Consider the following 122105-nt stretch of genomic DNA (forward strand, 5'->3'; position numbering starts at 1 on the left):
GTAGCTTAGAAGTTTATGAGGTGATGGTTCACACTCACAAAATGTCTTCAAAGTAAAAATAAATGTTCCTGCCTTTTCTATTATTATTTTTTTTCTATCCTGGTGAACTCCCCTGTAAAAACATCCCAATCATTGTATAAAAATTGCTCCTTTACAAATATAGCTAATAGGTAAATATTGCTATTTTTTCATGTAGAAATTTATATTACAAACAACCAAATAAAAGAAGAAAAAGAACAAATGAATGAATGAATGAATGAATTAGAAAGTAATATACTTTGTTTTTATCCTGAAGCTCTAGCGTAGACAGTCATATACCGCTTGTTAACAATATAGAAGTCAAAAAAGCTATTTTAATTCTACATAATTTTAGTTATTTCAAAACATTTCTATCATACTTGGCCACTCAATGGTAGTTGTCTTCAAAGAACTTAGATCAAATGACTTAATGACTGATCAGTTGATTAATCAGTCTCTGTTCAATAACAATATCAACAGATTTTAATGTGACAGCAGTGATACATGAGAACATTATGCTTGATATAAAGCATATCATATCAGGTTAATTATTTAACTATTAAAAATATTTATTACTATTAAAAAGAAATATATTTCCCTGGCTGAATGTCTCAAAAACATAAGCTAAAGGAGATTCAAAAATGGTAAAACAAGCATCACATTAAACACTCTGTCAGGATAGTGGAGGGGGGACTGACGGAGGTGGACGCACATGCTAAAACACAACAAACTTTATTTACAAAAGAATAACAAAACAGATAGACTTCGAAAGAAAGGAAACATGATGACTGAGAAACAAATCACAACGGAGGAAACAAAACGAGGAACAGCAGAGACAGACTAAACTTGGAAATGAAACGACGACGTGGAAAACAATGACGAAGAAACAGCGGAGACAGACAGACTTGATAACATGACAGAAGTAACAACGTGGACCGAAACAGTACAAATGACCGACAAACGGGAGAGACACAAGGGAACTTAAATACCAGACACAGACAAGATACACCTGGAACAGATAATGAGAGGGCAGGGTAACAAATGAGACACAGACGAGGAGGCGGAACAAAGGCAGGACTAGGGCGGAGACAGGGACAACAACAAACAGAGCCATGTGCTAAGAGAGCACATGGCAGGGAAAACAGACATGACAGGACGAGGGCATGACACACTCTCTGTTTCAGTTAATATACACTGATAAACCATAGCATTATGACCACCTCCTTGTTTCATTGACCATACAGAAGCACTTTGTAGTTTTATAATTAGAAACCATAGTCTATTAGTTGCTCTGTATACATTTTTCACCCTTCCACCTTGTTCTTTAAAAGTCAGGACCCCCACAGGACCATCACAGAGCAGGTATGATATTCTCAGCGCTGCAGTGACACAGACCCAGTTGTGGGGTTTTAGTGGGTGTTGTGCTGGTGTGAGTTAGCATGAGTTTTTAAACCCTGTGTCCACTCTCTGTCCACTCTGTGAGACTCTCCTCCCTTGTTGATCCACCTTGTAGTCAGAGACAGTAGCTCATCTGTCGCTGCACAGTGTGTGTCAGTTGTCCTCTAGTCCTTCATCAGTGACACAGGACGCTGTCGGCTGGGTGTTTTTGGTCAGTAGACTATTCTCAGTCCAGCAGTGACACTGAGGGCTTTAAAAATCCAGCAGCACTGCTGTGTCTGATCCACTCGCACCAGCACAACACACACTAACACACCACCACCATGTCAGTGTCACTGCAGTGCTGAGAATGATCCACCACCTCATCACACCTGCTCTGTGGGGGTCCTGTAGAGGTCCTGACCACTGAAGAACAGGGTGGTAGGAGCAATAGATATGGCAATAGGTTATGCAATAGATAGACTACAGTCAATAGATAGACTACAGTCAGTAATTGTAGAAGTACTCCTGTGTGGCCAGTGAAGCTGAGAAAATGGACCATGAGTGTAGAAACAATGAGGTGGTCATAATGTTATAGTTGATTTGGGTAAATTAGTTCACATAAATGGGTACAGCTCATCTTTCACCTTTCAGAAAAGCTTGGAGAATCGCTACATCCAGGTCACTGTTTTTCTCTTCATCGATGCAGAATACTGTCAGTAGATGTTGCATTCGTAGAATGTCTTGAATCTGCAAACAACATCAAAACCTCATCTGACTATGCAGACCCCAGAATGATAGTTCTACTTCTGTTTAGAAACTTTCAACTTTTATTATATGTTTTATAATGTTTTATAATAATGTTTTATTATATGTAACAAGCATTGGGAAAAAAACACTTTTCTTCTTACATCAGCTTTACACTCCAAAATCTAGATTTGATATTGTCCAATGGTCCAGCATTTTTAAAAAATATCTGTCTGCAATTTTAAGTGAGACTAAAATAGGTATAAAATGAACATGATTCAGCAGGAGATTAGTTTGAGGTTGGTAAAGCTCAGCTATCTGAATTTGGAAATCCAAGACAGCACAGCTAGTCTCAGTCACTCCCTATCATTGAGAACAACGCTTGCCAAATAGTATGTGTGTTAACAGAATTGGGCTGTTCATGTTCTCAACCAAGTGAATTCAGAGCTCCAATGTAGTTTTGTTAGAAGCAGTTTGAAAAGAAAGAGTAGCTGCTTTTAGGGTGGGACAATAATTCAATATCAAAATATATCACAGTATAAAATATTTCAATAACAATTATTTTGTTATAATGTTATTTTCAATAATATACATTATTTACAGCATCTGTCACTGACTGATGCTCATTACAGGGTGCTGCCTTCCGGTCATTGCACTCAATTTTAAAGATAGTTTAAAAATATGAATATCGACGAAGCCTTGAGGTTGCTGCTTGCTAGTGATATCATGCTGCTTTCAGTTCTTGGCAGTTTTTCTTCTTATAACGTCTTATAAAATAACTAAACATTATATAACAATTATTAATTATTAACAATATATGTATATAATTATTAATCATTGTAATAAACTGTTACATAAAGATTAGGTTACTCTGTATAGTGGCATGTTATGATAACATACAACGATTTTATTAAATTTTATTTCTAGCACTCCACTTCTGTAATAACTCAGTCTTGCTAATTACTCATTGGGTAGAGCACTGATATTTTCAAATCTCACCTTCTTGGTCCAGTCAATGATGTTGATCTCAGAGAAGGACTCATACTCCTCTCCAAAACAATTCTTCATCAGTCGGTGAATGAAATCCAGTGTGACCTTGGACAGGGGGAGACCAGCCACTTGAGCGATGACATCTGCCAAGCGTCCGGAACCTTCCAGAATAACACACGGAGTGCTGTTCATCATGGAGTTGTAGATTGTCTGTAGGAAATACAGTTTTTGGTTTCAAGACAAAAATGTAGATATATACACCATTTTGTAAATGTCAAATCAGGATAGATTATGGTCTCACATTCAGAGTTCCAGGTCCACCATCCAGTACCACACACACAACTGGAATCTTTACTCTGCTGTCTGGTGAAAACATAATAATCAGAGTTACATTTTAAAATGTGAGAACACTGTTAATTTAGCATTCACCAACAAATATGTTTAAAAACATATGTGTTTACTCAGATTTGCGTTGCCTGCCCTCATATTATATTACTCTATTGAACTGCCTAATGCTGTTGAATCTGCCAACGTTGAAACCGGCAGGAAATGTGAGTGTGTACACCATGCTCTTCTCAAGTAATAAAAATGAGAAGAGCAGCAGTAAAAAATTAATCAGTCAACATCCAAAACTCATTTTGACGGGCTTAAGACTCAAAAAAAAAAACCCAGATGGAACATGACAATGTAAAACTGAATGTTGACAATTTTTGGCAAACCAAAGCAACAATTCTAGGGGAAAAACATACACAAATACAAAGAACATTCAGGCTGTGGTCCTTCAGAAACCCATACGCAGCTCTCCATAATTGAGATGTTTTGAACTGCCAAGGTTGTGACTGCATACTGCAACACATCTGCAGACTCACCTCGTTTCCCCAGAGGCTGCTCTGAGATCAGTTTCTCCAGTTGCCCACAAAGTTCACTTTCAACACCATAACGGCCGTGTGTTCCATCATCCACCAGCAGGAAGTGAGAGTGGTTAACATCTAGACAGGAGAGTGGACCCTGACCAGGCTCATCCAGATAATAATGAGCAGGAAAGCAGCCCTGTAAAACACATAAAGAGAATTTTTTTCATGTGTATCCAAAATATACACATAAAAATATTGGTTTACCACATTCTTGAAAAGTCTTATGTAGTATTAGTCTTAATCAAACATGGGTATTTCATGTATGTGTAAAGCCCACAAAAGTTGTGTCATAAAAAAATATTTAGTCTTATAAATAATCAGCAAAAGGGTAGTGGTGAGACTTGTGTATTCCTTATGATTCACAATGAGAAACAGTGCGCTCCAATATCATTGCCACATATAGCATTTATTGTGCAATGAGCTTCTTCATACTAATGGTTAAGGCAGAGGGCTGAGGACAGAATGGTCATCGGTTTGCAGTGGGATTGAAGGAACAGCACTGTCCTCATCCCTCAATCCACAGCTTAGGGGCCTTAGAGCAAGTCACTAAACCCACAACTGCTCCCTGCGTGCTGGCGAGTGTGTGTTCACTGCCACAGATGGGTTAATTGCGGAAGACACATTTTTTTGTACATTGTACAATGAAAAATAATTGCACATTTTCATGCAGATTATTGATAAAGTTTAGTATGATTACACTTTTGTCCTTTAGATTTATGTGTATTTTCACATTTACAACTAAGCTCGTATAGCAGGTCACCTCAGGGTTGATCAGGACCTGCCGACTGTGGATGACGCCCCAGGTAGCCACACCAAGGGCCACGACCTGTCCCTCCACAGAGCTGCTGCTGAGTGTGTAATCTCGCACTGCTTTGCCAACATGTTTCATCACACCTGTGTGTGTGCCACCCGTCAGGATCCAGGCACCTGGAACAGGTGTAATTCAGTGAGAAGGGTTTAGAGCTTATGGACCTCGAGGAGGAACACCACATTTCACACTTGGCTTCACTCTGTACTTTTCAAATAAAAACGTCTTTCAACTTTGTAAATATAAATACATTACCCTTTCATACATTACCATTTCAGCAAATGTCTGACCACACCTTGTCAAATGAAATGCTTAGTGGATTTCCTATGTGACAGTGTACACACCCTATACAGGGACAATTAATTTTTATTTGCTGAATCTGACCTTTCAGAGGAAATTAATAAAACATAAAATGAGGCTTGTGTAAATTTTATGGCCCCTATAATTATTTTAGGTCTATATTTTATGCCTTCCTGGAGTGGATGTGTTTTGGCTTCTATTGTCACAACATTTAAATATGATTAACTGTAATAGTTCCCAAAAACCTATTGTAAAGAAAAAAAAATATGAATTTGTTCACATTATAATATTGAAATATGAAGTATGTTACTAGGCATCTGATTTTCATCTACTAAAAACAATGTAATGACAGCTAAAACTATGCCTGTTGATTTCTGGTGAAAAGTACAGTTTGCTCTTGCAGTACAGTAGAATTCACAGCAGGTACCTGTGGTTTTTGCCACTTTAATTAACCCTCTGCGGAACTTGTTCTTCAGATGAGCCTTCATGTAGAAGTTTTTGGCTCCTCCAGTCACTGAGATTAACAGGTTTGGAGGCTTGAGCTTCCAGTGTTCAGTCATCAGCTCGTACAGAATCTCAGGAGATGTTTCAGAGGACACACGAATATACTGCACACACACACACACACACACACACACACACACACACACACACACACACACACACACACACACACACACATTTAAAATATATAGTATAGTTCTGACCAAAGTTTTTTTTATATTCCATATTTCAGTATGACCATTAGAATATTCAACCTGTAATAACACATATAGGATTACTACAACTAAAAATACAATAAAATGTTTTATGGGGCAGACATTAAACAAATTCAAATGTAACACAAGATGGTTAGTAGTAAAATTACACACAGAATATGTTTTTTATTCCATTCACAATGCTGTGTTCTTAATTTAATATTCTCAATACACAATAGCAATGTAGAAAAATTATGACCACAATATAATTTTAATATAATGGCACCATAGCTATTAGTTTGTGAGGAGCGAGTATTTGATGAATATTTCTACCTTGGCTGTTTTCTGCCCGATTCCTCCAAAGTTAATGTCCCCAAATGCATCAGTGGGGGCTTCTCTAACATGCCTCATTGGGTCCCATCGCTCCCCCATGAATTCCTCCGGTTTGATGGCCTCGTCAGTGTGGTGGACCTTCGCGTAGCCACACACACATATCCCCTTTCTGTGTGAAAAAATCCATATTCAGACGAGTTACTGCTTAACAATGCAAATATAGTACTGATTACTAAACTAATGACAGAGCTGAATGTAAAGGGAGTAAGCATGGAGACAGTTAGTGGTTTATAAAATAAAGTAGTTGTGATATACAGTAATCTAGAAGCCTGTTCATGCCAATAGGTCTCCTTAAGATATCTACTTGACATTTAAAATGAATGATAAACACAAAGATTGCCTAAAAGTAAACTCTAAAATGATGCCACAAATCTACCATTATTTTGAGATAGATTAGCTTTTTAACTGTGCAGATTGCCTGACCCCAACTCCAGCAGTCCTGCTGTGTCTGATCCACTTGAAATAGCACAACACACACTAACACAGGGTGAAAGGGGGCAAACAATGTATACAGAGCAACAGATGGTCTCCAGTCTGTAATTGTAGAACTACAAAGTGCTCCTGTGTGGTCAGTGGAGCTGAGAGTATGGACAGTGGGCGCGGAAAGAAGGTGTGGTATGATGTTATAAGTGATAGGTGTATGTGTTTGTATGACTAAGTGTGGCATAAGTATGAATAATTAATAAATTAATATTTAAAAAATCCCTCTATTTACATTTTAGATGTTTATATTTTTGAGGTTAAGACTATTATGACAGATGATTTTTTGATCCATACAGAAACTACTGCTCTCAGTCATTGACTGATATAGCATGACCATCTTACCCATATGCCCCCATCTTTCCCGACAGTGTTCCTGCAAGTTTAGACCTCTATTTTTATGAATCTAGCAACATCTCTATCAAGCGTGGAGAGAGTGCCTGGATACAAGCTTGGCTATAGATTTTATTTGTTTATATTTATATTTGGGAAGCACAGAGGTGCAACAGGTAGTGTTGCAGTCACACAGCTCCAGGGTTCTGGGCTTGTTCTTTGTTCTGGGCTCCTGGGCAGCCATGGCCTTGATGTTAGAAAATCGAGCTTAAGGCTAGAGGACAGCCAGTTCAATTCCTGGGATAGGCCGGGGCCCCAAGATGGTTGGCAGCCCACTTCTCTGACTGTATGTGTGTGCCCCTTGTGAGTGTGTGTGTGTAAAGAATTGCTTACTAATGTTTGTGTATATACTACAATGGATGGGTTAAATGCAGAGAAGCAATAAACGTGTTTCTTCTCTTCTTTCTTTTGGGTGACTGTCTGTGAGGAGTGTGGTGTGTTCTCCCTGTGTCTGTGTGGGTTTCCTCCGGGTGACTGTCTGTGAGGAGTGTGGTGTGTTCTCCCTGTGTCTGCGTGGGTTTCCGGGTGCTCCAGTTTCCTCCCACAGTCCAAAAACACATGTTGGTAGGTGGATTGGTGACTCAAAAGTGTCTGTCGGTGTGAGTGTGTGAGTGAATGTGTGAGTGTGTGTCGCCCTGTGAAGGACTGGCGCCCCCTCCAGGGTGTGTTCCTGACTTGCGCCCAGTGATTCCAGGTAGGCTCAGGACCCACCGCCACCCTGAACTGGATAAGGGTTACAGATGATGAATGAATAAATAACTGAATGAATGAATGTGGGAATTTGTTTGCAAATATCATCCTTGATCATATGGATTTGTTAAATCAACTGCACACTTGATTTAACATAAAGAAGAATTTAAAAACTTGGTATTGGATGATAACCTCAGATAATACCGGACTGCCACAAGAAGAAATTTGGAAAGGTTAAACCAACACATTCACTTATAGAATAACACTACTGAATAACTACAGAATAACTACTTACTGTAATAACTTTTTTTTGACCTAGTACTCTTTTTGGAGCATATTAACCCTTACTGCTCAGATAAATATCATTTTAAAATCAACTTTTCTCAGTCACATGCTTAAGATGTTTGCATGGTTCAGGATACACAGTGGTCAGTGAAAATTTGTGGTCTCTTGTCATATATACACAAGGTCTACTGAATGAGTACTGGCTCTCTGTTTCAGGGAGGATACTTCACTTGAATTAACACAGACAAACATCTATAGACACGTACCTTCCATCTTCCACATAGAAGCAGCATTCTTTCTTCTTAATGTTCTCCTTAATCCAGGAGGACACAGAGCCGCGCTGGAAGGAAGGAGACAGAGAAATATATCTGAATCTTTGAGCCACATGGGCTGTGAGAGTCTGGGAAGCTGGCTCTACCACTGCCTCCTCCATACTCACACACACAAAGAAAAAGAAGATAGAATGAAAAGGTATGAGAGACAAACACAGACAGATAAGTTGACAGAGAGAAAGTCAAGCTGTGGACTGGCGGCTCAAGCTAAATAAAGTGTATATATGCTGCAGGGGGAGTGGACTTCTTTCCCACAACTCCAGTAATATCACTCAGATGAGATGAGATTATTGGCCAAAAGTCAGAGCTATAGAGTCAGATGCTGAGATACGATGTTTAAAACCTATTAGTCCATGTGATCAATAAAAATGAATTATCTAAATGGACAAGTTTGCATCACAGTCCTGAATAAAAAGATGCATTGAATTTACTTGGTTTAAATGAGTACATTATTTTCACACATATAAAAGATATTACGTAGATTTTTTTGTTTATTCATATTTGGCAGCCACTTTGTCACGTTTCCTGCCATGTTCCATGTTTTCCTAATTTGTATGCACATGCTCATCCAAATTTTCTTCAGAAATCAATAAGAAGTAACAAATTCAACGCTTAAGACATGAGACCTGAGGGCGTAATCCAGGGGGATGACACTCCTCAATCTTCCCAGTAAAGTCTATGCAGGAATATGCTTGATATGAGAGCACTGCTGATAATTGAATCTCAGATTCAGGAGGAACAATGCAGATTCTGTCCTGTTTTTGGAACACTTGCTAGGATCCTGAAGGGTGCATGGGACTTCCAAACAGTCCACATGTGCTTTCTGGATCTGGAGATGGCATTTGACTGTGATGCTCAGGGTATTCTGTGGGGGGTGCTCTGAGAAAATGGGGAACTGGGCTCATTGCTACAAGCTATCCAGTCCTTATCCATGGAAAGATTGTCTGATTTCAGAGTGCAGAACTAATGTAAACAAATGGGAAAGACAGATAAATTTATCCCTCTTTTTCTCTTTATCTCTCTGCACTGGGAGATTCTTGGAGGATATTTTATCACAACTGTCTGACTAAATTATTCAGCTGGTTTGGCTTATAGTTTAATAAAGTTTTTATCCTTGTTTGAAAGTATAAGTGGTTTTCATGCCTCAGCAAAGCCAAGGGCATTGTATGTCAAAAAAAAAATAAAATAAATTAATGAGCTGTAAAGGTTCACCCTTCCTGGATCAAGGCCTTGGTGGAAGGGCTTGTGTGATCTCATGACCTCCAGGGCTATGTCATCGGGAGCTGTTAGCTCCCAGGAGGATCTCCCATGGCGAACATGTCTGGAGTGAAGATCCAGACAAACATGATCCAAAAGCAGTGTACCCTGCCCGGGAGAGGGTTACCAGGACCTACCCCTGGAGTCAGGCCTGGATGTTCCTGATATTCATGGACAGGGTGACGCGGCATAGCCCGGGACAGGAGGGCTTCCATCGAGGACCTCAGGAGGGCTTCCATCGAGGACCTCAGGAGGTGACATTTCTGATTTTTGCTGACGATGTTGTTCTTCTGGCTTCTTCGCACGGAGGCGAAGTGTTCAAACATGATCCAAAAGTACAGGGACTAGAACAGAGACAGGAACCAGGACAGGGACGGACAGAGGAATCAAAACAACTGTGGGTGCTCAGGACTGGCAAAAGTCTGAGGTAGTGTCTGGGAAGCCAGCCTGGGCACAGCTTTAGGGATCGGCCCCGAAGTCCTTGGGGCCAACCTACGGACACGAACTGAAGTGGCCGGGGCCACAGTCACAGATGCGGCTGAGGAAGCTGCCATCGCAGGAACAGGTGCAGCTGAGGAAGCCGCCATCGCAGGGACAGGAGCGGTGGTTGCCACAAACACAGGGACAGGAGCAGCTGTAGAAGCCGCCTTCTCAGGGACAGGAGCAGCTGAGGAAGCTGCGTTCTAAGGGACAGGAGCGGCTGAGGAAACCGTCTTCTCAGGGACAGGAGCAGCTGAGGAAGCCGCCTTCTTAGGGACAGGAGTGGCCATGGAAGCCGCCTTCTCTGGGACAGGAGCGGCCATGGAAGCCACCTTTTCAGGGACAGGAGCGGCCATGGAAGCCGCCTTCGTGGGGACAGGAGCGGCTATGGAAGCTGCCTTTGCGGGAACAGGTGCGGCCGGGTTCGCCACCTTCACGTGGACAGGAGAGGCCGGGTTCACTGCCTTCACGGGGAGAGGAGCGGCCGGGTTTGCTGCCTTCACAGGGACAGGATCGGCTGGAGGCGCTGCGGACACTGGAGCAGCAGCAGTTAGTAGTCCTGCAACGACGTCCTCAGAGGCAGGGGCTGGTGTTGCTTGCAGGGCAGGTGCTGGAACTTTTGAGGGTTTTTAGGGGGACTGATGGGCGCACTCTTGAGGGATTTCTTCAACCATGGATCCCCCAGAGGTGCACCCCTGTTAGGCTCACCTCCCTTGTCCTGAGGATGGAGGCTAACAGCCCCTACCCTTTAACCACCCCCCCAAAAAATTTCCTTGGACTTGAGGGGGTATTCTTCGAATGAGGGGGAGACTCCAGCATGTTTCTTTCGCCGGCTTGTTCAACTCATGCTAGAGCAGTCACTCTGTTCATGAGTCGTCTCCTCTGAAACCCTCGACTCGATTATCATGTGGATAATAGACGCTTGTACTTCTTTCAGCCTCTGGAAATAACTGTCTGTGCTAGCCGCATCCTTTTGATGGTCGGTCATTCTTTCAGGATCGTGGGGGCGGACTGACGGAGGCGGACGCACTTGCTAAAACACAATAAACATTTATTAAACAAAAGATAACAAAACAGAGAGGCTTCGACAGAAAGGCAACACACAGGGAGCCAACAGAGACAGACAAAGGGAGCTAAGCAAACTAGACTTAAATACAGAGAGCTAGACAGACTAAACCTAAACACCAAGAGCCAAAGCAAATGGGACAGACAGACTAAAGAGCTAAACAACATGACAACAGTGGAAACGGCGGAGACAGACAGACTTGTAAACAACATGACATAGGAAATGAGTAATAGAAGAGACAGACAGACTAGACTAGGCAACACGACGTGGAAAACGAAACAATAGCAGAGACAGACTAGACTGGGAAACAAAATGAAACAACAACATGAAACGAAACAAGGAACAGCAGAGACAGACTAGACTGGGAAATGAAACGACTGGAAAATAAAAAAATGACCGACAACCAGGAAGTGACACATGAGGACTTAAATATCAAACACAGACAACAGACACCTGGAACAGGTAACGAGGGGACGGATTACAAATGAGACTGACGAGGACAAGGGCGGAGACATGAACAATAACAAACAGAGCCATGTGCTACGTGAGCACATGGCAGGGAAAACAGACCACAGGACAAGGGCATGACACAGAGTTGGAGGTTTCCAGTTGGGTTTGGACTCCATCAGGCTTCTCTTCTGTTCATAACTTTTATGGACTGCGTTTCTCAGTAGTCCATAAAAAAATCATAGTCAAGGGGTGGAAGGTGCCAGTTTTTTGTAGATTATGTGGTCCTGTTGGCTTTATTGAGCTCGGACTTTGCTGGACCAGCTTGTAGCTGAGTTTGATGCATCAGGGAAGTGAGCTCTTGCCAATAGAAGTACTTCAGACCCAGTGGATTAGCTGATGTGCACCTGTTCAAGAGACACTGCTATTCACTTCAGACCAGCTGCCCATGATCAACTACTGCCACTTGCCTTGGACTTGCTGCCTACTACTCAATGAAAATTTCATAAACTCTTAAATATAATAATAATAGCAGCAGGTAGTGTCGCAGTCACACAGCTCCAGGGACCTGGAGGTTGTGGGTTCGTTTCCCACTCAGGGTGACTGTCTTTGAGAAGTTGGTGTGTTCTCCCCGTGTTCCCGTGTGTTTCCTCCGGGTGCTCCGGTTTCCTCCCACAGTCCAAAAACACACGTTGGTAGGTGGATTGGCGACTCAAAAGTGTCCGTAGGTGTGAGTGTGTGAGTGAATCTGTGTGTGTGTCTGTGTTGCGCGACTGCAACCCTGAATTGAATAAGCGGTTACAGATAATAAATGAATGAATAATAATAATAATTATTATTATTATTAGCGTTGCTTTCACTATTTAATAATACTATAATGATTATATCAGTACACATGAACATAACAGTAAACTTATTTGGTGCACAGCTTTTGTCTGTAATTTGACTGTGTCTAAAATTTGTAACTAGTTTGACCAGAGGAGGATAGGTCTCCCCCTTGTGTGCCTTGGTTCCTTCCAAGGTTTCTTCCTTCAACTCCAATGGAGATTTTTATTAAAGTTATGCTTCAGAAATATATAAATATACATATCAAAATACTACTAATACTACTAATATAATACATACTAGCCAGCATAGATTATTCTCTGCATACAATAATTTTTAAAAGCAAAAAATATACAAAAATTACAATTACCTTCTCCAAGTGCAAGTTCAACTGCAGGGTTTCCAAACCTACTTTCCATAACTGCTTTAACTGAATGGGTTTGCTTAATATACTGTTTAGATACGAATAGACAACACACACACACACAAAAAAAACCCCTCTTTTTCTGAGCCCAGAATCTTGATTTAACAAATACGTTTCTAGCTGATCAAACACATTAATCCCATTGGTTCACAAATGTGAGACAACGTATCAAAAATAATACATACCATACATAGTTCATGTTTGTTCAAATTCTGTTTTAGGAGACAATTCATTCTGATAAATTCATAACTGGATCAGCAAACTTTCAAACATCTCCACCCAAAACCATAGAGCAACAAATCAACATTGATAAACTTCCTGTGAACAATTACTAACCACATTTTACATATACATTTATCTTCTGCTAAAAAAATTGTCTTTTGAATAATTGATACAACACACAGTCACACAAAGGCAATTCCCTTTTTCTCTGAGATCTGTGGGCACTCACTCAGTCCAGAGCTACTTATACTGTAAAGTATAACTTCAAGACCAACATATGTTGAACATTTAAATGCAACCCTGTGATGCAGCACTTACCACATGTTTTCCTTTATGTAACACTTTGCAGTACTGTTTGGTAGTTAATAGGTTACTATGCAGGGACTAAGCAGGAACTAATTATTTAATTTGAATACAGATTAATTACTCAGTAGGTAATAGTGAATTAATGATGAAGGTAGTTCACAATTATGTACACAATAAACACTTACATTACTTCTGGTGCATTCATCCCCCCACGGTTTCCAGGTGTGTTCATCTTATCCGTTTTTGGGCTTATTTTTCTGTACAGTTGCCAACAAATATTAGTTGCTGGTTGTGTTTTCCCTCCTTATATTCCCCACACACAATAAAACTAATTATGATAAATACAGGAAAAATACAATATAAGGAAAGAGAATGGAAGACTTTACCTTAACAAGTCAAAAACAAAAAACAACACAAAACTCTAAAGTGTTTCTTTTTTTGGGCAAGCCCAAAAAAGGCAACTACACTTTTGAAACAAGCTCTAAAAAGCAACCCACAACTAGCAACATTTGTAAAATGCAGACCTGGCAACTGTTGCATGGCGAGAAAAATGTGCTATGTAAATCAGCTATGTTTTGACTAGTCAGAATAATAATTTAAGATATTTACAATCACATCTGGACTAGTCAGAATTATCATTTAAGATATCAGAAATGCAAATATGTGAATATGTTCAAGATATCTACAATTTATTTGAAGTTATCTTAAAAAGAATTCTGACTAGTCAAAAATTCAATTTCAGATATCCACAATTTAGTTTCAGATATCTTACAATATATTTAAGATGTCTTTAATAAGGAGGGAATTTAAGATGTCTTTAACTGGAATTGTGGCTAGTCAGAAAAAAATAAAGCAAAAATGATAGCTAGCTCCAATTTACATTTTGACTAGTCATAATTTAATCGTAGATATCTGAAATGTAAGTTTAAGATAGTCAATAATTAATTTCAGGAATCTTGAATTAGAGCTTCCATTTAACTCAGTGGTTAATCTGATGTCATATACACTAGTCAAAACACAATTAAAGATATCTCAAATTGTTATTTCACCTAGTCAATTAGAATTATGTCTAGTCATAAATGAATTTCAGATATCTGTAATGTAAATCCAGTCAAATGATTGAATGTTAAAACAGTTTGCCAAATCCACAACACTTAACATTATAATACCACTGAGTATAGAACATGGGTTCTGGCCCGACATTTGCTTTAAGCAAACAAACAAACAAAAAAAAACCAACAAACAAATTTTTAAAATAAAAAATGGGGGGGCGCATTGCTGCTATCAGATGCCTTGTACTCTTATCTGTTTTGTAAGTTCTATCTCACATCTTCTCCTGTTACAAGTTATATTAAAATGCCATGCAATCAAAGATATAAAGAGAGAGGAGGACTGTGAGAGAGAGAGTGACCAAGTAGACCATTCTATCTCTATTTTCAAATATGCCTCGCCTCACCTCATTGTCCATGAATATCAGAAACAGGAGTGGAGACAAGCCACAGCTCTGACAAATTCCATTGCCCACATTAAACAGGTTTAACTTACTGCTGAGGATGTGAACACTCAAACTCTGAGAGTACAAGGACTTTACAGTATGCCTTAGTGACCCTTGCACACTGTACTCCTGAAGCACCTCCCACAGAATATCTCGGGGAACAATGTCATATGCCTTCTCCACATCTAAAAAGCATGTAGAGTGGATTAGCAAATTCCCACGCCCCCTCAATCATTTGTGAGAAAGTAAAGAGTTGGTCCATTGTTCTATGGCCCAGAAAAAAAAATTGTAAACACCACCCCGGTTTGCTAATCCGAAGGCACAGTTCCCATGGTTCATGCAGTATTGCAGAGGCGTGTAAACCATGACATCCCTACAGTGTAGAGTGCCTTCAGTAACTCCAGGCCAATCTCATCCACTCCCTGGGCTTTACCACAGCAGAGCTTTTTATCCACCTCAGTAACTTCAAACAAGGAAATGGAATCTGACACTGGAATCTCCTGCCATACCCAGGAGGCATGTCTCTCGGGTTAAGGAGTTCCTTTCACTAACACAACGGAGTATATAATTAAATTAAATAATGAATTTTATATGACAGTAAACATTTAAATAACAACAGATTTTGTTTCTTTATTTTTCTATCTACTTTATTTTGGAACACAGAAGTAAGTAATGGCCCTTATTAGTTTTTCTGTGTGAGACTTTCTGCTTGCTGTGTTAGTTGTTGCCCAGAGTTAAAAGCAGTTGGAAAGTTCTTAATAAACCACACAGACAGAAACACAGAGTCTCAAACATATTCTCAGAGTTATCATCCCGAGAGAGTAGGATGCAAAAAAGTGGATGGACATAACCCACACAGAGCTGTTTAACTCTTTAATGTTGTCCTGTGGAGTGAGCAGGAGACGATGGCCCAGCTCCCAGAACCTCTCCATGATTAATATAAGTATAATTAGGCTATACATATAAAATATAAATACATATAAATACATATTAAATGAACATTGATACAATTATATGACAAAAAAGAGTTATTTATTATGAAAAATGTGTGTTAATATATTTATATAGTGATATGAATTTGAAAGTTAATAATTTTTTTAATAATCAGCAACACATTGTTACAGCTATTGTAAAAATATTAGCAGACATACAGAGTGGCTCAGTCATGTCAGCATTTTTAATATATATTACTACATTTTAAATAACACCCATTACTGAGTAAATGCAAGAAAAAAAATGGTGCACTGGAAAATACCAGAATGAATGATGGGCCGGAGAGCAAACTAGCACTAAAATCACAAGAAATATGGCAACAGACAAGTCTGTTACCAGTTCAAACCCAGCTGAGTGCGAAACCTCTTTAAATTCTGAGTTGCTCTGGCAAATTTTTAAACCCTGACAATATTTAGGGGGGGCGTTTTGGCTTCAAGTGCAAAAAAGGTCACATCTTTATAAAGCAATGTGAACTGTATTTGCCAAGAGAGAAACAGCAGTTTATAAATAGCCAATATCAAACCTGTGGATGTGGAACCTTTACATTAAATAATAATATGTTAAAAAGTAATACAGTTGCATTGGTAGTTAAAATATGTTTTCTAGTTTAGTAAGAGGCTCAAATACATCAGTGTGTGTTGTTTGGTATTACTGAACTGTTACCGCTATTGGCCTTTGTGTTACGACTCGATCTGCATCAATTAATTTTAGTTATCTCCCATACATTTGTATTTTGTGTGTTTATTAACATACATACTATTTAATGTATTATAGATCTGTTTATCTTCAGGCCTTCGTGGAACTTTCTAGCATATAAACCAATTAACATCAAAAACAGTCAAAAAATAAGTAAAACAGATTTTACTCACAATTCTTCTTGAAACTACAGGCTCAGCATTAAATCCTAGCCTTGTGCAAATGTGTAAAAAACTACAATGTCCTTTTTCACCCCTTTGTGTAGCATCATAATTCCTGCCCTTCCCTATTGCCTGGTCTCATTTAACTGCTCCAGGTGTCTCTTGTTTGTTTAATAGCATGTAGCTAGCATTAGCATTTAATAGCACTGTTTTTGTGTGTACGTGTGTTCATTTAGTCCTGGTCCTGTTTTAGTTGCACTTTTTATCCTTGTTTTGTGTTTGTGTTCAGACCCATTCCAGTCTGGTTTCATCTCTTCCACAGCACTGAAACCGCATTAATAAAGATAACTTATGACCTCCTTTTTGGCTGTGGAGCCTGGTGTTCTCTGTATCCTTTTACTGCTAGATCTAAGTGCAGCTTCTTACACAGTAAATCACACCATCCTTCTGTCAAGGCTGCGGGAGCTGGGCCTTGATGACTAATTCACATTGTATCTAACAGACAGAAAACAGTTTATTACGTTTTCTGGTCATATTCCTTCTACTTCTCTTGCATTGCCTGACTTTGTATGTCCTCATGATGCTCCAAAAGGAGAATGTTATAGTGGAAATACAAAAAGTAACCATGATTGCCAGAGAAATACAAGGAGATGGTTTGGAGAGAACTGCATAATGGAATCTGTTCCCAAAGTATAGACCAAATAGTGTCACTAATCAAATTCATAGATTTTTCTGACCTAATCTACAAAAGTTTTTTGAGCTGTCTGTTTCCCATTATTGGGCATCACAAGCAGCCTTTAAGCCTATACTCTTGTCTTCTCGCTCCTTTGAGTTCTGGGGTACGACTGCTGTCAGTTGTGATGTAATCACAGTGGGCTATTTTACAGAAAGGGCCTACATAAACAGCATAGCATTAACTAGCACATATATTTTTCCTATATCTAGTTCCTGTATCCAGTTATTTTCTGAACCTGGATATGTTCAGAATTCAACCAATCAAACACATGTCGGAATTTAATATAAGATTCTTAATGTGCAACAGCAGTGTCCATCAAGTGCATTTTAAATGGTTAAATTCCACCAGTAGCAATGTAAACCTCAGCCAACAAAAACACCTGTAAATCTCCTTAGGAATGGTAAAAATGCACAGCTTTTGTCCCTGTTCCTAAAATTATATACTCACACGACTTTCTGATTACTGGCTTTTTCTTGTGCAAAAGATAGATGCAGATAATTAAAATAAGAAATGCATTTTGCTGTCTCTGGACACTGTGCTCACTGCTCATGAGTTTTTGTTTGTGTAGCAGACCAGCTGACTAGTCCTGAGTGGTCTGGGATTTACTAAGTTCATACACTTCAAACAAATCAGCAATATATTTTGGACAGAGGGAATTTAACGATTTCTAAACAACAAAAATCTTTTTAAAATCTATCCTGTGTTAAATCATTGGCCAGTGCAGTGACCCAACAATCTGAATGATCGGAAGTCTAGTAAAGAGATGTTTTCAGTAGTCCAGCCTGTTGGGGATAAATGGTTGAATTTCTTTTTCTAAGTCCAATGTACTTGGATTTTTAAATGTTCTTTAGGTTATAAAAGCCAGATTTTGTTATTGCCTTTTTCTGGCCATTTAAAGTTCAGGTCTAAACAAAGTATTATGCCAGTAGATATGCCAAGAACTCTGGCGTTATGATGATCAGTGACCTCATGTCTTTGCTTCTTAGTGCCAAATACAATCACCTCTGTCTTTCTTTGTTTTGTTGAAAAAAACTATGCTATGATAGGCTTTTTTTAATAATTTTTAAGGTTTTCCCTAGTGGTCACTTGTAAAGATTAAAGAGTAGAGTACTGGAATGGAAGATATTACAGGCATTGCAGGGTCCAAGCTTGTTTTGAAAACATGAACTGCTGACACTGGTAGCAGCATGAACCCAAAATGTATTAATTTGTCTAACTACTTGAGGTGGCCTGTTCATTTTTGGTGGAAGAATGTGGGTAAAGATCTTGTTGATGATGAAGTGGCAAGTGAAGCTGCCTATCTGATGGTTTTGGAGCTTGTCTTGTAAGTTCTTGTAAATTGTGGTGAAGTTTTGTTATCAATTCATCACTCTGGCTGAGATTCATCGAGGCAGATTTTTACTAATTCATTGATTTGTGAGTGTAGTACGGAGAAGGGGGTGTGCTGTGTCCTTGGGACCATCCCCAGCAACTGATATGGTCAAGCAAACACTACACTTTATCTGAAGAATTACCAACCACACTGTATCTATACTTCTCATTGCTAATAACAAAAACTATATTGTCTTATGAATAATTGATACAACCCACACAAAAAGGCAATTATCTTTTTCTCTGAGATCAGTTGGAACTCACACATTACTACTTATATTGTGAAAAAATGGCAGATAGTGTTTCTATTTATTACCATTTAATAGTGATGGAAGGGTAATGGCACGGGTTAATTGTAGGAAGGAAGGGGGTGGGGGTAGGAGGACTTAGTCACTTGTTTGCCCTGTTTGCCCCCCCCCCCCACCTTCCAGTGAGCTTAACCTTTCTGTAGTTGGCTTGGCCTGTGTGTTTGTGTGGTTTGGCGTCGTGGATTGAGGTATGACTGCAACATTTTGTGTGTTTTACGCATTCTAGGTAGGACCATGGGTGTCAGTACAGTTTCTATTTGTGTGTTGGTTCATAATGTGTGGAGTAACTGGGTGATTTTGTGTTTATTTGGTGTAGTGATTGCTGTGTTACTGTTGTGCCATGGTCTGAGCCTTCATTCATTCTTTGCTTCGCATTTTTGCTGCTCTGTGCTTTGCGCTTTCACTGTTTTGTTGTTTGAGAGCAATGTGTAGATATTTGTGAAGAGCCATTTTAATAAAAACAAACTGAAGCAGGTTAAGAGTGGACAGTTTAGGCTCTAAGTCTAGAGCATGGGGATGAGACACTCAGGAGCTTAAAAGGAGGTCCATGAGCATGTTCTGAGCTAACATGTTGGTGCTACCTCTTGGTCAAAGTTGGAACAGATAATGGGCATGTGAGGACATCCCATCCTGACAGTCTTTCCTCAGCATCAGGTCAGATTGGAAGGTCAGTTGTTCCACTCAGAAGAGAAACACAGAGATAGTTAAATATGTGTTTATGTCCACCAATCTGCGCTAATATGACATGAATAAAATTATCCAAGTGCTTGGTTAAATAGATAGATTTAATAGATAGATAGATATATTTTGGTTAAATAAATAGATTTTTGACCTAGACTTGAAAACATAGACAGTGTCTGAGACCTGAACATCGACTGGAATGTTATTTCAAAACTTGGGGCGCTAAATGAAAAGACTCTTCCCCCTATAGCACATTTAATAATTCTAGGACAAAACAGACAGCCAGCATATTGTGATCTAAGTAGGCGTGATGGTTCATAATATTGTATGTTCACTCAAGTACTGAGGTGAAGCCTACTATATTATGGATTTGACTTGCAGTCAATGTAAAGCTGATAGTATTTATCTTATATGGTCAAACGTCTTAGTTCATGTAAGAAATTTAGTTGTTGCATTCTGGTGTAGTGGAAGTAGTATGCACGGTGGCATTTGCACTACATAGCGGAGTCAATGATAATTAATTATTATTTTATTAATAATTAATTATTTAATTCATTTTGCTAAGCTCCATGTTTGGGAGCCATTAATTAATATGTAGTGTCCTTACCTGTCTTAATTTTAGCTTAGACAAGTAGGTCATCTTCACATATTTTACAGCAGAATTAGCTAGAATGAACTATTATTAATGAATTATGCTCATTGACCCGCCGTGGGTTCTTGACTCTGAAATGGAATCTGAACTAGAAGTTATAATTCCATACAAGAAAGGTGCACACACAAACAAATAACCAAGGATTAGTTTTATCACACAACTGGTTTATTAACTGTAATATCAAATAATGAATATTGATTAGACATTCATATAATAAAACGGATAACAGCGATGTATGAGAAAACAGGAAGATTAATATATGAGGGAATTTCTTTATGATAATTATTGTCCTAAGTTCTAAGAAAGGTTATTGTTTATCCCAGCAAACTCTCAGTACCAACCCATGAGCCATGAGAGACATGAGACCATGTGACCTTACGTATCCGGAGATCAACAGGGAGCATGCCGCTGATGGTGCCTTCCGGCACGACTTCCTGGAGAATTGCAGACGCAGGCCTTGTAGGTTGCAACCGCGGGCGTTCATTTTCTCCCGAGGCTTTCAGACGCAGCTGTCGGAGCTGGTGGTGTTCTGAAGGTCTCTGTGGGGATTCTTCGTCGTCGCTGATCTGCTGCCTTGTGAGAGAGAGACATGTCCATGCAGGTCTCTCCTGGGCAGGATTCCGCATCTCAGAAGATCATTCTGAGGGTGCGTGCAGCAGTCCTCTTCGTGGCATTGTCGTCGTTTGGAGGGTCAGAGGTCTAAGGTTTCCTTCATGCTCTGGGTGTGGCACTGAAATTTTGCTAGGGTTAAACTATAGCTCTTCTTAATCTGTAGTTTCTATCTGGACCACGCTTTAAAGGCCCAAGACTGTTTAAGAAAGCCATGAGTCTGACGCCTGCAGAGTCATTTCCAAAACTCAGGTCATTTTACTCTTTTAGCCTTGAAAAAGCTAAAAGAGACAACACCCCAAGTGTCTGGAGCCTTGAAGTGAAGAGTCGATCATCGGAGTAAAAGGGGCAGAAGCCCCAAAAGCTCGAAAAACCTTACAAAGCTTGTGTCATTTGGCGCCACAGGTTTTTAACTAGAGTTTAGAAAACTCGCCCCGAATACCTGATTCGTCCTCAATGAGGGAGAATTGGAGCCTTGGTGTCCTTTAAAGAGGGCATTGTGGGTTTCAATCAAAATTGAGTCTCTGTGTCTCTCTGCTATCTTTTCTTGACCCTGGGGATCCTTAAGTCATAAAAAAGGGTCTTTGGAGGGGATTTTACAGGCCTGCTCTGGAGGTTTATCTCACCTTACGATCTTGGTTAGAGATGTCTCTGAAAACTAGCAAAAGCTTGGGTATTTAAAATCACATCTTCAGAAAGTCAAAATTAATACACATTCATCATATCCACTACACTGGGCTAACTAAGATTTTACTAGAATATCCATAAAGGAGGGCATTACAGATGTCAATAAATGACAAATGAAAATATGCTTAAGTCAGTGGTGACCAGACCCCTCCCTAGTACAGAGGGTTCATAAAAGTTATTTTGAATTATGCTCATAACTCAAAAACTCCATCATGAAACAATTTCATAATCAAAAGTGTTAGGAAGGGGAAAAGTCTGTACCATTTAAAGTTTCAATGAAGTTTCTAGGTAAAAGTATATAGATTTTAGAAGAAAACAATTAGCAGAAAAGGCCTATCCAGAAAGACACCTGAGTTAGAGTGGATTATTACATCACCCACTCTAACACTCCTCGTTCAAATTAATGGAGGGATAAAATGAGATGAATTGTCATGAGGGGTCGGGAAACAAGTACAATATACAAGAAAACTGGAGAACAGAATACAAGAGAACACGAAAAGAATAATGTAAATTACTGATTACTAAAAACACAGAAAGCTAAACATACTGAATGACAGTCTACGAGAATTAAGAAGCAAAACACTAAACAAAAAGATAAGGACAAAATGACAAACTAAAGCTAAATAGAAGCAAGACAATACTTATGTTACAAACAAGGAACTAGCAAGACAACTACTAATCACATTTATAATCATTAACAAACCAAGAACATAGAGAGCTATAAATATAAAGACACAGTAAATACCAAAGTCAGAACAGTGAGAGATAGGAACAAGAGACACTAGGAAATGACCAAAAACTTTGAAAGGCAGACAAAGACAGGGACAAGGAACCAGGAATATAAACCATTAGGAAACATGCACCACATGTGGAAGATTCAAACTTGTGACAGGGGGTGTGACTACTTAAACATGTGGAAAACAAGCAGGTGTAGAATAAAAGCAAAACACAGAAAGACACAAGAGAACCAGACTAAAACAGAAAGGGAGCAGAACACGGGAAGGAAAAAAACAGCAAACCTGACATAACCCCTCAGCTGAAGCATGCTCCACCTGGGTGTGCAAACTAAACAGAACCCAAGGAACAAAGGCAACAAAGGACCAATTAGGGAACAGACAGACCAAACAAGAGAAAATATAACAAAGAAAACCAGGTCAGAACACAGAACCACATGAAAGCAACTTATATCTTGATAACTTAACATCACTAACATATATATGAAATGATAAACAGTTCTGCAATTGCTTAGAAATTAAAACAGTTCTGTAAGGGTAAAATGCTGAGATATCAAGTGTGGAGAGTGAAATATCTGTGTGTATGCATGTTTCTGATCCTCAGAATTCGGTGTGGTTTAACTTAGCAATGAGAAGGAGAGCTTCTCACTCACACCTACGGACACTTTTGAGTTGTCATTATATATATATATATATATATATATATATAAATATATATATATGTGTGTGTGTGTGTGTGTGATGTGCAATGTGTTTCCCTGTGGATGTCAGAAAATTCCTGTAGGACCATATCATTCTAAAATCAAACACAAAGGAATATGCATATTTGGAGTCAGTCCTAAGCTTAGTCAGTCCAAACTACCCTAAGCTAGTTTGCATGCTTCAATGAGAGCCACCAATTCTGCAGCTTGTGCTGAAAGTGAACTTGAAAGCCTGCCAGAACACAAACACTCATGCAAGGTCACAACTGCAAATCCCACTTTGTTTTTCCCGCAGTTATCACGAAATGCTGATCCGTCAACATACAAATTGAGATCATTGTTAGGAATTGGAACATCAGTTAAATCAGACCTTGGAGAACACACCTGTGAAATGGCTGCTAAACAGTCATGAGGTTCTCCATCATCTGATGTAGGGAGCAAAGTTGCTGGATTTAAAATTGTACTACGCTGAATAGTGACATTGGGTAATTCGAGCAGCATAACATGATATCGCAACAATCTCGCTGCTAACAAATGAGATGTTTTCTGCTCCAACAAAATTGAGACTGCATGTGGGAATAACAACGTCAGTGGATTGTAACACACTATGTCTCTGGATGCTGAGACCGCTCTCTCTTCTGCCACCACCGCACGAATACACAGGCAAAACCTGTACTACAGAATCAAGTTTGCTGGAAAAATACGCCACTGGGCGCTTATGACCCCCATGCTCTTGTAGCAACACATAAGTCATGAAACCATTTTTCTCATCCACTGTTTGAAAGAAAGGTTTGTTAGGATCTGGTAAACCCAAAGTAGGTGTTTGTGTTAAAGCAGTTTTCAAATCTGTGAAAGCTAAATCAGCTTCAGGAGTCCATTCAAATTTGTCATGAGCGGATTGTCCTTTCCCATGACTCAGAGCAGATAATGATGCTTCTCACTCTGCATAATTTGGAATCCACTGTCTACAGTAGGATGTCATACCAAGAATACTCATCAACTGTCTTTTAGTTACAGGTTTTGGAATTTGGCAGACTGTCTGCACATGTGAGGAGGACAGTGATTTTCCTCCTGCAGATATGTCATGTCCTAGATAAGACACTTGTTGTTGAACAACTTGGAGTTTTTTCTGACTGACTTTGTGTCCCCTCCCTGCTAACACTGCTAACAGTGCTATTGTGTCTTCTTTGCATGTTTCTGCATGAGGTGAACACGCTAACAAATCATCGACATATTGTAGAAGTGCACTTCCCCCTGGAAAAACAAAGTCTTCCAAATCAGCCTTAAGGGCTTCATTGAAAATAGTTGGGGACTCCGCATACCCCTGGGGTAGATGTGTCCATGTCCACAATTTACCCTTGAATGAAAAAGCAAACCTGTACTGGCTTTCTGGATGGACCAGAATGCTGAAAAATGCATTTGCTAAATCAATTACAGAAAAAATGAGTATTATTTGCAGGTACCTGTGATAGAATTGTGTGAATTGTGTGGAATTCAGAACTTGTGGTGCGCGCGGGTGAATGGTGGAATTTACGGCTTGTAAATCTTGTACAAATCTCCATTCATCAGGTTCCCCCGGACCGCAGATTTTTTTCACCAGAAATATTGGTGTTCGGACTAGAAATTCTGGACATGGAACCATCATCCCAGCCTCAACGAGCGAGTCAAATACCAGGGTGATATCCTCTACAGCATCGTGTTTCAGAGGATACTGATATTTCTTTGGTAGGTAGTTGCCTTTTGGAGTGACCATGACTGGTTGGGCGGACTTTATTATTCCAATGTCATATTTGTTTTTTGCCCATAGGCACTCAGGAATCATTGTCAACATAGCTTTGGTTTGTTTATGTCTGCGGATCAACAAGTTGAACAGTGCGGAAAACAGAAACCATAGCTGTGTATGGGATACGGAAATCCCCTGTTCCCCTGCTTCTCTGCACCCCACCATCATTATTTTTCCAGTCCCCCAAAAGGGTGCATTTATGCAACCATGGCCAGTTTTTCAGTCTCCTGCTCTTTATGTGCTAATTCATTTGTCAACCATTCTAACTGATTTGGACTGAAACTTCCTCCCTCAGGAAACCCCAGTTTAACCGATTCTTCCATCTGCCCCACACTGCTTGGCCCATACTCCTTCAGCATGTGTCTGTATTGTGACGCAGCATCGATTTTCCTTCCCGGACAAGCCCTCAAATTGTTATGGCAATATCTAAGTATCACCAGGAAGGAAAAACGATGCTCAAAGAATTCTTTGGGGAAATCAGAGGAATAAAGACATGCAGTCAACAAATCTCTCCAATCTCTCATTTTATTAAAAAGAATCATACAGTATATGTAGGACCCCAGTCACGTACACCATCATGTGTGCCATTTGGGCAATATTACATCATGTCTCGTTCCATCAACCCAAACATTCCCTTATTGGTGCCTCATTATCTCCTATTTTATTACTGTCAGGAAAAATGGTTGCAGTCAGTGAGATGTCCTTCAGCTTGAGAGTGTTTTGCATATTATCGTGTTCTATTCACGTAGCCTATCTTTGTAGATCTTTTGTGAATATGAAGACTTGTTTTACGCCATCTGCGTTCTGCCTTGCGACATTCCCTCTTTTGGATTTGAACAACAGAATCACTTCTGCATGGTGCTTTCTGTTTGCAAGACATAGCCTTCACTTTAACTGGTGCAATCTCATCCATAACAGTGACAACTTTTGATTTAAAACTATTCAGCAGATCATCAACAGAGTTGGATCGTTCACATGGTGTACTGCACATTTTACTCATGAAAAGTGTAGCTGTGCAGTCCTTTTTACCTTTTCTTGACACAAACTCTTCTGTCCTTGATGACTGGTGAGGCCCACATATCAAAGAGCACACAGTAGTGATCTGACAATGTGACGTCCTACACAGTCACTGATATGTTGAGACTCTTTGAGATAACAATATCCAGCGTGTGACCATGACAATGTGTACTCCCTGTAACATGCTGTGAAAGACCAAAAGAGTCCAATATGGCACGTAGTGCCTTGACAAAGCAGTCCTAGGATTGTCGATATGTATGTGAAAGTCACCAGCAATAACAAAATGGTCAAAGTCGGTAGAAATAAAAGACAGCATCTCTGTAAATTCATCAATAAAATTAGCACTGTACTTCTGAGGCCAGTGTACTTCCTGCTTCCTTGCTGTTCAGATGCTTTGCTGCTTAGCTCTGCTATCTTCTATTTCTTTCCTTTTATTTTTTCGAAACCTACTTTTTTTCTATCATAGAGTATCTAAACATTTAAATATACACAAGTCAGCAGCACTACGGAGCCAAAACTGGATATTTTCTGCTTTTTATACTTTTTAAAGTAGTGCGATTGCTCTAGGAACCAGGACTGTTCCAACAACCAGGACAGTTTCATCAGTCTACAGTAGAAGAAACTTGTGAAATGCCTCATCATTTTGTACAACACATGCGCTGTCAGAATTGCTACAGACTTCTACAGAGCATGTCAGCTTTGGAAAGGGATTTTCTGAACTTACTATCAGAGTATAAGGACTGGCATTTCAGAACTGTGCGAGGAGTAAAAGTGAGTGGGAGTAAAAGCAGCAGACAGTGGGCTGAGGACTTAACAGAGCAATGGACAGTGGAGGGACACAGATCCAGACCAGAGGATCATGTGGATGGCAACATTTCCGTGAGTACAGCTAGAGACGGGCAATGGGTACAGATTAAAGCTAGATCCAAGTGCCATGCTTTGTATAGCTCTGTAGTCTTGTCTTCTACTCCTGGTACCACAGCTGGTCCAGGAAATTCAGCTGCTAAACCTAACACTGCTGCTGAGAGATCACAGCACAGAACCAGACCAGAGAATCAGTCTTACTCACTTCAGCTGAAAAACAAATTTGAACCACTGCATGCCCTTTGTGAGAATCACAAACGCAGTGAACACAACACAGAAAGTGCCAGAAGTGTCAGCCGGTCACAAAACCCTAACAAACCTACAGCAGATGCCCTGATCTTTGGAGATAACACTGTTAATGGGGTAACAAAACCAAAACTCATAGTGAGATGTGAGCCAAACATCACAGTTCCTGAACTTAATGGAAAGCTTCCAGCTGTACAGAGTACATGAATGTGAAGCGGATTATTGTACATATGAGGTTTTAAAAAGAGACTTTAATGACCTCCTAAACACACTCTGTAAGTTCAACATACAATCCTTTATCAGTGGACCTCTACCTGCAGGAGGCAGCAGTATGTTCTGAAGGTTACTGGGATTAAACACCTGGTTACAGAACACCTGCAGATCAAATGGACTGAACTTCATTGACAACTTTAACTTGTTTTTCGGGAAGAGAGTACTTTTTAGGAGAGATAGACTGCACACGAACAAGAGGGGTGTTAAACTTCTGAAAGACAATCTAATCTTCTCAGTGTGTAATCTATCTCTTGGAGGTGGCTTCGTCAGCTGATAAGGGTGAGGAAAAGTGATGTTTTTCGGGTCAAGGCTTAAAACATTCCTGTTTGAGCAGCTACAGCTACCTCTAGAATACTCTGCACTTTTATTTCTGTAATGGCATTTTATTTCTTTTCTTTTATTGTATCATTTTAAATTGTTTTAATCTTAAATTTAATTTTAAATTGTAGAAGTCCATAAAAATTCTGACAGCACGTGTGTTAAACAAAATGATGAGACATTTCACAAGTTTCTTTTACTGTTGAGACTGTCCTGGTTGTTGGAACAGTACTGGTTCCTAGAGCAATCACACTACTTTAAAAAGTATCAAAAGCCAAAAATATCAAGTTTTGGCTTTGTAGTGCTGCTGACTTGTGTATATTTAAAAGCTCAGATACTTGATCACAGAAAAACAAGTAGGTTTAGAAAAAATAAAAGGAAGGAAATAAAAGATAGCAGAGCTAAGCAGCAAAGCGTCTGAACGGCGTGGAAGCAGACAAGTGAAAATCCAAGGGAGCAGGCTAACTGGATAGACTGCCACTGCAGAGATACAACCAAGTAGTTTCTCATACAGCCACAGGAGAAACAAATTATTCAGTATTATGGCAAATCTCTAAGTGCCACCAGGGAGGAAAACCAAATTTCAAAATGATTCTTAGGCCCAAGGAGAAATCAAGACATGGGGTCAAGCATTCTTTCCAATATCACTTTTATTCATACATTTGCAGCAGTATATATAGGACACTTGTCATGTATGCCAACCTTGTCATGTTTACCATTCTGTTAATATTACATCATGTATCATTGGCCAAAACCCAAACACCCAAAATACTGGCCAATTAAGCCATACATCTTTCTGTTGTTTACTGCCCTGTTATTTCTTCCCCTTGTCAACATATTGTTTTGCAGACAGTGGGCTCAGGTTACATTTTTCCATTCAAGATGTTCTTCAACATATTTATTGAACTTCTCTAAATCTATTTAGAGACATTACTCCTCCAATCCAACTACCGAAGTGTACTGATAAGCCCTTTTTCTCCCCAGTAGACACTCTAGGGCCATGTCCTGAACACAGCATGTAATAAGCACTTTAAGGTCTACATTTCAATCACAGTGTATGTCAATCTTTACAGAGTATATTGGTAGATTATTATTGTTACTCCTTACATAATAATAGATTATTAATATTATTACTCATTACATTGTTTGTTTGCATTTTCCCATCACAATTCCCCCTTTTTATGATTATTAAAACAGATGTAATAAAAATAATGTAATAAAAATACTTTTAATCATAAACCAATGTAAAAATAATAAAATGCAAAAGATAACATCAACCACAGACCAGCTAAGCTTTCAGCCTAGGTATCATAACTCATGCATTTAAAAATAAGTATAATAAGAGTAAAATTATATTTACTGTAAATTTACAAATTATATATATGATAATTAAACTGATTAAATGAATAATTAAATAGGAGAAGTAAAATGACTGAGAAAAATGATTATATAATTTACTCATCCTCCTCAGTAGGCTCATGATCTAAGGAGGTATAAATGGGGCATTTGAGGCCATGCAGGTCAGCTGTAAGAGCCATTAGTTCTGCCAAAGCCATTATAAAAAAAAAAAAAACATTTGCTGCTGTGTGATTAGGAAAAAATGTGCAAGAATGATCACTTTTTGGCCAAGATCGTGTCTAGTGCGAAGCGGTTTTGATAAGTCATTTGCAAGGCATAATGTAACTGTTCTCCCAGTACATGCAATGTTTCACGAGTCATATTGGCTAAATGTTGCTGGTTATACCAAATAAAAGTTATCCAATCCACATTTTTATTCACGGTGACCAAAACTGGGATAGACTCAAATCCTGCAGCTACAGGGTTGCATGCTTTGAATTTGTTTGGAACCCCTCTCGAAATTCCAATAGCATCCAGATATATTAAACAGTACCCCAGGAAGTCTATTTTCTGTCTGTGAATCATTCTTTTGGATCAGACAATTTGAACTGAGGGAAAATCAGAGTGGGCTCTGCTAACATAACCAGCGTACACTTACCCGTCAAACTGGAAGGTACAGTTGACCTCAGACGACCTCCATTACCACATCGCCAAAATATGTGAGCTTGTGGCCTCCTTTGGGTCACTACATGCATATAGTGTGGTGGATAGAAGTTATACACACTTTACATAGTATTCCAATAATCAGACCTTTGTCAGAAAATCCTTTGATTCTTGTCAATCTCCCACATGATAGAACAATGCCCTGGAAAATGCCCCACTTCTATTGCGTATGGACAAGTATAATTACTCACTGTACAGGTAATATCTTTCAACAAATTAAATGTAGTGCATTCATATGGTGCATCTAGATTGATCTGGATTTCTGATCATCCCTGTAGGAGATAACATTAAGTATGATTTTTACCAGGAGGAGCATTCATGTTGAATGATAGAGTAATTAAATGTTTTTGAGCCTGCAGCTGAAGCACAATTCCTAGCACATGTATAGCCTCCCTGCATTGACTGATCTAAGATGCCAACATTACATGCCTTGCTTTCATTGCCATACAATATGTATTGTAATTTTAGTGGATCTGGGTGCATGTGTCTCATGTATTTGGCACAAGTGGTGGCATTGTAAGGAAATGACATGATGATAGGAACTTTACGAGCGCTCATACAAACATAACATGGGGAGTTAACAGCTGTTGTGATGGCATACTTGGCTTTCTGATTAATACCTGATCAATTGGTCTCTGAGCTGAGATAGCCTGACCCCTGAAATGGCCTTGACAAAGTAGGTGTCAGTAGCATCAACCAAATGATTAGCAACTGAAAGAAATTAATTATTGTTTTACAGGATTGTTGCTGGTTTCGTATGCTGGAGTTTCTTGCAGTGTGTCCAAGGCACACGTCCTTTGAATTTTACCACAGTATCCATTACCGCAGTACCTGGAACCGACCCAACCACCGTTGTTGCTTCCAGTGCTTTCATCTTTATCACCACCCAGTCACCTGAAGTGTATCTTCCCTTCTGATGGTTTGGGCAGAGCTGCTGCTGCCTATGAATGGACAGAATGCAAAATTGTTAGTAATTTCTTAGAATTTGCCATCATCTTCGAACAACCCCTTATTATGTAAGTTTCCTAGTGGATCCAATTTCTGCAGTTTATTTTCAATTGTTGCATTGTCCCTTTCCACTGCATCTGCACTTTTTGGGTGATGCATCAGAACTTTTGCTACAGCCTGTGCAAATTGTTTGCTAGTAGGGAAACATTACCCATTTGGAAAACATGTCCACTTTCATCAAACAATACTTCTTTAACAATAACCATTTGGGGGCTCATTGTCCCAGATATCTGGTGTGTCTGGGGTTCTCAGAGCAGAGGAACAAGTCGGATTGAAAAACCAAGTCTGGCCACCAGCTGTCCAAGTCTGGCTGCTGTACAGCTGCCACCATGGAGCCTTTAGAGGCATGATCTTTACTGTGGAATAACTTTGCGAAATAAGGAAATTAGGCAAAAAGTAGACATGATCTACCATCTAAAGCAGGGGTGGGCAATCTTATCCGCAAAGGGCCGGTGTGGCTGCTGGTTTTTGTTCCAACCAACCAGGAGGTCACATGATCATTTGTTTTACTCAAGCCAACTAATTAAAGGAGTGAAATCAGGTGTGCTTGAGCCTGAATGGACTTAAATCCAGCAGCCACACCGGCCCTTTGCGGATAAGATTGCCCACCCCTGATCTAAAGCTTGCCATATTCCAATTTTTAAAAACATAGCCAGCTTTGTACCAGGCAGAACGCTCCACATCTGAGGACTGAGACGTAAGTTCAGTGAGAGAAAGTGGTTGGGTGTCCAGAACTCAGGCTTCCTCTAACAGAGAAAACAATGGGTCATACCTCATGCAACCACTGAAGTGTCTTTTGTGTGAGCTTGACACCTAATAACAGCAACAGCTTTTGGCAGAAGGATGGCTTCCAATAAAGTTGCTACCAGAATGTAATGCACAAAGTGTTGTTGTACAAGTAAGAAATTTTCTGTAAAACAAATCATTCAGAAAAAAAAAACACATTCATATTCACATTCAAATAACATTCAGCAGCTTGAGCTATATCAGAACTTGGTAATCTGCCAGAGCACAAACATTCATGCAAAGTTAGAACAGCAACCCCAGTCAGTTCTTTCCACAACTGTCATGAAACCTGTGAAATGGCATCATGTGGCTCCATCATCCGGTGTAGGGAACAGAGTTGCCAGATATCAAATTGTGCAACACTGAATGGTGACATTCGGCAATTCAAGCAACATGACATGAGACCGTAACAAACCTGCTGACAAATGAAATGTTTTCTGCTCTAATAAAATCACTTACACTGCATGTGGAACCCATCAAAGGATTGTTGCACACTATATCTCTGGAGGCTAAGATATTTGGGCAAGCCCTGTGCTACAGAATCCAGTTTACTGGAGAAATACGCAAGTGGTCACTTACAGCCCCCATGCACCTGATACAAGATTGAGATTGCAAACCCATTTTTCTCATCGACTATTAGAAAGAATGGATTATTCAGATCCGGAACTCCCAAAGTGGAAGTTTGTGTAAGAACTGATTTCAAACCTTTAAAAGAATATTCAGCTTCTGAAGTACTTGCCTCACATTCTGCAGAATTTAGAATCCACTGTCAACAATAAGAAGTCATTCCCAAAAAACTCATTAATTGTAGCTTAGTAATAGGTTTGGGAATTTTTTCAGACTGCCTGTTCTCATGAGAAGGACAATTTTCCCCCTGCAGAAATGGCACATCCTAAATAAGACACTTGTTGTTGGACAAATTAGAGTTACAGTTAACTGACTTTGTGGCCAAAAGAAACAAGAAACACAACAATGCAATTGTGTCCTCTCGACAAGTTACAGCATCAGTCGAACACACCAACAATCATCAACATACTGAAGTGCACTTCCCCAGGGAAAAATTAAAGGGTTGCATTAAAAGCCTTAAGGATTGCATTAAAAATGGTTGGAGACTCAGCATAACCCTGAGGTAAAATCGAGTTCATGTCCACAATTTACATTTAAATGAAAATGCAAACCAGTACTGGCTTTCCAGTAATGCAATAAAATGCATTAGCCAAATCAACCACAGAAGAACAGGTACCTGTGATAGAATGGGAAAACTTGGAAAACTGGAGACTCTGGGGCAACTGGAAAACTTGGAGCAACTGGAAAACTTGGAGTTCGAACTGGAGACTCTGTGCATGGAACGATCTTGCCAGCCATGATGAGCGAATCAAATACTGGAATGATGCCCTCTACTGCGGTCGCACTTGAGGGGATACAGATTCTTTTTGGGTCAATAGTTGTTTTTAGATGTACCGAGGACAGGTTGGGTGGATTTTATTAATCCGACATCATATTTGCTCTTGGCCCATAAGCAATCAGGTATCATAACCAACTTTCCAGGAGGAACCAAAACTTTTACACAACTCTGGTTTGTGTGAATTGATGAGCTGAACAGTGCAGAAGACAGAAACCACAGCTGTGTATGGAATGCAAAATACCATGATTTTGTCAACCATCCAAAGAGTTGCACTTGTACACCCAAAGGCCCAGGTCTCCATCCCCTCTGGCTCCTCCACTGTGCTCCCCTCCTCTCAGTCCACAGGCTCCATTGTTGTGAGTCTCTTGTGAAGTGATCATGCTGTCCACAGGCAAAGTAGCCTACAATTTGTTCAGCGACACTGTCCATGACCTTGACCACAGCGACCACCTCATTTCCACAACTCCAGCTGTACATCCGCAAGTTCACCCTCTTCTTTTTCTCTTCTTTTGTCTCTTTTGCTGTTCTCTCTAGCAGAATGTCCTGCTCTATGAGATTTACTTCTTAGGAGCCTTAGGAGCTTGTTAGCTCTGGAAACATAAATCATCAATACCTTACCGCCTGTTAAGTCGGTGTTTCCACCTGGTGTGCCATGCCAGTCCAATATCAGTGATGCCGGTGGACCTGCAGTGGAGCCACCTCTCCACTCTAGAGACGTCTAGTGGATGGCTGGACTTGGTCTTTTAATCTGCCTTGTTCCTCAGCTCGAAGAACTCCAGACACACAAATTATCCCAGACGATCCCCCAAATTGTTACTTTAAACTCTAGATAATGTTTGCATATTCACATCACATTTATTCATTCATTATCTCATCTCATTATCTGTAACCGCTTATCCAGTTCAGTGTCACGGTGGGTCCAAACCCTACCTGGAATCATTGGGCGCAAGGCGGGAATACACCCTGGAGGGGGAGCCAGTCCTTCACAGGGCAACACAGACACACACACACATTCACACCTACGGACACTTTTGAGTCGTCAATCCACCTACCAACGTGTGTTTTTGGACTGTGGGAGGAAACTGGAGCACCCGGAGGAAACCCATGGGGAGAGCACACCAACTCTCACAGACAGTCACCCGGAACTGGAATCGAACCCACAACCTCCAGGTCTCTGGAGCTGTGTGACTGCGACACTACCTGCTGCGGAACCGTGCCGCCACACATCACATTTAGCTGTTCTTTATTATTTATAATTAAGAACAGCTGAACAATTTGTCTCACATGCTATATAATGGCCAACCTGCTTGGAATTCTTAACAGGCATTGAAGTGATGAGTCTTCTCCTCTGGTTCCTGCTCATCAGATTCCTTAAGGTCACTAACTCTGCCCTTTAATTCATAGGCTGAAATTGAAAGAAAAAAGTTTCAACTAAAAGAGCTTTAGTCAAGTTTGCAATTATATGAAGCTGGTTATAAAGAATTGTCTTTACTTTGTTGTGGCCAGTGATTGAGCTTAACACGACTGTTATTTAAATTAGACTCGCTATTCATGAGAAAATTTAAGCTATTTAGCAATATGGAAGAATAAAATATAAAAAAAGAAAAACGACAAAAATCATGTAAAGGAATCATGTAAAACTCACACATTAAAGGTGTGTCCTGCTTTGATTTGTAGCCCTGAGATTTAAGGGTGTCCATAATCCACTGTAGAGCTTGATTGGACTGTGAGACCTAACACATAATGAAACAGTCCTTAATACTTGGTAAATAGATATGGGTACATTTATGAGACCTGCATACATCCTTTAAAAAGGAAATACTGCAAACAATATTTTGTAAAGGCAAGTGTTTTGTGTAGAACTGTAAATAATGAAATAATAGAATTAATTAAATAATTAATTACTTTTCGGTAACAGCTCCTTTATGTTCAGTGTCACTATTCATTACGCTTAATCACTGGGTACAAGGCAGTAACACCCAGTGGACAGTTTGCCAGTCAATCAAAGGGAATCACACACTCGAAACCTGTGGACACTTCTGCACAGCCAATTCACCTACCTCTGCTTATGTTTTTGTTTAGTGGGATGAAACCTGACCACCCAGAGGAAACCCACTCAGATACAGGGAGAACACACCAAACTCCTCACAAACAGAGACCAGAGGCTGTCAAAATAGTTCTTGATTTTCATGGAGTCACATGTACATAGTAATTAGACTATTTTTTTAATGGCTCTATACAGCACCAAAATATTTCCTCCAACAACTCCTTTCCAGTTCCTTTTTTGTGTATGTTTACTAGGCTACACAAAAATGCTCTGTTTACAGTACAGAATAAAATTAGAAAACAACTTAAATTAACTTAAAATTCAAAGACACTGCTCATTCCAATTTAAAGTTGTTCTAATATGTACAGATTTTATGCAGGTAAGGAATGCATCTACTGTCATCTTTCTTGGCATACAGTATCTTGCCATCTGAGATAATTCAGACTCTCAGCAAAAAGATAGACTAACTGCTGCTAATATATGTTGTCATATGTTGTGTGGACAGAGGAGAATGGGTCAAAAGTTCACTTAGGTCAAGAAAACAAGTTTTATTTAGTTCTGGTTAAACTGGGAAAAATGGAACATAATGTGGACCTAATGAAGAAGTCAGTTAAGTTTAACCCTTAAACAGTCAAGAGTGGAAATTGAGTTGTAAAAAAGAATTCAATGTTACTGTTTACCTCTTTTGCACCTAAATAAAACATTTCCAAAATATATTTTAATATGTTGTGTATTTTAGATTTCATGAGTTGCATCTCCCAGGATAAGTTGTCCTATTAAGGTATAGAAATATCAACACTAAATAATGTAATGTTTCATTTAATGATGAGAATTGATACATTCTTGTGTTTTACATCACACAAACTCATATTTAAATTGATGACCTTTCCTTTTTTCCTACATGTGTCTGTACATCTGCAACCTCCATCTTGAATGTATTGAGCTTTTTGTGTTTTTGCACAACATGGCTTTTGGCATCACAGCGATAAAGCAGCCATCCATTGTTTATGGTTATATCAGCCATTTGCCAAAAGAGGCACATGTACCACTGATAGGAATTTGCAGGTGTGCAGTACAAAGCCACCATAATGTCAGCAAGGTCAACTGTCAACTCCTCCCATGTGGACATTGCATTTTGACACAATGTTTGAACAAGGAACACCAACCTTTCTTCTCTCCTCCTTTGAGAAACATCTGATTTCTTTAACAGGGCTTATAGCAGCACATGAGCTAGCTAGAGTGACAGCTTTGTTGTCGATCAATTTCACAACAGCCACTTTTGCCTCATTATCCATCGTCAAGCGTGCATCCCTTTAGCATGTTTTTGCACATGCTAGCTTCACAAGCCAAAAGATTAATTCAGATGCACAATAAATGGTAGAGATGTGCAAAAGTAGACAGCACACTCTGAAGGGTTCCTGATAGTCTTGCAGAGTTCAAAAACAACATTGTCTCCAAGTCCAAGTTCATTGAAAGGACCCAGTGCTGTGCTAAATGTGCTCTTTCCAGTGTATGTCAGAAAATCATACTCTATCCCAGAAACACCTGCTTGAAAAAAGATCTTGAAACCCCGGTATTAGGGTTTGCTTGGAAGATATTAGCCAAGTTACCCAGTCTTTGTTCCCGTGTAGGGGACCATTATCTCATCTGTTGAGAACAGGTTCTCACTCTCAATTTCCAGAAACTTCTACCTTATGTGCTCCAGCACTGGCCTGATTTTGCAAAGACGATTCTGGGTAGGGTCTGATGTTTCATTATTTTGAAACTGAATGAATCTTGAAAGGCATTTAAACATTTTTATTGACATCACATCAGCAATTTTGGGATAACATGCGCCTTCTGCCCAATAATCATCCATAAATGGCCTATTCTCCACCCACAACATATAATTTGTAAATAAGAATAAGCTGGAACAGATCATCATCCAGAATTATGGGCAAAGTAGCTACAAGGTGAATCCATAGTTAAACTGTAATAATACACAAATCTGTGCATTTTAATATAAATTTTGCTGTAAATATTTAATTGTCTTTCAGGTTAAAAATACATTTTGAATACTACCCAATTACTCACTTTCTACCCCAACAGGCAATGTATCTCAGTGGTACATAGTTTTTAAATGTTGCTGAATAACACCAAAAACACTTTTAAACTATAATTTCTTTTTCAGTATATTAAGACATTAATTCATCTTAACCACTTTTATACAAATATACTTTTGGTTTATTAAAAATAACTATGATGATCAGTAGGTCCTAGCCATGATGATTTTGAGCAGGCTGACAAAACTATGACAGACAACTTGAACCAAATTATGTGATCTACATATTCACATGAGACAAGACTTTTGATAAATGATAACTTAATTGGGTCAAAACATTCTCTGATGCCTCTTACAGGATGTTAAATATGTTGTATCTCCTGGTGCACACTGCCTATTGTTTGGAGGATATAATCCTTGGCAGAATTTGGGCTTCTTAGTAATAACAATAATTGATTTATATAGTGCTTTTCAGTACGCTCAAAAACACTTTACATTCTTATAAAAATGTATGCATAAAAACAATATGCATAGGATCATATGCATAAAGTCAATATAATGCCATCCATTTAAAAGAAATAAAAGAACACAATCATATATTATACAGCTACATGGCCATGTGAATGTTAATGTTTATTAAAACCTCTTTCATTCCAGTCTTTCTGGAGATGAATTAAATGTGTTAAGGCAGCAGAAAATTAAACTATATGCTGGGCTACAGCTGATGTCCCCAAGCCTATTCAATTATACAGATTACATACCTGTTCCTCAAGCTGGGCCAGCCTTTTCACTATGGCACCAGAGCCATATTCATGGTCTTGTTCCAGCAGTTCTGATATGATACCAACTCTGAAAAAAATAATTTTGATAAAAAATTGCAAGAAAAAAAAATCATTGGCCATTTTATAATTTTTGTTATTTTACATCCAAAAATAGCTTCTTTCATAATTTCAAAATGTTGACCCAAATATATGTAGATGTTTTATTCATTATTTTTTTATGTAATTGCTTATTTAGTTCAGGGTTACAATGGGTCCGGAGCCTATCTGGAATCACTGGGTACAAGACAGGAACACAGTGCACTGGGGCCAACCTATTACAGTGCATCATACACTCATGCATTCACTCACACATCATAAACATTCTTGAATAGCAAATATGATCTTTTTTTTTTGCATTATGCGTAGAAAATGGAGACCTTGAAGAAACCCACGCAGACACAGGGTGATCACACTAATCATCTTACATACAGAGACCTGAGGCTTGGTTTGCACCCACAACTCCAGTACCCTAGAGTCGATTGACTGTGACATTTACTGTGCCACCAATCCTTTTTCAATATTTGAAGAAACAGAAGCAGCAAGAGGCTGTATGCCAAATTACCTTGAAAAATGTACTACTTAATTAAAGAATTTATTACTAGCTGAAAATCAAGAGTTTTTTTTGAGAGAATAGAGATTTACTCGGATGAAGCAGGTTAATCTCAGGTCCAACAACAGTCCTTGGGAAGAAGGGAGGGAGAAGGAGATCCAAAGGAGTAGTTTGGCATTGTCCTACTCCCAAAATTATATTTTATAATACTTCATTAACAAACAAAGTATAAGAACAGACAAGGGGAGAAAACCAGAGCAAATCCTAACCCTAAACAGAAATCATCCAAAAATGAATACCGCCCACATTTTACTCACAACTGTACACACTATTACCCTTATAATGCCCAGCCCTAGTTGGATCACTCAAAGTAAAGCACCACATGAATCTAATTCTATTACATTATGGGAAGTCATCTTACTTACTTTTCAGCTGTGTCCTGGATGCGATGCTCCACACTTTGGTTCCTGTTCTGCCTCTGTAATGCCAGATAATTTTCCTTCATTGAGGACTCCCATGATAACAGATTCTTTTCTTTTTCTGGAGTCTTTTCCTGGAGATTTTGCCCTGGATACATTGAAACCACACTTAGATTTACTATTAGCCAGCTAAGAACATAATTGTTTTCCACTGTATAAATATTTATTTATATTCTGTTGTTTTATCACTGGGCGGCATGGTGGTGCAGCAGGTAGTGTCGCAGTCACACAGCTCCAGGGACCTGGAGGTTGTGGGTTCGATTCCCACTCCGGGTGACTGTCTGTGAGGAGTTGTGTTCTACCCGTGTCCATGTGGGTTTCCCCCGGGTGCTCCGGTTTCCTCCCACGGTCCAAAAACACAAGTTGGTAGGTGGATTGGTGACTCCAAAGTGTCCGTAGGTGTGAGTGAATGTGTGTGTGTGTGTGTGTTGCCCTGTGAAGGACTGGCGCCCCCTCCAGGGTGTATTCCCACCTTGCGCCCAATGATTCCAGGTAGGCTCTGGACCCACCGCGACCCTGCATTGAATAAGGGTTACAGATAATGAATGAATGAATGAATGAATGTTTTATCACTTGATAGATGTTAGTGAGAGTACATATTTGTCACATTTATCAAAATCAAAAACAGGTTTCCATTAATGTATTCATGGCATTTCAGCTCTTGCTATCTGGAGAACAAATACAGAACAAGGCTAATTTAAGACATAGTTTACAAAAGGCAAAAACTAATAGATTTAATAAACTGTCTTTCAGATTCTTAATATACATAATGAGCAAAGGATTGATCACCAACTAGAACTTCTTTTTCCAGAACTTCTTAATAAATTAGCAGAGATTTTCTTAGAGAATAGTGACCTGAGATACTCACTGAATGCACTGTTTTGTTTAGAGGAATTTTTCCGGCACACACTTGTGACCAAGATGTACAGATGGCTCAGGAGGATGAAGGGGGGAGGTAGTGCAGGACGGCTGTAGTATTCTCTTATCAGCTCATTACGCTGGAGCTTCCAGATTATGTCTGTATTATCCTGCACCTCAGTGAATGTGTAGCTACGGAACCAAAGGGCAGAGCAGTCAGTTCACATGAAAGATTATAATTTTAATGTGCAGTAATTATAATCATACACAAGACAAGATGTAAAATATCATATGCCAATCCATTAGAGCTTTACATAGGATCTGTTGAATCCTACACCTCAACACTATGGTTGCTGTTGCCGTTTATGATCTGATCAGCAACCAGCTGTCCTTAAAAACTACGGTTAATCATTGAGCCCAGCCCATGAGAACCCAAACCATACTGTATCATTAGCTCTTTACAGGGGTCCTACTCTCCTTTGTGCTTTGCTGAATTAAGCTCACAACACTTCCAGAAGGCTCAACAGTGAAGTCTGGCATCCCAGGCCCACCCCCATCCAAACCAGTTTTACAGTCCTACCTTAGCCTTTACCATCAAAAACCGTAAATCCACATTGGCCTCCCTGGTGACAAAGGCTGTTCCTAGCCCCACTGGCACCGTTAATGCATGCTTAGTGCCACCCTGTTATAAACTAACATTAAGAAGCCGATAGAATATGCTTCAGCGTGCCAACCCCTATACATAATCCACAACTATGGTCTTCACCTACCCACCTATCTTTCGATCCTGACAAAATCATCTCACGACTCACCTTTGCACATTTAAATTCCTCAACTAAACTTGAGTGGTAGCTCCAGTACCACCATACCATGCCACAGTGCTTAAACACTGTGGCACCCCTAGCCACTTACTTATGGCCTTGTTCATAACCCTTCTCATCCTCTCTACTTCTGTGATTGAAACATTATAAACTGTCAATGGCCACCTAATACGAGGAAGTGAGCCAAACTGCAAACACCACAATTTCAATTTCCCTGGCAAACACGATCTATTAATGCTATTAACACCCTTCACAAGTTCAGCTTTTAGTCCCACAGCTTGTTTGGTATCATTTAGTGCTGCACTATACCATCTACCTAAACTCTTCACTGGTCTCTCCAGTACTGTAGGGATCATTACTCCTTCCATTAAAATCATTTCTTGCAAAGGTTTTCCATTGACAATCGACAGACTTCTAGACTTGCTCAGTTTAACTTTCAGCCTAGCCAACCTTAGATTATTATTTAACTTCTCCAGTAACCACCGTGTGCAAGGCACAGTAGTCGTTAGCATTGTCATGTCATCCGTGTAAGCACTAATTGGGGGAGCCGAGTACCTTTCCCCGCCTACAACCCACTTAGAGGCCCTAATTATTACCTCCATTGCCATTGTAAATGCTAATGCTATTTCTAATTGCTGCCATGATGTAACAAATCCCCCTGTACTAAAACAAAACTGAATATCCTCAAAGTATGCTTTAACCAGCCTAGTAGCCTAATCTGGCACCTGGAATAATTCAAAAGCTTTCCACATAGTTTAGCTTAGTCCCACATAACACTTAATCCAACATAGCTCTGAACAATGAGCACTGAGAAATGTATTGAAACAAAATAAAGCAATAAGCCGCTTGGGTATATAAACATTCTTGAAAAATATTTAGGCCTTTTTAATAACCAAAATATTTACTCAAGTATATTCAAGTCAGAGTATAATAATGTAGTCATACTAACTTGGACTATTGAAAAAGAATGTTGAAGTCGTCAGTCATTGTACATTGCAAAAATTTCATGAAAACTTTTGATTTTTGTCATTTTGTCTTTATATAAGTTTCTTTTTAAGCCTTTGCTGTCTATAATTTTTTTGCTCACCAAATTACCAAGGCAAAACCTTTATTTACCCAGAATGCATTCAGTTCTGCAGAGCATGGGAGGTTGTGGATAAAAAATGTTTACATTCATGAACAGAAGCAGTATGTTGTGAATGCAAAATAGATAAAAGCTTGAAAGCTGACGTGGCTTGATTCCAGAGGAGGTTTCAGAGCACCTGTCAGATTCAAGATGAATGCCTTCCTCTAAGACTCTCCCACCCCTGAAAAGTGTTCCAAATATCAGAAGCAAAATAAATAAATAAATAAATAAACTCTCTTTGCATATGTTTTTTTTTTTCCTTTTTTTCCTTTTTGCTTCTGACATGACCCATGAAATACCTTAACGGAAAAATATGAAAATAAAAACCATTAATTCATTCACTCATTCATTATCTGTAACCGCTTATCCAGTTCAGGGTCGTGGTGGGTCCAGAGCCTACCTGGAATCATTGGGCTCAAGGCGGGAATAGACACTGGAGGGGGCGTCAGTCCTTCACAGGGCAACAGGGTTTTTTGGACTGTGGGAGGAAACCCACGTGGACACAGGGAGAACACACCAACAGTCACCCGGAGGAAACCCACGCAGACAAAGTGAGAACACACCACACAGACAGTCATCCCGAGCAGGAATTGAACCCACAACCTCCAGGTCCCTGAAGCTGTGTGACTGCGACACTACCTGCTGAGCCACCGTGCCGCCCCAAATAAAAACCAGCAAAATGCAAATTAAATAAGTATCAAATAACTGCAAAAATGTAACCAAGTATTTTTGAAAAATATAGTTGTTTTCTGTTTTGCATTCACAACATATTCTTTATGCTCATGATTCTACACTGTTAGAAGTCTATATGAAATGTAGATTTAAAAATTGTGTTGATTTCATGTGCCCCATTTAATCTCTAGGACTTATATTAGGTTATTTTATTTTATATTAATTCGGTAATAAAATCTTACAAATATTCAACCCTCCTTCTGGAGAAGAGAATGTAATGTACCTTTAGGGAACACAACTGTACTTTACAACTACTGCTGTACGTTTAAAAGTACATTTACACTCTTTGTACATTCAGTGGCCATTAATGTACCCCTACAGTACCTTTTTTAATAAAAAATAAATAAATAAATAAAACCTCTTTCTCTAATTCATGTACTCGAAAGATCTAATTCATTTACTGGGATTAAGCCAGCTGTCTTTTGCCACAACTCCTTAAAATATGTTCCATGTAAAATGTGCATGTCCTGGTCTTAATGACTGCAGTCACTGCAAATGAAACAAAATTACCTCACGTAGTCCATAAAACAAAGTTCAGTGTTTATCATACTGTGAACACATGGATTATGAAATGAGCTTATGGAAGTGTTGAACTAAACACATCATCATCATCATCTTTTCCACGTAGCACTAGATGTGCATAGTGCTGTCATTAAACACAACGACCCCAAAAAATTGGATTGAATTCCAGAGCCCTCCTTTCATGACATTTCCCATAATTGTCATGTTTATAACTTTGGAGCCATAAATGTTTTACATAATTTCTGTTAAAGTTGATTAGGCTTCTATATGTGGTGCGGCCTCCCTGCAGGAAGGGATTTTAAGTATTTTAAACTCTGCTTTTATAAATGAATAAAGAACAATAGATACAGTTAGAAACAAACTGAAACACAGTTCAAAATAAACCACTTAATAAAAAAAAGATATAAATAGAGAATAATAAATGTAGAAATTAAATTAATCAAATAAATACATAAATATAAATTACTATAAATGTTAATGCATGATTAAATAAATAACAATATATGTAGAAACTAAATAATCAAATAAATTTTAAATAAACAAAAAAGTAAAACAAATACAAACATTTAATTGAACACTACATACTTGCAGTCATCAGACATTGAAGGTGTAGTACTCACTTGAAAATAGCAATCAGGAGGTTCAAGAGCAGTATGTTGGCAAACAGCAGATAAACACAAAGCATAATAATTGTCAACCACTCTGGGAAAACTGGAGTGTTATCCTCATTCAGCATAGGACACTTGGGCTTCAGAGGATCTGTGGCATTCACTGTGCAACTGTCCATGCTAAACTGAGTGTCTGTAGGGCATAAAAAAGAGGATGTATGAGTTTGGATCATTTAACATACTAAAACACAGTTCTCCTGAGAAGGAATCTAAATATTTTGTCCACTCCATTGTTATTATTGTGGCACTGCTTATTAAACCATGCCCCCTGCCAAGACCATCTTACGATTAGGATTTCTCCATGTGCTCCGGTTTACAGTTCAAGTCTTCCCTTGAGTCTTCTCAACAATGCAAGTGTTCTGACACCATTTCTCCTAACCCCCCTCACACTTTATGAGAGAAGAAATCAGTATGAATTGTGAAAGTTCTAGAACATTATAATATAAGCTAAGCTCATGTGTTCATACATGTTGTGTTCATCACTGTAATTATACACAGGATAGGATGTAAAATATCCTATGCTCTTTAGAACTTCACACAAGACACAACCCACTCTCATTCTACTTGCCACCACAAGAATTCTGTTATCACCATTGTAGAACATTTAAATCTACACCTAACCTCTAAGATTTCTGTGGCTGTTTATGATCTGATCAGTAACCAGCTACACTTAGCACCTAAGATTATCTGTTGGGCCCAGCACATGACAACCCAAAACACCCACTACATCGCTAGCTCTATATAGGGGTCCATACCAGCTGTATCATATTGGGACAAATTCTCTACCGTCCCAGGTGTTTTATGTGGTGTGAGAGTGTGTCTGCCACATTGTTGGAGGGGCCAGCTACATGTGCCACGCTCAGAGACAGAAATCTCGGGTAAACCCATGTCCAAAGACACTGAGCGACCCTCAGGAGCTTACGGGATATCATTCCTCCAAAATGGTTTACAAGATAAACTGCTGACATGTTGTCAGATCATACTAATACATGCCTCCCTCAAAGCATGGGAAAAAATGTTTCAGGGCAAGCCATATTGCCCGTAGCTCTAGAACGGTGATGTGGTTCCAAGCTTGCCGGTCCAACCAAATTCACTGCACTGTCCTGCGATGACATACCACCCCCCAGCAAGTGATGGATGAATCTATTGTAATTACCTCCCTGAGGGAGCGGATGCACCCTAGCTCGACACCCGACAGAAGGAAGATAATCTGGTTCCAGAGGCTGAGGACAGAGACACATTCTTTGGAAATGTAGACAAGTGAGTGTCTGTGATACACTGCATCCAGTCTCTGGAAGGGCCGGATGTGGAGCTTCCCCACTGCTACCAGCTGCACGACTGTCAGTCCCTGAAGCCATAAGAGACTTAAATACCTGGCCTTGTGGCCCAGTTTCAAGTGGCGGATAGCAGCCTTGCTGATTGTCGGGAGTGCCATCAGTGTGCAGACACAAGGGCCGTGGAATCAGTTGGATGCACTGGGGGCGGGGTGCTAATCCGTCCCCCCCAGTCATTATTCCAAACTTTTATGTGGTGGGCAATGAAAGCTGCAACTGTCCCATGCCCCCTGAAGCTTATGTGCTTCTGTCATATAACCAGCCATTAAAAAGGCCAGATTCAGCAGAGTGGTGGGGTCCTCAGCAGTAGCAGGAGGGTCCTGAAGGATGCATCGTGTGTTAAACCCTGAAATCCAAGGCCTTTCAGCCATGTCTGAGGTGATCTTACATGCCTTGCTATTTTAACAAATTTAAATTATTCCCAATAAGCTACACATGCTAATATTCACAACAAACCCAGCGACAGAAATGTGAGAGAAGCCTGCATGTCCTTCAACTGTTTTTTGTTTAAATTAACTCTAAACATGGATTTCCCAAAAACCTATTTTCAAAGGTGCTTATATAAAGTGAAATGACATATTGTGAACATATATACGTTTTCGTTTGAGCTCTGAAAATTGTAGACATGGGTGTTGGCTACACACGGGTGTTTGCAGTATTCAAATTTTGTAACTAGTTTTTCTTTTATTTTGCTATGAATCTGATGTGAGGTTGCCGTGGCATGGCAGGGATACATCCACTTTTGGCACCGCTCTCACGGACAGGAGATATGAAACATAACCTCATCCAAAAGCAGGAAAACAAAACACGGGGCATAACATATTAACTTTATAATCATCCAGTCAGACTTGGAAACCACGGCAACAACAAAAACACTAATAGCACCAAGCACATTAGCCAACACAAACAAACCCAATCCCAGCGATTTGAGTACCAGAGAGTGTAACCAACAACGTAGAGAGGGGTAGAGACTCACTCACCACAGCTGCAGGTAAAGAGAAGGCGAAGAAAAGGAGAGGGCTTGTGCATGGCTAGCAGCAAAGCACTGAGCAAACAGCCATGGGAGATTATTCCACTATTAATCTAGAGTGCAAGTAAATACAGGGAGCGGAGCAGTAGCCAAAATTGAAAAAGAAATGGTGGCAGTAACAAAAAAATAAAAATACAAAAATAGCCAGTAAGAGAGAAGCAAAAGGAAAATAAGCACAAAAATAGAGGTACAAAATGGAGATGAAAAGGCAATAACAAACACCACTATGCTCTCAGCCAGAAGAAAAAAATTGTACCCTGTACAGAAGGTGTACTTTGCCCACAACTTCCTTCTCCTTTTAGATGAGGTTGGCCCTGTTCTTCTCTACTCTTTTGGACTTATCCCTTTCTTCCATACTACAATCATCATCCTCCACAACAAGTTCAAGACCTCAGGTGCATATTTGTATGCCCAACAGGGTACACAGTTAGGCCCTAGAGCAGAACCTGCCTTTGCACCACACTTTATTTGTTGGACTAACATCCATTTGCCATTGTATTTCACCCAATCATGAAATATTGTCTTTAAGGCTTACATGAAGATCCTTTGTAGTAACTTGCAGGTCAGTATCCTGTACTGCTGTAGTAAATGTCTTTCATTTTAAAATCAACCTTGAATTTAAATGTAATTTGATCTCGTTAGTTCATGTACTAAATCATATCCAGTACAATTCTTTGTGCCATATCATTTAAAAAAAACAAAATTCTTGCTTTTTCCCTTCAAAGGTTATTCTTCTTAGAAAATGGCTTCTGATGTGTGATTACATAAGTGAGAGCCTGAATTCCATTCGCCACCAATCAAATCATGATGGATGTAATCATGCCCTGTCCATTGTACTTCTCACCAAAAATTGTAACTCTGTTTCACTTAGAAATGCTTCATATGTAAAGAAAGTAAAATGCATTTTGTAGTTGGATTCATGCTTACTTTAAAATGAACTCTGACACTGTTTAAGCTGCTCCTGAGCAAATGAGCAATTTAAAGATAAGTGTCAGGTGAAATATCACACAGAAAAATTTAAAGAAAGCCTAAAAGACAAACCCTCACCTCAGCTGAAGAATGGAAAACTTATAATTTTGTATTCATAAGCTCTGTTTAGTTTTTACTTTTAAACTCTCCGATAATGAATTTTTGATACATTTTACATACTGTCTATACTGGCTGGTAAGCTCCCAAATATGATCAGGTAGGGATAATAAAAAGCTCCATGAACTATCCACTTCACTCGCTCCTCGTTTTCAATAAGTATCCCCTGTGTGGCCACTCCATAGGCCACCACCCAGATACTGAGCAGAAACATGAAAAAGAACAGGTCCTTCATCTAGAAACAAACAAAAAAAAAAAGTTAGGCAAATAAATCACTCAGTCACACGTATCTTAATGAGGGCTGTCTTACCTGAAAAAACGTATAATAAGGAGTGTCTGACAATTATCTAAATATCAAAAATAACTAAATTTACTAAATCTTGATTAGTCACATCCACTTTAATTGATCACAATTAATTCCAGTTACTCCTGATTGTTTTATCTGCTCAAATCTGATCCTAAACTATATACTTACCTTTTTAAAATCAGTGCATTTAGTTATAGACATAACAGGACAAAATGAGCTTCATCAGAATGTGTTTATTACTTTCAGAATGCAGCCCTTTGGCATTAACTCTGTAGTTACAATAGATTTTTAGATTAAATATTACTTACATCCTGCAATTATAGCACACTGAAATACTGATGGACACACAATACAACTGTTTACTCCTACGTCCATAATACAAAAACATTTAGAGACACTCTGAGTAACTGGCACTGTTAGTTTCTGCAGTGAGTTTAGTGTAGCTAGAATGGACATTTCATCATCCAAAGATACGGTGGCTGAGAAGGGCAAAGCAATTTACAAAAATAAAAACACATTTACAAGCTGTAAAACATTTCACAAACAGCCAAAACCCTTTTATCTGCCCCAAACATGTTTCCAAAGTCCAAAACACTTTTACCAGCTTGAAACACTTTTACAAACCGCAAATTACACTCCTGAACTGAATTTACCCTCCTGAACTCCATTCACTTAATTCTCACAAAGCAGTTTGACCTACAAACATCAGCAGCAATTCCTGTAAAATTAGTTTGGTCATTTGTAAATGTGTTTTGGGCTGGTAAAAGTGTTTTAACTGTTTGTAAATGTGTTTTGGGCTGGTAAATTTTTAGCACTTTAATTTACAGCCCACTAATACTCTAAGTACAGAGTATGTACCTGTTAAGTAAGTGGTAAGATAAAATAAGTACTGAGTAAATAAAGGGCATGATACTAGAAATATGTGAAATACTGCATGCAGTATGTACAGAGTGAATACATGTTAAGTAAGGTGTAAGAAAATGTAAGTACAAAGTAAATAAAGGGTATGATGCTAGAAATATGTGGTTATTACTTGGTATATCATACAAAACTTTACAAATATGGCACATAACTACGTTTCTGAATCTATTATACTTCTCAGCATAATTATAGATTACAATATTGAATGACAGTTTATGCAAGTTACTTTTGTTGTAATTTTTTATAGATAAGGAATGCAGCTACAATTTTGAATTCACTATAGTTCTGAATGTAATTATGGAACTATGTAACTTTATCCTTTAAAGTTATTTACAGTGCACCTACAGAGAAGGGCATGGTCAGCTACTTTCATTACAGGCTTTAGCAGAGTTTCAAGTGCTTTGTACTCATTAGGTTCATGACATGTGATTTACCATAATAATCATCATCACATACTTAGGAGATATTTTACACTGCTTTGTCTATATGTATTGGGGCATTATATGTACACAACTGATTAATGAGGATATGATTAAATGAATTTTAAAATACCCAGTAATAACCACATATTTCTAGAATCATTCCCTTTACTTACTCAGTACTTATTTAATCTTACCGCTTAATTAACAGGTACTTTCTCTGTACTAACCCAGTAATTAGCGGGCTGTAATTTAAAGTTTAATCAGATATTGATGTAAAGTTTGTGCTAGCTGCAGTTAAACAATACATTGTTATAATAAAAATAAATATATAAAGGTTTAATATTGTTCACTTTACAGAATTAATAAAAAATAAATGCTCTTAAAATGTAATTAAAGATAATGGATATAATTATTTCATTTAAATTATTTGGAGAATTTGGTTTAGTGAATAGAACAGTTCTGTGTTTAAAAGGTCTATTAAAAAAGAAAATAAAAAACATATCTTTTTTAGAAAAATGTATATATATATATATATATATATTTTTTTTATATATATTTCACACCTCTAGCCACTGTTCTCACCATTCTCCTGACAATGATGATCTTTGGACCTAAGATTCTGCTGATGGTGAAGATGACCATCAGGCGCAAGCTGAATAAGATGAAGTCAATGCAGAGTATGACTTTGCCCACATAGAACACAGTTTCAGAATTCTGGAGCCTGGGGAGAAATGAAGTGACTTATTATTTCCTGTATGCATTTAACTAAGGGCACTGTGATTTTCTCAGGCATATATTTTACCTACTGTACAAAAGTGGATAGTAAACACCCTTCCCTTACAGAGTTGAGCCAGCAAAACAAGCAAACAGACCTGCAAGCCACGCCGGTGATGAACAGCAATATCGATATCACATCCAGAATGTTCCACAGGTCTTTAATATACATTTTTGCTGTCCTCTGAATACCAAATTCATCTGCTTTATGGAAGAGCTAAACAGAAGGACACAGTTAACACTAAACAGGAAAGACTTTTCATGAACACTGGGACACACAATCAATTCTTAAATGTAAAAAACAAAACAAACAAAGAAATTAAGCCTTTACTAACAAATGTTAAATTAATTTATATATTTCTCTGTAAAAGTTGCAAAAGACACAGGACTTTTCTTAATAACTTTGGGCAGTAATGCATGCATTTTATTTTCCCCAGTATTTTCTGATGCTTGGGTCTGTAGAAGTTTACAGCTCTACTTTTATTGTGTCTGCAGGGCACTCACCTGTCTGACCTCCTCACACACCAGAGAGAAGAGCCACACATAGAGCAGGATCTCTCTCCAGGATGGGTATTTCTGAAAATCCATCATGAGCACCACAGCAAAATGCCACAAAAAAATTAAATAGGAGGCCATCTTCCAGTAGAACTTCATCTGAGGGCAGGTGAACAATCCCTTCAGCTTTTTCCAGTAGGTCAGAGGACACAGAGGATGCTCCTGTGACGAAGCACTGATGATACAAAAATTAACTTTGTAATTTTCAGCCATACTCACTCTTTCTGAGCTAGCATGACTGGAAATACAATGAAAACAAACAAACATAAAGCATGGAAAACTTTAGACATACTGATGGCCAAATGCCCCGTCTTCAGCTTACAAAACATGAATAAACCAGTGAATAAGTGAATGAGTGACTGACAACTAGGTCTATAACAGATATTTTTACTTTTGATGAACACTGAAATGGAGATATGAAGCACAGTCTAGTGTCCTATATGTCCAACTCTACTCTTCATTTTTATGATTAACCACCATTACATCTCTTCCTATTTCCTCAGTCCTAATCATTCTTTTTATAAGTGGGGGTCTCGTCTTCTAATTTATAAAAGAAAACACACAGAGCTCCGGTCTTCAGAGTTCTGTATCCTCCTACACTGCAAACTCATCTCAACTGTATGTTTCACAGTAAAAATATGCTCCAAAATATCAAAGGTGGATCGGAACTCTATATACACAAAAAGGTAAGAGTAATGCTTTGTCAATAATTTTAACTCTCTAGTCTTAAACTCAAGGCAAATATAAAATTTCTCCACAGGTTAATTTTTAGTTAAAAAAAAAATTATCTCCCACAAACTTAAAATATCTTTATCTGTAATTTCAGTACCGATTGTGAGGTTTGGGTTTGCCATCAGTGGAGACGCCAGGGACAGTATAATTCCCTTGTTGCTTCTTTTCATTCCGCTCTGCTTCCTTTCTCATGGCCTCATCTTGCCTTAAAAAGAGGCACACACACACAGATTTATCATCATTGCTGATTATATGTAAGACACTTGCTAAAGTGTAGAACCTCATATTCCTGTCTAACAGATTTTCTAAAACCTCCTTATGAAGCAGCATCTTTTCTTCAGAGGTGTCTGTTGCAAACCTGTCCCAGAAATACTACACTGTGCCTAGGTTCCACTGCTTTGCACATTTGATTATTTGCCTAGCTTTCAACACTCCTTGGTTCATCTAATTTATAAGTGCTTCCTGAGGTGATCTATTTGTATAATAAAACAGGAAAAGACTACTACATGCAGCACAGTGCTACTGATTGGTCCTGAAGGACTGAGGGAGGAGACTCCATCCTCAATTCTCAACTCTATTTGGAGGTTTCAGTGGTCTTCCAGACAAGAACATCCTTGAAGTGATGACATCACATAACATTTACGACATTTATGATTACCAAAATCTGTACATCTTTGAATCATTCCTTTGTAAATGACAAAAATTATTACTATATTTGGGTATAAACCATGAAATCTGAAAACTAACTTATCCAGTGGCATGAGCTATATTTAAAAGGAATATACAGAATCCAGAACTGTACCCAATACATATGTGTTGTGGAGCAGCCAAGACAATTTTGGTCAGAAAGCAGCTCAAGAGCAGAGAAAAAGAAAAGAAAACAATCAAACAGCCAGCGCATGAGTCTGATCACATGACTCCAGGAGGCAGGGACCTGAAACCATGCAGGTCTGGAGGACCCTGATTGCAATGCGAGATCTCCCTCCCTACTTGCCTTTAAAAGCCACTCTCAGAGTAACTGGTGACTGTGTTTATACCCCAGATAAGTGGACTGTACTAGCATGATTGGTTTCCCTCCAACTCTATCTCTTAGATGACTGACTATTTGTCTGTAAAAAGACTGCTACTCTCCTGTCTGCTTCTCTCCGTGGACTCCTGATCTCCACTGGCTGTGCACCCTCCTCAATCTTCCCCAGTCACGGGAAGTCTGCCTCACTCTACCGTTGGTGGCAGTCCCCTTACCTGGAGCTACAAACATTAGTAGAACTCTTTCTTCCTTGTCCCATTTTCCTTTTCCGTTTTCCTAGGTTAAACCTTCCTTTGACTGTGTGTGTGTGTTTAATGGCTGATTGGTGCATAGCATCGGTTCACAGAATATAATGAGTCTATAGAAATGCATGATTGGTTTCTCCATTTGTGCATCCTACATATAATGATATACTCATGGTGACAAAAACACATGAATCCTATAATCTACCTACACATGAGTTCTCACAAGAGGATAGGTATTTAAAGATTATCTAGAACAAATCACATTTGATTAAATCATATTCATCTTGCACTACATTGTAGTGCACCACTCATTTATTTGCCAAGTTTAATAAAGTGGAAAATAATTAAAAACAATGTAAATTTGTCTTTAACTTTTGCACAAGACACAGCTTAATTCAATATATTCAACATAATGCCGGGTTGTTTTGACTGAAAACAATCAATGAAACATGTCATTTTCATTTGCCCAGGGGTGCCCAAACTTGACTGATTACCTGAAGGCCAGAAATCCAGTGTAGATAAGAGGGAAGAACAGCATGCAGAGGAGGATTTTCCAATGTGGATTGCCCACTGCTAATTCCCCACACCAGATCTGAGTCAGCAGGGCCTGAAATGGACTGTTTGTTATCTATATGATCGACCCTGTCATTAACACAGATTAAATGTAAGTATTTCAGGGGCGTTTACCTGGACGCCAGAGTGAGTTATGAAGCTCTCATAATCAATCTCATAAACAAGATTCAGGCAGGTAACCCCACCCCAGGGTATTGAAACCCGGGTCAGCAACTTCTGTGCTCTCTGCTCATCACGGCTATGACATTCACTAAACACGCCTGCAAAGATAATGACGTTATAAGTATGAATATAGTGAAGTTACAAGTGTATGGGTGTTGATATACTACACGTGTGCAAAACATTTAAACCCTACATTTATTTGAAAATACAACCAAGACAACATTGTTTATGTTGAAACAGAGAAAACATACTATTGTTTGTTTTTTTTTTGTTTTTTTTGAATATTTGAATTGCATTTTGAATATTTTTCCATTAACACATTCCAAACATTTAAGTGGTATGTTAAGTGGAAGTGGTATATTAAGTCAGTGGTAAATGTTTGGGAACTAAGAAGGCCAATTGCTGTGGTTTTGAAAGTTCCCATTCACGGAAACACTGTGTTCACATAAATGATGAATTCAAATTCTCTAGGTTGAGAAACATTGTTCTTGAATGTCTTCACTATTCTAAACTTTGAGATGTCATTTTTGAATCCAGTAATGTCATTGACCTATTGACAATGAACTTTTTTAATGTAGCACTGTACAACTTTAATAGTTTTTGCCCTGGCTTTTTTGGAATGTGTTGCTGGCATAAAATTCAAAATGGGCATTTTCTGTTTCAATAAATATAATCAGTTTCAACATTAAAATAGTCTTTTACTATGGTCAGCTCTATATATCTATATGTAAATTGAACTGATCATATTAGGCCATATGAACATATAAATAAATGAATTAATTAATTATTTCACACATCTGGACACTGGAGGCAGTGCCAGTCCTTCACAGGGTGACACACACTCACACCTTCACTCACACACTTACACCTATGTACACTTTTGAATTGCCAATCCAACTACCAACATGTGTTTTTTGACCATGGGAGGAAACCCGAGCAGACACAGGGAGAATGGGAAGTTTAAGCAGAAGTAGAATGAATTGAACTGTACCAATGGCCTGTTTCTCATAGTGGGTGGCGAGTTCTCTCATAGACTCTGCTTCCTCCCAATTATCCCCTACCTCCATAGCCAGTTTCTTCAGGATCTTACTGGCAGCCAGCGCAGCTACAATGCAGTCATTACACTACAAAAAAACAGGAATGCTTAAAGTAAAATTCATTCATTTATTCCTTTTGTGTAACCACTTCATCAAACCTAAAGTATCTATATTTAAATCAACACACAACAGAGGCAGATTAGGTCTGGTTTATATACTCCAAATCAAGTAAAATTATCTAATAAACTTTTCCCATCCTTTAATTTATGTTTGTTATTTGGGGTCCTGAAGTTATTCCACCCATTCTCCAAAAGTGTTACCTCTTCCCAAGCGATATCTGCCAGCTCTCGCTTGTTCTGCAGAACACTCCAGAGAAAGAGATCTCGGTTAGGGTCCTCCTGCCCTTTGGATGTCATCTGACCGAAGAGTTATATAGAACTGAGTCAAATTATCAAAACAGATTTAATTCATAACATTGATATGAAATATTCTACTCAGACGAGACTGAGTTTAAAAAGTCTTAATTAACTTGATGATCCCCTCTAACTATACTTATACCTCTGCGTATCAATTTATAACTCTAGAAACAAGGGCTCCCTGCGTTTGGGGAGCTATGGGTCTATGCCAAGCAGGTCCTTATGTGCCCTGCACCCTCGGTAAACGAGATGTTGTTGTTGTTACCATTTGCTGTTTATTTTTTTTAAGGTGGTGTTTGTTAAAATGTTTTGTTTAAAAGCCATATAGGATGTGTATCCACTTAACGTGTCCTATCTTATTTTGTTCCCATGTGTTTGGTTGTGGGATTAACCTGTTTGGAGGGCTCCTTTGAGCCTTTGTAAACCTGTTTAATTGTCTGTTCAATAAGAGTATTCTGCCTAAACTGACTGTGTTTTCTTCAATATTGACGCAGATGCCATGAAATATAATTACATAATTAAAATATTTTCTCTCCATTCTCCTTCTAATCCTGCTAGTCTTCCACTTGAAACTAAATCACAGAGTCTGCATTTCTCATCACTGCTAAGATTAGTGAATGAATGCTGATCAATTTAAACTCACAGTTACACAGATGTCATTTCCGGATGCCTGTATCTCTGCATATTGGATTGGATCAGTAAAATTGCCCAGCAGATGGTGAACTTCAGCGTAAACACGATTCAGTGTCAACGGGTCTCCTGACTTGGTCAGCTTGCGCTTGAAAAGGCAGTCAGGCATGTTTGAGTACAACTCACAAAGTGTGTCCTGATCTTTGAGAAACTGGCTGATAGACACTCCATTCTCTAGCAGAAGATGCACAAACTCAGCTTTATGGTCCACCAAAGCAGAGAACATGGCCTGATGAAGATCACTGGACTGAAAAACAACAGCCATTGAGAGTATATACATTTACACATGGATTATGACAGAGTTCGAGTCCAGGAATAACATTATTCTAGTAGCTATAAATAATGTGTTTTTAAAACATGACAGAGGAAGCAGACTAGTCATAGTTTTTCTGACTGTTTCTTGGTTATTTTGAACACCTAAAGAATACTGACCAACACATATAATTCCAAATTGAGCATAAGTAGTCCTGTTTAATTGGATTTAGTGCATTGCTGCATGTGAAAGGCTGAATAATTATAAACAACTATTTTATTATTTAAATTATTTAAATATGGCAGTACTGGGGCTGTTTTGTCTGTTACAGCTGACCAGTTATAAGTCACAATGCATAGAATTGTGCATATCATGTTGTGAATACGATAAAATAAGTATTATGGTACCTGGTAATTTACTCCTACATGATCATTATATTCACATATATTTAAATTGGAGTTATTTATTTATTTATTTTTAGGTTGGTCACTGAATGTACAAAGAGTGTAAATGTCCATTTAAACATACAGCAATGGTTGTAAAGTACAGTTGTGTTCCCTAAAGGTACATTACATTGTCTTCTCCAGAAGGAGAGTTGAATATTTTGTAAGATTTCATTACAGATGCGTGTAAAATAAAATAACATAATATAAGTCCTAGAGATTAAGTGGGGCATATGAAATCAATACAATTTTTAAATCTACAATTCATATATAATATGGTACAACTATGTTCAGTAATGTTCCCTTGTTTTTCTAACAGTGTAGAATCATGAACAGAAAGAATATGTTGTGAATGCAAAATAGAAAACAAATATATCAAAAGTAAATTCTTCAAAGATACTTGGTTACCTTATTACATTTTTGCAGTTATTTGATACTTAATTTTAGTTTGTATTTTGCCAGCAAAAAAAAAAAAAGGAATAAAAAGCATACGCAAAGAGAGTTTGTTTTGCATATACTTTGTTTTATTTTGCTTCTGACTTTTGGAACACTTTTCAGGGGTGGGAGGGAGGAAGAAGGCATTCTTGTTGAATCTCCATTGGTCACTGATTCTAGACTGACAGATGCTCTGAAACCTCCTCTGGAATCGAGTCACGCCAACCCCACCAGCTTTCAAGCTTTTATCTGTTTTTTCATTCACAACACACTGCTTCTGTTCATGGATGTAAGAAATTTGCTTGCAGATTTATTTTTGCATTTTAGAAATTTTTACACAAAATTCACTTTAAGATGCCCTTCTAATTCCCATAATTTCTGTGTCTCACAAATTCGCTTTATTCTGTGTACATTGAAGTAAAAACGGACTCAATTTTAGCAACACTCAGATTGATGCTTCCAGCACTATTATTGTTGCTCCAGATTGATGCAGCTATCACTTATTATTGTTATTATTATTATTATTATTATTATTATCATTATGATCATTGCTCTAATCCTCCTTACTTCCGTCACTCTTACATCAATACTCTACTAACTCCACAGTAGCATAACGACAGACTTAACTTTAGATACTCTTCATTTCTATCAGTAGTTTGATCAGAGGAGGAAGGGTCCCCCTTGGGAGTCGTAGTTCTTCCCAAGGTTTTTTCCTCTAGTCTTGAGGGAGTTTTTCCTTGCCACTGTCACCTTCGACTTGCTGATCTGTTCTGATACCAATTCTGTAAAGCTACTTTGTGATATCAGTTGTAAAAAGTACTATATATATATATATATATATATATATATATATATATATATAAATGTTGACTGATTGATGATTTTGCTGCTCTTGTGACGGAGCTCAAACCGGTAGCTTTTTAAATACGTACTCTTGTCCATGACCATTCAACAACTGAATTCTAGCATGCCTGTAATTACAAACGTATTCTGAAGCTGCCCTAAACTCCTGCCTGAAAATTGTATCTGAATTGCGCTACCATTTTCAGCCTTCATGTGAGTGTCCATACCAACAAATTGTGATATTTGTAATAACAAAATTAGTATAGGGAATATGACCATGCCCAAACTCTTCCCCTCAGCCCTATCAACCCATCAAACTCACATCATTTCTGCATCAGACACACTCACATCCACATCCTTACACCGTTTACCTCCCAGTTTCAGCCTTCACAGGCATGGTCCATACTAGCAAAATGTTATTTTTATTATGTACTATATTTTTAAAAACAATTCAGACTATATATAAACATCACTGAACACAGTGATAACACTGAAAACTAATCGTTTTGTCTTTTACAGGATTTTTTAAATTATCATTATATAACATGAACCAAAACATAACATGAACCTAACTGAGAAGAGTGAATGCAAAGTGATTGTGTAATTGACCTTCCATTGGAATTCATCTGTGAATATTTCACTCTCTGCAATGTCCACACGATTCCAGGCCAGTGCCAGCTCCAGCTGTTTCTTCTTGTCTTCTAGTTTCTTTTGTTTGTCCACACTGTCACTGCTCTGAGAGGCTATAGTGAGACAAAAGTATAGAATTTGCAATATACCAATAACACTTTATGCACATATACACAACATGTCTAGAAGTTCTGCTCATTTTTCTTCCAAAAGGAAATCCCACACAGACTAAACTAGAGAAAGAGAAAAGTGTCTGATATAACATACATCACTCTGATTAAAGGGATCATGGGCACACAGAGTTTAATATGTTACTGAGTGACATGCAGAAAAATAACTTCAGAAGAAACAAAATGTATAGCATTAAAGATCAAGATAGGACGGTTCACCCTCAGAAAATATCTTCAGGGTAAAAAGGTATTTATATTGGGGAAAATAATCTTCTTAGGAGAATTTTTTTTTTGTTTAAAGCATTCTTTACTTAGATGATTTTACTCCACTTTAGTGCTGGGCAATAAGAGCACAAATCAATATCATGATTAATTTTAGATTTTACCATGATTACGATTAACGAACTATTATCTTGTTTTTGTATTTTGGACCGTCATAGTTCAGTGATGAGGCTTGTACTGTAAATGCTGGGAAAGCTGGGATATTTTTTCTAATGTTGCTGGGAGCTCCTTCTTCCTCTCTTGTTTTTGAGCACTGTTTATATTTGGTGTGTGATTGTGCTTTGGTCGTCAAAACACAGCACGTCCAAACCACAGACGCTGTGATGTTCCTGGGTACGAGCTCGAGTCGCTTGGTCTACCTCTGTGTTTAGGTTGCTTCCATATGGCAGATACAGGCAGAATCACGTGACTACAGCCTGGTTGCATGGTTTTAAAGGGACAGTACATGAACAAACAGTGGGACATAACAGAATAAAAATAATCCATATAATATATATAGAAAAGATTATGTCAATAAGAAGTTCTGAATGTCGATTTATATTAATTTTTGATTAATTGCCCAGCCCTACTCCACATCATTGTAGATCATTTTTATTTGTTAAACGTTGGCACCCATTAGTTGTGGTGTTTAAAGGTCACAGATCAAATGCCTGTGTCATGTGTGAGGAGAAACTAGGAAAGAGGAAGTAAATGCTAACCCGGAGACACAGTGAAAACAGGTATGAACTACCAGGAACAACTAGAAAAAAACTACCAAGAACACAAGAAACCCTATACAATAAATAAGTAACCAAAAATTAATAAAGGACACTAATCAAAAGGACACTAATCACAATAACAATGAAAACGATAACAGTCAGAAATACAAGGGGACAAAATGACTATACCAAACACCAAAAACAAACCAACAGAGAAATATCTGGACTGAGAAAGATATGATAATTTATGATAATTAAAAACAGAGGCTAAAAATGGAAGACACGGATAGAAAAAAAATCCTAATCCAGAGAACAACAAAGAACATAGAATAAACATGAAAAACACAGAAGAAAACGAAATAAGGAGACAAAGATAAACATGAGAAAACATCACAAACCATGAATCACCAACAAAGACTGAGACTGAGGACAGGACTTAAATAACTCTAAAAAATCAGGAACACCGGAGAAAATAATGAGACATGGAAGGAAGGGGGTGTGTTTTTATGAATACTAGTAGGACACAAGCACATCATAGATGAAAACTAAACAGAAACACATGGCAACAGACACCAAGGGAAAATGTACAGAGAACAAGACATGACAGGGTAGGGCTGAAAGCTTACAGCCTGAATGACTGATCAGTTGATCCATCAATCTTCTCAGTAGTGATCTATACAAATAACTGGTATACTTGTTATAAAATATCCATTAATTGATTTATTAATTGTTTTTTCTGGAACTGCTTCATCCTATTCAAGGTTGTGCTGAGTCTGTTTCCTACCTGGAATCGTTGGACACAAGGAAGTAACACACCCTGGAAAATGCACCAGTCCATCACAGTGCATTACTTACATACTCACACCTACGGACACTTCTGGATAGCAACTCCAAACTACTAATATGTTGTTTTTGGATTGTGAGAGGAAACCAGAGCACATGGAAAAACCCATGCACTCGAGGAAGGGACTGAACCCACAAAGACAGGACCCTGGAGCTGTCTGACAGTGACACTACCTGTTTATTTGCATTACTGCTTAAATTCATTTATTGAAGTATTGCTACTTTTTAAAAATCTAATTTTCCCAGGCTGTATTTTCTAAAATCTTAGCTAAAGTAGAATTCCTAAAACTGTTGTTCTTAACTCTGAAAGGCTTTCAGGAAACTGGGCCCAGAAGAAACAGCTTTATATATGTTCTTAGAACGCCTAAGGGTAAATCCCATTTCTCCCCTTACCCCTAACACTTAGCCCTACCCCTTTGTTTTGCCTAGGGGTAGGGGTGTCTCAATTCTTGTTGGGAAAGAAGCCAAGGGGTAAGACAATATACTACTTGAAACTGAAATTACATCAGCACACTTCAAATGAAGGGCTATCATCTGTAAAATTGTATCAGGCTTTGGAAAGTTCACCATTTTGTAGGGGAATGTTTTAACTCTGGCTTGTGCTTCAGTTCTAAAGTGAAAGGGCAACACTTAAAACAAGGGGTAGGAGTAAATTTAAATAATGGGAATCAAAATAATAACCTTGCACAGTGCTGTTAAATTCAATGGAATCCAATAATGCACAATAGCCATCTATTATCTAGGGCCAGTGTAAGGTTGAAAGATAAAAAAAAAAAAAGAGTAAAAAAAAAAAAAAAACCTCACACCCACAGCTCATATCTACTGTGATTAAGCCATTGATAAAATCATAAATGCATAAATGCACACTTTGGACAAGTAGATCTATAAAAATATAATACATTTAAAGAGGTGTACTTAGCAATCTTAACAAAAATATACAAATCTCAGGAAATGCATGGTAATATAATTTATTTAGCATAAATGTTTAGACCTTATTTTTCACCTTTCAGAAAATATTTGAGAATGGCTACATCCAGGTCCTCATCGATGGAGAATACTGTCCGAAGTTGCTCCTTTTCTATAATGTACTTAATCTGCAAAAATAATCAAAAATAGATATAAATAAGTGGACCTGAATATGTAGTGGTTTTACATATTGCCTTACAAGCACTGGGACACTATCATGATACCTTCTTACATGAGTTTTACACTCCAAACCTTTCGAGCAGAAATGGTCCAGTAGCTCAGAATAACTTTATATGAAATGTGTGGTAAAACAATAAAAACAGGTCAGAATACCATTCATATATTGTCTTAAACTGTTTTTCCAGTTCAGGGTCATGGTGGGTCTGGAGCCTACCCAGAATCACTGGGCGCAAGGCAGAAATACCCTGAAGAGGGCACCAGTCCTTCACAGGGTGACACACACATTCAGACTTATGGACACTTGAGTTGCCAATCCACCTAATAACATGTGTTTTTGGACTGTGGGAGGAAACCAGAACACCCGGAGGAAACCCACGCAGACACAGGGAGAACACACCAAACTCCTCATAGACAGTCACCCGGAGGAAACCCATGCAGACAAAGTAGAACACACCAAACTTAGCACAGACACTTGCCCAGAGCAGGACTCAAACCCACAACCTTCAGGACCCTGGAGCTGTGTGACAGCGACACTACCTGTGTCCTCACTGTGGACATTAACAGGGATGGGCAAGAATCAATGTGAGTCTCTAAGCAGATCTAGAGAAAGCATGATCACCATAGGGGGTTGGAGGAAGGGACAGTGAGCAGCCCGGGTGAGGAAGACCTGAGAGTGCGAATGGGTTTGTAAGGATGGAGAAGAGCTGACAGGTGTGAAGGAGCAAGGTACTAAATGCTTAACAAAGTACTAAAAACAAACATGGATTTACTACAACACACCCACCACTGTACTGGCAATGTCAGGAAATGCAAAGACAAAAACATCAAACTTTAAACATGAAAGGTCACACCTATGAGTGTTCAGTCATGTGCAGGGCATGACTAGAGGCATACAAGGCAACGGAAAAAAAACTAAACAAAAGCGCAAAAGGACAGCATGGAACAGTAATAAATGTATGTATCGGCTGAACTATCATTATAAGAGTTCCAATTACATACTTATGATTAATTATTAATCTTTAGTATTTCATAAAGTAATACTTAGTTTATAATTAGTTTATTCCTTATAAGGGCATGTTATGATAATGTGATACCAAAGGTCATATTTCTACAACTCCACTACTGTAATAACTCAGCATTGCTAATTACACATTTAGCAGAGAACTGGCTTTTTCAGTCTCACCATATCGGTCCATCCATTGATCTTTTTAAAGGAGGATTCATAGTCCATTCCAAAAAAAATCCTTCATCACTTGTTTGATCAAATTCAATGTGTCCAATGTGTCATGGGACAGGGGGCAGCCAGCCAATTCAGCTATGACATCGGCCAAGCGTCCAGAACCTTTTAGAATAACACACGGAGTGCTGTTCATCAAGGAGTTGTAGATTGTCTGTGGGAAATAAATCATTTGGGTTCCAGAAAAAAATGAAGAGGTGCATATAGTAAATATGTTTTACAAATTTTACATATGTCAATCTAGAAAAGATTATGGTCTCACTTTGAGAGTTCCAGGTCCACCATTCAGTACCACACACACAACTGGAATCTTCGGCCTATTGTCTGGTGAATATAATAATCAGAGTTATATGCTCACTGTAAGCAACACAAGGTTTTGAATTTACACAATTAAAATCAATCAAACCACTGCACATAAATAAAAGGTGTTACATCAAAATAATAATATATAATTATTAAAAATAATAATAATCTTATGCAAGTATACACTTTATTTCACACTTATATGTCTTCTTAAGTACATATTAATTTCACAGTAGTCACCAAAAATAAATTCATCTTAATTGAAGAATGTTAAGCATCGTTTAAGCCTGGGATTTACAACAGATTTGGAGCTCAACTGCCATACTCACAAGGCTCATACTGTAGAAAACAATTAGTATATGATGTTATTTTAATGTTATTTTAGTGGTGAGAGCATATTTTAAAATGAGAGCGTGCTATTAGATTTTTTTCTTGTGCAAAAAATGTACGTTTGCCCAAATTTGGAGCGCTCTTACTCTGATTTACATCCACTTTTATATGGCCTGTTGATGCTGAAAAACAGTGAAGAAATGCTCCAAGTTCTCTGATATTTTAAAGATAATTTCCATCCATAAAATAATGCCAGAAAATAGGAAGCAATATGCAAAAGTCTGTTTTTGTCAGGAATCACGGAGCGGACTGACTGAGGCGGACGCATTCGCTAAAGCACAGTATATTTAATAAAGAAGAATAATAACAAAACAAAGAGACTTTAACATAACGAAAACAAACAGGGAGCCAAACAGGTTAAACGGGACACGAGGAGCAAATCAGGGCAAACGGGACAGACAGACTAAAGAACGAGACGACAGGAAATGAAACGACAACGTGGAAACTTACAGAGACAGACCGGATAACACGACTGACATGACAAAGAACGAGAGAACAATGACCAACAAAACAGGAAGTGTAGGAAGGGGACTTAAATACAAGACACTGACGAGACGCACCTGAGACAGATAACGAGAAGGACGGGTTAACAGATGACAGACGAGGAGGCGGGACAAAGGCGGAGACTCGAACATAAACAAAACAGAGCCATGTGCAAATAAAGCACATGGCGGGGACAACAGACTGACAGGACGAAGGCGTGACAGATGCCCCCCCCAAGAACGCGCAACTCCCGGGCGCGTACTCCTAAACCCCCCAGGAGCTGGCACAGGAGAGGGCACGGAAAACAAGACAGACTAAGACAAGACAAGGAACCAAGTGAGACAGGACTCAGGACAGGACGGGAACAGACACAGGAGCTGGGGACACGACAGGACCGAATATATGAGACGGGACATGGGACATGACAGGAGACTGACAAAGGGGAGCCACAAGAGACGAGAACGGACTGGACAGGACAGGAGTGGACACATGGGACTTGACAGGGTTTTTGACATTGGACATGACACTGGATGGAAACAGGGACTGGACAGAAGACGGGACAGGTGACAGGACTTGGTGCTGGGACTGGACGGGAGCAGAGACTGGTGACAAGACACTGGACAGGATAGGAACGTTAGACTGGACAGGGGTATGTGACTGGACCGAAGGCAGGACAGGTGACATGACACTAGACTGAAACGGAGACGGGACTGGAGACTGGACAGGGGATTGAAAGGGAAACTGGACCGGAGACAAGACAGGTGACTGGACATTGGACGGATGCGGGAACTGGACGTGAGACAAGACAGAGGGTTGAAACAGGGACTGGACAGGACTGACAGGGGACTGGACAGGAGACAAGACAGAGGGTTGAAACAGAGACTGGACCGGAGACGGGACAGGGGTTTGAGACAGAGACTGGACTGGAGACAAGACGGGTGACTGGACGTTGGACAGATACGGAGACTGGACATGACTAACAGGGGACTGAACCGGGGGTTGAAACATAGACTGGACAGGGCTGATAGGGGACTGGACAGGACTTGGCAGGGGCACAGGTACAAGAATATTTACAGGGACTGACACCAACACAGTGACCGGGACCGGGACAGACACAAAGGCAGACACGGGTACAGGGACAAGGACAGAGAGGGGAACCAGGACAGGGACAGACAAGGGAACCAAAATAACAGGGGGGTGCCCAGGACTGGCTAATGTCTGTGGGGTAGTCTGAGGAACCAGCCTGGGCACAGTTCTGGGGATCGGCCCTGAAGTCCTTCGGGCCGACCTACGGACATGGACAGGGGAGGCCGTAGCCACAGTCACGGGGACAGGAGAGGCCGTAGCCACAGTCACGGGGACAGGAGCGGCGGGTGCCGCCGTAGTCTCGGACACAGGAGCGGCGGGTGCCGCCGTAGTCTCGGACACAGGAGCGGCGGGTGCCGCCGTAGTCTCGGACACAGGAGCGGCGGGTGCCGCCGTAGTCTCGGGGACTGGAGCGGCGGGTGCCGCCATCACGGGGACTGGTGCGGCGGGTGCCGCCATCACGGACACTGGTGCCGCCATCACGGACACTGGTGCCGCCATCACGGACACTGGTGCCGCCATCACGGACACTGGTGCCGCCATCACGGACACTGGTGCCGCCATCACGGACACTGGTGCCGCCATCACGGACACTGGTGCCGCCATCACGGACACTGGTGCCGCCATCACGGACACTGGAGCGGCGGGTGCCGCCATCACGGACACTGGAGCGGCGGGTGCCGCCATCACGGGGACTGGAGCGGCGGGTGCCGCCATCACGGGGACTGGAGCGGCGGGTGCCGCCATCACGGGGACTGGAGCGGCGGGTGCCGCCATCACGGGGACTGGAGCGGCGGGTGCCGCCATCACGGGGACTGGAGACAGTGCGACGACGTCCACGGAGGCAGAGGAATCTGCGACGTCGTCCCTGAAGACAGGAGAGGCGCGCGTCGCGCTCACGAAGACAGGAGAGGCGCGCGCCGCGCTCTCGAGGACAGGGGTTTGTGCTGCTCGCCGGGCTCGCGCTGGAGCTGTAAAGGGTTTAGGGGGTTTCACAGGCGCACCCATTAGATCCCTCAGAGGTGCGCCTCTGTTAGCCCCAACTCCGTCGTCACAACGTTGGAGGCTAACAGCCCCTATCCTTAACGCCCCCCCAAAAATTTCCCCGGACCTAAGGGGGTAATCCACCGTCGAGGGGGGAACTTCAGCACGCTTCTTCCGCCGGCTCCTTCGACTCCCGCTGGCGCAACTACTCGATTCACGAGTCGACTCCTCAGGTTTAGGAATCGGAATAGCGCCAGGCAGGAGCTGGAGCCGGCAACTCCCGCTGTAGCAGTCCTTCTGTCCATAATTCGGCTCTTCTGAAGTCCTAGAGGCTACCATTGCACGAATTATGGACGCTTGGACTTCTCCTAGTCTCCGAAAGTAACTGTCTGTGCTAGCTGCGTCCTGGTGGTTGGTCATTCTGTCAGGAATCACGGAGCGGACTGACTGAGGCGGACGCATTCGCTAAAGCACAGTATATTTAATAAAGAAGAATAATAACAAAACAAAGAGACTTTAACATAACGAAAACAAACAGGGAGCCAAACAGGTTAAACGGGACACGAGGAGCAAATCAGGGCAAACGGGACAGACAGACTAAAGAACGAGACGACAGGAAATGAAACGACAACGTGGAAACTTACAGAGACAGACCGGATAACACGACTGACATGACAAAGAACGAGAGAACAAGAGAACTATAGAACAATGACCAACAAAACAGGAAGTGTAGGAAGGGGACTTAAATACAAGACACTGACGAGACGCACCTGAGACAGATAACGAGAAGGACGGGTTAACAGATGACAGACGAGGAGGCGGGACAAAGGCGGAGACTAGAACATAAACAAAACAGAGCCATGTGCAAATAAAGCACATGGCGGGGACAACAGACTGACAGGACGAAGGCGTGACAGTTTTAAATTCACTGTTTTGTGATGTCACGCAAACAATCATATACTTATACATTCACCTACTAGACCTACATTAGTTTTGCTCTGAATATATATCCTGAAATCATTGGGATTCTTATAGCTCATCTGCCTAGGTTTAATGATGAAGTAATAAAAGTCTGTTTATTTTTAATGATAATGAAATGTTGGAACATAATCATGTAAAATTGAAATATTATTATATGTGGCAAATATAACAATGAAATTGAAAACTGAAAAATAAATAAATAAAAGGAATATGTAGGATATGAGCCCTTTAGAATCCCATACACATGCTGTACCTTTGCAGAGTCGGTTCTCCAGAGGCTTCTCTGAGATTAATTTCTCCAGTCGTCCACGAAGATCAGTTTCAACACCATAATGGCCCTGTGTCCCATCATCCACCAGCAGGAAGTGAGAGTTGTTAACATCTAGACAGGGGAGTTGGTCCTGACCAGGCTTATCCAGATTACAATTAACGGGATTTATTTCTTTGCGTTTGTCCTAAAAAAAAAAGAAGAAAAATGATATTGTCTTTTGAAAGGATTGCATGTTTTCTCACTGACAACTAAACTCATATAGCAGGCCACCTCTGTGTTGATCAGATCCTTTCGGTTGTGGATGACCCCCCAGGTAGCCATGCCGATGATCACGATCTGTCCCTCCACAGAGTTGTTTTTGTGAGTGTAATGTGGCACTGCCCTTCCATCACGCTTCATCACACCAGTGTGTGTGCCATCCGTCAGGATCCAGGCACCTGGAACAGGTGTGTTTCATTAAAAATTGTTTAGAGCTTATGGACCTTGAGGAGGAACACCAAGCTTCATTTCCGACTTCACTTTGTACATTTCACAATAAAACATTTTTCAAATGTATAAATATCCCTAACCATTACTTCTCTAATTTACATGTACATAGTATGCTAAAGATATAACCGTGAGCAAAACTCTGACCACACCTAGTCAAATGACATTTGACTGATTTCCTAAAAAAGTACACACTCTGTACCAGGAATATTCTCCTGCACAATTACATTTTATTTGTTGAATCCGACTTTTACAGGAAATCAATAAAATGTAATGTGGCCTGTGTATTACCAATATAATATTTGATGTCTATATTTTCCTATATAAGTTCAACAAATAAAGAGAATATGTAAAAACACATATTTTTGGAGTGGATGTAGTTTTTGCTCATGACTGTCACAATGAGTAATTATTAATAAATTCTAATAGTTCTCAAAAACCCTAATTTAGTGATAGATTAATTCCTATGCATTTGTTTACATTGTAATAATTTTAAAAAATTGTAAATACAATACAACGACAGCTAAAACTACACTGTTCAGTTTGCTCTTGCAGAATTCAAAGCAGGTACCTGTTGTTTTGGCAACTTTAATTAAACCTCTGCGGAACTTTTTTTTCAGATGAGAGTTCATTTTGAAGTTTTTAGCTCCTCCAGTCACTGAGATTAACAGGTTTGGAGGCTTGAGCTCCCAGTGTTTAGTCATCAGCTCGTACAGAATCTCAGGAGATGTTTCAGAGGACACACGAATATACTGCGCGCGCACACACACACACACACACACACCCACACACACAGAATATAAGCTAAAATACAACAAATCAACATACAGATTTTTTTAATTATAATTATTAATGTGAATTATTGTCCACATTAAAAAAAATGAAATTTATACTGTAATTACACATATGAAATATTACTACAGTTAGAAATAAACCTTCTATTAAGTAAGGATGTTTAGACGCAACTTTTTCAATACAATTACAATTAACATGATACAGAATTAATAGAAGTTGTGTAACAATGTACATAGAACTCTTTTTTTTGCCGGAATAGACATTTACACTTACTGGCACCTAATATTGAAATGCGCATGCGTGAGTATGAACTGTGAGTTCAGCCGTATTTCACAGAAAGAACTTAAGGTGGCACCACCTGTCTGTTGTTAGTTCAGCTATATTTCACAATCCAGTGTTTGAACTAAATTAGGAACCGTTTGGCGGTGAACAAACAGCCTCTTTTCCCCGGACAAGTCCGCTTTTTGGGACCTAAAAATTGCGTACGGCAGGGATTTCTAAAAATCGATTTCTAAAATCTGTCTGCAGGCTTTCCCATGTCCCATTACTTGTCATAAGCCCTAAATCCTTTATTAAAGTGGTCCCTTTCATGACGTTGCTGAAAAGTGAACAGAAGGTGCGAGGGTTGAAGTGTTCAAGAGGTCAGAGAGTTGAGAGCTGAATTGGGACACACTTGCACCACCTCAGTGCTCCACTATCCACCGCTGAGCTGCTCAGTGTTTTACTCAGTGTGGTGACACAGCCTTTTGTTTTCTACTATATATTTAACAAACAGAAAGTCATCTTGTCTGTCCCTATAACGACACGAATACACAGACACACCTCACCGTTACTGACTTTCTGACGAGTAAATGACCTCTACATAGCTTTTTGTTTAACTTTACATGAAAACGTGCAAAATCTCCGGGATTATTAAAACTAAAACACCAGAGCGAGGTGCTACTCAAAATAAACGAGGCTGTCAGTTAATTACAGCACCGTTTTATCAGTCGGACCCGTAAAGAAATGACGCCGCTGAAGTTGGTTCCTTATTCGCAGCTCCCGATTCCTTTGGCTCCTTATTCACAGCCTCTTATTTCTCTTATTCTTAAAGAGAAAATAGGCAAGTCTAGTTTTGCCGGACAGCCATTAGCCATTTTTATAGTGGTTGTCACAGTTTGTCACGGTTGTTTCTGGTATTTAAAAAACAGGAAATGCCCAAAATACATCCCATTGTTATTGCATGTCTGGAGAAGCTTTGGTGCTTCATATCAATGTCTTTGTTTACAATAAAAACAAACTATAAAATATTATCTTGGAAGTTGCTGACAGTGTGTGTATGATCATGGAAATCCTGTTATTTTCTGTCCATACAAAGGTACAAAACTGAAGCACTGTGATGAGATGACATTAAAGCGACTCATTTATCAGACAACAACAAGATAACATCTTAACATTTAAAATATTTTTAAAACCAAGCACCTTAACATTTTATCAGTAATCTACACTTGATAAAGGAACAGGGCATCGCTGGGAACTAGATATTTATTACTGACATTTCTATAAAGACGCTGAAGTTAGCTCCTTATTCGCAGATCCAGATTCAGTGAGCCACGGTGAACGAAAGGGAATGTTCGATGTTCACATAATGCTGCGCACTTTGCTTTTAACGCTTTATGGACAAATGAATAGCACTAACTACAGAAAGCAACGTACCCTCACAATACACAAAACAAGCCAAAAACATGTACGAAAGATTTTCTTTCTTCCTTTACTCAATCACTGTTTAGTTTGATCCTAAAGATCTCTGCAGTTGAAAATACTTGGAAGAATTTCTATACATTATAACATAACATATTGTATGGTATATAAAGATTTCAAATTGATTAATTTTTATTAATATATTTTAAATTGACCAGTAAAAATAAAACAGATAATAGCAGGTATGTTAAATAGATATTTAAATATTAAACGGATGGACTGTATTAAAGGTATTATCAGGTTGGGACACCGCAATTCCCCTAAAAGTTCTAATGCCCCCCACACACACACACAAAAACTGTATTTAGTCAGGCTCAGGCTGATGCTGATTTCTTTGGAAACAAGTCATATTAAGACATTTTTTTTTACAAGAAATAAGGTAAAAAAATTTGTCAAAGTTCTATCTTATACAAATATGCACAAAAGAATGAATGTGAGACTTTTGGGGGGAATTTGAGGTCATCATTTTGGGGCGCAAATACACCTCCTAAACACAGATCTAGTTTCCCCCTGTAAGGGAAACATGGATTTAGCCTGGCCCCAAATTATTTTATACTTTAATTTTAACTGGAATCATGGAATATTGAGCAATGGTGCACATTATTAAATGGATGTGAGGCTGAGATTCTGGAAGGAATTTGAGGTCCTTAATCACTTTGGGTCAGCACAAATACACCTCCTAAACACAGATCTAGTCTCCTACTGTAGGGATAGGATGGATTTAGCCTGGCCTGAAATGATTTTATATTTCAATTTGAACTGGAAACATGACATATTGTGTAATAGTGCAAATTATTAAATGAATGTGAGGCTGAGATGCAGGAGGAAATTTGAGGTCCTTAATCACTTTGGGCCAGCACAAATACCACTGTAGGGACAAGATGGATTTTGCCTGACCTGAAATTGTTTTATACTTTAAATTTAACTGGAAATTTGGCGTATTGAGCAATTGTGCAGATAATTTAATGCATGCAAGACTGAGATTCTGGAAGGAATATGAGATCCTTAATAACCTTGGGCCAGCACAAATACATATCTCAAGTACATTCATTGTTTCTCATTGTAAAGGCAACCTTGTTTCAGCTTGTCCCAAGTCGACTGAATACCTTAAAATCACTGGCAACATAGTACATAGAGCAGCAATACACACAGGTAAAATCTTAAAGTCAAGGTGGAGATTGAAGGTATTATTTATGTCCGTCCACAGAAATTACAAACAGAAGCCCAGTCTCCCTCTGTTTGTCAACTTATTTTAGACTTTTGCATAATTGATGTAATACTTTTAAAATAATTTGCAAGTTGTTTTCTAATAGTTTATTCTAGTGATGTCCCGATCCAATCTCAAAGATTGGTATTGGGGCTGATCACAGCATTATTGTACTGATTTTTATCGGATTTATTGAGCTCAATCGAAGTCCGATCCTCCATTTTCTCTAGGCAGCAAGCTCACACACCGTCCTCCTGTAGCACGCTTTGTAAATGTTGCTGCTGGCCACCGTAGCGGACACACTTCTTTCTGACTGTTTCTGCCAGTTCTGCCAGGGGGGATGTGACGCCAACCGTCCTGTATCTGGACACCAAATGCAGTGTTGTATTTTGGATCTAGAGGTGTTTCATTCCATATTTTTAAGGTGAGACTGGTAAGACTATGATTTCTTTGAGACACGCTCCTCTCGCTCAGATGGAGGTCCATGACTCCTAAACAGAAAATGCGCTTCTCATTGGTCATCACTTTTATTATGCCAAACAGTAGCCAGAGTTAGCTGTCTATCAATTAGTGCTGCATCCAATGGAGTCACAGTCCCACCTACAGGGGTTTGTTTTATGGCTGTGCTGAGAGAATGAGTTCAGTCCTGAAAAATGTATTTTAGCACAGTGTCTTGAAAGAAATACATTTCATTTTTCCCTCAACACATCTGTAATGACTCACTTTTATGATCAAATTATGTATACATAAAAACATTAGATGATTTTATATAAGATTAAATATAATATTAAATTATTTATATGAGCTGTTTATAAAGACAACTTTTGTTTACTTTGTTATAGAAAAAAAAAACAGCAGGCCATTTCTTTCTTAATGCGAGATATTCAGTGTCAAGCAGATAGACTGGGCTGATTTGATAGCTATAACATGCTTTAAGTGTGCACTGTGTAACAGTATTATCAAGTTAAATTTAAATATTGGATTGGATATTAAAAGACTCAAATCGGGTTCGGGGGCAACCCTATACAGTAAAACAAATAGGTAGCAATTCTATTCCTTCTATAAATAGGTACTATTCTATTCTTTATATGTTAGTTTTAATTAAAGGTTCTTTAAGTATTATTAATAATGGTTTTATTTGTACAGCTATTTGAATACTCAAAGGGTTATTTTCATGTAGTGGAGGAAGGCCCAGGTATGCTGAACCATTTTCTTAAGTCTCTGGATATAGATCAAGAAATGGAAAAACTTTAAGATTCAGAATTTCTTTATCAAGACCTCACATTTCACAGAGTGTGCAGCTGAAAGACTATGCACACACATAATATGTTTATGGCCAGAAGGCCAAGCAGAACACTTTTCAGTGACCCTGAGACTGACACAGAAGGATCCATAATGACACTGAGTGGTTTTCTTCAAGTTTATGATGACAAGAAATGCCATTAGACCCAAAAGATAACGAAACAGAACCCTGGGAACTGAGTCATAAAACTCACCACATCAGGAGACTTTCAGTCTCTACTTTATCACAACATTGGCAGATGTCTTTCAGGCATGAGATTGTGAATGAGATGTTGAACTCTTCGACCAGAGTTCAACCCAGCTGGAACAGCATGGACCAACAGTCCCCCCAAGTGGATATTTGTGAAATCATATGCCACCAGAAGCATTCTCTCTCTCTCTCCCTCTCTCGGCATCGCTGTCCCAAAGAGAGTTACCTTGGACACATATGTTTCTGAAACCAGTTAATTATGCATTGTCAAATGTATTATTATCATTAGTATTGTGGAATCATGTGACAATATGCTATTCTCGGGTGAATGTACACTAAACATGAATCGAGTATATGCAAATTTGTATTTCTCTGGAAACTGGAGAGGGTCACGTACACTTCCCAAACCCAGTAGCCAATCAGAGAATGGCTACCTCCCAAGTGGGCCAGTTAGCATTGCTTAAAACAGTGATAGAGTCAGATAGATACTTGTAGGACTAGCTCCGTCAGCGAGTCTCAACTTATTTTATGTTTGTCTTTTTCTATTACCCGATCAAAGCCTCGTTTTAAGTCTGATCAAAGCAGATGAACCCTATTTTTGGCCAGAATAAGGGCCACCGCTGAGTTGAAAAGTTAGTTGAAAAGTAGAATATTAATGGTAGATACTGACTTCAAGTTGTCGCTTCTGAAAATTGGTGTTATAGCTGGTTTTCATATTATCACTACTTTGTATTAACCCTATCTTACTACCATATAACTACACCCTTTCTATGTCTCTGGCTTGTCTCTTTCTGGGTTCTCTTGCCTGGCCTGTGTACAATTCTTTGCTGGGTAGTTTTACCCCTGCTTTACCATGAACCTACTTACATACTAACCACTTTATTTTTCACATTTGTCTGGTTTTCTTTCTCCTGTCTCTCTCATGCCTTGAGATGTCCTGCTCCTGCTGCTTTTCTGGTGTTTCCCTAATCCAGCCCCTGTCCCTGTGTATCCTGTGCAAGGTCTATCCAAAATTAAGTCTGCTCCTGCTTTTACCCACCTACAGATTCACTCGACCACCTCCTCCTTCCTCATACTCATATCACTGATATTTTACCTTCACATTACTATAACTCACTATCTCTATCCGTTCACTTTGACTTCTGTTCTGTTCTCTGTTGTGCTCTCCGGTGTTGTTCCAAGGAGGATGATTCCCACGTATGAGTCTTGGTTCTTCCCAAGGTCTCTTTGTCGTCCGCTGAAGGAGTTTTTCCTTGCCACTGATGCCCTTGGCTCGCTCCTAGGAGGCTTGGACCCAGATCTCTTTAAAGCTGCTACGCGACAACTGTTGTGAAAAGTGCTTTATAAATAACATTTGATTGATTGATTTATAGCCCTGTGAAGGACTGGCGTCCCCTCCAGGGTGTATTCCTGCCTTGCGCCCAATGATTCCAGGTAGGCTCTGGACCCACCGTGACCCTGAATTGGATAAGCGCTTACAGATGATGAATGAATGAATGAATGATTGATTTATAATTTACCATATACTTAAGCACAATTATTACTTATTAACTTATTAATCAGTTATAAATTACCCACTTGCTCTGTTTATGCAAGTTAGATCCTAGATAGCATAGATGTTTGCTGATTAAGATGCCATGTTGGGCAGAGTGCATATAACCCAATTAAAATAAAATAAATAAATATAATAAAAATGTTCTCCCAGTGTCTTCGTGGGTATGCTCCGGTTTCCTTCCACAGTCCAAAAACACACGTTGGTAGGTGGATTGGCTACTCAAAAAAAGTGTCCGTAGGTGTGAATGAAAATATGGGGATAATATTCTAACTTTTTCATGGGTTCAACTGGAGTTTTTTCATCTTGCTTATCTTTTTCTCTTAAAATTTTTGCTCAAGTTAATATTTTTTTCTGAGTGGTTTCAATGGAAACTAAAATCTTAAAATACTTCTCAATACTTATATAACACTTATGACTATTGAATAAAACACCTCTTAATTGCTCCACACCTGATTTTAGTTCACTCTCTCCACCTCCCTTTTAAAGCCCTGTATCTCAGCCTGCTCAGTGCGAAGAATTGCTTTTACAGCAATTCTGTGCAGTTTCTTCTCAGGTTTTTGATGACTCTGGTTTGTTTTTGACCCTTTGTTTTCTGCCTTATTTTTCCTGTACTTTTGGACTGTTTCTGCCTTTTGAGATCTTGCACTTGCTTTGGTATTAAGGAGTCTAGGTCTGTGTTTAGGATGTGAACTTGTGCTGGCCCAAAGTGATTAAGGACTTCAAATTCCCACCAGAATCTCAACCTCACATCCATTTAATAATGTGCACCATTGCACAATATGCCATATTTGCAGTTAAAATTAAAGTATAAAATCATTTTGGGCTAGGCTAAATAAATTGTATCCCACAGTGGGAGACAAAATCTGTGTTTAGGAGGTGTATTTGTGCTGGCCCACATTGACTAAGGTCCCCAAATTCCCTCCAGAATCTTGGCCACACATTTATTTTCTTCGTGCACCATCGCTCAATATTCCATGATTCCAGTGAAAAACAAAGTATAAAATAATTTCGGGCCAGGCTAAATCCACGTTTTCCTTACAGGGGGAAACTATATCTGTGTTTAGGAGGTGTATTTGCGCTGGCCCAAAATGATGACCTCAAATTCCTCCAGATTCCTCCTCTCACATTCATTCTTTTGTGCATATTTGTATAAGATAGAACTTTGACAAATTTCTCACCTTATGTCTTGTAAAAAATGTCTTAATATGACTTGTTTCCAAAGAAATCAGCATCAGCCTGAGCCTGACTAAATACATCATTATTATTTTTTTTTGTGTGGGGCATTAGAACTTTTAGGGGAATTGCGGTGTCCCAACCTGATAATACCTTTAATACAGTCCATCCATTTAATATTTAAATATCTATTTAACATACCTGCTATTATCTGTTTTATTTTTACTGGTCAATTTAAAATACATAAATAAAAATGAATCAATTTGAAATCTTTATATACCATACAATATATTATTTTATAATGTATAAGAATTCTTCCAAATATTTTCAACTGCTGAGACCTTTAGGATCAAACTAAACAGTGATTGAGTAAAGGAAGGGTATTGTGAGGGTAAACAGTTTGTTACTTTCTGTATTTAGTGCTATTCATTTGTCCATGAAGCGTTAAAAGCAATGTGCGCGGCATTATGTGCACATCGAACATTCCCTTTCGTTCACCGTGGCTCACTGAATCTGGATCTGCGAATAAGGAGCTAACTTCAGTCTGCGAATAAGAGGCTGTGAATAAGGAGCCAAAGGAATCGGGAGCTGCGAATAAGGAACCAACTTCAGCGTCTTTATAGAAATGTCAGTAATAAATATCTAGTTCCCAGCGATGCCCTGTTCCTTTATCAAGTGTAGATTACTTTACTGATAAAATGTTAAGGTGCTTGGTTTTAAAAATATTTTAAATGTTAAGATGTTATCTTGTTGTTGTCTGATAAATGAGTCGCTTTAATGTCATCTCATCACAGTGCTTCAGTTTTGTACCTTTGTATGGACAGAAAATAACAGGATTTCCATGATCATACACACACTGTCAGCAACTTCCAAGATAATATTTTATAGTTTGTTATTATTGTAAACAAAGACATTGATATGAAGCACCAAAGCTTCTCCAGACATTGCAATAACAATGGGATGTATTTTGGGCATTTCCTGTTTTTTAAATACCAGAAACACTGCTGTGACAACCACTATAAAAATGGCTAATGGCTGTCCGGCAAAACTAGACTCGCCTATTTTCTCTTTGCTCTTGTTTTTCTTTCATGCGATTCTTAATTCAATATTCTCACAACAAACTGCAAGGAAAAATATGATAACTTTGCACCATACACAGCACTATTGTTAGGAGATGGGAGGAGAAATATATTGATAGAAATCAATTTAAATATAAATACTAACCTTACTATTTACTTTTGTCTTAGAAACAAATTTCAGGCATTTTAAACATCAGATCACTTTTTATAAAGTTTAATTTAAAGGTTACAATGAAAACTAAGTCGATCTCAGGGGCTTTTATGTACTATATTAAAATAGACATAATAACAGAGACTCACTTTAGGCTGTCACTTAGGTGGTCTGAGATAGTAACTAACCCTAACCCTTAACACATCATACACATACATCTGGTCTGTGTAAATACCTATATAGATTAAAAACACTACATGGGTTAAACCTGAAAGTTTTATTCATCTGATTTTATATGAAACACCTGCTGGAGAATACACGTCTGCACATCTCAAGAAGACCTTGTTTTTTTTTTACCTTGGCTGGTTTCTGCCTGTTTCCAAATGTAATGTCCCCAAATGCATCAGTGGGGACCTCTCTAACATGTCTGTTTTTGTCCCATCGTCCCCCCATGAAAGACTCCGGTTTGATGGCCTCACTTGTGTGTTTTTTCTTTTCGTAGCCACACCTACAAATCCCCTCACTGTGTGAAATAATCCACATTCACACACATGTTACTGCTCAACAATACAAGCATAGCACACACAAGGTCAGATTACTAACGTAAAGACAGAGCTGGACATAAAGGTAGAAAGCATAGAGACATTAGAATTAGAAAAGTTAGTGGTTCACAAACTAAAGCAGTGGTGATCAAAAGTTATGTAGAACTGTTAATGCTGATACATCTACATAAGAAGACCCTTAAACATGGCATTTAAAATATTATATGATGACTCTTAAAAACAGATTTTGCCCAAACATAATCTCAGAAGTAATGTCAAGAGAGTAAGAAATCCAATCTGGCATCACACCAATGAGAAGAACTCATTTAAAGATGTCCATAAATGAAGTATGCAAACAAACACACACAAGTATATACAGGCACACACACCTACATATATATATATATATATATATATATATATATATATATATATATATATATATATATATATATATATATATATATATATATATATATATATATATTCACTACTTGATTTTTTAACCTTGGAATGGAAGCATTATTTCAGATGGAAAAATAGCACACAATCACCTCATATTGCTGCCACTTTTTATGGAGTTTGCATGAGCTGTTTCTGATCGTTGTCAACATAATAAACACGTGTGCTGCACTTACTCAGCAAAACTTACAAGGCCATCTGAAAGATTACTGGCTCTCTGCTCCCAGCAGGATATTTCACTTGAACAAACACAAACAAATTTACAGATACACATACCTTTCACCTTCCACATAGAAGCAGCACTCCTTCTTCTTAATGTTCTCCTCAATCCAGATGGATGTGAGGGAGTGCTGTAAGGGCTTTACCTTCTCCATACTCACAGAGACAGAAAAAGAGAGAATGAGAATGAACAAACGATATAGAGGGGGAGAGAGAGACAGAGAAACAGACAGGCAGACACACACAGAGAGAGAGTCACGGTTTGGACTGGCAGCTCAAGCAAAACAAAGTGTAGACATGCTGCACGCTAGTGTAGCTCCCTCCCACAGCTCACAGTGAATGGCCAAAAGCAAGTGTTACAGATGCTGAGACCTGACTTTCGAGTCGCCAATCCACCTGCAACGTGTGTTTTTGGACTGTGGGAGGAAACCCACATGGACACGGGGAGAACACACCAACTCCTCACAGACAGTCACCCGGAGCTGGAATCGAACCCACAACCTCCAGGCCCCTGGAGCTGTGTGACTGCGACACTACCTGCTGCGCCACCATGCCACCCTTGTGTTAAAAGCCTTACAATAAATATTTTTTTCATTGCAGAAGCATAATCTCACTCTCAAAAAAATTTGTAAAAAGCAACCACTCAAGTGAAAAAATAACAATAAAGAAAAAATCCTGACTAAGAAATAATTATTTTCCATAAAATAAACTGTTCTACAATTATTGGCACCCTTAACAACCCTTTACACACTTGGAAATAAATGTATTTGAACCATTTATGAGATTTCTACTGTAGTGTATAAAGTGGATCAAAGTATCTAGGAACCTTTAATTAGTAATTCATCACTTCCAGTTTCCCTGGTGTATAAATATGATGTTACAAAAAGGCCTATTTCTCATACTCACTCTTAAACTAGGGAAAGACAAGAGAACACACTATTCAGGTAAAGCAGATGTGTCGATCTTCAAACATCAGGCAATGGCTTCAAGAAAATAGCCACTCACCTGCAGAATTAAAAATTCTCAAAGAAGAATGATCAAAGTTCCCTCTTTCTGTATTCTCCCATCTTGTGAAAAGTTATAGGAGAAGATTAAGTGCTGTCTTTTTGGCAAAAGGAGGTTGTACAAAGTACTAACACCAGGGGTGCCAATAATTGTGGCACACATGATTTCATTCAAAAGATTTATTTCTTAATGTGTGATTTTCTTCCCACCAAATAAAGTCACTTGAATTAAAGCTTAGATTTTTCTCTTTTTTGCATTGTTGTCCTATATTGTTTAAAAAAGAAAGAATTTATTAGAAGCCAAAGAACATTTCTTAAACAGAGTTGCCAAGAGATTTCTAAAATTGCCAAACATGACCAGGATTTTGCTGCCTGCAGGCTTTCCCCGTACCATTTCTTGTCATAAGCTCTAAATCCTTCATTAAAGTGATCACTTTGATGATGTTGTTGAAAGGTGAGCAGAATGTGCAAGGGTTGAAGTGTTCCAGAGAGGTGAGAGCTGTATTGGGACACATTCGTGCTGCTACAGCACTCCATTATCCACCGCGGAGCTGCTCAGTGTTTTACTGGAGACTCGAACAGAAATGTTTTAAACGTTTTTGAGGTAATATTTATCATAGTCTCTTCTTTATGTTTGGAGAATATTTCTGTGACAAAGACTTTTGTTTTGTACTATATATTTAACAAACAGAATGTCATTTTTTCTGTCCCTATAATGACACAAATACATGGACACATCTCACTGTTACTGATTTTCAGTAAATTACATCTGCACAGCTTTTTGTTTAACTTCACACCAAAAAAGACAACATTTCCAGGTTATTAAAGCTAGCACACCAGAGCAAGGTGCTACTCAAAATAAACAAGTCTGTGAATTAGTTACAGCATTATTTTAATCATTTGGACCCTTATAGAAATGTAAGTCAGTATTAAAGACCTAGTTCCAGCAATTCCCTGTTCGTTTATCAATGCGAGTTTTGTTTAGCTGCTTATTTGTATTTTATAATTTTTATGAACTCTTAGCACACAAAATGTTAACTGGTAGAGAGAACACGCAGGCATGGGGTAAGAACAGCATGTTTGAGAGACCAGTGAGTTTGCTTTTTCTCTTCTACCCTTGTTTACTTTTAACCCTCCGGTCATGTTTACCTCCCGCCCCTTACTTTAGTTTTCCCGGTCAAAATTGACCGGTCAGTTTTAGCACAAAAAACATTTTTCACCACAAAAGTTTTATTCATCTTTCTTTTTAGTTGTGATGTGAACAATATCTCAAAGTAATGTTTAACATGAATTTATAGAATTAGACATAAAATAACTGCAGTGACCGCATGGGTTTCCTCCAGGTGACTGTCTGTGAGGGGTGTTCTCCCGTGTCCACGTGGGTTTCCTCCGGGTGACTGTCTGTGAGGAGTGTGGTGTGTTCTCTCTGTGTCTGCGTGGGTTTCCTCCGGGTGCTCTGGTTTCCTCCCACAGTCCAAAAACACACGTTGGTAGGTGGATTGGTGACTCAAAAGTGTCCCTAAGTGTTAGTGAATGTGTGTGACTTGCCCTGTGAAGGACTGGAAAAGAGATGTGTACCCACAAAAGACATTGTTCAGTCTGAAATGTGTGTGAGTGAGTTTCTGTCTGATGGATGAATATAGTCTTGGATACCCATTAATTTCCTATGGTGGTCACTTTTGACCAGGAACACCACAGGTGTAACAAGGTTGATTAAAACACTCAAAATTCAATGAAAGAGGTGATCATCACTTTTATATGTTCAAGTGCATAGTGTAGAGGATATTATAAGGCCTTGAGGCAATCAGATGTAAGACACAATATTTATGAGTGTTTTAATTTATAAATCGGTCAGATTTGAACCGAACACTGTAGTGGAGTATGGATCCAGATCAAGAAATGAAAAATTAAGACTCTGACTCTCCACTCTGGTGATAAGAATTGGATAAGACCTGCATTCCACAGAGTGTGTGTGTGTGTGCTGAAAGGCTATGCACCCCCCCCACACACACACACACACACACAAACTCACGCACACACCTATATCTGATAGCAAAGGCTAAGCAGAACACTTTTCAGTGACCCCCAGGATGACAGCGAGGGGTCATCTTCAAACTTACGACGCCAGAGGACTACTCCCCCTTCTTCTTCTGGACAGTAATGTGGAACCCCCAAGTTTATGACCCCATAAAGCCTTAAAGATCTATCGGAGCCTTAGAGACCAGGATTAAAGAAACCCAGCTTTATTACCATCAGCGTCGACTGGCACCCTTATCTTATCCAAATCAACAGATGGCCCAGCACTGCCAATGGTGACCTCCAATGCGAGTTCAAACCATTTGCGAAATGGACATTTGGACATTTGCGAAATCACTTTTCGCCCTCTTTTCCCCTAAACATCATATTGGGCGCATATGTGTCATTGTTTCTAAACATGTATTATGCAATGTGTTATTAATGTTATCCTCTGTTATTCTCGGGTGACTGTCTACTAACTGAGTGATGTGAATTACTGTTTTAATCACGAGGAAAAAATTCCTGTCTCAATTTAGAAAAATAAATTAATCTCCAACATCTAGAATAGTTGATAATATACTCGATATATATATATATATATAATAAAAATACTCCAGTATACTCATTATGCTATATTCGAGTATGTATGAAGTATTTTTATTCAATTAAGGTTATGTATCCGTCCAGAAAAGGTGAATTTTCGGAAGAGGTGAAACTGGAGACAGTCACGTGAACCCCAGACCCAGGAACCAATCAGAGAATGGAGACCTATGAAAAAGGGAGTCATGTTCCTTCTTGCGCTTCTTGAACTCTCTTCGCATTTCTAACTCTTCGCATTATCTTCTTCGCATTTTCTCTTGTACTTTTTCTTATCGTTTACGCTGACAGGCAGACTCTTCCAAAAAGACTCTTAAAAAAAAAGACCTTCATGCAACTTACAGGGGACGCCTTGTGTCAGTTAGCAGTGCAATACAGAAACTAAAAGAGTAAACGGTCTATTAATTGTCAGTAACCTTTTCTTTTCTCATTTGTGTTCGTTGTTTGTAGCCCAATCCAAGTTTAATTTTACAACTGATCAAAGCAGGTGAAACTTATTTTGGCCAGAATAAGGGCCACCGCTGAAATTTTAGTTATTAGCTAATTAATTCGTAAAGCAGCTTCTGAAGATTGGAGGAAAACCGCAAACTTTTATTCTGACGCCCCTTCATCTGGACTCCCACTCAGGACAGCAAGCCAGAGGAAATCCTTCAACTGACGTCACCACGCTCTGAGGGCGCCTGAAGTGGCCTGCCTCGCAAGTGACAACGCCTACGCCTCAACCTTCCACGAAACCCAGCCTCAACGCTCCAACGAAAAAGAACTGCTAGAGCCAGGCTGGACCTCTCTCCAATCACCTCAAAAGCGCTGCTGTACCCATCGAGTGGTTGAATTGTGGAAAAAATTAAGCAAATTCCTTATCTTCAGAGCTGATGGCGAATTAAGTCTCTTGATAAAATCATACCCTAATTAAATAATTTAGCAACACATTATTCACAAGTCATATAGCCTAGCCAACTATTAAATTCGAACTGGTTTCATCTGTGTTGATTCATATCAACCTATTTATCAACCTATTATCATTCCTTTTAATAAAGCATTTCCATTATTTGAAATAATACAGTGTGTGGAGTTTGTTTGTGGAGTCTGAAAATCCTGAGAACTCACCTAGCATTGACAATATTTCCATCTCTATTAAATTGTTAATAATTTTGTCATTCAATTCAATAATAATAATAATAATAATTATAAGTGATAATCACCTTTAAATGTAACCAACTCAAATACTGTTACTACGCTACAACACGTAAGTAAAAGTGTTAAACTTGACCTGACTAAGTTGTCGTCACTTGCTTTCTTTTTCACTCACCTCAAAGAGTGTTGTCAACACAGTTTTGCCCCTTAAATTAGTGATGGAAGTGGTGTTTGATGACATTACTTTTAATACTGAGTTTTTTTCTGCTGTGAACAAATATTCAAGGCAGACATGGGAAATCTTCGCAAACACTGATTTTTATCTACTCCAAGTTCCACTGTTCCACTAACTCCTGCAAACATGCAGTGATTGAGGTTTCAACAGTGTGGTAAGTGACTACTGAGAGACAATGAGCTGCCAGTTAACGAGATGGAATAAATAAACCACTGTGCTGGTATGCTTTGGGGAAAAAAACCCCAGAAAACAAATGAATAAACAACAACAAAACAAACAAACAAAATGGCTCGGCTTTTAGGGTGAAAAGTTTATGTTGAGGGTTTTTCCCCTCATGCGGCTGTTTCTGGAGTGACTGAATTGCCATTTTTGTTTGAAGCCAACTTGACTGGACTACTATGTGACTACTTGACTATACTTGACTATACTAAGTCGCTATGTGAGTTACATTGTTCGGGTCAAATCTGACCGATTTACAACTTTAAATTACTTAAATGCACACACACGTGAACATGAGGCACTCCAGGTTTTTGCTACTGAAATAAGTAATTTAGTTGAAGAAGCATTACCCATGTATGAAACGACTGTGAAGAACATGGAGAAATTCAGGAGATTTATAGCAGGAATTGAGCCCTATCTGCAGTTGTGTATACATGAGCAAGGAGTAAGTACACTCAAGGAAGCACTGAAACTGGCTCTCCTGATTGAACAAGCTCATCAGGCCAGTAAAGTTATGATTCCCCCACAGGTTTCCTTCTCACATCATATTCATCAGTTTTCCAGACCAGGCCTTTTACCCCTAGTAAAAGATGCAGCCTGCTAATCCATCTGTCTCTGCGGCTTCTGTGGCAACCAATATTGCTAGACCAAGTGATTTCATAAAACTACAGAAATCCTTAGACAGTCTATCTGAAAGGGTAGACCAACTTCAGTTACAGATGCACAGAAACAGACATGAAGAAAGCCATTGGACTGTAGTTAAGTGTTCTTCCTGCCATTTGAAACACACTACAATACAATACAGACAATGAACAGAGTCAAAAAGCCAAGCAATATAGAGAATCCAGAGACAAGTTTCCTAATCAGGCTTACGACAACAAGTACCTACATTCTCCATACAGAAGTCTAAGCTTTGAGAGGAATTTGCATGCAAGACACAGGCATGATCTCTGTGATAAGAGTTCTGGAAGATTACAGCCCACTAGACAACATTCATCAGAGCACTACTCACCTGGGTATGATACTGACTGTAATCGACATGGCCACTCACCTGCTTGTAATACTGGCAAGCCCCTAACACACTATTCCCCAAGCCCAGGTCGCATGTGTTTTGAGTATACTGTACGCTCCTCAAACAACACGCAGGGAAACAACTAGTAGTTGACAATGAGGGGCAGTTGCCAACTACTGCTAAACACCAGGTCCAAAGTGATAAAGGAATGACACATAAAGCTGATGATTCCAACAAAGCTGACATGTCTACAAAATATGTGCCAGTTTTAACTGAGGATACTTTGGTGCATGCTTTTATGGATAGTGGGGCTGATGTTTCATTAATCAGTGAGAATTTCAGAATGTCAAATCCCTCTTTACATGGAAGGCTACTGATGACACAATTAATTACCCTTATATCCATTGCAGGTGACACCTTAGATTCAGTAGGCACCCTTTCAGTTAATTTAACTTTCGGAAACAGACACATTTCTCATTCTTTTCAAGTGATCAGAAATTGCTCTAAACCAGTTGTATTAGGCAGGGACTTTTTGGCTACACACAACCTGGCTATAAACACAAAGACCATGTCTTTAGAGCTAGGCAATGAATCCGTGCCTTTTGTCAGCATTGCTCAGCATGCTCCTAAACTACTGGATGTTGCATTATCTCCCATAGTTACAATTCCAGCCTTATTAGAGATTGTAATTTCTACCACACTTAAAGGTTCGACGACATTACTTTTAATACTGAGTTTTTTTCTGCTGTGAACAAATATTCAAGGCAGACATGGGAAATCTTCACAAACACTGATTTTTATCTACTCCAAGTTCCACTGTCCCACTAACTCCTGCAAACATGCAGTGATTGAGGTGGGACTAAAGAACAGCCCTGTCACATTCCAAATATTGATGGAGCTTGTACGAAGAGGCCTCCATTGGAGGACATGTGTGGTTTACTTAGATGATATCATTTGTATCTGGAAAGATTTTGCAGATAATTTATCCAATTTATCCACAGACATTCTCAGCAGGATACAAGAAGCAGGTTTAAAGCTTAATCCCAAGAAATGTCTGTTATGTAAACCTATAGTTTGGTACATGGCACATATTGTTTCTAAAGATGGCCTAGCAGTGGACTTAGAGCACAGTCAGCGTGTACACAATTGTCCAACTCCTACATTACCCACAGAAGTGCGAGTATTTCTTGGACTATGTGGCTATTACAGGTGACTTGTGCATAATTATGCACTAATAGCTCAGCCCTTGCATAGGTCAACTCATTAAGATTTTGACTTCGAATGGACACATTAATGTGCAATTGCATTTCAGCAATCACGTTTAAGTTTTACATGTTCACTGTCAGTAAGATGTGTTTCTTGAAGTAGCCCTATCGATAACTCTTTTTTTAGAGATGTTAAGATTTTTTTCCTTTTTACAACAATACCCTTTACATTCAGTGTAACCAATTTTAATGTATCACTCATCATAAGTACAATCTAGAAATTATATAAAGATTATGGTATGCAAAACAATTGTATTGTGCAGAAAGAAATCTAACAAATACGTAATAAAACAAAGTATAACAGACAACAGGAACATCCCTTTACCCTCCCTCCAAGCCCCGTCCCCAACTGACGGAGCAATAGAATCAAATCTGACTAATCACCAAAATTAAACATAAAAGATTATCACAATTAAGCCAGTAGGGCCTTCCAAGAGAACATGCACTCCATAAACGAAGTCGTGAGCCTTGAAAAGACACCTCATGTTTCTTAACCGCTGCCCTCAGAACAACCTCCCTATCCAGATACCACAGAAAACATAAGAGAATGCTCCTTTGTGGGAAACCTGATGCCGGAGCAAGAGAGCGATGAGCACGCTCTATATCAAGGAGGTGAAAATCATGCAGGAGACCAACCCAGATAGGAAGCATTTTTTGAAGATACTGAGTAAATGGTATGGACCCCTCAGCTTTCTGGGGTAGACAATGACTTTTAGATTCTTTCACCGGCCTCTATTTTCCAAGTCATCAATCTTAGCTTGGAGCTGACCAATGGTCAACTCCAAGGATATGAGCAACGCGGTTTGTTGGTGATTAGCGTCCTCACCAGCCAAAATTCTGTTTTCAGAATTTTCGTCAAGCCTACTTTGTTTGTTGGACTCATTGAGTCAGGCTGGTGATAGTACCTTCCACAGATGAGATTGATGTAACAATGGTGTTCAATCGCCCATCTAAGATGTCCAGCCTTGAGCCGACAGATTTAAGCTCAGCAAGGATCAAATCTGTGTTAGGCGAGGTGATATTTGCATGGCTGCTAATTTTAGCAGCTGGTTCGCAGGGTGCCTGCGTTTTTTTTTTTTCTTGGTTCTTTGTGGGCAAGTTGATGCAAAGATTGGAGGGTTTTTATCATTTTGGGAGTCCAACATGTTTCAAAAGTAAGTCAAGTTATCTAATGGAGAAACAAAGTATTATTGTAAAATGTTTATGAGCAGAAAAATGTTTCAAGTGGCCATATCCTGCTGGGTCATGTGACAACCCCCCCCCCCCCCCCCCCAGTCATACATTTCTAACTGGGATTGAGGATAGCAGAGTACCACTTTAACCAGCACTTCAGCCAAATAATTGTTAGTCATGATGCATCATGACAAGCAGTAGTGCATGTACTAACATTTTGGTTGCAGGGAAGATTACATGACACCCACCTGGTAAACCTCCCACCCTCTGTGGGAATCAGTATATGGAGCATGTACCATTCACACCAGCCACATAATTCCAATTAAATATTCAGTTGCTAGAAATAAATCTTCACACAGCACTCAAAATCAAGCTCTTTATTTCATGAGGCATGGCACTTCACTTAAGTTGAGGGGACAGATCTGGGCTTAACATAACACACTTCTCCACTGGACACTACTACAGTAACTCGAGAAGTCCTTTCTGCTGCAGACACATCTCTCCCTGTTGGGGTGGAGGAAATGTTCACATGAAATTCATTTAGTCATGCCAGACAGAAAAACAAATACATTCCTAAAAATAATGTGTTCAACTTACTTTGTCTGGTACAGCTCGGCACACAAGATTGAGCAGCAGTTGGCTGACATACAGATGTGCTGCAGTGGATATACACCTGAAAAAGAGCAAACCACTCAGTAAAGGACACCTCATTTCCCTGTACAATTTGAATAATCCAAAAGTGTTACCGTCTGTTGCAGAGGTGCCATAGATGCAGGATCCACAAACGTGAACATCTTGAGGACAAAGCGCTTGTAATGGCTAGGGAACTGGAGACCAGGTGACCCATCAACTGGAATTGGCATGGTCAGGTAACGATCACCCTGGTAGGGGCACCTAAAGAGGACACAAGTCAGTATCAGCCTGTACTAGAGCACTACACAAAGTAGCAGTACAACTCACCCATCTACCAGAAGATCCCACTGAGGATGGCTGAAGGGGTCAGGGGAAGATGTTGCCCAGCAGTGTCCCAAGATCAGGGCAATATTGGGATCAGTTCTCCCCAACATGCGCACTTCCACAAACACAGGCTCCCTCAGAACCTTAGTCACAGGGTAGTCAGCATCACTGTAGTATGAGGTATAGGCTACTTGTTCTGTTGAGAAAGAAGGTTATTGGAGAAACCAGAGAAAAGTAAAATACATCCATGCCAATACACAGGAGCCTTACCTAGTGGACAGCCCTTGACAGTACATTGACCATTGCCCAGTCTTAATTCTACTCTGAGGGGTCCAGAAGCAACTACAGGTAGAGGAGGATCATTGGAAGAAAGCTGAACAGACAATGCCTCAACAGCTGTAGTAGAATACCTGCACTGGAAGTAAAGCCTTGAAAATAGAAACAAGAGGTTAGCAATAACCCACAGACCAGTAGTGTACCATTTCATTTACAAGGGACAATGAGATGCCTGATCTGTTCAGGGTGCATGTTCTAGGTGAAAATAAATAAAATAATCCAGACACTTGTTCCACTCTTCTTTGTGGATAGTACACGTTTAAGAATTTGGAACTAGACCAATCCAAACAAGCAGAAGCACACCTGATTCAACAAATGTAATTCAATGGGCTTGGTCTTAAGAGCACTGCTGCATTGCTCAAATTATATATTGACAACAACCCCTCAGGAGACTGCTACCAAAGCCTCCATCCACAAACAAATAATTGCCAAGAAGCAGGTGGTTCTACTCACTCAAAATGGCTGTCTCTTGTGATTGCTCCAAGTGGTCCTAGTCCAACTTCATAGGAGGAGGACATTTTGTTCTCATAGACCACATAGTCACCTAGCACCTGGAGGAAGGAGACAAGTGGATACACAATCATGGCATATTCCCCACATGTACAAGACCCAGCTACCTGAAACTGAAATGCTCCAATACAAACCACTGCTATTGTGCCACAAGCAGTCACAGGAAACTGGTAAATAGCAAAGCTTGCAGTATAATCCACAGCACTGCAGGAGCCATTACTTCCTCCCAATAGGCTGATTGAATCCAGGCTCAGTCTGGGCAGTGTTGTATCCCTGGCCACCACCAGTACAAACTGGCCATCTACTGTGCACTGGACAGTCACTAGGGACAAGAAAAAAAAAAAAAAAACAGCCATCAACAGAATTCAGGAATACCTCAAGCAACAGGATTCAGCCACAGTATCAGAAGATTGCCTAAACCAACTTACCAGTGTTCCCATAGTAGCAGTTGTGTCCATCAAAACAGCAGTTTATTGCAGCACAGTGAGCAGCATCTATGCTAGGTTCTCCACAAGGAACCCTGAAAACATTATCCACTCTACATTTATCAATGCTGACCACTGGCTTAGTACCACTAGTAAGAGGAATAGCTGCTGAAGGAAGCTGTGGCATCTGAGGCTGCTTCACAGACTGTGGACCCCATTGGTAAACTGCAGCAAAGCTTACATGACCATATAGGATGCCAAACACTACACTAAACCACATTATTGCTGCTATCCCAAAGGAATAACAAGTTGTCCTTATTCAGAGCTTTTATTTTGTTTTCCTGCCAATTTGTCAAAAGTCCAACCTCCTAATTAATTAACAGGAAATTGTGTTCCAGCCTGGTGAATCCATGATCCTGAGAAATTCTGTGATGAGTCTGTTGGGGGTCATGAGTAGACACAAATTGATAATGAGTAGTCATTATTCTGCCTGCTGCTAATTTTGCCTTTCATCAGCTAAAGTAAAATACAAAAGGTACGAGCTGTCGGGTTATGAGAACTAAATATATTTAAAATGCAGAAACCACTATAAATAAATTATACATTTGGTTAGAACCTCAGCAAAAATCTTTGTGATTATAATTCAGAATAAAATGGCTAATCACGGTTCTAAAAGTGTTCACAAAATGGCCGAACCTCAAGTAATTTATGTCCCAATAAAACTCAGAATATCATGTGTCTACAATAAAAATAATGCATTTTCTATCTAGCATTGAACAACATATTCCTAAATCTGACTTTGCAGTTTTTTAGGCATATTGTTCACACTTTGAGTGCAGGATCCAATATTTCAGGTCTTTCATAGTGCACTTTGTACAAAGATTCTGAGCCATTTGAGATTTAGCCATTAAATTCAAGGACTGTGATCTATGTTTTATACGATGGAGTTTGAGGGCCACGGCATTTAAAAAAAATTAATAAATTCAGAGAACAATGTCAGATTTCTGAGAATATTCTCTGAATAATCCTGAAACAAATCTCAGAATAATTCTGAGAATATTCTCGAAATAATTCAGAGAATAATCTCAGAATAATTCACTGCACTTATAATGGGGCAGACACAGTGTAATTGTCAGAGAAACAGTGTAACTATGGTATAGATTTCAGGAATAAACACTCAGTATTTTTCCACATCAGGACCAGATAGTGATTAGTATTTAAACCCTGAATCGGTGCACGAACCCATGGCATGTAGTTTCACAGGATACAATTAATGATTCCAAAAATTATGGATCCAGAGCGAGTGTAACTCCGGCGCCCACGAGGCTCCATCGAGTTTCGGCTCGTACAATAAACTAAAGCCTTATGCATCATGGTCAGGGGATGCACTGACATGGTCGTCATGTTGCAGTGATTGAGGTGGGACTAAAGAACAGCCCTGTCACATTCCAAATATTGATGGAGCTTGTACGAAGAGGCCTCCATTGGAGGACATGTGTGGTTTACTTAGATGATATCATTTGTATCTGGAAAGATTTTGCAGATAATTTATCCAATTTATCCACAGACATTCTCAGCAGGATACAAGAAGCAGGTTTAAAGCTTAATCCCAAGAAATGTCTGTTATGTAAACCTATAGTTTGGTACATGGCACATATTGTTTCTAAAGATGGCCTAGCAGTGGACTTAGAGCACAGTCAGCGTGTACACAATTGTCCAACTCCTACATTACCCACAGAAGTGCGAGTATTTCTTGGACTATGTGGCTATTACAGGTGACTTGTGCATAATTATGCACTAATAGCTCAGCCCTTGCATAGGTCAACTCATTAAGATTTTGACTTCGAATGGACACATTAATGTGCAATTGCATTTCAGCAATCACGTTTAAGTTTTACATGTTCACTGTCAGTAAGATGTGTTTCTTGAAGTAGCCCTATCGATAACTCTTTTTTTAGAGATGTTAAGATTTTTTTCCTTTTTACAACAATACCCTTTACATTCAGTGTAACCAATTTTAATGTATCACTCATCATAAGTACAATCTAGAAATTATATAAAGATTATGGTATGCAAAACAATTGTATTGTGCAGAAAGAAATCTAACAAATACGTAATAAAACAAAGTATAACAGACAACAGGAACATCCCTTTACCCTCCCTCCAAGCCCCGTCCCCAACTGACGGAGCAATAGAATCAAATCTGACTAATCACCAAAATTAAACATAAAAGATTATCACAATTAAGCCAGTAGGGCCTTCCAAGAGAACATGCACTCCATAAACGAAGTCGTGAGCCTTGAAAAGACACCTCATGTTTCTTAACCGCTGCCCTCAGAACAACCTCCCTATCCAGATACCACAGAAAACATAAGAGAATGCTCCTTTGTGGGAAACCTGATGCCGGAGCAAGAGAGCGATGAGCACGCTCTATATCAAGGAGGTGAAAATCATGCAGGAGACCAACCCAGATAGGAAGCATTTTTTGAAGATACTGAGTAAATGGTATGGACCCCTCAGCTTTCTGGGGTAGACAATGACTTTTAGATTCTTTCACCGGCCTCTATTTTCCAAGTCATCAATCTTAGCTTGGAGCTGACCAATGGTCAACTCCAAGGATATGAGCAACGCGGTTTGTTGGTGATTAGCGTCCTCACCAGCCAAAATTCTGTTTTCAGAATTTTCGTCAAGCCTACTTTGTTTGTTGGACTCATTGAGTCAGGCTGGTGATAGTACCTTCCACAGATGAGATTGATGTAACAATGGTGTTCAATCGCCCATCTAAGATGTCCAGCCTTGAGCCGACAGATTTAAGCTCAGCAAGGATCAAATCTGTGTTAGGCGAGGTGATATTTGCATGGCTGCTAATTTTAGCAGCTGGTTCGCAGGGTGCCTGCGTTTTTTTTTTTTCTTGGTTCTTTGTGGGCAAGTTGATGCAAAGATTGGAGGGTTTTTATCATTTTGGGAGTCCAACATGTTTCAAAAGTAAGTCAAGTTATCTAATGGAGAAACAAAGTATTATTGTAAAATGTTTATGAGCAGAAAAATGTTTCAAGTGGCCATATCCTGCTGGGTCATGTGACAACCCCCCCCCCCCCCCAGTCATACATTTCTAACTGGGATTGAGGATAGCAGAGTACCACTTTAACCAGCACTTCAGCCAAATAATTGTTAGTCATGATGCATCATGACAAGCAGTAGTGCATGTACTAACATTTTGGTTGCAGGGAAGATTACATGACACCCACCTGGTAAACCTCCCACCCTCTGTGGGAATCAGTATATGGAGCATGTACCATTCACACCAGCCACATAATTCCAATTAAATATTCAGTTGCTAGAAATAAATCTTCACACAGCACTCAAAATCAAGCTCTTTATTTCATGAGGCATGGCACTTCACTTAAGTTGAGGGGACAGATCTGGGCTTAACATAACACACTTCTCCACTGGACACTACTACAGTAACTCGAGAAGTCCTTTCTGCTGCAGACACATCTCTCCCTGTTGGGGTGGAGGAAATGTTCACATGAAATTCATTTAGTCATGCCAGACAGAAAAACAAATACATTCCTAAAAATAATGTGTTCAACTTACTTTGTCTGGTACAGCTCGGCACACAAGATTGAGCAGCAGTTGGCTGACATACAGATGTGCTGCAGTGGATATACACCTGAAAAAGAGCAAACCACTCAGTAAAGGACACCTCATTTCCCTGTACAATTTGAATAATCCAAAAGTGTTACCGTCTGTTGCAGAGGTGCCATAGATGCAGGATCCACAAACGTGAACATCTTGAGGACAAAGCGCTTGTAATGGCTAGGGAACTGGAGACCAGGTGACCCATCAACTGGAATTGGCATGGTCAGGTAACGATCACCCTGGTAGGGGCACCTAAAGAGGACACAAGTCAGTATCAGCCTGTACTAGAGCACTACACAAAGTAGCAGTACAACTCACCCATCTACCAGAAGATCCCACTGAGGATGGCTGAAGGGGTCAGGGGAAGATGTTGCCCAGCAGTGTCCCAAGATCAGGGCAATATTGGGATCAGTTCTCCCCAACATGCGCACTTCCACAAACACAGGCTCCCTCAGAACCTTAGTCACAGGGTAGTCAGCATCACTGTAGTATGAGGTATAGGCTACTTGTTCTGTTGAGAAAGAAGGTTATTGGAGAAACCAGAGAAAAGTAAAATACATCCATGCCAATACACAGGAGCCTTACCTAGTGGACAGCCCTTGACAGTACATTGACCATTGCCCAGTCTTAATTCTACTCTGAGGGGTCCAGAAGCAACTACAGGTAGAGGAGGATCATTGGAAGAAAGCTGAACAGACAATGCCTCAACAGCTGTAGTAGAATACCTGCACTGGAAGTAAAGCCTTGAAAATAGAAACAAGAGGTTAGCAATAACCCACAGACCAGTAGTGTACCATTTCATTTACAAGGGACAATGAGATGCCTGATCTGTTCAGGGTGCATGTTCTAGGTGAAAATAAATAAAATAATCCAGACACTTGTTCCACTCTTCTTTGTGGATAGTACACGTTTAAGAATTTGGAACTAGACCAATCCAAACAAGCAGAAGCACACCTGATTCAACAAATGTAATTCAATGGGCTTGGTCTTAAGAGCACTGCTGCATTGCTCAAATTATATATTGACAACAACCCCTCAGGAGACTGCTACCAAAGCCTCCATCCACAAACAAATAATTGCCAAGAAGCAGGTGGTTCTACTCACTCAAAATGGCTGTCTCTTGTGATTGCTCCAAGTGGTCCTAGTCCAACTTCATAGGAGGAGGACATTTTGTTCTCATAGACCACATAGTCACCTAGCACCTGGAGGAAGGAGACAAGTGGATACACAATCATGGCATATTCCCCACATGTACAAGACCCAGCTACCTGAAACTGAAATGCTCCAATACAAACCACTGCTATTGTGCCACAAGCAGTCACAGGAAACTGGTAAATAGCAAAGCTTGCAGTATAATCCACAGCACTGCAGGAGCCATTACTTCCTCCCAATAGGCTGATTGAATCCAGGCTCAGTCTGGGCAGTGTTGTATCCCTGGCCACCACCAGTACAAACTGGCCATCTACTGTGCACTGGACAGTCACTAGGGACAAGAAAAAAAAAAAAAACAGCCATCAACAGAATTCAGGAATACCTCAAGCAACAGGATTCAGCCACAGTATCAGAAGATTGCCTAAACCAACTTACCAGTGTTCCCATAGTAGCAGTTGTGTCCATCAAAACAGCAGTTTATTGCAGCACAGTGAGCAGCATCTATGCTAGGTTCTCCACAAGGAACCCTGAAAACATTATCCACTCTACATTTATCAATGCTGACCACTGGCTTAGTACCACTAGTAAGAGGAATAGCTGCTGAAGGAAGCTGTGGCATCTGAGGCTGCTTCACAGACTGTGGACCCCATTGGTAAACTGCAGCAAAGCTTACATGACCATATAGGATGCCAAACACTACACTAAACCACATTATTGCTGCTATCCCAAAGGAATAACAAGTTGTCCTTATTCAGAGCTTTTATTTTGTTTTCCTGCCAATTTGTCAAAAGTCCAACCTCCTAATTAATTAACAGGAAATTGTGTTCCAGCCTGGTGAATCCATGATCCTGAGAAATTCTGTGATGAGTCTGTTGGGGGTCATGAGTAGACACAAATTGATAATGAGTAGTCATTATTCTGCCTGCTGCTAATTTTGCCTTTCATCAGCTAAAGTAAAATACAAAAGGTACGAGCTGTCGGGTTATGAGAACTAAATATATTTAAAATGCAGAAACCACTATAAATAAATTATACATTTGGTTAGAACCTCAGCAAAAATCTTTGTGATTATAATTCAGAATAAAATGGCTAATCACGGTTCTAAAAGTGTTCACAAAATGGCCGAACCTCAAGTAATTTATGTCCCAATAAAACTCAGAATATCATGTGTCTACAATAAAAATAATGCATTTTCTATCTAGCATTGAACAACATATTCCTAAATCTGACTTTGCAGTTTTTTAGGCATATTGTTCACACTTTGAGTGCAGGATCCAATATTTCAGGTCTTTCATAGTGCACTTTGTACAAAGATTCTGAGCCATTTGAGATTTAGCCATTAAATTCAAGGACTGTGATCTATGTTTTATACGATGGAGTTTGAGGGCCACGGCATTTAAAAAAAATTAATAAATTCAGAGAACAATGTCAGATTTCTGAGAATATTCTCTGAATAATCCTGAAACAAATCTCAGAATAATTCTGAGAATATTCTCGAAATAATTCAGAGAATAATCTCAGAATAATTCACTGCACTTATAATGGGGCAGACACAGTGTAATTGTCAGAGAAACAGTGTAACTATGGTATAGATTTCAGGAATAAACACTCAGTATTTTTCCACATCAGGACCAGATAGTGATTAGTATTTAAACCCTGAATCGGTGCACGAACCCATGGCATGTAGTTTCACAGGATACAATTAATGATTCCAAAAATTATGGATCCAGAGCGAGTGTAACTCCGGCGCCCACGAGGCTCCATCGAGTTTCGGCTCGTACAATAAACTAAAGCCTTATGCATCATGGTCAGGGGATGCACTGACATGGTCGTCATGTTGCAGTGATTGAGGTGGGACTAAAGAACAGCCCTGTCACATTCCAAATATTGATGGAGCTTGTACGAAGAGGCCTCCATTGGAGGACATGTGTGGTTTACTTAGATGATATCATTTGTATCTGGAAAGATTTTGCAGATAATTTATCCAATTTATCCACAGACATTCTCAGCAGGATACAAGAAGCAGGTTTAAAGCTTAATCCCAAGAAATGTCTGTTATGTAAACCTATAGTTTGGTACATGGCACATATTGTTTCTAAAGATGGCCTAGCAGTGGACTTAGAGCACAGTCAGCGTGTACACAATTGTCCAACTCCTACATTACCCACAGAAGTGCGAGTATTTCTTGGACTATGTGGCTATTACAGGTGACTTGTGCATAATTATGCACTAATAGCTCAGCCCTTGCATAGGTCAACTCATTAAGATTTTGACTTCGAATGGACACATTAATGTGCAATTGCATTTCAGCAATCACGTTTAAGTTTTACATGTTCACTGTCAGTAAGATGTGTTTCTTGAAGTAGCCCTATCGATAACTCTTTTTTTAGAGATGTTAAGATTTTTTTCCTTTTTACAACAATACCCTTTACATTCAGTGTAACCAATTTTAATGTATCACTCATCATAAGTACAATCTAGAAATTATATAAAGATTATGGTATGCAAAACAATTGTATTGTGCAGAAAGAAATCTAACAAATACGTAATAAAACAAAGTATAACAGACAACAGGAACATCCCTTTACCCTCCCTCCAAGCCCCGTCCCCAACTGACGGAGCAATAGAATCAAATCTGACTAATCACCAAAATTAAACATAAAAGATTATCACAATTAAGCCAGTAGGGCCTTCCAAGAGAACATGCACTCCATAAACGAAGTCGTGAGCCTTGAAAAGACACCTCATGTTTCTTAACCGCTGCCCTCAGAACAACCTCCCTATCCAGATACCACAGAAAACATAAGAGAATGCTCCTTTGTGGGAAACCTGATGCCGGAGCAAGAGAGCGATGAGCACGCTCTATATCAAGGAGGTGAAAATCATGCAGGAGACCAACCCAGATAGGAAGCATTTTTTGAAGATACTGAGTAAATGGTATGGACCCCTCAGCTTTCTGGGGTAGACAATGACTTTTAGATTCTTTCACCGGCCTCTATTTTCCAAGTCATCAATCTTAGCTTGGAGCTGACCAATGGTCAACTCCAAGGATATGAGCAACGCGGTTTGTTGGTGATTAGCGTCCTCACCAGCCAAAATTCTGTTTTCAGAATTTTCGTCAAGCCTACTTTGTTTGTTGGACTCATTGAGTCAGGCTGGTGATAGTACCTTCCACAGATGAGATTGATGTAACAATGGTGTTCAATCGCCCATCTAAGATGTCCAGCCTTGAGCCGACAGATTTAAGCTCAGCAAGGATCAAATCTGTGTTAGGCGAGGTGATATTTGCATGGCTGCTAATTTTAGCAGCTGGTTCGCAGGGTGCCTGCGTTTTTTTTTTTTCTTGGTTCTTTGTGGGCAAGTTGATGCAAAGATTGGAGGGTTTTTATCATTTTGGGAGTCCAACATGTTTCAAAAGTAAGTCAAGTTATCTAATGGAGAAACAAAGTATTATTGTAAAATGTTTATGAGCAGAAAAATGTTTCAAGTGGCCATATCCTGCTGGGTCATGTGACAACCCCCCCCCCCCCCCCCAGTCATACATTTCTAACTGGGATTGAGGATAGCAGAGTACCACTTTAACCAGCACTTCAGCCAAATAATTGTTAGTCATGATGCATCATGACAAGCAGTAGTGCATGTACTAACATTTTGGTTGCAGGGAAGATTACATGACACCCACCTGGTAAACCTCCCACCCTCTGTGGGAATCAGTATATGGAGCATGTACCATTCACACCAGCCACATAATTCCAATTAAATATTCAGTTGCTAGAAATAAATCTTCACACAGCACTCAAAATCAAGCTCTTTATTTCATGAGGCATGGCACTTCACTTAAGTTGAGGGGACAGATCTGGGCTTAACATAACACACTTCTCCACTGGACACTACTACAGTAACTCGAGAAGTCCTTTCTGCTGCAGACACATCTCTCCCTGTTGGGGTGGAGGAAATGTTCACATGAAATTCATTTAGTCATGCCAGACAGAAAAACAAATACATTCCTAAAAATAATGTGTTCAACTTACTTTGTCTGGTACAGCTCGGCACACAAGATTGAGCAGCAGTTGGCTGACATACAGATGTGCTGCAGTGGATATACACCTGAAAAAGAGCAAACCACTCAGTAAAGGACACCTCATTTCCCTGTACAATTTGAATAATCCAAAAGTGTTACCGTCTGTTGCAGAGGTGCCATAGATGCAGGATCCACAAACGTGAACATCTTGAGGACAAAGCGCTTGTAATGGCTAGGGAACTGGAGACCAGGTGACCCATCAACTGGAATTGGCATGGTCAGGTAACGATCACCCTGGTAGGGGCACCTAAAGAGGACACAAGTCAGTATCAGCCTGTACTAGAGCACTACACAAAGTAGCAGTACAACTCACCCATCTACCAGAAGATCCCACTGAGGATGGCTGAAGGGGTCAGGGGAAGATGTTGCCCAGCAGTGTCCCAAGATCAGGGCAATATTGGGATCAGTTCTCCCCAACATGCGCACTTCCACAAACACAGGCTCCCTCAGAACCTTAGTCACAGGGTAGTCAGCATCACTGTAGTATGAGGTATAGGCTACTTGTTCTGTTGAGAAAGAAGGTTATTGGAGAAACCAGAGAAAAGTAAAATACATCCATGCCAATACACAGGAGCCTTACCTAGTGGACAGCCCTTGACAGTACATTGACCATTGCCCAGTCTTAATTCTACTCTGAGGGGTCCAGAAGCAACTACAGGTAGAGGAGGATCATTGGAAGAAAGCTGAACAGACAATGCCTCAACAGCTGTAGTAGAATACCTGCACTGGAAGTTAAGCCTTGAAAATAGAAACAAGAGGTTAGCAATAACCCACAGACCAGTAGTGTACCATTTCATTTACAAGGGACAATGAGATGCCTGATCTGTTCAGGGTGCATGTTCTAGGTGAAAATAAATAAAATAATCCAGACACTTGTTCCACTCTTCTTTGTGGATAGTACACGTTTAAGAATTTGGAACTAGACCAATCCAAACAAGCAGAAGCACACCTGATTCAACAAATGTAATTCAATGGGCTTGGTCTTAAGAGCACTGCTGCATTGCTCAAATTATATATTGACAACAACCCCTCAGGAGACTGCTACCAAAGCCTCCATCCACAAACAAATAATTGCCAAGAAGCAGGTGGTTCTACTCACTCAAAATGGCTGTCTCTTGTGATTGCTCCAAGTGGTCCTAGTCCAACTTCATAGGAGGAGGACATTTTGTTCTCATAGACCACATAGTCACCTAGCACCTGGAGGAAGGAGACAAGTGGATACACAATCATGGCATATTCCCCACATGTACAAGACCCAGCTACCTGAAACTGAAATGCTCCAATACAAACCACTGCTATTGTGCCACAAGCAGTCACAGGAAACTGGTAAATAGCAAAGCTTGCAGTATAATCCACAGCACTGCAGGAGCCATTACTTCCTCCCAATAGGCTGATTGAATCCAGGCTCAGTCTGGGCAGTGTTGTATCCCTGGCCACCACCAGTACAAACTGGCCATCTACTGTGCACTGGACAGTCACTAGGGACAAGAAAAAAAAAAAAAAAACAGCCATCAACAGAATTCAGGAATACCTCAAGCAACAGGATTCAGCCACAGTATCAGAAGATTGCCTAAACCAACTTACCAGTGTTCCCATAGTAGCAGTTGTGTCCATCAAAACAGCAGTTTATTGCAGCACAGTGAGCAGCATCTATGCTAGGTTCTCCACAAGGAACCCTGAAAACATTATCCACTCTACATTTATCAATGCTGACCACTGGCTTAGTACCACTAGTAAGAGGAATAGCTGCTGAAGGAAGCTGTGGCATCTGAGGCTGCTTCACAGACTGTGGACCCCATTGGTAAACTGCAGCAAAGCTTACATGACCATATAGGATGCCAAACACTACACTAAACCACATTATTGCTGCTATCCCAAAGGAATAACAAGTTGTCCTTATTCAGAGCTTTTATTTTGTTTTCCTGCCAATTTGTCAAAAGTCCAACCTCCTAATTAATTAACAGGAAATTGTGTTCCAGCCTGGTGAATCCATGATCCTGAGAAATTCTGTGATGAGTCTGTTGGGGGTCATGAGTAGACACAAATTGATAATGAGTAGTCATTATTCTGCCTGCTGCTAATTTTGCCTTTCATCAGCTAAAGTAAAATACAAAAGGTACGAGCTGTCGGGTTATGAGAACTAAATATATTTAAAATGCAGAAACCACTATAAATAAATTATACATTTGGTTAGAACCTCAGCAAAAATCTTTGTGATTATAATTCAGAATAAAATGGCTAATCACGGTTCTAAAAGTGTTCACAAAATGGCCGAACCTCAAGTAATTTATGTCCCAATAAAACTCAGAATATCATGTGTCTACAATAAAAATAATGCATTTTCTATCTAGCATTGAACAACATATTCCTAAATCTGACTTTGCAGTTTTTTAGGCATATTGTTCACACTTTGAGTGCAGGATCCAATATTTCAGGTCTTTCATAGTGCACTTTGTACAAAGATTCTGAGCCATTTGAGATTTAGCCATTAAATTCAAGGACTGTGATCTATGTTTTATACGATGGAGTTTGAGGGCCACGGCATTTAAAAAAAATTAATAAATTCAGAGAACAATGTCAGATTTCTGAGAATATTCTCTGAATAATCCTGAAACAAATCTCAGAATAATTCTGAGAATATTCTCGAAATAATTCAGAGAATAATCTCAGAATAATTCACTGCACTTATAATGGGGCAGACACAGTGTAATTGTCAGAGAAACAGTGTAACTATGGTATAGATTTCAGGAATAAACACTCAGTATTTTTCCACATCAGGACCAGATAGTGATTAGTATTTAAACCCTGAATCGGTGCACGAACCCATGGCATGTAGTTTCACAGGATACAATTAATGATTCCAAAAATTATGGATCCAGAGCGAGTGTAACTCCGGCGCCCACGAGGCTCCATCGAGTTTCGGCTCGTACAATAAACTAAAGCCTTATGCATCATGGTCAGGGGATGCACTGACATGGTCGTCATGTTGCAGTGATTGAGGTGGGACTAAAGAACAGCCCTGTCACATTCCAAATATTGATGGAGCTTGTACGAAGAGGCCTCCATTGGAGGACATGTGTGGTTTACTTAGATGATATCATTTGTATCTGGAAAGATTTTGCAGATAATTTATCCAATTTATCCACAGACATTCTCAGCAGGATACAAGAAGCAGGTTTAAAGCTTAATCCCAAGAAATGTCTGTTATGTAAACCTATAGTTTGGTACATGGCACATATTGTTTCTAAAGATGGCCTAGCAGTGGACTTAGAGCACAGTCAGCGTGTACACAATTGTCCAACTCCTACATTACCCACAGAAGTGCGAGTATTTCTTGGACTATGTGGCTATTACAGGTGACTTGTGCATAATTATGCACTAATAGCTCAGCCCTTGCATAGGTCAACTCATTAAGATTTTGACTTCGAATGGACACATTAATGTGCAATTGCATTTCAGCAATCACGTTTAAGTTTTACATGTTCACTGTCAGTAAGATGTGTTTCTTGAAGTAGCCCTATCGATAACTCTTTTTTTAGAGATGTTAAGATTTTTTTCCTTTTTACAACAATACCCTTTACATTCAGTGTAACCAATTTTAATGTATCACTCATCATAAGTACAATCTAGAAATTATATAAAGATTATGGTATGCAAAACAATTGTATTGTGCAGAAAGAAATCTAACAAATACGTAATAAAACAAAGTATAACAGGACAACAGGAACATCCCTTTACCCTCCCTCCAAGCCCCGTCCGCCAACTGACGGAGCAATAGAATCAAATCTGACTAATCACCAAATTAAACATAAAAGATTATCACAATTAAGCAGTAGGGCCTTCCAAGAGAACATGCACTCCATAAACGAAGTCGTGAGCCTTGAAAAGACACCGTCATGTTTCTTAACCGCTGCCCTCAGAACAACCTCCCTATCCAGATACCACAGAAAACATAAGAGAATGCTCCTTTGTGGGAAACCTGATGCCGGAGCAAGAGAGCGATGAGCACGCTCTATATCAAGGAGGTGAAAATCATGCAGGAGACCAACCCAGATAGGAAGCATTTTTTGAAGATACTGAGTAAATGGTATGGACCCCTCAGCTTTCTGGGGTAGACAATGACTTTTAGATTCTTTCACGGCCTCTATTTTCCAAGTCATCAATCTTAGCTTGGAGCTGACCAATGGTCAACTCCAAGGATATGAGCAACGCGGTTTGTTGGTGATTAGCGTCCTCACCAGCCAAAATTCTGTTTTCAGAATTTTCGTCAAGCCTACTTTGTTTGTTGGACTCATTGAGTCAGGCTGGTGATAGTACCTTCACAGATGAGATTGATGTAACAATGGTGTTCAATCGCCCATCTAAGATGTCCAGCCTTGAGCCGACAGATTTAAGCTCAGCAAGGATGTCAAATCTGTGTTAGGCGAAGGTGATATTTGCATGGCTGCTAATTTTAGCAGCTGGTTCGCAGGGTGCCTGCGTTTTTTTTTTTCTTGGTTCTTTGTGGCAAGTTGATGCAAAGATTGGAGGGTTTTTATCATTTTGGGAGTCCAACATGTTTCAAAAGTAAGTCAAGTTATCTAATGGAGAAACAAAGTATTATTGTAAAATGTTTATGAGCAGAAAAATGTTTCAAGTGGCCATATCCTGCTGGGTCATGTGACAACCCCACCCCCCAGTCATACATTTCTAACTGGGATTGAGGATAGCAGAGTACCACTTTAACCAGCACTTCAGCCAAATAATTGTTAGTCATGATGCATCATGACAAGCAGTAGTGCATGTACTAACATTTTGGTTGCAGGGAAGATTACATGACACCCACCTGGTAAACCTCCCACCCTCTGTGGGAATCAGTATATGGAGCATGTACCATTCACACCAGCCACATAATTCCAATTAAATATTCAGTTGCTAGAAATAAATCTTCACACAGCACTCAAAATCAAGCTCTTTATTTCATGAGGCATGGCACTTCACTTAAGTTGAGGGGACAGATCTGGGCTTAACATAACACACTTCTCCACTGGACACTACTACAGTAACTCGAGAAGTCCTTTCTGCTGCAGACACATCTCTCCCTGTTGGGGTGGAGGAAATGTTCACATGAAATTCATTTAGTCATGCCAGACAGAAAAACAAATACATTCCTAAAAATAATGTGTTCAACTTACTTTGTCTGGTACAGCTCGGCACACAAGATTGAGCAGCAGTTGGCTGACATACAGATGTGCTGCAGTGGATATACACCTGAAAAAGAGCAAACCACTCAGTAAAGGACACCTCATTTCCCTGTACAATTTGAATAATCCAAAAGTGTTACCGTCTGTTGCAGAGGTGCCATAGATGCAGGATCCACAAACGTGAACATCTTGAGGACAAAGCGCTTGTAATGGCTAGGGAACTGGAGACCAGGTGACCCATCAACTGGAATTGGCATGGTCAGGTAACGATCACCCTGGTAGGGGCACCTAAAGAGGACACAAGTCAGTATCAGCCTGTACTAGAGCACTACACAAAGTAGCAGTACAACTCACCCATCTACCAGAAGATCCCACTGAGGATGGCTGAAGGGGTCAGGGGAAGATGTTGCCCAGCAGTGTCCCAAGATCAGGGCAATATTGGGATCAGTTCTCCCCAACATGCGCACTTCCACAAACACAGGCTCCCTCAGAACCTTAGTCACAGGGTAGTCAGCATCACTGTAGTATGAGGTATAGGCTACTTGTTCTGTTGAGAAAGAAGGTTATTGGAGAAACCAGAGAAAAGTAAAATACATCCATGCCAATACACAGGAGCCTTACCTAGTGGACAGCCCTTGACAGTACATTGACCATTGCCCAGTCTTAATTCTACTCTGAGGGGTCCAGAAGCAACTACAGGTAGAGGAGGATCATTGGAAGAAAGCTGAACAGACAATGCCTCAACAGCTGTAGTAGAATACCTGCACTGGAAGTAAAGCCTTGAAAATAGAAACAAGAGGTTAGCAATAACCCACAGACCAGTAGTGTACCATTTCATTTACAAGGGACAATGAGATGCCTGATCTGTTCAGGGTGCATGTTCTAGGTGAAAATAAATAAAATAATCCAGACACTTGTTCCACTCTTCTTTGTGGATAGTACACGTTTAAGAATTTGGAACTAGACCAATCCAAACAAGCAGAAGCACACCTGATTCAACAAATGTAATTCAATGGGCTTGGTCTTAAGAGCACTGCTGCATTGCTCAAATTATATATTGACAACAACCCCTCAGGAGACTGCTACCAAAGCCTCCATCCACAAACAAATAATTGCCAAGAAGCAGGTGGTTCTACTCACTCAAAATGGCTGTCTCTTGTGATTGCTCCAAGTGGTCCTAGTCCAACTTCATAGGAGGAGGACATTTTGTTCTCATAGACCACATAGTCACCTAGCACCTGGAGGAAGGAGACAAGTGGATACACAATCATGGCATATTCCCCACATGTACAAGACCCAGCTACCTGAAACTGAAATGCTCCAATACAAACCACTGCTATTGTGCCACAAGCAGTCACAGGAAACTGGTAAATAGCAAAGCTTGCAGTATAATCCACAGCACTGCAGGAGCCATTACTTCCTCCCAATAGGCTGATTGAATCCAGGCTCAGTCTGGGCAGTGTTGTATCCCTGGCCACCACCAGTACAAACTGGCCATCTACTGTGCACTGGACAGTCACTAGGGACAAGAAAAAAAAAAAAAACAGCCATCAACAGAATTCAGGAATACCTCAAGCAACAGGATTCAGCCACAGTATCAGAAGATTGCCTAAACCAACTTACCAGTGTTCCCATAGTAGCAGTTGTGTCCATCAAAACAGCAGTTTATTGCAGCACAGTGAGCAGCATCTATGCTAGGTTCTCCACAAGGAACCCTGAAAACATTATCCACTCTACATTTATCAATGCTGACCACTGGCTTAGTACCACTAGTAAGAGGAATAGCTGCTGAAGGAAGCTGTGGCATCTGAGGCTGCTTCACAGACTGTGGACCCCATTGGTAAACTGCAGCAAAGCTTACATGACCATATAGGATGCCAAACACTACACTAAACCACATTATTGCTGCTATCCCAAAGGAATAACAAGTTGTCCTTATTCAGAGCTTTTATTTTGTTTTCCTGCCAATTTGTCAAAAGTCCAACCTCCTAATTAATTAACAGGAAATTGTGTTCCAGCCTGGTGAATCCATGATCCTGAGAAATTCTGTGATGAGTCTGTTGGGGGTCATGAGTAGACACAAATTGATAATGAGTAGTCATTATTCTGCCTGCTGCTAATTTTGCCTTTCATCAGCTAAAGTAAAATACAAAAGGTACGAGCTGTCGGGTTATGAGAACTAAATATATTTAAAATGCAGAAACCACTATAAATAAATTATACATTTGGTTAGAACCTCAGCAAAAATCTTTGTGATTATAATTCAGAATAAAATGGCTAATCACGGTTCTAAAAGTGTTCACAAAATGGCCGAACCTCAAGTAATTTATGTCCCAATAAAACTCAGAATATCATGTGTCTACAATAAAAATAATGCATTTTCTATCTAGCATTGAACAACATATTCCTAAATCTGACTTTGCAGTTTTTTAGGCATATTGTTCACACTTTGAGTGCAGGATCCAATATTTCAGGTCTTTCATAGTGCACTTTGTACAAAGATTCTGAGCCATTTGAGATTTAGCCATTAAATTCAAGGACTGTGATCTATGTTTTATACGATGGAGTTTGAGGGCCACGGCATTTAAAAAAATTAATAAATTCAGAGAACAATGTCAGATTTCTGAGAATATTCTCTGAATAATCCTGAAACAAATCTCAGAATAATTCTGAGAATATTCTCGAAATAATTCAGAGAATAATCTCAGAATAATTCACTGCACTTATAATGGGGCAGACACAGTGTAATTGTCAGAGAAACAGTGTAACTATGGTATAGATTTCAGGAATAAACACTCAGTATTTTTCCACATCAGGACCAGATAGTGATTAGTATTTTGGCGGCACGGTGGCTTGGTGGTTAGCACGTTCGCCTCCCAGCGCTGGGATCTTGGGTTCATGTCCCATCTCGGTGGAGTTTCCATGTTCTCCCCGTGTCTGCGTGGGTTTCCTCCGGGGTCTCCGGTTTCCTCCCACAGTCCAAAAAACATGGAGGGTAGGTGAATTGGCTTCTGTAATAACTGTCCTGGTTTGTGAGTGAATGTGTGTGTGCCCAGATATGGATTGGCGCTCTGTCCTGGGTGAAGTCCTAGTGCCCGATGCAGTCCTCCAGGTGGACGGTCGTTCCTGGTCGAGAGTACGCTGTGCGCGTTTGGCTGCCGCTTCTCACCAGTGTGTGTGAATTGAGCGTTCTGAGCAGTGTAGATTGTAAAGCGTCCTTGGGTGTCTAGAAAGGCGCTATATAAGTGTAACGATAATAATAATAATAATAATAATATTTAAACCCTGAATCGGTGCACGAACCCATGGCATGTAGTTTCACAGGATACAATTAATGATTCCAAAAATTATGGATCCAGAGCGAGTGTAACTCCGGCGCCCACGAGGCTCCATCGAGTTTCGGCTCGTACAATAAACTAAAGCCTTATGCATCATGGTCAGGGGATGCACTGACATGGTCGTCATGTTGCAGTGATTGAGGTGGGACTAAAGAACAGCCCTGTCACATTCCAAATATTGATGGAGCTTGTACGAAGAGGCCTCCATTGGAGGACATGTGTGGTTTACTTAGATGATATCATTTGTATCTGGAAAGATTTTGCAGATAATTTATCCAATTTATCCACAGACATTCTCAGCAGGATACAAGAAGCAGGTTTAAAGCTTAATCCCAAGAAATGTCTGTTATGTAAACCTATAGTTTGGTACATGGCACATATTGTTTCTAAAGATGGCCTAGCAGTGGACTTAGAGCACAGTCAGCGTGTACACAATTGTCCAACTCCTACATTACCCACAGAAGTGCGAGTATTTCTTGGACTATGTGGCTATTACAGGTGACTTGTGCATAATTATGCACTAATAGCTCAGCCCTTGCATAGGTCAACTCATTAAGATTTTGACTTCGAATGGACACATTAATGTGCAATTGCATTTCAGCAATCACGTTTAAGTTTTACATGTTCACTGTCAGTAAGATGTGTTTCTTGAAGTAGCCCTATCGATAACTCTTTTTTTAGAGATGTTAAGATTTTTTTCCTTTTTACAACAATACCCTTTACATTCAGTGTAACCAATTTTAATGTATCACTCATCATAAGTACAATCTAGAAATTATATAAAGATTATGGTATGCAAAACAATTGTATTGTGCAGAAAGAAATCTAACAAATACGTAATAAAACAAAGTATAACAGACAACAGGAACATCCCTTTACCCTCCCTCCAAGCCCCGTCCCCAACTGACGGAGCAATAGAATCAAATCTGACTAATCACCAAAATTAAACATAAAAGATTATCACAATTAAGCCAGTAGGGCCTTCCAAGAGAACATGCACTCCATAAACGAAGTCGTGAGCCTTGAAAAGACACCTCATGTTTCTTAACCGCTGCCCTCAGAACAACCTCCCTATCCAGATACCACAGAAAACATAAGAGAATGCTCCTTTGTGGGAAACCTGATGCCGGAGCAAGAGAGCGATGAGCACGCTCTATATCAAGGAGGTGAAAATCATGCAGGAGACCAACCCAGATAGGAAGCATTTTTTGAAGATACTGAGTAAATGGTATGGACCCCTCAGCTTTCTGGGGTAGACAATGACTTTTAGATTCTTTCACCGGCCTCTATTTTCCAAGTCATCAATCTTAGCTTGGAGCTGACCAATGGTCAACTCCAAGGATATGAGCAACGCGGTTTGTTGGTGATTAGCGTCCTCACCAGCCAAAATTCTGTTTTCAGAATTTTCGTCAAGCCTACTTTGTTTGTTGGACTCATTGAGTCAGGCTGGTGATAGTACCTTCCACAGATGAGATTGATGTAACAATGGTGTTCAATCGCCCATCTAAGATGTCCAGCCTTGAGCCGACAGATTTAAGCTCAGCAAGGATCAAATCTGTGTTAGGCGAGGTGATATTTGCATGGCTGCTAATTTTAGCAGCTGGTTCGCAGGGTGCCTGCGTTTTTTTTTTTTCTTGGTTCTTTGTGGGCAAGTTGATGCAAAGATTGGAGGGTTTTTATCATTTTGGGAGTCCAACATGTTTCAAAAGTAAGTCAAGTTATCTAATGGAGAAACAAAGTATTATTGTAAAATGTTTATGAGCAGAAAAATGTTTCAAGTGGCCATATCCTGCTGGGTCATGTGACAACCCCCCCCCCCAGTCATACATTTCTAACTGGGATTGAGGATAGCAGAGTACCACTTTAACCAGCACTTCAGCCAAATAATTGTTAGTCATGATGCATCATGACAAGCAGTAGTGCATGTACTAACATTTTGGTTGCAGGGAAGATTACATGACACCCACCTGGTAAACCTCCCACCCTCTGTGGGAATCAGTATATGGAGCATGTACCATTCACACCAGCCACATAATTCCAATTAAATATTCAGTTGCTAGAAATAAATCTTCACACAGCACTCAAAATCAAGCTCTTTATTTCATGAGGCATGGCACTTCACTTAAGTTGAGGGGACAGATCTGGGCTTAACATAACACACTTCTCCACTGGACACTACTACAGTAACTCGAGAAGTCCTTTCTGCTGCAGACACATCTCTCCCTGTTGGGGTGGAGGAAATGTTCACATGAAATTCATTTAGTCATGCCAGACAGAAAAACAAATACATTCCTAAAAATAATGTGTTCAACTTACTTTGTCTGGTACAGCTCGGCACACAAGATTGAGCAGCAGTTGGCTGACATACAGATGTGCTGCAGTGGATATACACCTGAAAAAGAGCAAACCACTCAGTAAAGGACACCTCATTTCCCTGTACAATTTGAATAATCCAAAAGTGTTACCGTCTGTTGCAGAGGTGCCATAGATGCAGGATCCACAAACGTGAACATCTTGAGGACAAAGCGCTTGTAATGGCTAGGGAACTGGAGACCAGGTGACCCATCAACTGGAATTGGCATGGTCAGGTAACGATCACCCTGGTAGGGGCACCTAAAGAGGACACAAGTCAGTATCAGCCTGTACTAGAGCACTACACAAAGTAGCAGTACAACTCACCCATCTACCAGAAGATCCCACTGAGGATGGCTGAAGGGGTCAGGGGAAGATGTTGCCCAGCAGTGTCCCAAGATCAGGGCAATATTGGGATCAGTTCTCCCCAACATGCGCACTTCCACAAACACAGGCTCCCTCAGAACCTTAGTCACAGGGTAGTCAGCATCACTGTAGTATGAGGTATAGGCTACTTGTTCTGTTGAGAAAGAAGGTTATTGGAGAAACCAGAGAAAAGTAAAATACATCCATGCCAATACACAGGAGCCTTACCTAGTGGACAGCCCTTGACAGTACATTGACCATTGCCCAGTCTTAATTCTACTCTGAGGGGTCCAGAAGCAACTACAGGTAGAGGAGGATCATTGGAAGAAAGCTGAACAGACAATGCCTCAACAGCTGTAGTAGAATACCTGCACTGGAAGTAAAGCCTTGAAAATAGAAACAAGAGGTTAGCAATAACCCACAGACCAGTAGTGTACCATTTCATTTACAAGGGACAATGAGATGCCTGATCTGTTCAGGGTGCATGTTCTAGGTGAAAATAAATAAAATAATCCAGACACTTGTTCCACTCTTCTTTGTGGATAGTACACGTTTAAGAATTTGGAACTAGACCAATCCAAACAAGCAGAAGCACACCTGATTCAACAAATGTAATTCAATGGGCTTGGTCTTAAGAGCACTGCTGCATTGCTCAAATTATATATTGACAACAACCCCTCAGGAGACTGCTACCAAAGCCTCCATCCACAAACAAATAATTGCCAAGAAGCAGGTGGTTCTACTCACTCAAAATGGCTGTCTCTTGTGATTGCTCCAAGTGGTCCTAGTCCAACTTCATAGGAGGAGGACATTTTGTTCTCATAGACCACATAGTCACCTAGCACCTGGAGGAAGGAGACAAGTGGATACACAATCATGGCATATTCCCCACATGTACAAGACCCAGCTACCTGAAACTGAAATGCTCCAATACAAACCACTGCTATTGTGCCACAAGCAGTCACAGGAAACTGGTAAATAGCAAAGCTTGCAGTATAATCCACAGCACTGCAGGAGCCATTACTTCCTCCCAATAGGCTGATTGAATCCAGGCTCAGTCTGGGCAGTGTTGTATCCCTGGCCACCACCAGTACAAACTGGCCATCTACTGTGCACTGGACAGTCACTAGGGACAAGAAAAAAAAAAAAAACAGCCATCAACAGAATTCAGGAATACCTCAAGCAACAGGATTCAGCCACAGTATCAGAAGATTGCCTAAACCAACTTACCAGTGTTCCCATAGTAGCAGTTGTGTCCATCAAAACAGCAGTTTATTGCAGCACAGTGAGCAGCATCTATGCTAGGTTCTCCACAAGGAACCCTGAAAACATTATCCACTCTACATTTATCAATGCTGACCACTGGCTTAGTACCACTAGTAAGAGGAATAGCTGCTGAAGGAAGCTGTGGCATCTGAGGCTGCTTCACAGACTGTGGACCCCATTGGTAAACTGCAGCAAAGCTTACATGACCATATAGGATGCCAAACACTACACTAAACCACATTATTGCTGCTATCCCAAAGGAATAACAAGTTGTCCTTATTCAGAGCTTTTATTTTGTTTTCCTGCCAATTTGTCAAAAGTCCAACCTCCTAATTAATTAACAGGAAATTGTGTTCCAGCCTGGTGAATCCATGATCCTGAGAAATTCTGTGATGAGTCTGTTGGGGGTCATGAGTAGACACAAATTGATAATGAGTAGTCATTATTCTGCCTGCTGCTAATTTTGCCTTTCATCAGCTAAAGTAAAATACAAAAGGTACGAGCTGTCGGGTTATGAGAACTAAATATATTTAAAATGCAGAAACCACTATAAATAAATTATACATTTGGTTAGAACCTCAGCAAAAATCTTTGTGATTATAATTCAGAATAAAATGGCTAATCACGGTTCTAAAAGTGTTCACAAAATGGCCGAACCTCAAGTAATTTATGTCCCAATAAAACTCAGAATATCATGTGTCTACAATAAAAATAATGCATTTTCTATCTAGCATTGAACAACATATTCCTAAATCTGACTTTGCAGTTTTTTAGGCATATTGTTCACACTTTGAGTGCAGGATCCAATATTTCAGGTCTTTCATAGTGCACTTTGTACAAAGATTCTGAGCCATTTGAGATTTAGCCATTAAATTCAAGGACTGTGATCTATGTTTTATACGATGGAGTTTGAGGGCCACGGCATTTAAAAAAAATTAATAAATTCAGAGAACAATGTCAGATTTCTGAGAATATTCTCTGAATAATCCTGAAACAAATCTCAGAATAATTCTGAGAATATTCTCGAAATAATTCAGAGAATAATCTCAGAATAATTCACTGCACTTATAATGGGGCAGACACAGTGTAATTGTCAGAGAAACAGTGTAACTATGGTATAGATTTCAGGAATAAACACTCAGTATTTTTCCACATCAGGACCAGATAGTGATTAGTATTTAAACCCTGAATCGGTGCACGAACCCATGGCATGTAGTTTCACAGGATACAATTAATGATTCCAAAAATTATGGATCCAGAGCGAGTGTAACTCCGGCGCCCACGAGGCTCCATCGAGTTTCGGCTCGTACAATAAACTAAAGCCTTATGCATCATGGTCAGGGGATGCACTGACATGGTCGTCATGTTGCAGTGATTGAGGTGGGACTAAAGAACAGCCCTGTCACATTCCAAATATTGATGGAGCTTGTACGAAGAGGCCTCCATTGGAGGACATGTGTGGTTTACTTAGATGATATCATTTGTATCTGGAAAGATTTTGCAGATAATTTATCCAATTTATCCACAGACATTCTCAGCAGGATACAAGAAGCAGGTTTAAAGCTTAATCCCAAGAAATGTCTGTTATGTAAACCTATAGTTTGGTACATGGCACATATTGTTTCTAAAGATGGCCTAGCAGTGGACTTAGAGCACAGTCAGCGTGTACACAATTGTCCAACTCCTACATTACCCACAGAAGTGCGAGTATTTCTTGGACTATGTGGCTATTACAGGTGACTTGTGCATAATTATGCACTAATAGCTCAGCCCTTGCATAGGTCAACTCATTAAGATTTTGACTTCGAATGGACACATTAATGTGCAATTGCATTTCAGCAATCACGTTTAAGTTTTACATGTTCACTGTCAGTAAGATGTGTTTCTTGAAGTAGCCCTATCGATAACTCTTTTTTTAGAGATGTTAAGATTTTTTTCCTTTTTACAACAATACCCTTTACATTCAGTGTAACCAATTTTAATGTATCACTCATCATAAGTACAATCTAGAAATTATATAAAGATTATGGTATGCAAAACAATTGTATTGTGCAGAAAGAAATCTAACAAATACGTAATAAAACAAAGTATAACAGACAACAGGAACATCCCTTTACCCTCCCTCCAAGCCCCGTCCCCAACTGACGGAGCAATAGAATCAAATCTGACTAATCACCAAAATTAAACATAAAAGATTATCACAATTAAGCCAGTAGGGCCTTCCAAGAGAACATGCACTCCATAAACGAAGTCGTGAGCCTTGAAAAGACACCTCATGTTTCTTAACCGCTGCCCTCAGAACAACCTCCCTATCCAGATACCACAGAAAACATAAGAGAATGCTCCTTTGTGGGAAACCTGATGCCGGAGCAAGAGAGCGATGAGCACGCTCTATATCAAGGAGGTGAAAATCATGCAGGAGACCAACCCAGATAGGAAGCATTTTTTGAAGATACTGAGTAAATGGTATGGACCCCTCAGCTTTCTGGGGTAGACAATGACTTTTAGATTCTTTCACCGGCCTCTATTTTCCAAGTCATCAATCTTAGCTTGGAGCTGACCAATGGTCAACTCCAAGGATATGAGCAACGCGGTTTGTTGGTGATTAGCGTCCTCACCAGCCAAAATTCTGTTTTCAGAATTTTCGTCAAGCCTACTTTGTTTGTTGGACTCATTGAGTCAGGCTGGTGATAGTACCTTCCACAGATGAGATTGATGTAACAATGGTGTTCAATCGCCCATCTAAGATGTCCAGCCTTGAGCCGACAGATTTAAGCTCAGCAAGGATCAAATCTGTGTTAGGCGAGGTGATATTTGCATGGCTGCTAATTTTAGCAGCTGGTTCGCAGGGTGCCTGCGTTTTTTTTTTTTCTTGGTTCTTTGTGGGCAAGTTGATGCAAAGATTGGAGGGTTTTTATCATTTTGGGAGTCCAACATGTTTCAAAAGTAAGTCAAGTTATCTAATGGAGAAACAAAGTATTATTGTAAAATGTTTATGAGCAGAAAAATGTTTCAAGTGGCCATATCCTGCTGGGTCATGTGACAACCCCCCCCCCCCCCCCAGTCATACATTTCTAACTGGGATTGAGGATAGCAGAGTACCACTTTAACCAGCACTTCAGCCAAATAATTGTTAGTCATGATGCATCATGACAAGCAGTAGTGCATGTACTAACATTTTGGTTGCAGGGAAGATTACATGACACCCACCTGGTAAACCTCCCACCCTCTGTGGGAATCAGTATATGGAGCATGTACCATTCACACCAGCCACATAATTCCAATTAAATATTCAGTTGCTAGAAATAAATCTTCACACAGCACTCAAAATCAAGCTCTTTATTTCATGAGGCATGGCACTTCACTTAAGTTGAGGGGACAGATCTGGGCTTAACATAACACACTTCTCCACTGGACACTACTACAGTAACTCGAGAAGTCCTTTCTGCTGCAGACACATCTCTCCCTGTTGGGGTGGAGGAAATGTTCACATGAAATTCATTTAGTCATGCCAGACAGAAAAACAAATACATTCCTAAAAATAATGTGTTCAACTTACTTTGTCTGGTACAGCTCGGCACACAAGATTGAGCAGCAGTTGGCTGACATACAGATGTGCTGCAGTGGATATACACCTGAAAAAGAGCAAACCACTCAGTAAAGGACACCTCATTTCCCTGTACAATTTGAATAATCCAAAAGTGTTACCGTCTGTTGCAGAGGTGCCATAGATGCAGGATCCACAAACGTGAACATCTTGAGGACAAAGCGCTTGTAATGGCTAGGGAACTGGAGACCAGGTGACCCATCAACTGGAATTGGCATGGTCAGGTAACGATCACCCTGGTAGGGGCACCTAAAGAGGACACAAGTCAGTATCAGCCTGTACTAGAGCACTACACAAAGTAGCAGTACAACTCACCCATCTACCAGAAGATCCCACTGAGGATGGCTGAAGGGGTCAGGGGAAGATGTTGCCCAGCAGTGTCCCAAGATCAGGGCAATATTGGGATCAGTTCTCCCCAACATGCGCACTTCCACAAACACAGGCTCCCTCAGAACCTTAGTCACAGGGTAGTCAGCATCACTGTAGTATGAGGTATAGGCTACTTGTTCTGTTGAGAAAGAAGGTTATTGGAGAAACCAGAGAAAAGTAAAATACATCCATGCCAATACACAGGAGCCTTACCTAGTGGACAGCCCTTGACAGTACATTGACCATTGCCCAGTCTTAATTCTACTCTGAGGGGTCCAGAAGCAACTACAGGTAGAGGAGGATCATTGGAAGAAAGCTGAACAGACAATGCCTCAACAGCTGTAGTAGAATACCTGCACTGGAAGTAAAGCCTTGAAAATAGAAACAAGAGGTTAGCAATAACCCACAGACCAGTAGTGTACCATTTCATTTACAAGGGACAATGAGATGCCTGATCTGTTCAGGGTGCATGTTCTAGGTGAAAATAAATAAAATAATCCAGACACTTGTTCCACTCTTCTTTGTGGATAGTACACGTTTAAGAATTTGGAACTAGACCAATCCAAACAAGCAGAAGCACACCTGATTCAACAAATGTAATTCAATGGGCTTGGTCTTAAGAGCACTGCTGCATTGCTCAAATTATATATTGACAACAACCCCTCAGGAGACTGCTACCAAAGCCTCCATCCACAAACAAATAATTGCCAAGAAGCAGGTGGTTCTACTCACTCAAAATGGCTGTCTCTTGTGATTGCTCCAAGTGGTCCTAGTCCAACTTCATAGGAGGAGGACATTTTGTTCTCATAGACCACATAGTCACCTAGCACCTGGAGGAAGGAGACAAGTGGATACACAATCATGGCATATTCCCCACATGTACAAGACCCAGCTACCTGAAACTGAAATGCTCCAATACAAACCACTGCTATTGTGCCACAAGCAGTCACAGGAAACTGGTAAATAGCAAAGCTTGCAGTATAATCCACAGCACTGCAGGAGCCATTACTTCCTCCCAATAGGCTGATTGAATCCAGGCTCAGTCTGGGCAGTGTTGTATCCCTGGCCACCACCAGTACAAACTGGCCATCTACTGTGCACTGGACAGTCACTAGGGACAAGAAAAAAAAAAAAAACAGCCATCAACAGAATTCAGGAATACCTCAAGCAACAGGATTCAGCCACAGTATCAGAAGATTGCCTAAACCAACTTACCAGTGTTCCCATAGTAGCAGTTGTGTCCATCAAAACAGCAGTTTATTGCAGCACAGTGAGCAGCATCTATGCTAGGTTCTCCACAAGGAACCCTGAAAACATTATCCACTCTACATTTATCAATGCTGACCACTGGCTTAGTACCACTAGTAAGAGGAATAGCTGCTGAAGGAAGCTGTGGCATCTGAGGCTGCTTCACAGACTGTGGACCCCATTGGTAAACTGCAGCAAAGCTTACATGACCATATAGGATGCCAAACACTACACTAAACCACATTATTGCTGCTATCCCAAAGGAATAACAAGTTGTCCTTATTCAGAGCTTTTATTTTGTTTTCCTGCCAATTTGTCAAAAGTCCAACCTCCTAATTAATTAACAGGAAATTGTGTTCCAGCCTGGTGAATCCATGATCCTGAGAAATTCTGTGATGAGTCTGTTGGGGGTCATGAGTAGACACAAATTGATAATGAGTAGTCATTATTCTGCCTGCTGCTAATTTTGCCTTTCATCAGCTAAAGTAAAATACAAAAGGTACGAGCTGTCGGGTTATGAGAACTAAATATATTTAAAATGCAGAAACCACTATAAATAAATTATACATTTGGTTAGAACCTCAGCAAAAATCTTTGTGATTATAATTCAGAATAAAATGGCTAATCACGGTTCTAAAAGTGTTCACAAAATGGCCGAACCTCAAGTAATTTATGTCCCAATAAAACTCAGAATATCATGTGTCTACAATAAAAATAATGCATTTTCTATCTAGCATTGAACAACATATTCCTAAATCTGACTTTGCAGTTTTTTAGGCATATTGTTCACACTTTGAGTGCAGGATCCAATATTTCAGGTCTTTCATAGTGCACTTTGTACAAAGATTCTGAGCCATTTGAGATTTAGCCATTAAATTCAAGGACTGTGATCTATGTTTTATACGATGGAGTTTGAGGGCCACGGCATTTAAAAAAATTAATAAATTCAGAGAACAATGTCAGATTTCTGAGAATATTCTCTGAATAATCCTGAAACAAATCTCAGAATAATTCTGAGAATATTCTCGAAATAATTCAGAGAATAATCTCAGAATAATTCACTGCACTTATAATGGGGCAGACACAGTGTAATTGTCAGAGAAACAGTGTAACTATGGTATAGATTTCAGGAATAAACACTCAGTATTTTTCCACATCAGGACCAGATAGTGATTAGTATTTAAACCCTGAATCGGTGCACGAACCCATGGCATGTAGTTTCACAGGATACAATTAATGATTCCGTAAATTATGGATCCAGAGCGAGTGTAACTCCGGCGCCCACGAGGCTCCATCGAGTTACGGCTCGTACAATAAACTAAAGCCTTATGCATCATGGTCAGGGGATGCACTGACATGGTCGTCATGTTGTGTGGATGTGTTTAATAAATAAATCTCACTTCACTTACTGCTTCTTTCACAACTCACTCATGGTGCACGGACTATTATTTTGTCTGTGTACATATTATGGAAAAATTATAACCCAAACAGTGATTCGCAAAATTTTCTGATAATATTCTCTGAATTATACAGACTTTTTAATTAAAATATTCTGAGATTTTTCTCAGAATTATTCTGAGAATGTTCTCAGAATTATTCCAAGTTTTTTCTCAGAATTATTCAGAGATTTTTTTCTCCGAATTATTTCAAGAATATTCTCAGAATTCTGAATTTATTCTCTGAAACTTTTGTTTTTTTCAACACCGTGGCCCTAAAACTCAGTTGTAGTTTTAGTTGGTTCAAAGTTCAATGGAGAAAAAAATAGTCCTTGATTAAAATATGTATATATATATATATATATATATGGAGAAGCCCATGTTAGAGCTAAAGCCTGCCATGAATGACTCTCATTCCTAGCTTCAGAGCAAGAAGAAGAAGAAAAATCAACAGTTTTATTGATTCCCTTAGTGAAATTTCTTCTCAGCATTTAACCCATCCATGGTTGTGAACACAGAAAACACACATTAGTGAGCAATTCTTCACACTCACTAGGGGCAGTGAACACACACACAATTGGAGCAGGGGGCTACAAACCACCTCAGTGCCTGGGGAGCACTTTGGGGTTAGGTGCCTTGCTCAAGGGCACTTGAGATGAAATAATAGCCGTGAAATTTTTTTTTTCTTGCTGGTCTTGGGAATTGAGCCTTCAGTCTTAAGCCCACTTCTCTAACCACTGATACAATAATTATCATCCTTGTTACAATGGTTTGTGCAGCTAATGCTGATTGATTTAGCTGCATTTCCATTTCGGGTTATAATGGAAGTAGCAGCACATGTTCTCCACTCCTGCCTCAAGCACCTCACTCTGGCTTCCAAAGATGACTTCATCATCTCCAGTGCTCTATAGGACTCCATAGGTCTCCACTTGTAAGCCTGGTTCCTCCCAAGGTTTCTTCCTCAGTTCTGAGGGAGTTTTTCCATTGCCACTGTCACCCTTGGCTTGCTCACTTGGGGGTTTTACATTTCATGTTAAAACTTTGTCTTTACTGGAATTCTATGAAGCTACTTTGATAGCAGTTGTAAAAAAGTGCTATAGAGATCAATTTGATTTGCTCTAAAACTCCGTAAAGAGCTACTCTTCGAAAGCTGCTCTGACTGCACACCTTCAATACACTCTTTTCTGTTAAGGCCATAGGAAAGTTTTCTGTTTGCGCCAATGTTGACCAAAACAAGATGGGTTCCTCGTCTGCATCTTGATTCTTCTCTAGGTTTGTTCCTCATGTTCTGAAGGAGTATTTGCTTGCCACTGATGCATCGGCTTGCACACTTGGGGCTGTTGCACTCTGTAAATGAAGTTGAATAGAAGGTTCTCATTGATGGCCTGCAGTTTTTGCGGATTTTATACTATGGAAATGTTTTCATTGTATGCAAATTGATTTTTCAGTGATGTTTCTTGCACCCATATTCTCCATTTTAAAGGCCCTAACACTGGATGTCAACCTGATAATACATAAATAATATTTTAGTGTGCAACCGTGTGAAAATGAAGCATGGCACATTTACAAATACATCAGACTTTTCAAATACATGAGACCTTTAAGTAGCAATGGAGTAAGAAACAAAAAATAATATTTGACAACACTGTCCACTGCTACTCACTCTGCAATTCTTTGAGAAGGAGGAATGAAAGTAACATTTTAATAATACATTGCATGAGAAGGATAAGGGTTAACAGCACCAACCCTCAACGCCCCCCCAAAATCCTCCCTGGACCTGAAGGGTCAGTCCTCCGGCGAGGGGAAAACTCCAGCACGCTGCTTCCGCCGACTCCCACGCTGTCTGGATAAGGAGGACGGTTGTGTCTCCAGCACATACCCGACTGGCTTGCCAGGATCAGTGCTAAAGGGAGTCCACCTAATAGCACACCTAGCCCATGGGTTCCTCGCTACATCCATAGCTGCAGGTCGGTTCTTCTGTCACAATTTAGGCAGGAAACGGGAGTACACACAGGCAATATTTAATTAAACCAAGTCAAACATAACAAAAAGAAAACAAACATAAGCATGGATACAAGGAAACAAACTAGAACAGAAACATAACTGAACTAGTGGCAATGTGTAATACAATTGACATAGAAACACATCTACACACACAAGAACCAATAAGGGAACACTGACACAAAGGGACTATATATACACAGAGCACTGACAAGGAACACCTGGGGACAATAACGAGAAAGCAGGACTACAAAGGAGACTCTGATGAGAGGGCAGGTCTAAGGTGGGCCTAAGGCGGAGACAGGAAGAATAAACAGAGCCATGTGCTAAATGAGCACATGGTGAGGAAAACAAACACAGGACATGACAGTAGGGCAGGTGATAAATGTTGAGCCATATGCAAGATAGGGCCTCGGCGAAGGAGTCGAAGATCTTGGGGCTGCTCTTACAACAAAAAGTCAGTCAGACTGCAAAGTAAGAGCCATGCCAGTGCACGCTGAAATGGTGCCAGAAATCAGGATGCAGTAGGATTTTAAAGTCTGCCTTGGCCATCCAGGTGTTGTATCCAATGATCTCGATGAGTGAAATGGCGTCCTCGTCCCTAGTGTAAGAGATGGAATCAGTGCTGGGAGTAAGATCAGAGGAGGACATGAGAGGCAGAGATATCTATGGCGTGTTTCTTTCCTGAATATTTTCAGGTGGTGATGCCAATAGGGTTGATGCAGAAGGAACAGAACGGAGGAGTGGAAAAGGGGTGATCATAACCCATCTGAGACCTCTTTGGCTAAAAGTGATGAAACAACGTCAGGTTTGGCTTTGGCCAAAAGCAGATTATAACTGGGATGTGGTCTGGCTCCCAAAACTACTTCAAATGGTGACTTCAGTTGTAATTCTCATTTTAAACACTTGGGGCCAGTATTACAGACAGCTCTTTAAAAGTTCAAACATTCCAGATTTGCTCTAAAGTTTATTTACAGTTAAAGCTAAAGCAAAAAAAATAACGTTTAGCTAAAATGGTTTATACACACAGAGGGGAAAATACGTATTTGATACAATTTTGCAAAATTTCCCACCTACAAAGAACTGAGAGGTCTCTAATCGTAGGTAACTTCAACTGTGAGAGACAGAATCTAAAAAAAAAAAATCCAGAAAATCCTGTTGTATGATTTTTAAATTGTTTATTTGAATTTTATTGCATGAAATAAGTAACTGAGCACCTACCAACCAGCATGAATTCTGGCTCTCACAGACCTGTTATCTGCCCAGAACTACACAGGAGGACATGGTCAATGACCTGAAGAGAGCAAATTAATTATTTAAAAATCATACAATGTGACTTTTTGGATTATTATTTTATTTTTTAGATTATGTTTCTCACAGTGAATCGACAGTTTATCAAATATTTATTTTCCGCACTATAATTTATTATTATTATTATTATTATTATTAATGTTTTAATACATACCCAGGATGTTTTCCATTTTCAATTGTGTGGAATGCACATGTTGAACAGCAGGTGGTGCACTGTCCTTACTTAAAACAGCTCAGCGTCTCAGTAACATCTCACAACTTTTTCAACTATTTTCTTCACTTACTTTGTCATTTTTTTCCTTACATTATTTTTATTGTTATATTATGTGTAATATATAAAGTTTTCACGTTTTTGGTTTGTTGTTTTATATTAAAACTTTAAAAATTACCTTATGAAATGCTTCAGATGTCTGGTTCTCATCATGGTCACAGTGAACCATCCTGACTGTATGTTTTTCTAGCACAGAGCATTTCATACCAAATCCACCTGAATGAATGTGATCACTGCTGTGCTGTGCACATACCTAGGGCTTTAAAAGGTATCACCTGCATATATCAAACATTCGTGTGTCTAGCAATTGAAGGGCTACTTCTTTCATCACATTGAAAGAACTGCCAGATGTTGGTTTTGAGCCCCGTCTGCTCTGCTGAACTGAATTTTGCATTAAGATTGTTAATTTTGTCATGGTAAAACTACTGGTGTTTAAATGACATGTTTCTAAATGCCACACACACCTGGGTCTTAAGGTCTTTTTGTAACCAATGCTTTGACCATGTTTCAGATTGTCATTCTTTGACTTCATGCCACTATGTGACCCAAAAAAACCCTGTGTAATTATGGGCTAATCTTACATACTGGGAAAATCACATTATTAAAAATAAAACAAATGAAAGTATATTGGGGGGATTGGTGACATATTAAACCTCAAGTCATTTAAAACTACCTAGAAAAGCTACATAGAGGTTATAAAATATTGTCATTAACACAATAATCAACCAATGTTAATGATTATTCATTGCACAGTAATTTGCATAGGCAAGTGTATTAAACACAGATGCCAAAGTCAGCTGTCTCGCTCATGCAAAATTCATTCATTCATTGTCTGTAACCACTTATCCAGTTCAGGGTCACTGTAGGTCTGGAGCCTACCTGGAATAACAGCATGCAAGGCAGTAAAGAGGAAACCCATGCAGACATAGGGAGAACACACCAAACTCCCCACAGACCATGACCTGAGGAAGGGCATGAACCCAAAACCCCAGGACCCTGGAGGTATGTAACAGTAACACTACCTGTTGCACCACCGTGCTTCCCCTGGTGCAAAAATCAACACCACAATACAATATTGAAGATCAACTGAACTATAGCTCTGTCAGCTTGATGCTACCTCAGCTTCGGTGTCCAGCCAAGTCAAACTCTGCTTAAAAAGACCCATGTCTACATATTTTTTTTATATACTTCTTATTGTTTTACTTATTTATTTAATTTTAATTTATTATTATTTAGTAGTATGACTGAATTGACAGAATATAGAATGGACAGAGAGAGAGAGAGAGAGAGAGAGATACTTTATTGATCCCAGAGGGAAATTCAACAATGATGCATACAGAGTGGTACTTTAAAGTGTAACTATTTCTAAAGCTTTGCTGACTGAATATCTAAAACAACTTTCAGGTTTAAGGAGTTAAAACATTAACCTAGCTGTTGGCATTGATTTAAATACCAAAGGCCTTTTCTCATTTTGAAGTGTACACAGATATATTTTAAACACTAGAAAGGTATACTAAGTTTGCATTTGAAAACTAAAATTTTACAACACAATTACAATGCTCTAGAATATACTGTCTTTGAAAATGGCTTTGATTTTCTGATGAAGCTTATTCCCTACTGTGGTTTCCAGTCTCATGGGTATAAAGCAGAACCAGTAAATTCTGGTTTAACTATAGTTAGAAGGGGAAATCCATACATCCATCCATTTTCTGTAACCGCTTATCCAATTCAGGGTCACGGTGGGTCCAGAGCCTACCTGGAATCATTGGGCGCAAGGCAGGAATACACCCTGGAGGGGGCGCCAGTGTAGGGGAAATCATCATCATCATTATCATGTCCTTTTCCACTTAATCCATTCTGGGTCATCGTGAGTAGAGAAAATGTGTTGAGCTAATTAAAATGAAGCGACCACGTTACATTTTCAAAGATTCCATAAAATTTCCCAAGTATTTTCCAAAAAACGTTTTACTGAAATTTATAGCTCCTAGAGAAATGTGAGAAAAGTGTTATTTTAGTTATCTTATTGTCATGTTCTTAAAAAACGAAAATAAATAAATTATTTGTTGTGGTTGATCATTAATGAAGTACATTAAATTAAATGTGAAATAACATTCTACCCAGACAGACTAAATACAAAGCAAAAGTATTTCATGGCAGTGTGTGCTTACCCAAAAAGCTGGAAAAATCTAACAAAGGGTCTTCAAATC

The 122105-nt window shown here is 39.6% G+C and overlaps 7 protein-coding genes and 1 pseudogene across 7 annotated transcripts in view; all 8 read right to left on the reverse strand.

The window, feature by feature from the left end:
• Positions 1–8526, reverse strand: part of LOC136710445 (transient receptor potential cation channel subfamily M member 2-like) — a 26997-nt gene extending 18471 nt beyond the window's left edge. The window contains exons 1-8 of the mRNA XM_066685943.1: positions 8360–8526; positions 6186–6354; positions 5582–5762; positions 4807–4973; positions 4002–4182; positions 3434–3495; positions 3142–3342; positions 2043–2145 (exon numbers count right to left, since the gene is read on the reverse strand). Of these exons, the coding sequence (XP_066542040.1) occupies positions 2043–2145; positions 3142–3342; positions 3434–3495; positions 4002–4182; positions 4807–4973; positions 5582–5762; positions 6186–6354; positions 8360–8526 (1231 nt within the window). The remainder of the gene's footprint in view (positions 1–2042; positions 2146–3141; positions 3343–3433; positions 3496–4001; positions 4183–4806; positions 4974–5581; positions 5763–6185; positions 6355–8359) is intronic.
• Positions 8527–28496: 19970 nt separating this feature from the next.
• On the reverse strand, positions 28497–77582 carry LOC136710914 (transient receptor potential cation channel subfamily M member 2-like; annotated as a pseudogene).
• An 8827-nt stretch (positions 77583–86409) lies between these two features.
• On the reverse strand, positions 86410–88586 carry LOC136710564 (zona pellucida sperm-binding protein 4-like). The gene is made up of 8 exons (XM_066686188.1): positions 88279–88586; positions 87985–88172; positions 87794–87891; positions 87275–87432; positions 87008–87200; positions 86794–86941; positions 86645–86720; positions 86410–86551 (listed from the first exon to the last, which is right to left on the reverse strand). The coding sequence occupies exons 1-8, from the start codon at positions 88553–88555 to the stop codon at positions 86451–86453; spliced, it is 1239 nt and encodes a 412-aa protein (XP_066542285.1). The 5' UTR covers positions 88556–88586; the 3' UTR covers positions 86410–86450.
• A 3051-nt stretch (positions 88587–91637) lies between these two features.
• LOC136710574 (zona pellucida sperm-binding protein 4-like) lies at positions 91638–93812 on the reverse strand. The gene is made up of 8 exons (XM_066686212.1): positions 93505–93812; positions 93213–93400; positions 93022–93119; positions 92503–92660; positions 92236–92428; positions 92022–92169; positions 91873–91948; positions 91638–91779 (listed from the first exon to the last, which is right to left on the reverse strand). The coding sequence occupies exons 1-8, from the start codon at positions 93779–93781 to the stop codon at positions 91679–91681; spliced, it is 1239 nt and encodes a 412-aa protein (XP_066542309.1). The 5' UTR covers positions 93782–93812; the 3' UTR covers positions 91638–91678.
• Positions 93813–96865: 3053 nt separating this feature from the next.
• Positions 96866–99042, reverse strand: LOC136710585 (zona pellucida sperm-binding protein 4-like). The gene is made up of 8 exons (XM_066686234.1): positions 98735–99042; positions 98441–98628; positions 98250–98347; positions 97731–97888; positions 97464–97656; positions 97250–97397; positions 97101–97176; positions 96866–97007 (listed from the first exon to the last, which is right to left on the reverse strand). The coding sequence occupies exons 1-8, from the start codon at positions 99009–99011 to the stop codon at positions 96907–96909; spliced, it is 1239 nt and encodes a 412-aa protein (XP_066542331.1). The 5' UTR covers positions 99012–99042; the 3' UTR covers positions 96866–96906.
• A 3047-nt stretch (positions 99043–102089) lies between these two features.
• Positions 102090–104264, reverse strand: LOC136710575 (zona pellucida sperm-binding protein 4-like). Its single transcript, XM_066686213.1, has 8 exons — positions 103957–104264; positions 103665–103852; positions 103474–103571; positions 102955–103112; positions 102688–102880; positions 102474–102621; positions 102325–102400; positions 102090–102231 (listed from the first exon to the last, which is right to left on the reverse strand). The coding sequence occupies exons 1-8, from the start codon at positions 104231–104233 to the stop codon at positions 102131–102133; spliced, it is 1239 nt and encodes a 412-aa protein (XP_066542310.1). The 5' UTR covers positions 104234–104264; the 3' UTR covers positions 102090–102130.
• A 3488-nt stretch (positions 104265–107752) lies between these two features.
• Positions 107753–109927, reverse strand: LOC136710576 (zona pellucida sperm-binding protein 4-like). The gene is made up of 8 exons (XM_066686214.1): positions 109620–109927; positions 109328–109515; positions 109137–109234; positions 108618–108775; positions 108351–108543; positions 108137–108284; positions 107988–108063; positions 107753–107894 (listed from the first exon to the last, which is right to left on the reverse strand). Exons 1-8 carry the CDS (start codon positions 109894–109896, stop codon positions 107794–107796), a joined length of 1239 nt encoding a protein of 412 aa, XP_066542311.1. The 5' UTR covers positions 109897–109927; the 3' UTR covers positions 107753–107793.
• A 3052-nt stretch (positions 109928–112979) lies between these two features.
• On the reverse strand, positions 112980–115154 carry LOC136710579 (zona pellucida sperm-binding protein 4-like). Its single transcript, XM_066686216.1, has 8 exons — positions 114847–115154; positions 114555–114742; positions 114364–114461; positions 113845–114002; positions 113578–113770; positions 113364–113511; positions 113215–113290; positions 112980–113121 (listed from the first exon to the last, which is right to left on the reverse strand). Exons 1-8 carry the CDS (start codon positions 115121–115123, stop codon positions 113021–113023), a joined length of 1239 nt encoding a protein of 412 aa, XP_066542313.1. The 5' UTR covers positions 115124–115154; the 3' UTR covers positions 112980–113020.
• Positions 115155–122105: the final 6951 nt, after the last annotated feature.

Source organism: Hoplias malabaricus, chromosome 12, assembly GCF_029633855.1.
Source record: "Hoplias malabaricus isolate fHopMal1 chromosome 12, fHopMal1.hap1, whole genome shotgun sequence".
In the NCBI taxonomy this organism is placed as follows: Eukaryota; Metazoa; Chordata; class Actinopteri; order Characiformes; family Erythrinidae; genus Hoplias; species Hoplias malabaricus.

Excerpts from the sequence above, each read along its gene's own strand:
- LOC136710564 (XM_066686188.1), bottom strand. The coding sequence starts at position 88,555 with ATGTGGTTTAGTGTAGTGTTTGGCATCCTATATGGTCATGTAAGCTTT. Across the intron at positions 86,942-87,007 it reads TGGGATCTTCTGGTAGATGG|GTGCCCCTACCAGGGTGATC; the intron begins GTGAGTTGTACT and ends TGTCCTCTTTAG. Across the intron at positions 86,552-86,644 it reads GCCGAGCTGTACCAGACAAA|GGAGAGATGTGTCTGCAGCA; the intron begins GTAAGTTGAACA and ends CCACCCCAACAG.
- LOC136710574 (XM_066686212.1), bottom strand. The coding sequence starts at position 93,781 with ATGTGGTTTAGTGTAGTGTTTGGCATCCTATATGGTCATGTAAGCTTT. Across the intron at positions 92,170-92,235 it reads TGGGATCTTCTGGTAGATGG|GTGCCCCTACCAGGGTGATC; the intron begins GTGAGTTGTACT and ends TGTCCTCTTTAG. Across the intron at positions 91,949-92,021 it reads TGGCACCTCTGCAACAGACG|GTGTATATCCACTGCAGCAC; the intron begins GTAACACTTTTG and ends GCTCTTTTTCAG.
- LOC136710585 (XM_066686234.1), bottom strand. The coding sequence starts at position 99,011 with ATGTGGTTTAGTGTAGTGTTTGGCATCCTATATGGTCATGTAAGCTTT. Across the intron at positions 98,629-98,734 it reads CTGCTACTATGGGAACACTG|TGACTGTCCAGTGCACAGTA; the intron begins GTAAGTTGGTTT and ends TCTTGTCCCTAG. Across the intron at positions 97,177-97,249 it reads TGGCACCTCTGCAACAGACG|GTGTATATCCACTGCAGCAC; the intron begins GTAACACTTTTG and ends GCTCTTTTTCAG.
- LOC136710575 (XM_066686213.1), bottom strand. The coding sequence starts at position 104,233 with ATGTGGTTTAGTGTAGTGTTTGGCATCCTATATGGTCATGTAAGCTTT. Across the intron at positions 103,853-103,956 it reads CTGCTACTATGGGAACACTG|TGACTGTCCAGTGCACAGTA; the intron begins GTAAGTTGGTTT and ends TCTTGTCCCTAG. Across the intron at positions 102,401-102,473 it reads TGGCACCTCTGCAACAGACG|GTGTATATCCACTGCAGCAC; the intron begins GTAACACTTTTG and ends GCTCTTTTTCAG.
- LOC136710576 (XM_066686214.1), bottom strand. The coding sequence starts at position 109,896 with ATGTGGTTTAGTGTAGTGTTTGGCATCCTATATGGTCATGTAAGCTTT. Across the intron at positions 109,516-109,619 it reads CTGCTACTATGGGAACACTG|TGACTGTCCAGTGCACAGTA; the intron begins GTAAGTTGGTTT and ends TCTTGTCCCTAG. Across the intron at positions 109,235-109,327 it reads CTTGTGGCACAATAGCAGTG|GTGCTAGGTGACTATGTGGT; the intron begins GTTTGTATTGGA and ends TCCTTCCTCCAG.
- LOC136710579 (XM_066686216.1), bottom strand. The coding sequence starts at position 115,123 with ATGTGGTTTAGTGTAGTGTTTGGCATCCTATATGGTCATGTAAGCTTT. Across the intron at positions 114,462-114,554 it reads CTTGTGGCACAATAGCAGTG|GTGCTAGGTGACTATGTGGT; the intron begins GTTTGTATTGGA and ends TCCTTCCTCCAG. Across the intron at positions 113,512-113,577 it reads TGGGATCTTCTGGTAGATGG|GTGCCCCTACCAGGGTGATC; the intron begins GTGAGTTGTACT and ends TGTCCTCTTTAG.